The sequence below is a fragment of the Haliotis asinina genome, chromosome 9, assembly GCF_037392515.1.
Source record: "Haliotis asinina isolate JCU_RB_2024 chromosome 9, JCU_Hal_asi_v2, whole genome shotgun sequence".
In the NCBI taxonomy this organism is placed as follows: Eukaryota; Metazoa; Mollusca; class Gastropoda; order Lepetellida; family Haliotidae; genus Haliotis; species Haliotis asinina.
This window is the reverse complement of record NC_090288.1, coordinates 38,236,535-38,380,713: the sequence shown is the minus strand read 5'-3', so window position 1 is coordinate 38,380,713 and position 144,179 is coordinate 38,236,535. Positions and strand designations below refer to the sequence as shown.

General features: G+C 39.6%; 11 protein-coding genes and 1 pseudogene across 14 annotated transcripts; 6 read left to right on the top strand and 6 right to left on the bottom strand.

The window, feature by feature from the left end:
• Positions 1 to 2,833: 2,833 nt before the first annotated feature.
• On the top strand, positions 2,834 to 5,677 carry LOC137297234 (uncharacterized). Its single transcript, XM_067829247.1, has 2 exons — positions 2,834 to 3,011; positions 4,968 to 5,677. The coding sequence occupies exons 1-2, from the start codon at positions 2,834 to 2,836 to the stop codon at positions 5,675 to 5,677; spliced, it is 888 nt and encodes a 295-aa protein (XP_067685348.1).
• Positions 5,678 to 19,570: 13,893 nt separating this feature from the next.
• LOC137296074 (uncharacterized) lies at positions 19,571 to 34,843 on the top strand. Of its 3 annotated transcripts, none has more exons than XM_067827734.1 (6): positions 19,571 to 19,871; positions 27,468 to 27,723; positions 31,351 to 31,518; positions 31,977 to 32,063; positions 32,667 to 32,771; positions 33,367 to 34,843. In XM_067827734.1, the coding sequence occupies exons 2-6, from the start codon at positions 27,511 to 27,513 to the stop codon at positions 34,621 to 34,623; spliced, it is 1,830 nt and encodes a 609-aa protein (XP_067683835.1). In that variant the 5' UTR covers positions 19,571 to 19,871; positions 27,468 to 27,510; the 3' UTR covers positions 34,624 to 34,843. The 3 variants fall into 3 exon arrangements, with proteins under 3 accessions (XP_067683835.1, XP_067683837.1, XP_067683836.1); XM_067827736.1 differs by lacking the exon at positions 19,571 to 19,871 and adding an exon at positions 24,065 to 24,183; XM_067827735.1 differs by lacking the exon at positions 19,571 to 19,871 and adding an exon at positions 25,554 to 25,719.
• A 4,233-nt stretch (positions 34,844 to 39,076) lies between these two features.
• LOC137296075 (carnitine O-palmitoyltransferase 2, mitochondrial-like) lies at positions 39,077 to 62,444 on the bottom strand. The gene is made up of 15 exons (XM_067827737.1): positions 62,205 to 62,444; positions 60,003 to 60,043; positions 59,296 to 59,498; positions 49,982 to 50,041; positions 48,785 to 48,888; positions 47,534 to 47,667; positions 47,151 to 47,255; positions 46,500 to 46,597; positions 45,706 to 45,852; positions 44,569 to 44,689; positions 44,030 to 44,226; positions 43,495 to 43,664; positions 42,605 to 42,833; positions 41,721 to 41,909; positions 39,077 to 40,615 (listed from the first exon to the last, which is right to left on the bottom strand). The coding sequence occupies exons 1-15, from the start codon at positions 62,280 to 62,282 to the stop codon at positions 40,467 to 40,469; spliced, it is 2,025 nt and encodes a 674-aa protein (XP_067683838.1). The 5' UTR covers positions 62,283 to 62,444; the 3' UTR covers positions 39,077 to 40,466.
• On the top strand, positions 51,863 to 55,595 carry LOC137296443 (uncharacterized; annotated as a pseudogene).
• A 211-nt stretch (positions 62,445 to 62,655) lies between the features above and the next one.
• On the top strand, positions 62,656 to 84,851 carry LOC137296235 (muskelin-like). 2 transcript variants are annotated; one of them, XM_067827974.1, is made up of 21 exons: positions 62,656 to 62,770; positions 63,911 to 63,980; positions 64,633 to 64,775; positions 65,223 to 65,311; positions 66,093 to 66,202; positions 67,427 to 67,564; positions 68,419 to 68,473; positions 69,268 to 69,342; positions 70,007 to 70,078; positions 70,650 to 70,762; positions 71,203 to 71,316; positions 71,928 to 72,085; positions 73,274 to 73,415; positions 74,525 to 74,657; positions 75,389 to 75,444; positions 76,748 to 76,824; positions 77,870 to 77,981; positions 78,315 to 78,392; positions 78,754 to 78,918; positions 79,314 to 79,371; positions 80,152 to 84,851. In XM_067827974.1, the coding sequence occupies exons 1-21, from the start codon at positions 62,691 to 62,693 to the stop codon at positions 80,271 to 80,273; spliced, it is 2,160 nt and encodes a 719-aa protein (XP_067684075.1). In that variant the 5' UTR covers positions 62,656 to 62,690; the 3' UTR covers positions 80,274 to 84,851. The 2 variants fall into 2 exon arrangements, with proteins under 2 accessions (XP_067684075.1, XP_067684074.1); XM_067827973.1 differs by having other exon boundaries at positions 62,686 to 62,770; positions 75,374 to 75,444.
• Positions 84,852 to 87,087: 2,236 nt separating this feature from the next.
• Positions 87,088 to 90,239, bottom strand: LOC137296091 (U6 snRNA-associated Sm-like protein LSm3). Its single transcript, XM_067827759.1, has 4 exons — positions 90,206 to 90,239; positions 89,871 to 89,981; positions 87,813 to 87,908; positions 87,088 to 87,387 (listed from the first exon to the last, which is right to left on the bottom strand). Exons 1-4 carry the CDS (start codon positions 90,224 to 90,226, stop codon positions 87,304 to 87,306), a joined length of 312 nt encoding a protein of 103 aa, XP_067683860.1. The 5' UTR covers positions 90,227 to 90,239; the 3' UTR covers positions 87,088 to 87,303.
• A 173-nt stretch (positions 90,240 to 90,412) lies between these two features.
• On the top strand, positions 90,413 to 103,683 carry LOC137295817 (transmembrane protein 209-like). Its single transcript, XM_067827370.1, has 15 exons — positions 90,413 to 90,785; positions 92,932 to 92,990; positions 93,117 to 93,257; positions 93,430 to 93,680; positions 95,773 to 95,878; positions 96,371 to 96,457; positions 96,660 to 96,832; positions 97,190 to 97,252; positions 97,832 to 97,928; positions 98,253 to 98,378; positions 98,835 to 98,926; positions 100,195 to 100,309; positions 100,989 to 101,086; positions 101,197 to 101,270; positions 102,074 to 103,683. Exons 1-15 carry the CDS (start codon positions 90,649 to 90,651, stop codon positions 102,123 to 102,125), a joined length of 1,671 nt encoding a protein of 556 aa, XP_067683471.1. The 5' UTR covers positions 90,413 to 90,648; the 3' UTR covers positions 102,126 to 103,683.
• A 6,987-nt stretch (positions 103,684 to 110,670) lies between these two features.
• Positions 110,671 to 119,714, top strand: LOC137296562 (uncharacterized). The gene is made up of 2 exons (XM_067828369.1): positions 110,671 to 110,897; positions 118,826 to 119,714. The coding sequence occupies exons 1-2, from the start codon at positions 110,671 to 110,673 to the stop codon at positions 119,439 to 119,441; spliced, it is 843 nt and encodes a 280-aa protein (XP_067684470.1). The 3' UTR covers positions 119,442 to 119,714.
• A 951-nt stretch (positions 119,715 to 120,665) lies between these two features.
• Positions 120,666 to 121,271, bottom strand: LOC137297233 (neuronal acetylcholine receptor subunit alpha-6-like). Its single transcript, XM_067829246.1, has one exon. The coding sequence runs from the start codon at positions 121,269 to 121,271 to the stop codon at positions 120,666 to 120,668; it is 606 nt and encodes a 201-aa protein (XP_067685347.1).
• Positions 121,272 to 126,973: 5,702 nt separating this feature from the next.
• On the bottom strand, positions 126,974 to 128,128 carry LOC137297232 (neuronal acetylcholine receptor subunit alpha-6-like). Its single transcript, XM_067829244.1, has one exon. It carries the CDS (start codon positions 128,126 to 128,128, stop codon positions 126,974 to 126,976), a length of 1,155 nt encoding a protein of 384 aa, XP_067685345.1.
• Positions 128,129 to 132,857: 4,729 nt separating this feature from the next.
• Positions 132,858 to 134,063, bottom strand: LOC137297231 (neuronal acetylcholine receptor subunit alpha-3-like). The gene is made up of 2 exons (XM_067829243.1): positions 133,914 to 134,063; positions 132,858 to 133,436 (listed from the first exon to the last, which is right to left on the bottom strand). The coding sequence occupies exons 1-2, from the start codon at positions 134,061 to 134,063 to the stop codon at positions 132,858 to 132,860; spliced, it is 729 nt and encodes a 242-aa protein (XP_067685344.1).
• A 5,628-nt stretch (positions 134,064 to 139,691) lies between these two features.
• LOC137297230 (neuronal acetylcholine receptor subunit alpha-6-like) lies at positions 139,692 to 141,609 on the bottom strand. Its single transcript, XM_067829242.1, has 3 exons — positions 141,511 to 141,609; positions 140,581 to 141,042; positions 139,692 to 139,802 (listed from the first exon to the last, which is right to left on the bottom strand). Exons 1-3 carry the CDS (start codon positions 141,607 to 141,609, stop codon positions 139,692 to 139,694), a joined length of 672 nt encoding a protein of 223 aa, XP_067685343.1.
• Between the last annotated feature and the right edge of the window lie 2,570 nt (positions 141,610 to 144,179).

Sequence of the window (144,179 nt, the reverse complement as noted above, 5' to 3'; positions counted from 1 at the left end):
CCAAATGGCAGCCTTTATTCTTCAATATATTACTTAATAAAGCAAAACATCAAATATCCATGCCTGACTAAGTCGTATTATTAATTCTCCGCAAGTGCGGTTTACCTGATGTTTTTGACAACCTTCATCTGTACTCCAATTCGTGGATTATTTTCAACGTTGAATCAATCTAAAAAAACACTTTTTACAACCATGGATGAGCGATATGCAAAACTGAACAATACTTGCTTCTCCCAAATGATATTTCTAAACCGATCCTAAAATTTAGAACATGCAGCCATTAACCTCCAATAGAAACTGGGAGATGGCAAAACACCCCAAGAGAACAACGATTTTGCAACTTGTGATTCGCATTTGATTAGAGATGAATTTCACTATTCATTTAAATGTAATTATTTTGCCGACAAGTTGTCAACGCATGGTAAATGGTGTGCGTCGAATGGGGAATTAACTCATAATAAAGATGAACAAAACGTTAACAAAGACGAACTATAGGTTGAGTTCAAACTTAATTAGTTGCTTACACAAGACACGACAAACACGCATACATGAATGAGGTGAGCGCAGTTCCAACTGAACCCCAAGACCTTTCCTGCGAGCGGCATAATCCTGCTCGCAGTTGTCAGACAGTCGGCATACCGGATTGCCCTCTTGCAATAAGCAATTGTGCTTATATGTACAGTTTTTGACAACATTGCCTCGGCATAGACTCAACAATGAACAGATAGAGAAACAATAGCACTTGCTTGTACTGTTGATGTGATGACGGACACAGCCAAGGGGGATGACCCAAAAAGGTCATTAATGTCATATACAGTAATTAACGGAAGTGACAAAATAGGAACAGGGTGTCTGACAATGTACACTGCGGTAGAGACAAACATAAAGAATGCAGATTATTAAGTAATATCAAATAAGTCTCATATAGCTTGGTTACATAGTTTGGGCTTCTAGAAATATTTGGACGATGGCTGTCCTGAATTAGACATTATAATTATACGTAAATCATTGATAGAAGAACCAGCTTGGTCCTGGTCAAAATTCCGTCAACTTTTTTTCAAGTAAATTTTCTACCCTTCAATTCATATTCAAGTTCATTAAGACCGGTTGAAAACACCTTAATGTATGTATCATTTGGTCATCTTGTACATTTTGTATGTACTCTTTTGTTGTACTCATGTACCACCTATGGTATATCATTTTGAGGAATAAAAGAGTGATGATTTCAGAGTAGTAAATTGAGTGAGTGAGTTTAGTTTTACGCCGTACTCAGCAATATTCCAGCTATATAGCGGCGGTCTGTAAATAATCGAGTCTGGAGCATAAATCAGCGCAATTGGGAACCGATGACATGTGCCAATCAAGTCAACGAGCCTGACCACCCGATCCCGTTAGTCGCTCCTTTCGACAAGCAGAGTCGCCTTTTATGGCAAGCATGAGTTGCTGAAGGCCTATTCTACCTCGGAACTCCATGGGTCAGTAGTAAAATGCATTCGACGGATGAACTTAGCTATCAGTTAGTTACCAAGTTTGACTCTCTTTATTTGTGTACTTTTGTACTTGTGTTTGTCTGCTCAATTGATGTAATGAGAAACTGATGCATTAAATATTCAGTGTATGTCTCTTTATAGTTGTGCCTTTGTACAAAATTGAAATTGATGTTTTAAACAAAATGCATTCACCAGGAGAGAAATATATACAATGATATCATAACTATATTTGCATTCAGTAAAAAGAAACATTATTTCATTGACATATTTCCAGTTTGTAGGAATGGTTCACACGATCCCCACACACCGAACAAGTGCCCAACATTAATCCGATGTCGCCGCTCTGTAGTCGTTTTCTCCCACCGGAGCTTCAGCTTCAACAACATCTTCACTTCAGTGACTGGCTGTTCTCTCTTGATCATGACGATGAAGGCGAAGATATTCGGATGGGATGATGGCTGCTGGTTCAGTCTGTGATGCCATCCTTCAAGGTTGTTGTTAATCCTTTGATGTCATTGGTGTAATGCCTCCAGGTCTGGATTAGTCATGTGCCGATCTATCCTCTGTGTCGTGACATAGTCCATATGCTGGGTGACCTGTTCACAACCATGATGTCCAGCCACGCATCTTCAACGTCATCTACAGGGACAGCTTCTGCATCTCCAGTAGATGGTGTCGTTGTTTGTCCTGCTGAGCGTGTACTTGAATCCTCTAAGCGTATCTGGAACCTTGTGAAATTGAAAGAAAAAGTGCCTGAGCAGCCGTGTTTGCCATCTACGAGAAGCTCCATTTTGCAATTATTGGCTTTATTTATCGTCGCATGCACAACTAAGGTATTTACTACCTCACTCACCCACCCTCACCCCAAAATACACGCATGCATGCACGCACACACATACATACATACACTATTCATATAACATACAACATGTACATTTGACCACATCACTTAGACTGGAAGTAAGGGATATCCTGTTGTCAATATATGAACCACATTAATATTCTTGTCCAGAAAGACTGAACATGTTCGATGTTTTGCGTAACTTTGTGAATAACGCTTTGTGTCAGCAACAATTTGACATGAATTATACAGAAAAAGATACTTGAAATCAATATCAGGTAGTACAGTAGATCAAACCGTATTGTCTCAAACCTGCATACCCATAAGCAGTTAGTATCGCTACGTTCTGCTCCACTTAAAATATACCGATCGACCTTCATGAAACGTTTGTAAACAGTCTGAAAATACCATCCCTTACACACGCTCTGTGACCTCATATCTTGCATATTTTATTAGTATATCTGCCGATAACTGACTATCCAGGTTCTATCACAACTACATCATGGCTGCTGTCGTTCCGAAATACTCAGTGAGGAGAGCAAATCGAGCTGACGTGGCAGCCATTAAGAACTTAACAGACCTTGAGAAATGGGAAGTGCCGACTGACCTGTTGTACTGGTCGTTTGACATGGACTCCAGGGCCTGGTTTGTGGCGGAGTCCAACTCGGGAGAAATATTAGGTAGGTTTCAGTTCAGTATTGCACAATAATTGTCATTTCTGGTGCTAGGTAGTAGAGTAAAGGGCAAGGAGTTTGATATCACTTACGCGAGAAGCAACTAACCTGACCGGATAGCTATAGTCATAAAATCCGAACTGCGGAGACAGATGCTCATGCTGTTAATCACTTTATTGTCTGGTCCAGACTCGATCATTTACAAACCGCAGTCTTTAAAGTTGGAATATTGCTGAATGCGGGGTTAAACAACAACAACAACAACAACAGCAACAACAAACAACAACCCATTTCTTGTCCATTTGTATGCTGAAAACATCTTACGGTGGGTGGGTAGAAGGTTCTTCTTCGGCAAGTGAGGTATCCAACCTTTGTGCGGATAAGTGGTTTGGATCTGCTGTAGATGAGTGGGTGAGTGGCTATGCTATATTTCTATATTGCTATATTTCCTACTGTCTTGTCTATCTTCTTATTGATACCTTTGCTACTTGACTAGTAGAGAGAAAGCTTTCATTAACTGGAGATTTATGACTTCTTCTGACTCGAGATACACAGAGGTTAGACAACAGGCACACCTTACCAGCTTTTACATCAGTAACCAAGAGTCCGTGAGTCAGTTAGCGAGTACGAGTTATCTTATGTGCGACAGACTTGATGTGGGCTTGTGGTGTTACTGTACCTTGAAGCAGGGAGACTAGAAGATGCTGTACATTATCCCTGCTTGAGTGAGTGAGTGAATGCTGGGGACAAATGTTTAAAAAAAAATTAAAAAAAAAGATAAACACTTCTATTTGGCTGTTTGTTTTCCCACACGAATGAGGTTTACTTGGAAGTGAGCCTGATGCAGACATTGATGGTATTTGGAGAGAGTGAGTAAGTGATAAGTCATTCGGATATGGGAGGAGAGACAGTGGTGATGTAGTGGAAACAGAAATTGCTCAGTGCGGTATCAGTTGGAGATGTTAAACTCTTTCTGGAGCAAATTCGTGAACAACCATGACAGGTTCTACCAAGAACAATTTTCCACTCTAGATAACAGATCTCGTCATGAACAAAGGAAGAAACATGTCTCCTGAAACATCGAAGATGTGCTGTCAATTATTTCGTTCAGTTATGGAAAATGAAATTCATCTTTTCTGTGTGTCATCATATTTGTGATCCAAGTAACAACATCTGTCACGTGATCATGTATCTGCTGTTTTCCCCCTTAATTCAAGAGATGATAATGCCGTATTAATAATGGCTGCATATGACAAAAATGAATTTGTTCTTAGGAATAAACTGCTAAATATTTGCATGTATGCGATTATGCAAAACTATCTCAGTGTAACGTATTTGTTTGTGGACCGACCACCATTCAATACATATATTCGTCTTGACTAGTGGCTCAAGTGGAAGATCGTCTCGCCGAAGACCTGTGTTCGATTCCCCACATGGATGGTATATGTGAGGCCCATTTCTGGTGACCTACGTCGCAATGTTCCTGGTATATTGCTAGAAGTGATTTGCAGCCTCACTCACTATTAATAGTCTAGCGCATGCAACCAAATTAAATGACTAACAAGAACATCTGTCTTCTAAGCAGCTGGTATTCCTTTCTGGATGATGTGTCGATAAGCCTGACAGCCGGGTTTATTTCAAAACAACTCAAATGATAAGCATTAATTGATAAATTAGAAAAACATTCCCGAGTGACCTTCAATGTTGGTTCAAGGTTAAGAGTATCGTGAGTATAGTTTTATGCCGCTGTTAGCAACATTGCGTTATAGCAATGTTACAGCAATTTCACGGCAGGGAAAACCAGAAGCAGGCTTCAGACATGTGATGATTTGAACCAGGGTTTTCGGCTTGATAAGCATAGTACTACGCTTTACCCACTAGGCTACAACCCGACCTAAAAGTTCAGACTTTTCAATAATTGTTATGCCTGTCTATCTGTATACATTGTAATTATTTTAACAGCTTGTCGTGCACTGGCATATTATACAGAGGAGACAGTAGCTGGTGGCATTTATATCGTCAGGAAAGACCTCAGAGGCCAAGGAATCGGACGTGCTGTGAACGCACAATCCCTCAAGGCAGTGGGTGACGCCAACATCACCATATCAGCCACCTACGTCAACCTATACGAAACCCGTGGCTTCACTTTCTGCTATGACGTACACCAGAAACGTGGACCAGCGGAAGTAATACTGGGAGCACTTCCGGAAGCGGAAGTGAATCCGGATATCAGAATCCATCCATACGGAAGTGTCATTTTTACTGAGCTGAAGGCATACGATGAAACTGTATGTGGAACCAAGAGGTGTTACTTCTTCAAAAACTGGATCATCGGCCATGCAATACATATTCTCATTGCTCGCTCCAACACCGGAAGTGTATCAGGGTATGGACGATTAGCTGTGACTGAATACGGCCATGAGATAGCGCCGTTGTATGCAGACAGTGACCTTATAGCAATGGCATTGTTGAAAAGGCTCTTGCAACAGATGAATCCGAAGGATTCTGTCAGTATGTTTATAACTTCTGAATCCAAAGCAATGATGGAGATTAATCGAAAGGTTTCACTAATAGATGTTGAAACGATTCACAAAATGTACACTAAAGTGCAAGTGCCACAAACACGTGAACGGTTGTATTCTTTATCTGCTTTAGCATTATCCACGGCATAACATACACTTCCAGCAAATGAACTTGAATTATCAGATTTTTGCGCTTAGAGTGGAATGTACTCGTACAGTCGTGGAGAAAGTATTCGGACTCTTGGCGTAATTTCTATAGACTTACAACAAGAATAGCAACTATTTCAGAGAAGCATAAATAATCTTCCTGAAGTGAGTTTAGAATTGATCTTTGTCAAGTTTGACAGGCAAATTTCAAATCATCTCTGATCTGCACACATGATTTCAGTTATTATTAACCGATGAAATCACATTTATCAACTCATGTATGGTTCCACACAGTCACGCAAACTTAGTCTCAGTATTATTCGTTAGGTCGCGTCAGGCAAACTTTGAGATTGACCAATCAGAACACAGCGTACTAAACCGCGAAAGTGGACATTCGGACATACCTTTTGAACTTTTACCTTGAAAAGGTTTGTACCCAAACATTCCACGGGTGAGAGCTCTGTGAGGCTCGTCATAGTTGTGAACGTGAATAGCATTCCTGGGGAGAACAATAGACATTCCAAAGTTGCGCACGTTAAAGCACTGTTCAGCTGAGGAATGCTATTACTCGGGATAGGAATGCTATTGTGTCCTGAACTGTGACGAGCCTGACTGAGCCTGAATATTTCAGGCTCTCACCTGTGGAATTCCTATTGGTCGGCTTAGGAATGCTATTGTTCGGCTTAGGAATGCTACGGTGACCTGAACTGTGTAATAATCTCCTACTGATGTCCTTCCTTGGCACAGCATATCTAACGATCTTTTTTTTCTGTTACTGATTCCGCCATGCATGTGTATTCATCAGCGAGTTCCGCCCAGAGTACGACCCTGAACATGTCCAATGTGTCATGGAAATTAGTACGTTAATATTAATCAATATTATTATTAAATATCATCAATATCTTTTATCATTTTGTTATTTTCTTTAACATAGAAACACATCCAACTGTCAGAATAAACCCATATTCAACCGATGAGGAATACCTGCCACCAAACCTGATCTTGTATATTTTAACAACGCCAGTTAAATAAGATTATTCGTGTACTTAAATTATCTGTCCGTTTTCAGAGTAACGTGACTGACAACATTCAGGACAAGCACGATAAATGTCGGACCTGGAGTTTCAAACGTATCCCAAGGACACTGGCATCGGGCTCCCCTTAAGTTTATTTTTGGTGCCTTTTGTTTGGTATCTCCTGATCTCTTGACCCACATCAGGACTGTACCTAGGTCCTCCATACGGAGCACAGTTTTTCATGCAGGAGGGGAGTATCCATATTTTATAGGCATCGCTTCCTGGGAGAATTCCCATTTCGTGGTGCGAGATGAATGGTCAGGGGTACCTTAGATGATGAGGAGCCTTACAACACGACCTTTCTCTGCTGCATGTGAATTAGATCGGTAAAAACATAATGACAAATCAAGAATAAAAATAACACTTACGTGGCGCCATACCTCCACACAAGCAAAAGATGTAAGAGCACGAAATATTAAAAATCAGGTAAGACGGTTGAACTGTATGTTACACTGTTAACGTACTTTTGACTTCATGACTAAAGATGTTGGTAAAAACAAGAGTTTCTTCTCTTTCAGTGCAATTTAATGCAAACTCGAAAAAATAAATAAATAGATTAAAATAAAGAAGAAAAATTTAAAAATTAGAGCAGTTAATGGAATCTTACAGGTCAATTTTCTCAAATATGTGCTTTCAACAAAGGGATGCGACTCTATTTTAACTAAGCAACACTGTAGAAACTCAAAGAAGTGAACATAAAATATCCATCACAGCCTAAGTTTATATGTAATAGTACTGTCGGAAATAGGAAACTCGTCACACTGAAGACTGACTAATGTCCGCATGATATGCTGGGTCAGAGTGATGCTGATTGGTTGTTTAATATTTTGCTTACGAGTCGCAACGAGTCACAAGGACCTGTTTGAATGTGATCAGAAGCCTTCAAAATTACATGATCACACAGAATGTTTACATCATAGATCCTACTCTGCGTCTCTGCGTACGACTACCAACAGCCATAATCGATTAGGACAAACAATATTGTCTGTTGCAGAACAATCAGGCCGTTAGAGATTACACTTTAGGTGAAAACTTTCTATTCATTATTTTCATCATGAACCTCATGAATGTATACCTGACTACGTTGTAGTTGGTGCATATGTCCTGTCGGTTGTGGTGCCTCATTTAGCTGTGCAGAGAAGCCTTTGAGTGCGGGTTTGAATCCCGAGTTATGTTTGTTGCCCCTGAGTTCCACAGAACTGATAAACATCACATTTGAAAAAAATACTTTCTTGGGGATTGGACATTTATTTGCCACCTTTGATATTCTGTTCTTCATATCAAAGTTAATAGGAGGTGATATTTCTCATAGATCTCCCATTAGTAAACTCATAACTCTGTATATACTTTTACAAGAGGAACATTGTATCCAACGTAACAAACATTTGCATTTATGGTCTGTATTTAATCATTTTAAATAAGTTCGACGGGCAATCGGACTTGATGTCATTTATATTAAAAGCACCACTGGGCGGATCCAGGAATTTTGAAAAGGGACGGGAAGGAGGGGTGGGTGGGAGTCTAACCTTTTTCTACTCTTATGCTGTATTTCAAATAAACTGATGTCGTGAGTCATGCAGCAGATGACACCAAAATAGTGACAAACAGTGTGATCCTGACGTCTAACAGTTCCGCCTGTAACCCCCGCTTGAAATGTATTCTGTTTATCATGATTATTTCTAGGCTTTAGGGTTTAGGGTTTAGAATTAGCATTATATTATTATTCTATTCCTAGACATAGGATGATTTTTAAAAAAACGAGGATTACAGGCGGAACTCACACACCCCCTATTGCTCCGCCAATGCAAAAAATTCAATCTGCAATGTGGTCGTATTTCTTAGCTTAGCATTTGAAATTTCATTCGCCATGTGTGCATGTGTAACGATGGAGTATGATTGAATCTCGTGAGTACGTATTTCTTAGCTTAGCATTTGAAATTTCATTCGCCATGTGTGCATGTCGCTGTCATATGCGCCCAAGTCGCAATGCTCGATACGCTTCTCCTGCCTAAATCTGTATCGCTCTTTACTTGAATAAAACTTGGAAAACGGGAGAAATGGTGGGTCTTTCCACAATTCCATGATTTCGTGCACCCCCAGGCAACGGAATACACCATCGTACCATTTACAACGACGACAGAAACAACGCAACTTGTACTACTGTAGCGCTTGTTCTTTGACAATACTCAAGTCACGAGAGGAGTTCCAGAGGAATATGCATAATGACCGAAGCTCAGATAACAAAAACTGTTTTCGTGATTAAAACATAATAAACCATGGCCTAGATTTTCGAAGCTCTCTTAGTGCTAAGATAGTCGTAAGTTAATGTTAATGTATGCATTCTCTTAGCGCTAAGAGAGCTTTCAAACAATGAACAAGTCATATCACCACACTCACCCACCCTGAGCATAAATTATGAACGATCATTGTTACCAGCTTCATCAGTCTATAGGGACCATATTGTAGAGACTGAAAACCATTCTAAATCCCACTTGTGTTTTAATGGTTTGCTCTGAGTTCAACTCCAGATGAACATACTATGTGGACTCCATGAACTAGGTACCCTATAGCTTATCTTGGGACAGTCAACAGTTCAACAGAGCTGTTTATCTGACGGGGCACTAACAAGTAGATTAATGGAAACGCGCTGACTTACTATCATTAACAGGGTTCTGTAACCTGAGAATTGCTGCAAGTTGTTTGCTCTAAGTCACCATTCCGTCTGCAGCGTGTACGGATCTAATCAGACAGCCATGACGCACAGGTTTAAGTGAGGGTTACATTGGTGGGTTTTGATTCAAGACGTCAGAAGTAATGTACCTATTGAAATAATGTTTGATTTGAAACGGAACTTTCAAATTACTTCTGGGCCCAGTTCCTCAAAGCGATTGGAGATGGCGCTACGACAGTCGTCCGTATTAACTATTGCAGTTTGGGGTTGTTCTGGGGCTTTCAGGAATCGCTTTGAGGAATGAGACCCTCTACACAAAACGCCACGTGTGCAAAACAACTCAATCGGCCGGGTGCATTGTGTGCACACTACGAGGGAGAAATATTACTTTGTCATGGTGACACGGCGTCTTGAACAAAGCTGTGACGTCACTTGTCTCCGAAGACATCCTATGTTTGAAAGTCGATTTGGGATTATTTTCCTCAATTTGACCACATCTGTAATAAACAGAATACTATATTCGTGCCCATATCATGGCCATCGGTATATCCCAAACTTCGCTCGTTACAAAATACCAACAATTAGGAAACAGAGTATGATAATATCCTCTGTGTATCTACGACTATGCTTGTCATAAGAGGCGACTAACGGGATCGGGTGGTCAGGCTCGCTGACTTGGTTGACACAGGTCATTGGTTCCCATTTGCGCAGATCGATGCTCATGCTGTTGATCACTGGATTGTCTAGTCCAGACTCGATTATTTACAGACCGCCGCCAAATAGCTGGAATATTGCTGAGTGCGGCGTAAACCTAAACTCACTCACTCACTCTATACGTCTCTGTCTGACATCATGGCGAGAAGAGTGACAGGGTCATACTGAAGATCTGTTATGACATTACAGGCTTGATAATCACAGGGACTGACTTGTGTAGACTGTATTCATGACTAAGGTGTCTTGCATGCTACGAGTTGAGGTGGTGCCAATGCAGCGTTCATGAACAATCAGTAAAAGAAGCAAGTCAGATTTCTCAGGTTAAGAATTTCCCATCTCACTGGGGCTAACGTTTTATATGCTGAGGGAAACAAGTAAAGGGACACCACTTCATAGCATTGTTCCTTTATTTATTCTCACATTTCCTACCAAAGCGCTATTCAAGGATGGTGATGAAAACTGGAAAATGTTAAACGAGCACTAGATTTTCCTGTGTTCCTTTATTTTTTTCACTGAGTATATATTCAGAGATTAAGCGTTAGCATAGTGTCTGTGTGGATACGTGGCTGCTTGTGATAGTCCGGACTAACGTATACTGCTAACCCACTGAGAAACCCCATGACACAGTTTAACATGGATACCCCATACAGACACGACATCCTGAACCCACAAATGGTCCGATCTAGAAAGTGTTCGCTGTGCTGCGACATTCGTAACCCTATGATAAACTATAGTTACGACAGGTCGTAACGTTACGAACGCTTCATAGATCGGAACCCAGCCCAGTCTATTAATTATTAGCAATTTCCCACTTTTGTTTGTACCTGCATATAATTCTTCAAGATGTTAGGATACAAAGAACTGAATAAAGATTAGGCCGAATACATGAATAATCAGATCATGACAACTGATGTAATTTGTGAAGCCAGACTTAATCTTTATCGACAGACAACTGACGTCACAATCAGCAGTGCGTGCGTCAGTGAATGGGAGACACAGAGATAAGTAAACATACTTTTCTCTTAAATTCTAAATGATTTTATTGTGCAGAACAATTAATCTTCAGCTCTTTAATCCTGCTTCGGTGAAAATGATCAAATGTACGGACTCAGAAATGAACTATTCGATAAAAACAGGGGAAGGAGAGGGCTGGGCGTCGGGGGTGTAAAAATAGCCTTTATTGATTACAATCTTAAAGATGAACAAATGGAAACAATCAATTTATCTGCGATCTCAAGCGTAATTATTTACTTGTGATGCTTTCTTAGAATATAGATTTCCCCCAGTGAAATCTGAGGTCAGGCGTACACACACAGACACAGAGACAGAGAGACAGACAGACAGACAGACACACACACACACACAGACACACATACATACACACAGACATACATACATACATACATACATACATACATACATACATACATACATACATACATACATACATACATACATACATACATACATACGTACGTACGTACGTACGTACATACATACATACATACATACATACATACATACATACATACATACACTATTCATATTTAATACAACATATGTACATTTGACCACTCTGGCATAGCATCCCTTAGACTCGGTGTCAGAGGTTTTCTGTTTCCTACATATGAACTACACTAAACTCTTGTCCAGAAAGAATGTACATGTTTTATGGTTTGCGTGACTTTGTGAATATCGCTTTATGTTAGCAACAGTAAGTGTATCCTTCTGTAGGATAACAGGGCGATTACTAGTGACGTGTCCCAGTGGCCATTGTAACCTGAAGAAAGCTACTTTCGTGCAACACGCGACTCACATAAACTACACTGCGTAAGCCATTGGTTAAAGAGACAATGTAGATAATATTGCGAGATCGATTCCACAGAAAGGACAATCGTGCACACATCAAAGAAATTTATACGTAAACTCACATGGTGGATTTCTTTTTAGTTGTGCATTCAGGAACTGAAATAAACATTCATATATGTACTCATTCTATTTGTCCTATACACGCAGAGAGAGATAGAGTGAGAGAGAGTGATGAATGGGCTGGAGCGTGTGTGTGAGAGAGAGACGAGACGAGACGGGATGAATGAGCTGGAGAGTGAGAGAGAAGAGACGAGACGAGACGGGATGAATGGGCTGGGGTGTGAGAGAGAGAAGAGACGAGACGGGACGGATAGGCTGGAGTGTGTGTGTGAGAGAGAGAGAAGAGACGAGACGGAATGAATGGGCTGGAGTGAGAGAAGAGAAGAGAAGAGACGGGGTGAATGGGATGCAGTGTGTGTGTGTGTGTGAGAGAGAGAGAGACGAGACGGGATGAATGGGCTGGAGTGTGAGAGAGAGAGACGAGACAAGACAGGATGAACGGGATGCAGTGTGTGTGTGAGAGAGAGAGAGAAAGAGAAGAGACGGGATGAATGGGCTGGAGTGTGTGAGAGAGAAGAGAAGTGACGAGACGGGATGAATGGGCTGGAGTGAGAGAGAGAGAAGAGAAGAGATGAGGCGGGATGAATGGGCTGGAGTGTGAGAGCGAGAGACGAGACAAGACGGGATGAACGGGATGCAGTGTGTGTGTGAGAGAGAGAGAGAAAGAGAAGAGACGGGATGAATGGGCTGGAGTGTGTGAGAGAGAAGAGAAGAGACGAGGCCGGATGAATGGGCTGGAGTGAGAGAGAGAGAAGAGAAGAGATGAGGCGGGATGAATGGGCTGGATTGTGAGAGAGAGACAGGGAGAGAGGAGAGACGAGACGAGACGGGATGAATGGGTTGGAGTGTGTGAGAGAAGAGACGAGAGGGGATGAATAGGCTGAAGAGAGAGAGTGAGAGAGTGAGAGAGAGACGGGATGGAGAGAGGGGATACAAGTTACCCATTTGTTCACTGTTAGTGTGGGTCTGTTGATATTTTTTCCGTTCCATATTCGCGATGTAATAATAAACCCACCCAGACCCTACACACCCTACATAATCTGCTCTCCTATAGTGATATTATTTAGTTTTTGTATACAAATAAACAATTCCCTCAGTCCATCGTAGTAAACTGTTGTATGGGCCTTGTGGGAAGTGCAGGTTTATATACATTCATACAGTTGGTCTCTAAATCAGGCATGCCAACGACTACACTTAAGTAGCTGAACGAGCATTGCCCCTGTTCTTCCATTCACTCAGAATCAAGTAACACATCAGGCGCTCGGCCAGTACAACCACACCTACAGAGCGATACAGCGTATTACACATCAATATCTATGCACTGCACCCCGTGATATCTCATATTTGCTCGGATATGCTAGATTCAAGATCCGGGGTTAGTTTATATCGTCAGCTTTATCCACGAACGTCACGTCAGTTGCAATAATCACTAAGTCCCGAAGCTATTGCAGCGCAACGTCCGTCGTAACTCCGATATTGAAGTGTAAGGGTAGACAGGTATGTGTTGTTAAACGTCAGGGTAAGCAATGTCGAAGGTTGATGACGGAGACCTGAATAATCAAGTCAGTTTAATTATCATGTACAGTCATTTAGAAGTGAAAATACATAAGAATGAAGATTTTATGGATATCAACTTCTTTATGAGAGAACACAACGTTTCGGAGTTAATGCTTACTCCTTCATCAGGTGATCTCTCATAAAGAAGTTGATATCCATAAAATCTTCATTCTTATCATGTACAGTGTTAAACGTAATTGAATTGAAAGTTCCATTTCACAAATGAGACACTTGACAGTACTATATGCATTGACATGTCTTGCCTGTTTGCTGTGAGATCATGTACATACATATACATGCGAGTGAGTTTGACTAAACTTTATTGCAGTTCACCACGTGTCAGTTTTGTGAGTGATTTAGTTTAGGTTTAGCCACTTTTAGCAATATTCCAGCAATATCACACCAGGGACATCAGAAATAGGCTTCACACAATATAACCATGTGGGGAATCAAACCGGGTCTGCGGTGCGACGAGCGAATGTTTTAACCACTAGGCTACTCCACCTCCCCGTGTTTGTATTAACACCGCCTCCATCAGTAGTTTAGTTGTGTCACAGCGTGTAATTCAACAATGGTAGGAACGCCCTTAGTGCTGAAAGATATTTACCACTAAAACCCGGATTCGAATTCACGGTGATGGGTTTCTAGTAAGCCGAAGGGATATAACTCTGCACAGCAAATGTCGGCGCATTAGACGACTGTTCCACATGGGGGTGAAAGCATGAGCAGATTCAAGGCTTGATTGTATAGAGGCATCGCGGATACGGTGCCGAAAAATTATGAATTATAATGCACAACAAATTGTGATATCGTATACCCCAGCAGCAGAAAACATACCCGTTATATATGATGGTCGTGTATATTGACACAAGTACCTTTAAATACACATCCAACTTTGTAGGTATTCGGTCATGAGTTATTTTAACCATGCGATACTGATTTGTTGTCTTTCATATACATAAGAGTGCGATTTATACCCGACTGAACAAGTACGAGATTAGGGTTGTTGAGCGTTTTCACGCCTCTTGGCAATAGCGCTAATAAATCCATACCGGCCCGTATGTCACCTTCACCATCTGGGTAATGCACCAGACATTATGTTAGTCAGTTTACTACACCTGGAATTTCCGCAATAAATCACAATCATTTTTAATGTTGCAAGTATCTGAAAGGTGGGTGTTACTAAATGAGAGAGAGAGAGTGAGTGAGAGAGGGAAAGAGACAGAGCGTCATAGAGAGAGAGTGAAGGAGAAATAGGGGAGACAAAGAGAGAAAGAATGAGAGATAGAGTGAGGGCTATAAAGTGAGAGAGGTGGAAACAGTGAGAGAGATAAGTAGAGAGATGCTGAGAGAGAAATAGGGCGCGAGATAGACACATAGAGTGAGAGAGGAATGAGACAGTGTCAAAAGGGAGTGAAAGAGAGTGAGAGAGAGTGAGTGAGAGAGAAAGCGCGTGACAAAGAGAAAGAATGAGAGAGTGAGAGATAGTGAGAAAGACATTGAGTGAGAGCGATCTAGAGAGAGTGAAAGAGATAGAGAGTGAGAGAGAATGAGACAGTGAGAGAGTGAGACAGTATACAGAGACAGATAGAGACACACAGAGTGTGAGAGAGGAATAGATGGTACAATGTTGTAACGTACAATGTTGTGTATAACATGTATGACATAATGCATCATGAAAATGTGAGTATGATATTAGAATTCAGAAACTGATTACTGCATTCAGTTAAGATTAGCGGCAGTGCCACATTCATCATTTTTCACTGAAACTCTATTTCCGTTCAGATCCAAACTGCCCTATTCCTGTACGTCACGTGCTAGTGGTAACGCTTGTTTTGATTGACAGGTCACTGAACGCAATATCTGAATTATCCACAACCGGGACCCTGGTGGAAGTTATTTTTCAGTGCCAGCTGAATAAGCTGGGAATAACCTCACACGTGCGAGTACACCGATTATATAATAATTATAATATAATAATTATCTTTACTACTTTACATGCTATACCACCTCTCCTTGTCTCAGAAACACTACTTGGCACTTGAGATGTGAAATAGTTCAGGTTTATACAAGGTTACAAAATAGGAGCATTCATGTTCAGTTTGTGTTTCCTGAATTAACATGACGTTGGGAGATATAATTATCATAACGTTAGGGAACGCAACTTTCCATTCTGTTTATAAAATCCTGGTCATGTGACTACTAATGCCAGGAAGGATGACAAATAGAATATGTTCCGGGTTAATGTCACTACCAGGAGAGTGGAAACCAAATGCTGATTTTATTCCGCCGCCGAAATGACAAGTTGCTTCATATCCGAACACTAATACATGTATGTTAAACACCACTTGCTGAGTCCCATGTCTCTGCCCTGTTGTAGGGTAAACAGCTCTGTAGGTGGTGTATTGAGATGGGATAGACTCTTCTTTGATTTTGACCGTTTCGTTTTCAATACGATTTCCTAGTAAACTAACAATGGATATATTTCACCGCAATGGAGGTATGGCGGAATGAGGTAAATGGTTGTTCACCCTCACCCGTTGTATGTGTACAGTTCTTTGACCTCTGATCTACGGACATTGGCTCGACCTTGATTTAATGTAAGCATATTATTGATAACCTTATCACATAATCAAGTGACTGATCTAGGATTAATATCGCCTTTCACAATAAATAACAGAGTAAAAATGCATCAACACCAACAAAAAAGACAAAGAAGTGAAGAAGGAAAATCCATACCGTAAAGATTATCTGAGATGATGATTTTATCTTTTTATAATATTGTCTTACTTTTTCATTATCTTTGCCTTCGGCACTCAGAAGCCGATCAAGACGTGTGAAAATGCTTCATTGCAAGAATGAGATGTGTGTTGTTGTTTAATACCTTGTAGTCAAACATTTGCTTGGCAAGTCTTCACGTGAAGATCCGGGTTAGAATTGATCTTCAGCAACCCATGCTAGCTAGCTAGGTTGCTACATGTAATCGTATTCCAGTTATGTTGAACGATGCTCAGCTGTTGATCACTGGATTGTCTGGTCCAGACTCGATTTGTGGAATTTGTGTCATTACTTGTTGACATGTCCGGGGACGAAAGGACACATATGTGTATATAAACGTTATATGTGACTGAGGTCGTGTACTAACTATGTTTCGTTTTCACCCCATTTATCAATTGAAATGAGCTAGCACCAGAACACGAAAACACAAAATGGAACTAGGTGAGCTAAATAGGTGAAGATTGATGGGTGCAGGTAAAGGCGAGCAGAAAGCAATTGGATGAAGGCAGATTGATAGGCGGGTGAATCAGTTGATTGATTGACAGGTCGCTGAACGCAATGACCGTATTATCGACAGCTAGAACCCTGGTGAAAGTAACAGACTGGAAACATTGCAGACCAACGCTTGGCTGAAATCCGTATGGCTTTTCCGTCGCAGTAAATATACACGACAGCATGGAATGGATTATATTGGCCATGCGGACATATTTGACACGTTATTTTCCTTTTAATAAAAACATCAGCACACCATTTGTGTGTGTGTGTGTATTCATGGAATTAAGGTACCATAACTATTGGGACGCACATGGTTTACAAGCCAAACGGCCTGTTGACGTTATAGCTCTGAAATAGCCGAGGGTGGTCTGTACACTTTATGTTGATGTTAACGTTGAGCTCTCTCTATGTATATGGATAAGGCTGCATAAAAAATTAACTGTTTCTCGGGCACATTTTTTCAAAATTGACGAAGGGTTGTGGGAGTTTATTTTTAATTTTGGACAGAAAAAAGGTGACACGGGAGGAAAACGCGTTTATTTTTTTCTCTCAGAAATACAGCTTGGGAAGTTTAACACGCGTTAATGAGGTGTAGATTCAGTCACACTAGTTCTTACAGACACTCATTCCATTAGTGGAGAAATGGATGGTCAAGTCAAAATTATTTTTTTAAACTGCAATTAAAATGTTACGCGCAAAAATAAAAGTGACGCGCCGATCCCCGATAAACATCTCACTTTTTTATTTAACCTAAGAAATGAAATCATGTGTACACAGTCTATATCTACAATTAGTCACTGGGCCCTTACAATATTCACTACTTTAACAGATTTCTGATAATTGTTCGACGGTAGCAATTGTAGAGAAAGACAAAAATAACTAGCATGGGTGAACAATGGAGCTACAACAAAAAAAACTTCCTTGCTTAACCTCATCCATTCCCTCCCATCTCGTTTTGATATTTCCAAATATTTCTTTCACTGTCTGTCTACATTTCCCTATCCTGCCCCCTCTCCCTTTCCCCCATATGTCTCTCCCCGCCTCTCACTCTCTCTCGTCTCTCTCTCCTGACTCTCTTGTAACTCTCTCATTTCTCTCTCTAAACTCTAAATTCTCTTGCTTCACCCTCATCTCTCTCTTTCTCTCTCCCGCTCATTTGTCTCTCTTGTCAGTCTCATCTCTCTCTTCTCACGTCTTTCTCTCACCTCTCTTTCTCTTTCAATCTTTGCCTCGTCCCCCCCCCCCTCTCTCTCTCGCCCTCTCTCTCCTCTCATTTGGTATGTATTCTCACTATGTCTGCGACAGTACGTTGCGACCCCGTCTATCTTATCGCGGTTATATATCCAGCCCTTTAAGTTACTCGCCCCAGGACGTATGGTGAATGCATCACGTTCGGGGCTGTATTAATATAATTGCTGTCTTCCCGAGGGGAAGATAAACACCAATTTTATTCAGCTGCCGAAATGATAAATTACTTGATATTTAATCTCAAATACGTCACATACCACTCGTTGCTTCACATGTATGTTCTGTAATATCGTATGTTCTTTCTTAGCGCGGCAGGTGATATATTGAGCCAGAATAGTTTCTTCTTTGATGTGTGTTTATTTTCATTTTAGTACAGTTTCTCAATAAACTACACAATGAGTATATTTCAACGGGATGAGATTTATGGAGGAATGAGGCAGACGCTTATTCTCCTTTATCCGCAGAATATGTTGCGTTGTGTGACCTCCGAATCGACCTTGGCATGACCTATACATAATTGCGGTAACCTTTTAAGAAAGTCCAAATTTGGTTTAACAGTATTACACAAGTATATCGGTTAGGGGGAAACATCATAATCTCTTCACAGGTTCAACAATATTCATCATCTATGGGGCACTACTCTGCAAATATACGCTTTTAATGCTTCGGGGGGTTATCTATGGGACCAACATCTCAAGGAAACAAGACAAGAGAGCGAAAGTACTAACAGAGATTACATTGTGCAGCATGATTACTTCATTCCCCGATAAAGGGGACGAGGCAAAGTTTGTTGTAGACAATATTTTTGTACCATTACATCGAACACAACAGTATACTTCCCCCTTGCCTAACCTCATCCGGCCCTACCCCTCTCTCGTCTCGATACTCTCTCACACTGTTGTCTCTTCCTCTAACCTGATCTCCCCTTGTCCCATCTATCTTTATTTCTTCCTTCTTTTCTCTCCTCCACTTTTCCACTCTGTCTCCCCATTTTATGTCTTTTTTTCTCCTGTGAAGATCCGGGTTAGAACTGGTCTTCAGTAACGTTCAGAAAACTGTCACTCTTATAATGAGTACATGAAATTCAATCTTCAATAACATTTTTGTCATTAAATTTACTAAACTAAGATAATTTCTCAACGTAATCAATGTTATTGCATCCTCCAGTTTCAGCAGCTGAATTAAAATTACCACATCTTAATTTCGACAGTGCAGATCTGAGAGCCAGGAATGTCAGAATTTAAATACATTTAAACGTGTCTTAAATTCGAAACATTCGAAAAACAATAACCAGGGCAGTTAACATATGTGTTCTGTGAGACACATTGAACTCCCAAGTTTCTAATCCTATTCCTCTCCAACTCTCCAGCAACCGGTCAAAGCTCTAAAACGTTTCCCAACAAACGCCGAGCAATCGATCTCCAAAACGCAGCCTTTTTATAACCGTTCGTGCGTGGGATCACCCCCTGTAATCCTAGCTTATCGGAGAGCACAGCGCACTTCTCGATATCGCCTCGGATTGTCGATTGTAACAGTCAGCTAGTCTGTTATTGAACGTCCGATTGTCCAGTAACGTAGACACCAAGCTATGTCCATCTGTACCTGGATCAGACTGGCAATATTGTACACTGCTGGAGAATCTGATAAGACAGAGAACAGTCTGGGCTTGAATCGCCTTGTGTTTTACTGATAGCTTTATCCCGGAGTTGATAGTTACCAATGTGTGGAGGTAAGTCCTGGCGAGATGTTTCTGGTGGTCAGTGTTCGAGCATGTGCATGAATGTATTGGAGGGTTAAAATATTTATCTTTTTTAAATAATTTTCCGTACGGCTAACTGCAACGTAAACCAGAAGTCGTATTTGGTTGGTATACCTCAGCCACGTGTCTATGATATGTCAGCAGTATGTGTATGTATTGATTTCAGTGTTGATACGAATTCAGCAATGTTTCAACCGTAAATGTGTATATATATGTGTGTGTATATATATATATATATATATATATATATATATACACACACACACACACACATACATACACACATACACACACACACACTCACACATACATACATACATACATACATACATACATACATACATACATACATACATACATACATACATACATACATACATACATACATACATACATACATACATACATACATACATACATAAAATTCAGCAATATGTCAGTTGCAGTTCAAAAGTATTAATCCTACAATATTTTAAACCAACAAGTAGACACTTCCGTTGTATTTTTTTTTGTTAGTCATAGTTCCATAGTGTTAAAGATTCACCAGTATATAGGCATTAAATATCTTGTAAGTAAAGGGTCTGTCAGTTGTGCTTAATTGTTACCAGTCACAGTTACGCTTTTATTGATATTTAAGCAAAGTAAAAGGGTGTGTGAGTTGCACTTTTACTGTTTGCCAGTCATTGTTTAACAGTATAAAGGTTCCACCAAAATATAGGCAGAAAAATCCTGTATGTAAAGTTTTAAATTGTGTTTGAATTGTTTGATCCACAGTGTTAAAGTATATAGGCATAAAATGTCTTGTAAGTAAAGGCTTTGCCAGTTGTGTTTTAATTGTTGTCAGTCATGGTTCAGCAATGCTACTGTTTTACATATATTTAGACGCACAATTTCCTGTAAGTAAAGGGTGTGTGAGTTGTGCTTAAATTGTTCGCCAGTTATTGTTTACCAGTATTAAGGTTCCATTGATATTTAGGCAGACGGATTCTTGTCAGTAAAGTTCTCGATTATGTTTGAATTTTTTGTCGTTGCCCAAAAGTGTTACGAAATCAACACCATTTAGGCAAAAGAAATCTTGTGCGTTAACATACTTTGATTCAGGATACAAAATTCTTTTTGCCCAAATATTGAACTATGACCGACAAACAATTAAAGTGCAACTCACAGCAGTTAAACAGTAGTACTATTTCAAGAGTACTTTAGAGTTCACTTGTACTGTAATTGTTTGTTAGTCATATTTGAACAGTGATGCAATTTCAAAAGTTTTTAGTCACGGTTAGCACTGTCAACGTATTTACCTTTATTATCACTAACAGTTCAACAGTGTAAATACCGAATTAATCTTAATCAGTCCTATATCAAAGGTTTAATTCAGAATCCTATCCACGCATTAACAAGTCGCGATCTTCTGTGTAAATCAGTTAAGACATGGAATATAAGGAAACAGTTATTGACCCCTGTTACGTATAACCAGCAGGCAGTACGAATCAGCAAATACCTCCTCTTGGTTTCACCATATGTCATCACAGCACCACACTGACCTAGTTTTATTTGACACACGTATCTTAACAGCATAATAACATGCGTAATAACTGATAACACAGAGGTATCAACTACCTGGCCGGCTACAATTACTAATCCTTGTTTAATCACCCGTCATTTGTCATTAGGCTCTGGTATAGTTTTTTTTACTAAGGGGGTCAAGTAAATTAGTCTTTGATTTCGTGCTGCGCAATCACAGCTGAATAGAAGTTGAGACAGTAGCGTTTACACGTACACCATAGTGCATCTACGATGGTAATGACAACGCAGCTAAACATCAAGCGAGTGATTACGTGTGTGGGAATTTAGTTTTAGAACGGTTTTTGTAACAATCCACCAGAATTTGGGGCGACTTTCACGTATTAACTATTGTGGAAAAACCAATCCGTGTTTTCAGAGAACACTTTACCCACTAAGCTACCTCAAAGTCCCTAAACGACAGACGTTAGGACGTGTGTCATTCATTCATTCATATGTTAACGTGAGACGTATGCCTGAAAGAATTCATACATTTATGATATGTGTTTCTGAATATCAGTAGCAAGTAATATAAACAGTACGTTTGCATGCTTCCCCGCAAGCAGAGTATTTACTTAAGTGACGAGGATGAACCGAAAAGTGGCCATTGTTTTAAATAAAACCACTATTTAGGATGTTTCAGTTACCTGCTTTAAATAAAATCACTGTTTAGGACGTTTCAGATACCTGCTTTAAATAAAACCATGTTTAGGATGTTTCAGTTACCTGTATGGATTTTGTGCTCTCAATAATTCTTTTTGAAATCTGCGATTCTGAAAGGTTTACTTTACTTTGCTTTATTCTTTAACACTAAATTAAATTTTAACAAAACGAACCCGAATAATATTGTCTGTATAATGTAGTGGGAATTAAATCTTGAATAATTGTAATTACTTGCATGAATTATATGTTTTTGTCAGGGGTATATACATTTGTAAAAAAATATGTAATTTTATTATCTAGCCTGTATTCTATCGATTCCGTCATATACTCTTAAAAAAAGTAAGAGAACTTCATTTTTTATGTACGATTAAAAATATGTAGGAGATTTATCGGAGACAATCACTGTTGATAATATTGAATATTTTTAGAGTGCATTACAACCATAGCTATTTCGACTGAAGTCACTTTTGAAAGATGATTGGTGTATAGCATGTTGCATGTGTACGATTTTCATTTTGAAACAAAAGACTAGAAACAAACACTAACAAATGTGTAATGCAAGTTTAGTGTCAAAGTAAATATTCTAAGTGATTTTTCGACCTTCGAGACGTCACCATCGAGACGCATTTCTTGTTTGTATTGTTTTATTCACCACCAGTTTATGCTATCATTTGGCTGGCACTTTTTTACTGTTTGTGTTTAACAGCTCTGTATGAATGGACAATGGACTGACTTAGAAAAGAAAGTACACATGTGCTGATTTGGGATTATTTCCATTCTGCACCAGGTAACAGCAATGATCTTGGAGAATCTTTGAGCGCACTATCGTCAAAGACAAATTTACTCAAACCATTTCAAGTATAGTGTTGTGTGCCTGTTTGTAGACTACAATGGTTGCCAACATTAGAAGTACACTATAGACTGAATACACTTCGTGACAATGAACCTGTTTACATAAACACACTCGAATCGAAGGGTCAGATTTACATATGAGGGATTCGGATCTGTAAAGATATCGGGCATTTACTGCAGGGGTGGGTGGGTGAGGAGTCCTTGAAGCATAGACGTACTAAATTAATTACCATCCCATAATGCGTTCATAATACGGGATGACCATCTCCTTGTCCCTGTAATATTTCATTACAGACTGTTCACCCTTTCTATACCCTCCTGACACACATGTACTAATTTTCAAGACCGTCTTCTTGGGACTTTCATATTCGTTGGTGACCTCCCTTGATGCCCTCTTATCCCCACCCCAGTATAAAATGACCGGTCCCTGAAGTTTGAGAAGGTTTATGGAAATGAAACTTGTTGACTTTCCGACCTTTAAGATGTTTCCCAGGACTGGCCAAACCGAATACAGGGAATCACAAAACCTTCATATGGTTGAGGGCTGAAGTAATTTCGCGTATGCTATTTACAGGCTTATTCAAACTTATGAATTCAAATTGCAAAATGTTATCATTTGAAACTTATGCTTCGAGGATAAAGAAATCGCACAGATCTGTACACAAACGGGTTTCAAGTCAACACTGGATTTAAATTCAATTTTGACAAAAGGGGCATTGGTATGTACTGAAAAGATTTAATGTGATTTCGTAACCCAAGTACACCCATATCGATAAACATATTTGCCAAAGGCTTCTCTTATTGTAGTCGGAATAATTTGTTCTCATTTGCATGTCTCATAAAGCAAGCCGGAGATACAACTTTAACCCTCTCATAATGAATGAAGGCCATTCAAAGGAAATGACACATGAAAAGAAGTCGAAGACGGTTGGGCTTACTGGTGTATGTTTCCCTTGTGTGGAGAATTTATTGCCTTGTATGAAAAGAACGATTGTCGATGATAGGTACGACTCTAACTAGTACCTGCTTAAGCTGGGAATAATAACCCATAGAGGCATGTAAATAGCACTGGGGTAACGCAGGGTGCCATACTCTGTCCGTTGCTTTCATGCTGCAAAGTATTACTTGATGTACGTTAGTTGTATGGAGGTGGTGATTTATGAAGGTATTTGGGGACATGAACTATACTGTATCGGCAGATAGCTTGGTAAGTGTTGCGTTAACGTAACGGCTTTGTTCTTATTTTGTCAAGAATATATTTGTTGGTAACACGATAGCTTTCATGTAGCTGTTAGTGACAGAACGAGGGTACAACACACCAGTCCCGAACGGTTTGCGTCAGTAACTGTATCAGATTTGATCGTATGTATATCAGAACTGTTTCACGATGTTGTGTTCATTATGCCAAGTGACGTATGTATAGTCTCGTAGTTGTAACGCCTGCTCGCCACACGGAGAACCGGGGTTAAACCCCATGCATTGAAACAATGTATGAAAGTCATGCTTGATGATATTGTTATGATATTACTTACCCGGTGTGAAAATATACTTATACAGTTGATTATAACACCGAAAAAGGTGCGAATGTGAATGGATGGCTTACTATATATACTCTTAAAAAAGTAGGGAACCTGAACTTTCAAACGGAATAAGAAGCGTAAGAGTTAGCATGCTTTTCAAGGGTGAACGCACATTTTCTCCTTATCGTCACCCCTACACACAACGCACGGGGTGCATGTGCCTATTACTCGCTATGTACAACATACAGGACAAAGGCGACCGCCGTCATATAGCTGGAATATTGCTGAGCGCGGCATAAAACTAAACTCACTCACCCACTACAGGACAAAGGTGCTTTCCACTGTTTTGTTTGCTTGTTTTTTATATTCCTCATCAATAATGTTTCAAGGTATATCACGGTAATTAAGTAAGTAGCATCTTCACTATGTCTAGACCTACCATATTGGTGGTTGTTATATCGTGGTTGTCATGTATTCAGTTTGCTATCACGAGCAACGTTCAATCCCGCTGAGAATGGTGATGTTTGTTACGATGACACACAATCGGCGAAGACATCGTACCAATCAATACATTTGATCTGGGGTTGTCGTTACATAGAAGTATATACTAGTTCCACCCGGTCACCCATGTACAAAGCTAAAATCAGGCCACAATGGGTCGAAATTTATCTTCAGCCATCTGTGCATGTCGTGAGAGGCGAACAACGACAACGGTCGCTTCAGGTCATCGTATCCCAATATAGTAGATCGATGCTCATGATATCAATCACTGGACTGGCAGACCTAAATTCCGATTTTCACACATACCGCCGTCACGTAGCGGGGATGTCCCCGAGGATGACGTCAAACAGTAATCAAACAAACATCTTAAACTCGATAAAATCCAAGTAAGCTTCACCATCTCCTTGTCGTCATTCCACTGCCACCCCCAATCAAGGACCATGCCATGACGCCAGACAGGCAACCAGTAAAAGGTAGCAAGTACCAGTTACAATAAACCCTCCAGATTTTCCATTAAATGCCGTGTTTACCTGTGATTGATATTTCCTACCCCTAGAAACACAACAGGTGGAGTGGTCGATATGACGCCACCGTGGTAGCGGTTGAAGGCGGAGAGAGTCGCCCTTTCATTGCCAGGGAAAACAAAACTAGAGTCAACGGTAGCCACTGTCGTGTTGTAGTGTTGGAAGTACCCAAGCGTGGAGTGTTTACATGGGAAAATGGTTCGTATATCATGTTACAGTGGTTTTTGTTAACGCATTATGCAACATATCCAGGCATAGACGTGAACAAGAACTGTTTAACACTGTATTTAATAACCCGTATAGTATGTATGAACTGTAAGTAAATACTGCCTTATATGTAACTCTGGGTCATCATGAGTATGATATACTTACTGGCTGTGTATATACATGCACGAACAGCATGTATGAATTGGATTAAGTCTGTGTATTAAGTGGGATTGATATCCGTAATTCGGGCGATATATTTGTTATTATGGAGTGAGTGAGTGTGCGTGCGTCCATGTTTGTGTGCGTGAATGTATTCATGCTTGTGCGTGCGTGTGTGTGTGTTTGGGATGGTGTGTGAGTGGTTTGGGTCGAAATGGACCTGTAAAGTAATGTGTTGTTGGTCCATTAGCTACAGCGTTTTCTAAGGACGTGTGTTTATGAAATATACCTGCACACTCTAGCCATGTCGAATCTGTTACAGGAACGTTAGTGGGTATCATTAGTTTTTCAGGTATCTAAAATCATGTTTTTGTCAAGAACCACCACACGGTGAAGGAACTCCCGGGAGAGTGTCTATGCTTGTAGAATCTTGAACTGCGGGTCGAATGATGAGTTGAGCAGTGTTGTAGGGTAGCCAAGCTGAGGTTTTTCGTCATACCCAACATTAGGGTTCGAGTCCCACCAATTGTATAACGTATAACATCCATACTTGATGTCCGATGATATTGCCAGACTATTGCTGAATGTCATATACACCAAACGTATTCATTCATCTGCAGATTCTAGGGTCATTTCAAACTCTACATCATTTGGTACAAGATTACATTTACAACGGGTGTATCTAATGGTCAAAGTATATCGGGGTATCTGTTTTTTCTTTCTGACATATTGTTTTATCTGAATCTTATTGTTTTATTTCTGAACTCATGTCAGACACCTGAAGCAAGGCCGTGTTGTTGCGAGCGGATTGTGAATTAACTCGGCATTGAGTTTTACAACTATTGTCGTCAGGAAGGAAAATTATTGCCCTTTTGCTGGCAATGTCGGCTGGTCGATACCAAGCTTTAGAACTGAACGCTGGGTGTGTGGTGTAGTGTTCTCAAGGGGAAATGCAAAGGGTTTATGATGTTGCAGAGTGTGTGGTTAGCATGGCTCTCGTCAGCCTGGGTTTTCGTGACATAGGATAGGTACTACTTTGACGGTTGACTGTAAGATCGTTGTCCCCCGGGTGCTAGCAGTTCTGTGGGTACCTTTTCCTATTAGAGATACTGCAGGATCTACATGGTACCAAGAACCCTCAAACGGGAACGACTTTGGAGTTTATGGGATGTCAAACATACATCTCCTCTTACTGCAAATACCGTGACTGATATTGCTACTTTCATAGCATAAGCAACTTACAGTGAATTATTGATTTCTAGATTGTATCATTGGTTTGTGTTGGTGCGTAGCTTGTGAGATATTAGGGAACCACAAGATTACGTGTGAAAATATCAAAGCGGGGCTCTGTTCGAGTTAATAGTGCTTGCAGGTTTGAGTACTGGCCAGTTGTGGAGCATATTAGTAAATGGAGAGACGTATGTCCGTTTACCACAGTGCTCTGATAACAACGTCTAGATCCTTACAGAACCTTGACTCGAGATTATGGCATGTCGTCTCTGTTGGATCTGAAAGTTTAAGCTTGTATTCAGACATAGATGACAGTACCGAAAGTACAATTGTTATTTAATATGTTACAGAATGCGTATGTGATGGGTGAAAACTGTCTCTAAGTATTTCAACATGGCGGACGGAGTAAGCTTACTGTCGTCTATTCCCCACCCACCTCGACAGGAAGATGGCAGGCCTGGGGGTCATGGGTCGAGGCAGGCTCGGAGTCCTAAAAAGAAGAAAGTCAGACGCCACAGAGCACCAAAGACGACAGAACTTCATCGTTTGGAGGAAGAGACAGACGAGGAAAAGGAGAAGAAATTAAGCTCTCGAGAGAAGACACAGGTATTTAAATTTTGTTGTCACATATGAAGTTGGTTAAGTGGGGTAGTCTAGTGGTTAAAGCTTTCCCTCGTCGTGCCGAAGGCACGGGTTCGATTCCTTACATGTTACAATGTATGAAGCCAACTGCTGTGTCCCCCATCGTGATATTGCTGGAAAATTGCTTAAAGTGGCGCAAACCTGACTCACTCTCATTTGGTGTCTCGAATCGAACATACTATTTTTGGGGTGATTCAGGGTAAATATTTGCTGAACTGATCTAAAGATATAAACATAAATACATATAATATATCAAAACATTATCTTTTGTGAAAAAAGAAAAAGAAAGACAACACAAATACAGTTCGGTGTTTAGCAATAGAAGAGCAATAGAATAGAAGCTCAAACCTTTCTTTGTATGTCGCCCATCGAACATGTGGAATAGGAGCCAATGGTTGTATAAACTGCCACAAGTTCTTAACAGAAAAGGTTATGTTTCACACAGAGGGATTAACTTGGCGTCAGGTCGTGTTAGTACAGACACGGTGGCTTCCTGACAGTGCCACTTTGTAACTCCATAGGTCAGAGATATAGCAGGGACTATCTCAATCGAAGCGCTACACCGATGGACTCGGATTTCATCGGTTTGTTTCGACGTGGTCATGCATCATGTATCTTAAAGACGTGCCGACTGCATTTGACTCGATGGTCAAATCGAACAATAAAGTGTTGAGGTTTAAGGTCACAAATATTTCAGCAATTAGTTGACAGGCTTCACCATGGTAGTGACATAAAATGTCGGCATTATGAAAACACTGACAGTCGAACACAAGACAATATCCTTTGCAGGGGTTGAGAAACGGTTATATGTTGCTTCCGAGATTATTTCTCTTTAATGATGAAGCATGTGCGTATGTGCGTGTGTGCGTGTGTGCGTGTGTGCGTGTGTGCGTGAGTGCCTGTACTTACAATGGATAAGACCAACTCCAGCTTTATAATGTTAGAAAATTGAGATATCATGTCACAGTGAGACATGGAGACCCCACGCAAACAGACTTTATGTCATTTGTTTTTCAATTTGCTTCACCTAAAATGTTTTAATGAGGAGCAATATGTGGATTCTAATCTGCATAATGTTCAACAGAAGACTGCTCGGGTTTAGCACTTGATTTCACTCACGCACCATTCTCCCGAGATCGATTATGGTATTGTGTTTTCATTACATCAACGTTTTCAATTGTCAGACTAAAACTGGCTCACTTCTCAGGTCCTTCACTCCCCGGGGGGTGGCGTGCCGCCATTCACGCATTTCTTAAGCCCCCGACTAAATCCTCAACTTGCTGACTTTAATCTTCAAACTGTGAAACTGACGACTGTTAAGATTAGGAGTTGATTAAAGAACGCTTTGGCACCTGCTGCTTTTGACAAAAAATACCCCACGGGGCCTGCTGGGTCACTTAAGTGAAAAAGTCACACTTGATGAATGTGGTTTTGATAACGCATTCCCATGTGAGTCTATCAGTGGTATGACTCTGTACTTTACACGAGGAACCAACCTTACCTTAAGAGAGTGATGATGTAGCCATACCATTCATACCTTCTCTCTATCGCTGTTTTTCCGTCTTCCTTTCAGTCACTACACGCACCATCTCTCTTTCTCTCTTATGGGTTCATTTTGTTTAACACTTTCACCGTCTACATTCGCCAATGCGATTATTTATACCTTTCCGCTATCACGACCCTGTCTGAATGTAATAGCGCTGTCTCTGTGTTGTTAGTGGTCATTTATATAATGGCTGTATAACTGTATTATAGGCCACTGGGCCGATATTACGCAAATAAACTGCCCGTCTGTCTGTCATTTACTGACCGAGTGTTTGAGTGAGCAGCTCTGTGACTTATCCGGGCTTAGTGGCTCATAACTGGAATAGGGCGATGGGGTAGACCAGCGTTTGCTCGTCTCGCCGAAGACCCAGGTTCGATTGCCTACATGGGTAAAATATGTGAAGCTCATTTCTGGTATACCCACCGTCATTCATTCACTCACTCACTCACTCACTCACTCACTCACTCACTCACTCACTCACTCACTCACACTAAGATATTACTGAATGGGCGTTAAGCCACAACCAGTCATTGTTAGCTACGGAGTATGCAGGGTTTATCTATGTTTTAACACTATTTCATTTATGACACACCGTGTCAGGGCAATGGTCAGTGCAAAGGGTTGTAGGCCTTAGACGCATACTACTATCGATTGGTACAAACAAACCAAGAATCACAATCATACTGTATCTTGGAATCGAACCCACCATAAGCATTCAATTACAACCGACTCGGAACGTCAGACAACTCGGAACCCCAAAGCTCTGGACGTTGAGTGTTTGGGTTGCAGCAATATTCCAGCAACATCCAGCTTAACACATTGTACCCATGTGGGGTATCGAACCCGGACCTTTGGCGGGACGATGGAACGCTTTAAGCACTCGGCCACTGCACTAACCCTTCAGGATCAGAAAGGGGTAACAGTTTATCAGACATTTCGTGAGACAACATCTCCTTTGTGCACTATCAGACTTCCATTGAAAGATAACAACAGTCTTACGTGTGTACATAAATCAAGGTATCGGACAGATACATTTAAAAAGATTAGAATTTATTGCTGGAAATGGCTTCACTGAAGAAGCTTCAAGTGTCACGTACGTTAAACACGCAAGAAAGAAATGCAAACATTCGTTCAGAAAACTATGACATCTGTAACATTATTAACCACTGACAGAGATAAGGGGCTGTCTGTTTACTGTCTCCGTAATAACATTCAGTGACCAGATAGATTTACGGTACATTCTGTTACATGGTTTATCAGTGAAATAGATCAACATAGAGAGCGAGCGGATTGACGAGTTCGATGTGGCTAACATTTGATTAGAAACGGTGACAACTCATAGTATTAAATCGATGTGAGGATTGCCAAATATCTAATTAAATGTCATGCTGTGATTACTTTTACAACATGCGATAAATACACCTTTCTAGTGCAAAATTCAGATAACATGCTGTGGCAGTAAAACTGTCATTCGGGGAACGAAGGAACTAAATCCTAAATAACTAATAACTAAATTAAGTTTTCTGTTTGGTTCCTTTGGTCCCAATATTATTAGATAGACAGGATCAGTCATCAATGACTGGATGAGTAACGGTTTACTAAGCATTTGATGACATTTAACCAGCCACGTACTGACGATGAAATCAGATGACGCTTTACTAACCAACTGTTGACATATATTCAGGTGGCACTTTGTTTGCCGTGTATTTACGGTGTATTTTGACGACAGTTTACTAACTTCGTGTTGAAGATGTATTTAATTGACGGTTTATTTACCACGTGGATTCAGGTGATGCTTTATTAACCATGTATTTACGATGTATTTTGACGACTGTTGACTAACCATGTGTTGACGATGTATTAAGATGACGGTGTTGACGATGTATTCGTTTTACCAACCACGTGTTGACGATGTATTAATTAATATGGCGGTTTATTAACCAGATGTTGACGATGTATTCAGGTGACGGTTTATCAACCACGTGTTAACGATGTATTAAATTTGCGTTACGGTTTTACTAATATTTTGTTGACAATTTGTGCAGGTCATTGTTGACGACGCCGAGAAGGAGTTCATCCCCAGTGTCAACTATATCGAAGATAAAAAGATCCCCGGAGTCGAGGATCTAGAGAAAGAGGAAGACCAGGAGGAAGAGGAGGAAGTGGAAGAATTTGATGAAGAAGATCCATGCATGACAGCAGAGGAGAAACGGGTATTGTACTGGAAGAAATAACACCTAGAGGGGTAGATTATGCCAACACTCAGAGGTCAGATTAAAGTCAGAGATCAAATCTGACTGATTTGAAAGAGAATGTGGAAAAACACATAAATAGGAAAACATCGGTGCCGTCGTAGGAAACAAGTTTAGCTCTTGGATTGTCATAACTCTTTATTATGGTATTGGAGTTACGATCATCTCACAGCTAAGGTGGATTTGTACAACGACACCCAGGTGACACAGCTACCTGGTGGGTGGGGAGTGTATGTGCTAAACACATGGTATCACATGGACATGCCCCAGGTAACCCTCAAAGGCCCGAGTTATACAAGACCTCATGCACACATATGCATATATGTGCCAATATACAACCCAATGTTAAACCCCACTTCGCCCTTCCTTTTGAGCGCTAATTCCCAGGTGTTTGCTTAATTGTCTGTTTTCTTTACCAGGCTATGTACAATGCCGCATCGATCGGGGACATCGACCTGCTGGAGGACTGTCTTGACAAACGCTACGCTGACATCAATATGACTTGGGTAAACACTTGTTGTTAAATATGTTTTGATGTGGTAGCTAACATTCTTCAGATGTTCTTCAAAATTAATTTCAAACATATGGTTTTTCATTCGATTCTGTATCTCTAGTGTATTACTTGTTAAGATCAACGTAAAAAGTTAGTTATACATGAAACGCCCAATATTGTTTTACATGCTCTGTCGGTCACTGAATGGTAAGATACATTATTAAACAATGGACATTGAGATGTTTGTTCGTGAATGTCAAATATTACTAGCATAAATTGTATGAATTCAGTCTTTTAAAAAATGGGCATAAACAATGCATTTTTCATACATACAGCAGGTTTTGACATAATGTAGGAATGCCAAGTGATGTAATACCCAAAGTCTGGTTTACAAAAGTAGTTCCTTATCAGGAAGCATCTGTCTAGGGAACATTATTCAAAGGTTTTGCGCGAGAAGGCATCGGGTCAAGGTGCATAAAATAGTTCCTGCTAACAGTATCACTTTGCATATTTTCCAAATACAACTATACTTGATGTGAAAACTGCTAAAAAATGCTTTAATTCTTGCATCAAATATGATAACGTCCTTGACCCGTGTGTGACCCTTTTGTTGCAGTATCACGAGAACCTGCTGGTAGCCGCCATCAAGGCCAAACAGGAGGAGATGGCCGAGTTCCTCATAGACAACGGCGTTGACTACAACTACAAGACAGCCATGATAGTAAGTCAACAGCGGCCGTAACTACTAGGATCTGCCCACATGCCCTCTGTCTTGGAGATAATTAAAATATATCATAGAAAATGACTGTCAGCCTTGTCTTGGACCTTCCTTGACATGGTCTGACCATGAAGACATTAACCATCTTAGCAAAATATGAAATAGATCTCTTTCAATGTCATTTACGACGCTCTTTGACTTTAGTATTCTTAATGGCATTGTCCATGTGTGTGTGAATACAATGGCGGGGTTTTCATCTTTTGGACATTTCATATTTGGAAATCGCTGCAGAACTTCTGCACGTTTTATTTCAAGTTTATCTGGTCATATTTTACAGGAATACGTTGAATGTATGATCACATTTGACATATGACCACTATACAAATTATTTGTCTCATCGGACACATATTTTGATTGGATTGGATTCTCTATTTCGGGTTGTTCCATACATCTCCATGTTTTTCGGAAGGTCATGCAGTTTAACAAACAAGATATCACTTACTATTTCGACATTGCCATTAATGCTGATACTACGCGTGTAGGTCGTGAGACCTCATGCACACGCTTCATTGTTGAACACGTGTATCCTTTATTTCAGAACATAAAGGACGAGCGAACAAGGGCAATGGAGTGGTACAGCTGCAGTTGTAGACAGCTGGCCTTCGACCAGGGTATGCACGACATTGTGGAGCTCATCGACTACCTAAACGGAGACTTGTTTAGCTTCATCAAACCCAAAGAAAGAATCATCAGATACCGCCGACCAAAGCCCCCCACACCTGAACCATCCACTGGTGGCGAGTCCGAGAATGATGCTTCCAGCGAAGCCAGCAAAAACAGGTCAGGAGATGAAGACGAGACTCGTCCAAGGAGGAAGAAGAAGAAGAAAAGGAAGGATTCCAAAGAGGAAGATGGGGATAAGAAAGATGAGACTGACAAATCCGAGATTTCACAAAAAGATGTCATTGAGAATTTTGATGCAGATTCCGGGCACCACAGCAGCGATGGTGAGGAAGGGAGTATTAAAGCTGACGGTGATGAAGATGGAGGAAGAACCACCCAACAATCTGACAGCTTCAGAAGAAGCAGAACTAGTTCAAGCCGGTTTACTACTGGTTCTGGTCGGTGTAGTAGCATCAGGTTGACCTTCGACGCTGAAGCTCGCAGTCCATCACCACCGCGATTCCGGAGTGAAACGTTCATGAAACGCTTTATGTGTATCAGTAGAGCCAGTGATGACGGCTATGCCTCGATGTCTTCCAAAAGCTCCCCAACAAGCGCAGAAAGCAAGCAGAAGCGACCACGAGTGACAATTATAACCATTCCGCCACGGGGCACCAAGTCGTCCCTGATGCTCAGAAAGGCATCTTTAATCCGCAAGGCTGAGGCAGAACAGGAAGTTGAGCAGCCTTTGCTGCAGAGGAAGGTGAGAATTCCTGGGAGTTATGGTGCCGAGAGCCGACTGTGGTATCAGACGTCAGTGCCTTCCAATTCAAAGAGTTCTGAGGACCTCAAACAAACACGGCAACGCCTTGACCTACAAAACGTCAACAGTGCCAAGAACTTTCAAAATGGCCGCGCGGCGCACTACATGCAAATGACGACCAGTGCTTGTACGAAACGACGGCTGGATCCCAATTTCACCAAGTGCTATAGTTCGCTGGACTTTATCAGTGATAAAGGGTCTAGATCGGGAAATCGAAGGGCAATACCCACTAGACAAACTGTAAACTGCCTCAGATCGAACACTAGATGTGGGAAGGAGAATATATCAGCAAAACTCAAATCTCCTGAGAATGAGACGAAAATTCCTCCGTTTCGTGAGTCAGTGATCACTCTGACGAGGGTATGGTGATTACATAGGGCAGTTTCTTTCTATTTCAGTTTTAGCAATCAAGTCTGGACCTAGAAAAAATCCTCTTGGAAGATACCTCCATAAATCTTATTGAGTATATGACGCCGTTGTAGGTCCGGTAGCGGACACTTTCCAGTTACAAACTTTATGTAAAACGACACAACGTTTAATAATTTTGTACTGAAATTCACAATAAATACTTACCTTTATTGTTGCAGAATACCATGTTTCTATTTGTTGATGACACACACAAGCCATTATCTCAATACAGTGGAATGGCATTTGCGTCCTGAAATTTGGTGTGTGAAATACAGTATGGTTCAAAATTATTGAGAATAGCTAAAGCATTTCATATTATTAAACGAGAACAAATCAGATAAAATTGAATGTATTGTGAAAGTGAACTGACCTTTTCATGTTGTGTAGGTAGCAATTTAATATTTTATCAAGTCTCCTTGAGCTTCACGCCACAGTCTAAGACGGGTAGGCATACTTCCTATCAGAGAGGTTAGTGTCTCGTGAATTATGCTGTCCCAGTATCGGACCACTTCTCTCTTCATGTCTTCAATTTTTGTCAGCCCCTTTTGATTCACACATTCCTTCATCATCCCCCAAATGTTCTCAATGGGATTTAAGTCATATATGCAGGGAATGGTAATGCAGTCACATTTTTCTCCTGAAACCACTGCTTGGCATGTTTTGCGGTGTGTTTAGGATCATTATCTTGCTGCAAAATCCAGTCATTTCCATAAAACACATGTGCACTTGGAAGGAGAAAATTATGTAATATGTTAGTGTAGCGTTGACTTGTCAGATTTCCCTCAAACACACACAGCGGGGTCGTTCCTAATAAGGATATCCCTCCCCATACATGAAACTTTGGGCTGTATTTAGGTCGTCGATACAACGGTGCTGACGCAGACTTTGTCCATATTTTCATATTTTCACATTATTGGGATATACCCATATTGAGCTTTCATCAGTAAAAATCATATTTTCCCAGTCAAAGTTTTCATGTGCCAAACACCACTCAACACGCCTGTCTTTATGTTCTTGTTTCATGGGAGGAGAAGGAATTCCAGTTTTTTTCTCCAATCCAAGATCAATCAAATTTCTTCTAACTGTAGATTTGGATAAAACTGTTGATCCCCTTTCTATCATTTCATACCTGATGTTGGAGATGCTTGCCCTTTGCTTTTTAGACGCTAAAATTCCCAGCCGGACGCGATCTGAGAAGTCCAATTTTCTGGGTCTCCCTGCTCCTTTCTGGTGCCCCAAATCCTTTCCCTCTTTAAAATTCTTCCTAATCCTATACACAGTAGAAAGAGGAGTTCCTGTTCTCTCTGCCAATGTATTTACATCATCAATTCCTTGATTACACAACTCAAAAATCAACCTTCTTTTATCTTCAGCAGACATTGTTGACAGTGCTGAGGAAAATGACGTCTGCTACAAATTCAGGGGAGGTAACTCTAATTGTACTATACTCAGTAGGCCAAGATGAGTTACCTCCCTTATACCCTTACTTAGTTTTAAGTATCAGTGAATCAGTTGAGGTGTTAGGATAGCTCAAAGTAAGAAGAAAAATTCTCAACAATTATGAACCAGACTATATATGATGAACCTGAAAATCAGGCTATAATGGCAAGTTGTATTGTGACAATGAACAGAAGAATGCAAAATACGGTTAGCCAGTCAGTACCTTCATCAGTACCTCATGTCTGGAAAAAGGCAAGAAAACCACGCCTTGTATTTTAGGATAAAGAGGCTTTAACTTTTAGCAATTATTGTGTAGTAGCATCAGGGTGACCTTCGACGCTGTTGCTCGCACCACCGCGATTCCGAAGTGAAACTTTCATGAAACGCTTTTTGTGTATCAGTAAAGCTAGGGATGCAGGCTTTGCCTCGATGTCTTCCAAAAGCTCTCCCAACAAGAGCAGAAAGCAAGCAGAGTGAAAATTATGGCAATTCCGCCACGATCCACCAAGTCTTCTCTGATGCACAAAAAAGGCATCTTTAATGCGCAAGACTAAGGCAGAACAGGAAGTTGGGCAGCCAATTATTGTCTGTCCACCATTCTGGTATACGCTTAGTACTGAAGCGCTCTTATAATATTAAGTGATATTTCCATTATCCTCCCACTATCACACTAGTCAACCTTACTTCTTCGATCTTATATCCGCTCTACAGAAACTATAATGATATTCTTGGTATATAAATACCTGTTAAAACCTTACAAAACTTAAAGGATGTGATATATATTGCCTTTTTATACCAAATGTAATGTATCTGAGAATTGAAATGGAATTAAAACAGTCTGGTGTTCGCTTAAAATCCAAATATTCGTATGGTGGTGGAGGAGCCTAGTAGTCAAAGCTTTCGCACGTTGCGTCCGGGTTCAGTTACCTGGCATATGTACAATGTGTGAAGCCCTTTTCTGGTGTCCCCCGTCGTGATATCGCTGGTATATTGTTAAAAGCGGCGTAAAACTGAACTCACTCACTCACTTCGTATGAAATGAAACGAAGGCAGAAGCATCATCCTAGCCCAACATATCATGTTAATTATATCAGTATACATAAATATTTTCTCACGTTTTTCACAGTTTTAATGTTTTAAGTAGCTTCCGCCCGTCCGCTTACCATTCACCACTAACTTGAGTTGAGCCATTTACTATGATCATAATTTTCTTTAAAATCTGTGTTTTTGTGTTTCCAAGGATACAGGTTTGGACTTGAGTGAGGCTAGTTTTACGCTGCCTTCAGCAATATTATGTTGTCCTTGTATTCCAGGCTAACTATTTAGCTTCAGCTTGGGAAGAGCACATTATTAGGGATTTATCTTTAGGTTTACAATTTTGTAATTGATAAAACATTTAAAGAAAAGATTTTTTTTAAAAAAAAGTAAAAGAAAAGAAAAACCATGCATTACATTATCACATTGAAAATGGTTCCGCCTTTCATAGTTCCTGTCCTTGTGTAGTGGAGCTGATTTAAAAGAATAGCATGATGAATATACTGATATAATGAAATTATACTATATCTCTACTGGGGGGTATTCATGTTGTCCGTTGTACTAATAGCAGCATTTTTGGTAAAATGATTTAGGTTTTCCCAAACCAAAGGGCGAGGTTCAATTCACCAAAATCGGCACAAGCAATGCCGCTAGTAGTATTGCATACAACGATCATTCATGTGATACCTGTAAAAGTTTGCCACAAACAGTATTAATGTTGTGAAGACACATGCCCTATGGAAACTTCTAAAACTGAGTAGAAAACTGTAGTTATGTCCTCATATTGGAGACACCAACACAATCAGATTGCACGAGTACACTGCTGACCTGGCACGCAGTCAGTAATAACCTGTTTCGAAATTTGAAGTCTCACTTGCGCGGAAGCGATTTGCCAATGACGAATTCAAGGCTACATGGAGAATTCAAAGAGTATTGAAAATCTAGGCCCTCCGTGTCTGCTTGATCTGTAGAGCTAGTAAAGCATCAAAACAGCAGCCAGTTTTAAATGATGCGAACTTATTTTGCAGTTATTAACAGGGCGCGTATTTTTTAACATTTGACGGAGTACACTGAGATGGTTTCTGTTGCTTAGCTCAGTATTAATTATATTAATAACCACATATTAATTTAATAATCACTCATCTACATCGCTAAGGGACTTGCTCTAATAACATACAATTTGATTTCACGACATCCCACTAAGGTACCAAATTTCTCCTGGGTGAAAAGAGGTAATCAACTTATGCAACTGAACACACGAAATCATCATGGAAGAAGAACTGTAGTCGATGGTGTGTGGATTGCTTCTGGCTTATCACAGCTGGTAGCGGTGTGTCCACTGAGGTCATCTAACATCACATGAGCGCGCTGTAGTTAGCCCTACTCTGACAGAATTTCAGTGATGTAACACATGTAAACATGGAGTGTCCTTCAGCTACAACTATGACAGTTCAGGGGAAATCTGCACTTTATTACTAACTGATATGGCTGACTTTGTGTACTGACAATCAGGTGCCTTGTAGTGTGGTTTCCAAAACCAGATGTGACACAATTCTAAAAAGTACTAATAAGAATAATAAGAATAATACTAATACTAATAAGAAATGTGTCTTCTCACACAAACTTACCTAATAAAGTATGTAATAATGGCCCCGCTCCTCAAAAATCAAACACGACCAACACAACAACTCAACTCCCCATAAGAACTCAGTTTTGCATTACTTCCTCCATTACACAAACTTACCTAATAAAGTATGTAATAATGGCCCCCTCCTCAAAAATCAGACACAACCAACACAACAACTCAGCTCCCCATAAGCACTCAGTTTTGCATTACTTCCTCCTATTTCCTCCAGATTCTCTTCATCTGGCTGAACAGAAGACATATTCACAAAAAAAACTTGTTGAACAAGTTCTGATAAAGAAGACAAACCTAAAGTATGGGCAAAGAATAGTTTATAACTTGAAAATAGGTATGAAAACATAATCACAGATCTCAGGAAATATTATCATACAGTGATGTTCTTTATTGTCTGGTGTAGCAGTCAAAATAGAATTAGAACATAAAAGATTATCTTGCAGTAATAGTTTTCATAATTCATGAGTCAGTGAAACTATACAGGCATGAACCTTACACAAATGTAAACACTTGGAATATTTACTCTCTCCATATTTCCCACATTCAACAAATTGAACAACGTTTGACAAGTAACATCAATCAAACCTCAATGAACAGTCTTGCTGACAAGGCACTTTCATGCAAAGATAAACTGATGTGTAAGTGGTCAACAAAAACATGCAAAGGTAAACGCTTTGCATGAAACTGGTCCATTAACAATAGATTTCCTATCCTTGCCTAAAATAAATATATTTGGGAATGATATCATTTTGGGACTGACCATTTGGTACTATGAGTGAGTATGGGATTGCCTTTTATCAAATATCATTTAAAATATAGCTGCAAAACCAAAATTGTTTTTAACTTTAACTATGATCCAAGATATCTTTTGCCCAAAACGTCTTCAGCAATGTAAACTTCACTTCAAATCAAGCAACTTCATTCAGAAGCCTAATTATGTTTTCCAAGTTTTTTTCTGGGTCCAAATTATTATTAAGAAAATAGAAGATCCCTCTTTTATTCACTCCTCTGAATAACAAACTGTCAGTCCCTTACAAAATAAACTGAAAGAGGTGAGCTTTGAGCATTCACTGCAGTATTAAAAATGCGCAATATTGTCAGACAGCTTTACGTAACAGATAAAGACTTCAACCTTATTCACCAAGGCAATTCAAATAATAATGTTTTCTTTCTATTAAGTCAAATGTTACAAAACAGACGAGTTACAATACATATTTTCCAGATATATGCTGGAAGCCTGTATCATGTTGTTTTCCTTTCTTTAACAATTCATTTGATTTATATATATGGAACCATACTGGACCCAGTGATGACCTGTCCTGAATAGAGACATCTTACAATACTCATGTTCATCTGCCACCGTGAAGAACAGCTTCAGGAACATGTACACACTACCTTCTTTCATCATGAGTGAGTGAGTGAGTGAGTTGGGTTCAAACCAATTTTAACAATATTCCAGACATTCCAGAAATGGGTTTCACACATTGTACCCAATGTTAGGAATCAAACCTGATCCTTCGGTGTGACTATCAAATACTTTAACCACTTGGCAACCTGACCACCCATCCTTCATCATGAAGCAATAAAGTATTTACAATCCTGTCCAGTATTGTAATGCACTAGTAGAAAGCCAGATGGGATACCCCCTGCTGGATACACTCAAGTAAAACTATAGACTATGTAGATGACATCATGTTTTCCTGGCCGGAGCATTGCCTTGCAGTATATCATAGATATCATCCAAACTATTGCTACAGCACTGGATGAACTCACGGACGTCTCTCGGAGGAGGGTAACTGGTTATGTTGAAACCTATCCTATTGTTCTCTATTGAGTACCCTGAAACAGAAATTCGAATGTATTTAAATTCAGTAAAACATTTGTAACAGCACAATATGACAACTACATTGACTGTCAATGTATTTGCTTGTTTGTTGTGAACTCTGAACTGTGCGATAATCTGGTTATAACATGGTACAGCTAATAATGGAGTTATTATATTAGTAATGCCATTACACATAGCGTTCCTTATATATCTGAAACCAGTCTGCAGAACTTGGCAGCAGTGTTTGTGAATGTTAAGTGAATACAATGTGCATGGAATTTATCATGCATGCTACTCTACTTCCAGATTACTTTCTGTGTGTAAACAATTTGAAAATTTCTGTAAATGAAGTGTTGTATTTATTTCATTGCAAACATTTAGAGTCAAAGATGAGAAATTAAGACTATCTATAATATATTATAATTGGAAAAAAATCAGAATGAATTTGCTTTTGACAGGATGGTGGAATCGACATTTTGGGGGGATGATCCCAGCTAATTTGGGATTGTTAGCATCTCTGCATTTGGTTGCCTCATACAACAAGAATACATGCTGGCAACCTGTTCTAAATGATGAATTTCTGAATAGAAGACAAACGTCCCAGTTCCCATAAGTACTTGCATTGTCTCTGTCTGACACTGACATCCTCTGATACTCATAATCAGGTCTCATAAAATCTAAGACTACCTGATCTAAAATATGAACAACGTAAAACAATGACTACACTAAAGTGAAAACACCTTATTCTGTTTAACCAAGCATAATTCACCACTGATATATATAAATCAAATTTAAAAAAATAATGAAGTGAAGGTGGTACTTTCAGAGGACGTAAAATGTCACGGATGGTAGTCAACTTCCACCTTCCCCAGGATGATGCCATGTGTCAAATATGAAGAAAATTCAGTGATATGAAGAAAAGCAAACGAGTAAGTTCTTAATGCGAAGCTGGGGCAAAACAAACATACTTGTAAATATGCAGAAAAGTATTTATATTACTAACTTACATATACACAATTTACTAACTACAGTTCACGCTCATATAACTCATGGCTTTCAAAATATAAGCCAGATTAAAAAAATTGTCAACCAGACCTCCAGACATAATACTGAACCTACCAACACCATATCCATCTGGTACAACAGGAGCAAAGCCTCCGATGAGGACAGCAGGGTCAGACAGGGTAGATGTGGAGAGGATGTTGTAGTTGATCTTCTTGTACGCTGGGTCTCGGAATATTTCTGGGACTTTGCCACGAGCCTCCGCAAGGGTCCTCAGGGCAAACATGTGCCTGTCAAAACCCTGTCCTGGAAAAATCAACACACTGTTACAATTAACGGCTATAGTGAGCTGAAGTTACACTTTAAACAACCAGAAAATCAAACATTCTCGAAAGTACAATTCCTACATTTTTCTGAACTGGCCATAAATGGACCCTATGATGCCGTCTCTGAAGATGGCACTATTTGTCATATGTTACTTGTCTATGGGACATTTTGGACTAGACGCTCCGGTAGTGAGTTTGCTTTTACACTGTTTTGTACCAATATTCCAGCAATATCACAGGGGCGACATAAGAAATGGGCTTCACGCTCTGTACCCATGTGGGGATTTACACCTGGGTCTTCTGTGTAAAAGGTGAATGCTTTAATCACTAGCTACTCCACTGCCCAAGAAGCTCCCAAACATAACTACACTAAAGAATAGTGAGTGAGTTTAGTTTTACGCCGTACTCAGCAATATTCCAGCTATACGACGGAGGTCTGTAAATAATCGAATCTGGACCAGGCAATCCAGTGATAAACAGCATGAGCATCGTTCTGCGCAATGGGGAACCGATGACATGTGTCAGCTTAGTCAGCGAGTCTGACCACCAGATCCCATTAGTCGCCTCTCATGACGAGTATAGTCGCCTAGACGACTAGCCCCTCCAGTCTTTCAAAGGATTAGTACCCATGCCCATCCTTATCCATCAAAGCTCCCTTTAAATAACTTTACCCACCCATTGCAGCTTCCTTGGTGAGCTGTTGGTGCACTGTAGAGCAATCTCGGATGCCCTGTTGAAGGTCACTGATGGACGGCATTTCCTTTGACTCAAACAGCATCTGGCACATCTTCTGTGTGGCTGTGGTACATGGTCTCATGGTCTCTGTGCGGCCATGCTTGAAGGCTGCAGTACTGCAGGACTCATAGGTACCAACAGTGCAGCCATTTTGTCTGTAGTATGCCAGCTAAAGAGATGGTATTCTTTAAAAACATTCATGAGTGAGAGTGTGAATACGTGTGAATGTGTTTCTGCTACAGGTGGGAGTAAAGTTTAAATAAATAGGTAAGGTGATGACAAAAGTAGAAATGAGATTGTGCAAACCAAGATTTGAACCCAGGGCTTTGGGCTTATCCATGAGATGCAGTTCTATGCAGTGAATAGTGGTGCCTTAAATTGCTGAAACAACAGTGCTAATTGATCACCACTTGAGACGAGAGTTGAGTTGTCTCAAAGCACTGGGTCACTCACATATTGTTTCTGTGTTCGTCAAGAACATCTTCTAATGTAAAACTGATCAAGAACTGACTCTAAAGCACAACAAATAATGAGGGAAAATCATAACAATCATGCATGTTTTTCAGTAAGTGACATGCTCCAATTAGGAGCACCATGCTGCTCACACCTCAGCTGTTACAGCTCATAGTTGTACCAGCCCGGACCAGAAAATCAAGTAATTGATGAAAAATCCTGTAACTGTGTTGAAGATCAAGGACATACTGTATGACAACCTGAGCTCTTATGATGAGGAAAGGTTGCTTTTTACCAATTCTAACCTGAAATTCACACATGGTATAACCTTGACTCCTCATGGGATGTGCAAACCTCTGTTGATTATCTCCCTTTACCTGTATTGCTAGTTGCATGATGGCATCTGGGCTGACTTTCTGCTGCTTGGCAAATGTCTTGTTGTATCTCATGTACTCGAGATGGTGGAGGTCAAGGGAGCTGGTCTTCTTGTCAAACTTCTCTTTAGCATCCTTAATGGCCTGCTTTATGCCAGCATCAAGTTTGAAATCTGCACACCAAAATTCAGAGTTCCTCCCAACTATATTTAATCTACCACAATTCTTCTATAACCTTTGAAGTTGTAATAAAAAGACACATTTCCAAAACCGAAGATCTACGTCTCATATCAAACCATTCTTTAATGTAACATAAGATTATATTCAGTTTCCAAAAGAACACGTCCTTTTGGTTAATTATCTGGTCTTCTTCCCCCAAAGTCATCCTAAAATTACGACCCTGAGGAGCCTATGTTAAAGTAAGAGAATGTGATGTTATGATGATCATGACACTAAAATTTTTATAGAATGGCAATAGTCATTTAATATTTTTCAAGTATATCAGAATGTCCTTTGAGCTGGTATTTAAAGAACGTACCCAGCCTCTTCACATCAGCGCTGGAATCTCTGTTAGCTGGTGTAGTGTCAGGGCTGACTTGAGCCCTCTCTGTGGTGTCCTTGTACACCTCCTTGAAGTAGCGCAATACAGCCACTCCATCTCCCCATGCATGCTCAAAGTTGACGGCGGCTGTGCCAGCAGAGTTGAGTATTAGCTGGAAGCTCTTGTCAAACCATCTGCATTCCAAGGAGTAATGTCAGTTGTTACAATACAGTATCTTACTCAAATTTGAAACTAATCATCGTTTGACTATGACTGAAGATAAAACAAAGGTTTAAACGTTTGTTCAGTGTCCTGAAACAACATTATATAATACGGGTGATGCTCTCATTGTACAGCTCAGTGAGCATGGTTTTACACCACTTTTATCAATATTCCAGCAATATCACTGCCAGGGACACCAGAAATGTTCTTCACACACTGTCCACATAAGGGGAATCAAACTCATGTCTTCAGTGTGATGAGTGAACATTATAACCACTTGGCTACCCATCCACCCCTTGTTTAACCTGGATTACCTGTTCATTCCATCACCATGAAGGAACAGCCGAGAAACTCCATCAGGATCTTGTGGCGCCTCCTCATCCAGCACCAGGGCAAACATTGCACTGTCCAGGTGCCTCAAGGTGGCCTCATTACCTGAGATAAAACAGCCATGTTTTATCACAAAAACTAGAGTATGTACTATACCAAGAAAGATTTATGGATGTCAACTTCTTTATTGTGAATAACATGACATTTCAGAATGTCCTTGTTCCGAAACATTCTCAATATAGCAGCTGACATCCATAAATCTTTTTTCATGCATTCAGATTCTAAATGCCCTTCAAAAATTTAAGCAAGATAGTGTAATACAAAATAAAACAATAAAAATATACGTTGCTTTGGCATGTACAGTGTAAGTTGTCAAAACCGGCACTTATTGGGACAGAAGAAATTGTCTGGTTTAGACAGCATTCCGGATTGTAGAGCTGACACTGTTACTTATGACAAGAACTGAACAAGTTTTGTTAGTCTCATACATCATTGTTGTATCAAATGGTTCTCTAAATTACTGCACACGCTTACTAATTACATACACAAGTATACCCATACTGAACTAAAATTAACTTATCTTTGCTGGCAAAGTAGGAATAACTGGTGACAATACACATCCTGCAGACTCCTCACAATGCATCGGATTAGACAGCGCTGACTACTATATATAATTGCAGAGCTTTTAAATGATGACGAATGTACCAGCCACGGAAGCGATTGAGATTTTATGCCATTGTCAACAACCTGCCAGACTGGACAGCTTACACTGTATATCACATTTCTCAGAAACAATCATGATCAAAGGACAATGATGTGACCTTGATGTAACTGTAACTGATGACCAGACCAAACTGCACCACTGATACCCACTAGTTACAACATATAGGGAGATAACTCTTCGAAAAGAGAATTCATGGTTAGAAATGTCAGCTTGTGATACATGCATGTTGAATGTTGTTTCATGTCACTGTCAGCAAGATTATAGCTTTTTCCTGGAGTTTCAATTTCTGGAACAGACCCAAACACTTATTTAAAAACTCCAGTCCCATCTCCCTGCAATATGACATGATTTGGACAGCTGTGTTTTAACAGCTGTGTTGTAAAAGCAAATGACATACCTGCATCTACTAGCTGTGATCTGACAGTGGACCACACATCTCTGTTCTCTGTGGTAAGAACCCCCAGAGGGAACTCAGGCTGGGGAGTTGGCTCATCCAGGATGTACTTCAAGTTGGCCATGATATCAACAGCAGGTCGAATATTACCTGCAAGAGACAGTTCCTCATGAGATCATCACAATCACAGAGGCTCGTGCAGCATCACGAAGTGACATAAACATGACATCACGAAGACCAAAATGATGCAATTAAGTCACTGACGACTGCTTTGACTTGTGAATTTCCACTTTTTTATTCTTCTCATGCAAAATTTTGACACTGATGTGAGTATCCTAGCATGCTCTAGTATTTGTACCCAAACAACGTATTTGACGATAATTGCATCTGCTTTGAACTGGAAATTGCTACTTGAATATAATAGTTTACAAAGACATATTATATATGAGGAAACTTCTAGTATCAAAACCTCATGTTTTATTTGGATATTGATTCAATAAGATAAACAGAGGTAAACATTATGTAATTTGGCCTTACCTTGGCATATTATCTAATGCTTGTAGCCAGTTTCAATTTTAGAATTCTGGCAAAACAAAGACACTGACATTGTAATATAAGGTTGAGGCTCATGCAACACCAGCAGGTGTCTATAGGGATCAGTCCACATGACCTATATCAGTCTCTGAAATGTAACTCTGCACTTGTTTCTGTCATGTGGCCAGAAATAATGACTTGACACATGCAAACCTACACTTTTCTCTGTGTAAAATGCTCACTTAACAAGAATGAAAACTTACCATCTTGATCCAGGACATCGAAGGTGTACAAGTTACCCCTCCTGAGGACCAGCAGATGTCTGGCACTGTTGTCAGTGAACAGCTCATCCCTTCCTGGTCTGTGAAGAAAGTGTATCAGAAATTGCTTCACAGGATGACTAATCAATATCAGAATCTTTAGCATCAATAAGTTTTTATGTTACTGATAAAAGACTGATTTGATCTCATTGTATATTGGCTTTACAAAGTTTATCAAAAGTACTGAAAATGCTTGGTGACAAAAAATGAAATAGTCCTCCCTGAAAAGGAAAGATATCACTCAACAGCAGCAGCTTAAAATCTTTCTTATCCTTTCAAGCAAAACAATGAAGAATGGATGTTCACAATTTAAAGGAGAAGGGAAATGCACAAATGAAGTTCAAGATTTTGTCACTCAGAGTCCATGACATCAGCTGTTTCTAAGCAGCCCATAGCAGCCCATGGCAACCCAAGGTACATGAGATGTGTTAGGAGGTAAATAGTCACCATCACATCCACCAAGATATTCCAAACAGTCACTTTACCAACTTGTGGCAAACAGTTACCCATAGCAACCATTACCAACAGAATCATCTACTCTCTGCAACCAACAGTTATCACATATCAACATCATCATCCAGTAGTGGCCCATACCTAGGAATCCTGGTGGAGTTGAACAGTCGGCCATATTGACTCATATCCAAGGGGAAAGCCTTGTACCAGTAGGCTCCGTACGCTGCGACAGACTGAGGCAGAACCCTGAAAGAAACAGTCAAAAGAATACTGGATTCCACGACTAAACCCATCATGAAACATAAGCTCAGTTTATAGACAATCATATGCAAGTTTGAGTCTGTCTCACAGCTCTGGGTTCTTAATTTTGGCATTACTGCAAAATGTTTAGGGAACAATAACATTGAGGAATGAAACCTCATTAATTCAGAATCATGACATTCTGTGTCAGTATAAACAGCAGTGTCAGAACCATAAGCGACTTTCTGTATTTACATAATATTGCTCTGTCACCTGTCTTTTACCTGGTGAACTTTCTGAATCCTGGGGTGTCACTTTTAGATGCATTTAAGTGGAAAACTTCCGGTTCCAGTATTTCTGCTTTCAAGGTTTTCATGAACCTTGCTGAAGACACGATCATGTTTGTTGCTCTGACAAGCTACAGAAGAAAATATCATCTATTAACGACAGTCAGAAAGGACACCTGACCGAAAAACATTTCTTCTTATTGTGATCTAGGTTCTGGTTGTGAACAGTTGTCATAATGTTTGCTGTCAGGAAACACTGTCTTACACATAGATGACCCACTTCAAAGGGAGGCTGTCGGTATGCTTCATGTTCTGGTGCCCATTTCCAAACTGGTCAAGATCATTTTCACTAAAAACACTTCTAAACCTACAGGGGTCGAAATAACCCAACACCTCATTCCAGTGTCTGTATGTCGGGCAAGAAATATTGTACATAACCCTGTACTGGTGACTGGTGTCCAGTTGTCTTTCCAATGGTAATTATGTTGCTTATTTTAAAAAAAATCAACAAGAAATTCTGCCAGTATAGTGGAAAAATTATCAGGGCAAGTGATTTTACATGTGCCACTGTGCCAGAGTACACAAGCAATTTTAAAGTTATTTCCTCCCCTGACATGAGACACCATCTCTATGTGTTAACATTTATTGCAAACTTAGCATACACAATGACATTTGAACTAGTAGTCAAGAAACTGTTATGTTCAAATTCGAAAGTGAACACACCTAACAACCCAATCCCCACACTCAAAAAGTTCCACTTCAAATTTTCATGACCGTTTAATTTTTGCGAACTTCGCGTCAGACTTCATGACGCGAGAATAAAAACACTCGGTAATATAGATATATCATACACTCTATTCAGGTAAGTCAAAGACACAAAAACAATACAGGTGTCATTGCTCAATCACGTGCCACCGCTGGGCTAATCTGGACTAACATGGCTAAATCACATTCTATTTTCACTGCTCTAACACCTAATTAAAAAGGATTAATTCTGAAATCAATTACATTAATTTGTTGTTAGATCACTTCGCAAATCTGTTTATTTTATAACAGCTCAATGGTCATGCACCTACATGTCGTGTAAAAACATTTAGAGACGCCCCTGTAACAAGATCACCTCACGAAAATAAGAAGGCGCGAAAAGGTTTAGTGACCATCACTCGCGAAAATTTAAAGGCACAGAAATAAGACAGTCCACTAACTTCCATACACAGGCCACAATCTGCTATTCACACATAGTTTTACCTGGTTATTATACTCTGGCCTGGGATCATCGTTGAACACTACAAATGGATTATGTGTGAGCACTATAGGTGACCTGTCCTTCAAGTACATGTCAAACCAGGGACCTACAAACATACAATATAAACACAACAACTTACTAGTGAGTGACACTACTTTTATGCTGCTTTTAGCAATATTCAAGCAATATAAAGGTGGGGGACACCAGAAATGGGCTTCACACACTGTACAACAACTAACTAAACAATCATAGTGAGTGAGTTTAGTTTTACGCCGCACTCAGCAATATTCCAGCTATATGGCGACGGTCTGTAAATAATCGAGTCTGGACCAGACAATCTAGTGATCAACAACATGAGCATCGATCTGCACAATTGGGAACTGATGACACGTGTCAACCAAGTCAGCAAGTCTGACCACCCAATCCCGTTAGTCACCTCTTATGACAAGCATAGTCGTCTTTTATGGCAGGCATGGGTTGCTGAAAGCCTATTCTACCCTGGGACCTTCACGGGTTGCTGAAGGCCTATTCTACCCTGGGACCATCACGTGTTACTAAACAGTCATATGCTATATGTATCACCTAAACAGTTTACAAGAAATGTCAGGTGTGGATCCTGAGAAACATTATGAATGATATAAATTTAGAAATAGCAGGCTTCCTTGGGTCAGTTGTGATAAATTTAAAGTTACCACAGGGGCCAGTACCATTTTAAACATTTGGACAGAATTGCTACAAGCCATCCCTGATCGAGTCATTACATGTCCTTGTATTCAGGCGTAGAAAAGGCAATGCTGTCCCAAGATCATTACAAATGTGTTTGTAGTTTTACATAAATGAGCTGAATTATTTGTTGATCATGGTAATATTCCTGCAATACCATGATGAGCGACACCAGAAATAGGCTTCATAATTTGTACCTATGTTGTATAAACAATTATTCTCCATAAAAACCATAGAACACATACTGGACAAAACAACTTAGAGACACTGGCATATTTATGATTTGTATTTCAACAGACTGTCTATGACTAAACAGATCATTATGCATAATTTCAAAATTTATATATATCCCTAACTACTTTCATTTTGCCCAGAGAAATTTGTCCTAAAATCACTGCTCCAAGTGGTGATTATGTAGAAAAGTGCCAAATAATTCACAAAACATTCATGGCGCTGTGATGAACAATGGTTCCTACCTGATATATAACTTGTGTGCTTGTTTCTCTTGTCATTTGCCACCAATTCCTTGTGGAGCTCTGAAATATAACAAGAATCACAGGTGAGGTGAGGTGAGGTGAGGTGAGGTGAGGTGAGGTGAGGTGAGGTGAGGTGAGGTGAGGTGAGGTGAGGTGAGGTGAGGTGAGGTGAGGTGAGGTGAGGTGAGGTGAGGTGAGGTGAGGTGATACAGTGTGACGTCATGAAAGGTTAACTGAGGCAGGCTGCCAATAGGGAGATCCAAACTCAGTCATTGTAATTGGCACTAAAGGGGTCGTTGTCTGCACGGGTACTACAGACACATAACGCAAGAACATTTCTGTACATAGAAACGTACCTTAACCAAAAACTGAATACAGAAATTACCCTAGAACAGGTCCATTCTTCATTGTGCCGGTTTCCTAATATACTTAATTGGCATACTTTTAATGAGATGCATTTGATTGCATTATATAAGAAATAAGCATACACACAAACAAATTTTTCGCAGTTCAGAATACCACTTGCAATCAGTTGAATATAAATAACCATATGTCTGCTGTTTAAGGTACCAGGTAAGTTTGGTAAGCTGCATCCAGAAGGCTAGCTTGGTACGGGAGACTTTCACAGTTGAGGCTGTTGACAGCAGGATAAACAGGTGCTCGTGCAATCTTCAGCACTCTGGTGGGATAGAGTGCGAGGTCTTCAGTGTTGTCAGGCCCCAAAGAATGGTGGACAACAGTGGTAGAGTAAATCGTCTATCCAGCTGCCAGAACAACTCTGCCATGTCTCTTTCTCTTGAAACATACTCAATTCACGGTGAGTGGAGCTTCGACATATGTGCAGCAGTAACAAGAGCTACCAAGAAGAATGTCTTAAATGTCATGTGCTCAAAGTTCTCTTCTTCTTGAGGTTCAAAGTCGCTGGAGATGAAGTGTTGAAGTGTCCCAGGCTGGAGGCTGGAACTTCTTTGATAGGTCAGCTAGCTTGTATGAACGCTGAAGGTACTGGAGTTCAGGCACAAAGGAAATATTATTGCCAGTTGCCATAACTATCACTGTGATGATTGATGCTAAACAGGAGGCAATGGTAGAAGCATGCAATTTCCTCGACGTACGATGTAGTGGGAGATGGCCCTTCAATCGGGGGTTCAAGAATCCCACCGCCCAACACCCAGGACAAGTAAATTTCATTTCAGGCAATAAAATAATGGTATCTTACTTGTCTGTGGGCTAATAGATAATTCTCCTTTGGCACCAGGTCACGTGAGACCCCGTGAGATTGCTCATGTGGAATCGGCTTCAGTGCGAGTTTGGCACTGGCTGAGGTCAGCAGGTTAACAGCAACAATTTGGATTTTGGAATTACATATTCTGTGGAAGTGGTACAGGTGATTTCTTGTGTACTTAGGGATATGTATATTTTTACTTTCATCCACGGACAGATGTGTGGTGAGTTGTGACTTTGACAAGACTTTCGAACTTTTTTGCCCAGCACGTTTTTTCACGTGCGTTCCCCACGTTTCACAATATGGCAACCAATACACAAGGTGTTGCCCTCCTCGACAAATTGCAAAATGAACTTTTGGGAAAAGTAGTGTCGACCCCAAACCGGGAGTCGGAAATTAGCGCTAATATTGAGTGCCATATATCTGAAGAAGTTTCTGTTGAAACAGCTACTATAGAAGTTTTTGCCCACGAAAAGATTGAAAATCTCGAGCACAGTGACAATCCCATTGAGGGAAATGGTCTCGGACGTGGTCCGGCACTAAATATAAACACTAACTTTGGTAGCGAAATTCTTAAATGCATGCGAGGCATGCAAAAAGAACATATTAAATCCTTAAACAAAGTTGTAAATCGGGTTTATACAATTGAGAGCCACATGTTTTGCGAGCCCTCTGATTATGTGGTGGAATGTGATTCTGTACAACAAGCTAATTATAGCACGGAGGTCGTGGCCCCGCTGAAACAAAGGGAGGAGGGGGCAGATACCATTACCACCGACCTTGCCTCCCCTCCGTGCACAGCCGTAGGGACCCAGGGGGCTAGCATGCAGCCTAGCAGCGGAGTTACCTACCCTATCATAACAAACATGTCTGCGCCCATGCCGGAACCAAATGTTACACGGAACGTGGCAATCATCAGCAAGATTGACGATTCATTCAAACTGCAGGAAAAAACTTTACCCCGGGTAGATAAGAGCGTAGCAGACCTGGTGGAAGGTCTAATGTGTACTAAGATGGATGAAGGCCGTAGAAATGAAATAGTGAAAAAACATGACAGGCCTGAAAATTGCTCGAAGCTTAAGCCGCCTAAGGTTAGCAATGAGATCTGGTGAGTTATGGACCAATCTAGCAAATCTAAGGATCTGGGCAAGCAGAAGACCCAGGAGGCAATTTGCAGGGGACTTATTCCGATCATGAAGGTGACACACACACTTTGCACCGGGAATACCAGTACCTTGGTATCTCTGACTTAGCCAGTAACCTAGTGGATGGTGTCGCCATGGTTACGGCTGCAAATTTGGATTTGAGCATGAGGCGCAGAGACGCAATCCGCGGTGACTTAAGACCCGAATTTAAATCATTGTGTGGACATAACACTCCAATTACAGAGTTTTTGTTTGGAAACAATGTGTCAGACCTGATCAAGGATCTGTCGGAGACGAACAAGATGATTGGGAAGGTGCTTCAGCCAAACAATAGTTACAGCAACTTTCTACATAACCCGCTGAGAGGCAGAGGTATGTTTAGACCTCTTGGCAGAGGTGGTCGTTTTTTAGGGCATCACCAACAGCTACAATCTCCTCGCCCACCTTTCCCCAACAGGGACAGATTGCAACGTTGAGACGACAAGAGGAAACCAAAGATGTAGAGCAGGTGGGTGAAATATCAGCTTGCAGTGAAAAGGGTGAACAGCGGTTAGCTGGTAGATTATCCTTGTTTTCCGATGAGTGGCAGAAATTAACATCTGATAAACATATTCTTCAGACAGTACGTGGTTACAAAATTGAATTTTGTGAACAGCCATTTCAATATAAATTTCGAAAAACTAAACTGAACAAATCAGAGAGCGAATATCTTGATGGGGAGATTAAGGATATGATGGCAAAGGGAGTTTTGGAAATAGCCAAACAAAGTGAAGGAGAGTACATCAGTACTGTGTTTTTGGTACCCAAACCTAACAGGACTTACAGGGTAATTTTAAACCTTAAACAGCTGAACCACACTGTTCTGATGGCCCATTTCAAGATGGAACATTTAATGTCGGCCATTCGACTCATGACACCAAATTGTTACATGGGTTGTATAGACCTAAAGGATGCATACTATAATGTAAATGTACATCCAGAACACAGGAAATACCTTCGATTCATTTGGAGAGGTGTAAGATATGAGTATACATGTCTCCCCTTTGGTCTGTCATCTGCGCCGCGGATGTTCACCAAGCTGTTCAAACCAATATACAGCCACCTTAGAAGTGAAGGATATTTGTCAGTGTCTTACATTGATGACTCCTACCTGCAGGGGGAGAACTATGAACCATGTAAGGACAATATTAGCACTACAGATCCAGGCTAGAACAATTAGGATTTGTGGTAAATTATGACAAATCTGTGTTACACCCAGCAAGATCTACTGTTTTTCTTGGTTTTATACTGGACTCTTCTAACATGACAATATCACTCACTGACAAGAAGGTTCAAAAGTACTTGGCCAAGCACAGTGATATTTGCAGATAAAGCAGGGTCTCAATCAGACAGGTAGCAGAGATTGTCGGTAGTATGGTGTTGTATTCTTTAGCCGTTCCCTTTGGACTCCTGTTCACAAAACAATTAGAGATAGATAAAAACATTGCACTTAGGAGCACAATGGGTAATGCTGAAGCTCTAATGACCCTGTTGCCAACAAGCAGGACTGATCTGAAATGGTGGGCCGATAATATAAGGGGTAGCTCGGCACCTGCCAGGCGTGATTACCCCACTTTCTCATTAACAACAGACGCATCATCACACGGGTGGGGTGCAGCGCTTGATCATGCAGCTAACTTGAACTTAGGGCAGTGATTTTGGGTCTGAATTGTTTCACAGAACAATTGACTGGACAGCATATTCGATTGCGAATTGACAATTCCACAGCAGTGGCATATATCAACCACATTGGGGGCACAAAATCACAGGTCTGCTGTACTCAGGCAAATGAGATCTGGCTCTTTGCCATGTCTCATAACATGTGGTTGACCACTGTTCACTTGCCAGGTTTTTTAATGTAGAGGCTGACGGAGAGTAGATTCTTCCATGATGAGACGGAGGGGATGGTAAATAAGGAAATTTTTCACAAGATTAAAGATCATTTCTTCACACCTTCCATTGACTTGTTTGCTTCAAGGTTAAATAAGCAAGTAGAACGGTATATGTCATGGCGACCAGACCCTGAAGCTTGTGCAATTGATGCTTTTATGTATGACTGGTCCCAGTATGAATTTTAAGCCTTTCCTCTATTTAGTGTACTAGAGAGAGTGATACAGAAGATCCAAGCAGACCAGGCAGAAGGCATTGTGGTTCTACCTTACTGGCCAACTCAGAGCTGGTTCCCAGCGGCAATGAAGCTCTCATATCCAGACCGCGGGCGCTTCCAAGGGGGAGGCAAACACTCATCCTAACTTACAAGCCAAGGGAAACTCATCCTCTGTATCAAAAGATGCAACTTCTGGCTTGGGGTACTAGGGATCAATATAGATGTTACCTGAACAAGTGGAATCAGTTTTGTGTTAAGTCTAGTAAAGACCCCTTTGTGGCAGACCCTGTGGTTGTCATTGAATTCTTGACTGAATTGTTTAATGATGGTGCAGGATACAGTTCTCTGATTAGTGCTCTTTCATCTATGCTGACAATACCATCTGGTCTGCCGATAGGACAGCATCCCTTGATCAAGAGATTTTTGCGGGGAGTATTCAACTCTCAACCATCATTTCCTCGATACCAGACGACATGGGATGTTGGTATAGTCCTACAATAGATTGAGGGACTTGGTGACAATGGTGAACTTTCTTTGAAGGAACTCACTCTAAAACTGACTGTGCTACTTGCATTAGTAACGGGCCAGAGAGCGCAGTCTCTCCAGCTATTAAAACTGAGTAACATGTCAAAATCACAGGATATAGTAATTTTTGTTCTTACCGACTTAGTAAAGCTGTCTAGACCAGGTAGTCATATTAACCCTTTAGTTTTAGATAGTTATGACCAGGACAACTTATGTATAGTCAAGTGCCTTCAAGTTTATTTAAAGAGAACAACAGAGTTACATACAGAGCAGACGCATGACCAGCTGCTACTGAGCTACTGTAAACCTCATAGGGCAGTCACAAGAGAGACTGTCTCCAGGTGGTTAAAGATCATGCTCCAGATTGCAGGGATAGACATTAGCATATTTTCAGGGCATAGCACCAGAGCAGCATCTACCAGTGCAGCCAACAGTCAGGGATTGTCCATCCAGACTATTATGGCAGCAGCTGGATGGTCTTCTGCAAATGTGTTTGCTAGATTTTATTGCAAGCCTTTAGAACAAGATATTTCTTTCGGGAGCACAGTATTGAATACAGGTTCAGCAGATTAGCATATAATATCAGTTAGTTTAGATACAGAGTTTGGGTTTGTAACCAACATACTTTACAATGGAACATGCATACTGGGTGTTGTATTAAAGATTTGTAGTATAAATTTACTATTTGCGTTCATTTTCCAATAACATACTTTGTACTGTGGACCTGCTTTTAAATCTCACGGGGGCTCACGTGACCTGGTGCCAAAGGAGAAAAGAAAAATTAAACGAGACTTACCTGTAAGGTGAAGTTTGATTGAGATTCTCCGAGGCATCAGGGAAACAAGTGAGATCACGTGCCATGCCCACCCACCCTACTTGGTATAGGGTTATAATATAATGGATATTCAGATAATTATATAGTCCACAGTACAAGTTAAAGACTGAAGCCGATTCCTAATGAGCAATCTCACGTGATCTCACTTGTTCCCTGATACCTTGGAGAATCTCAATCAAACTTCACCTTACATGTAAGTCTCGTTTAATTTTTCAATTTCCACTTATGGTTTCAAATTGCAAATAAACTTGGATTTCATTTCATATCTGCTCAAAGTGTAGCCATTAAGTTTTGCAATAATAGAGTAGAGTTATCTTTCTTTGCTATTTATCACTTCTCAATAAATAGTCCAGACATCAAGCTGTCCCTCCAAGTAGAGTTAATGTCAGAAGTAGGATCGGTTACACATAAAACAAACTGACATATTTATTGTGACAAAAGTTTCAAAATAATTATGATTGAAGATACTTCATTCATAAAGCAAGTTTTAGGCACATTTCAAATAAAATTAGATGAATTTGACACTGCAATTACATTCTCAAAATCGATCATTTTGAAAATAGAAATTATTTCAGATTTTGTTTAAATTTATAATTGTTATTTGCACTGGAAGTTGTTCGTCTGCATCAAAGTTACGAATGAAAGGAGAGAAAGAACTTTGTGTGTTTCATTCTCAAAAACAGAAAAAGGTGTTGGCGCTTTGTCATCAAACTTACTCTAGATGTGATGTGTACTTTCAACTTAACTTTATATCTATGTTTGAGAATTAAAATATGAACGTCTGCATAATGTTTTTGTTCTTTTTTCTGAATGTGTTAACTGCAGAATGTTTTGCAGAAATATTGAAAACTGGACTACAGAATTTGCTTAAATTTGCCGCGGAATTCTAAAAAATTTGCAGCGGAATCCAGGAGGGACTGATCAAAAAGCATGATGATTAATTCTTTCATAATTACATCATCATGATTATGTCATAAATTCAATCAGGACAAGAGGAAAACCTGTGGCAAGTGGTTTTTGAATAAATTCTGGAACCCTTGTTAATCTGCACTAGTCCTCATATTTCTTCCACTTGTCAACAAATACAGATCATGTAGAAGTACAGTGTGCCTGAATAATTGCAGCAGTAAGTCTTGTGGAGTACAAATGGGGGTTTAAAGATTTCTGCAGTTGCCCCAGATGTGAAGCTGTAACATCTGTGAGGTCCGTCAAAGTCTGAACTGTAACAACCAAAATGTGCCCATGTGGTGATTCAAAACCCACTCTTCGGCATGAATAGCCAACACTCTAACCACTAGGCTACCCCACCGCCCAAAGAGCAGATAAACAGCAACAGTTGAGTGATAACAAAGGCTCATAGATAACTGTATGTAGACAGATGTTCTGTAATGAGATACAAGCTTGATTGGATGCTAATCTCTTGGTTAGGCCAACATTCAGTCTTCAAAGTAACATTAGTAATGCAATTAATTGAAGGTCATCATCCATAAAGTTGTATGTTTTCATTTTTACTAACCAACCAAACATTTCAATTAAACAGAACATAATAATTTCAGACTGAAATACAGTAACCTATATTTGTTAACAAGAGTCATCAGAAGATAACATATCCCCCCGGCCCCCACATATAAGGACAAATCATCTGACAGTTATATCTTGTGTTTTTAGACCAAGTCTGAATTGTTTCCATGGAATTCATGAAAAATATAAATGCCATATATCTGTAATCAGGAAAAGTCACCATTTCAAGATCTGTCTCATATATCTGCCACGATCTTTTGAAAGATATAAAATGGTTTTCAAGTTGTGCTCCAGAAACGAAGTCAGCAACGTGTTCATGAAACAGACAAAAAATAATACATCATAAATACCTGTAAATAACAAAAGGCACCACTCTGGGGTCTGCCACACATATCTACCAAGTAACACTCACAGATATTAAGAAATTTTTGAGTTCTGCTCCGGAAACGGAACATACCTCTCACTTTCCAGAGTAAGTCTGAAACGTTTCCATGGAAACCAATAAATTAATAAATCACAAAACCCTTTAAGTAGCAAAAGGCACCACTTTAGTTTCCAACTGATATATCTACCAAGTTTTACAGAAAAATATTGAACGGTTTTTTGAGTTCTGCTCTGGAAACGGAAGCCTATCCCTCCATTTTGAGACTAAGTCCGAAACGTTTCCATAGAAATGGAAAAAATAATAAATCAGAAAAACATGTAAATAGCTAAAGGCACCACTTTGGTGTCTGCTACACATATCTATCATGTAACAATGACAGATATTAAGAAGTTTTTGAGTTCTGCTCTGGAAACGAAACACCTTCTCACTTTTGAGACTAAGGTCTAAACGCTTCCATGGAAATCACAAAAAAACTGGCAAAAGGCACCAGGTAGATATATCTACCAACTTCTGCAGAAAACTATTGAATTGCAGCTTCTGATTGGTATATCTAACAAGTTTTGCTGAAAAATATTGAACGTTTTTTGAGTTATGCTCCGGAAACGAAGCACATCCCTTCATTTTGAGACTATGCCGGTGGGATAAAAACACACCTGTAACAAACTGACAAATTGTAAGGAATTGTAACAGAGGTACAGATACCAATTTAGGTTTTTGAGTTACGTACTCTTTTGTGTGCATTTCCACTGGGTATCCAAATTTTCCTTTTGAGTAACCAATCAAATTGTACCCACCTCACTCAAACTCAGTTTGGTATTTTGCCATTTTCTATTAACTGTAAAATCATAGTAAAATTTAAATGCTGCTTTACATGTTTGCTGTTTATATTTGATTTGTAATATGAGAAACGATAAGAAGGATTGCAAGTTGCCAAGTTCATGTGCTGAAATAGAACCTTCCCGATTATACCTCGGTTAATTTATCTATCTATTGATGCACAAGCTAGTTGATATTTTGGTGTGTAAGATCAAATGTATTGTTGCTGAGTGAGTGAGTATGGTTTTACTCCCTTACTTTTACTAGCTCAGTCATTGCATCTTTTGGGTTTTACCCAAACCCAGATTTTGGAGTCACGATTTATCCTAACAATCTAACATTCAGAAAATCACCCACCCTAACAAGCAATGGGGTGAAGTAAGTAAGTAAGTAAGTAAGTAAGTAAGTAAGTAAGTAAGTAAGTAAGTAAGTAAGTAAGTAAGTAAGTAAGTAAGTAAGTAAGTAAGTAAGTAAGTAAATGAGTTTAGTTCTAAGAAGCTTTTAGCATTATTCCAGCAATATCATGGCAAGTAACACCAGAAATAGGCTTCACACTTTGTACCAGTGTGGGATTTGAACTCGGATCTTTGGCGTGATGAGCAAATGCTTTAACCAATGGGCTAACCCACCATCCCTGATAATGTTGTAGAAAGGAATGTTTACTCACTCACAAGTGTTGTCTTAGTATGGTTTTGTTGGCCTCCCTTCACACTTACCTTCTCCTTCATTCTGCAGGAAGTTTTGCACGATGGTTTCAGTGTGAGAATACTGTTCTGGTGACAAGAGAGGTTTTTGAGCTTTCAGATACCTCTCACAAGTTTTTTCCAATTTCGGTATTCCCAACCTTAACAAGCTCTTCTGGAAATGGTATGTCGGCAGGATACTTTTATGAAGGTATTCTTTGTCATCAAAGTTAGTGCTGTGAAGACATAACGTTAAATAATAAGTTGTCTATTTCTTGCTTATTCAGCAATATTTACACTATATGATGCCATGCTGTACTGTTTACTAAGTGTCACATGAACAATAATATGAACTTCAATACACAATAGTAGCAGTATCAGAGACTATGTACTATTAAAATACTATGTACATTTCATTTTGGAATAAGATATGAGAAATAGTTAAAATGGATAATAACTTTTTAAAAGGTTAAAAGTCATCTTCTAAGTCATCTTGTTCATAGTAGATATAAAACTAGTTGATTTGACAACATAAATTACTTTAAAAATTCACATTGTTATCACAATCAAAACGTTCATTCATGACAAGATATCTAAGGACTATCTAAGTGACAAGATTTCACAGGACTAATTAATTAATGCACATCATTTCCCATGGGGATGAAACAAGTAATTAATCCGGTACAAAGGTAATACTTTTGTGGAAATGGTTGAACAGAATGGCATGATTCCATGCTTACCTATATAGCTTCTTTGTGCCAACAGAACTTATTTTCAGGGACTGAAAAGATAAGAAATATATCTATAATACATAGTTACTTCCATGATGACTAACGGGAAGCAACACTGAACAGCTGAGTGAGGAATCGTAGACCACTGGGCTGGCAATGCGGTTTCGAAGTAAACTGAGCAAGTGAATTCACCAATGAAAATATCTTTACATCGTTATCTTATGTCTGTTACAGTATGATTGTGAAATGAGTCATTTCATGAAATGCCCAAGAGAGTCCGCCATTTTACTTTAGTTTGTGTAACAACAATCAATATACTTCAGTCTTATCATGAAATTTCACTTCATCTATGTGTACGGGGACAGGGGTTTGAGAGGTATGGCTGCTCTCAACACGGCAAGTGTCAAACAAACAGGTGTAAATGCTTCAAAGCCAAGCTGAAGTATGACAGTCACTGCTACAATAAATTACCTGTTGGTGACAATAAGTAATGTTGAAATTGTGATCCACTTTTGTAGACTAAGTTATTAAGTGAAATCTCATGAAATGACTGAAGTACATTGAAAGCTGTCTAAACCAGCATTCATCCGGACTGGTTTAGACAGGGTGCCAGATTGTAGAGATGGCACTGCTACCTACAACTGCAACTGATCCAGTTTTGACACTCTTATATACAATGTTGTATCATGGTGGTTCTCTCAATTACTGCACACATTGACACTACTCACTAATGACATTTAAAAGTACACAGAAACTGAACTAAGATTAAACTGAATTGTAGTTTTAATGTGGGATAAATTTGTGACAATACACAAATGGCCGAATCACACACCAAATTTAATTACTATTAAAGCACACATGCCAAGGTCCCGAATTGACAACTGCCAGTCTGCAGGGCTTTTAAATGATGATGAATGTACAAGCCACAGGACTGAGATTTTATGCTGGTGTTTGCAACTTGCCGGATTGGACAGTGGTCAGTTACACATAATGACACAAAATGGCTGACCCTTTTAGTCATTTCACGAAACGAGTGAAATTTTTAGACACTTTATGAAATGACTGATTTCACAACCTCACTGTAACATTTCAGTGTTACACTTCTGTATGTCTGGTAAAGTCTTCTTTTCTTTTCTTATGATTTTTCTAAATCATTAAAAATGTACCATGCAGAACAAATGCAATTTACCTGGTAGCATCCATGAAAATGCAAACAATTTTGGTTTAGTATGTACACCCATGAAGTTGGTTGGTTGGTTGGTTGGATAATGCTGCACTCGTCAATAATCCAGCTATGTATTATTATACTATATATTAGCTATCATATGTGAATAATCAAATATGAACTAGACAATCCAGTGATCAACATTATGGTCATTGTTCAGCAGAAATGGGATACAGTGACATGTGTCAACCAAGTCAGGAAGCCTGACTGTCCGATTCTGTTAGTTGATTCTAACAACAAGTAATACAAGTAATGATGTAATATCAAAAGAGGAAATGCTAAAACATAACACACACACACACACACACACACACACACACACACAACACAACACACACAACACACACACAACACACACACAACACACACAACACACACACACACACACACACACACACAACACACACACACACACACACACACACACAGAGAGAGAGAGAGAGATTTGTGATAAATGAAAAAGCTGTCCTTTATTGTTGTCAAATACAGTGGGGAAAAATACTGCATTTGTAACTGACCGGATCTATCACACATGCGATACTGATGCATAACTGTTACATGGCATTAACTTTATGTCAGCTAGTGGCTTATTCCTTTTGACTATGAACAAAACATGACTAATAGACAGTAATTGTGAAGAGCTTTTCATACTTGTAAAATACAGAAGAGAACTAAACGTCTGGATCGCGTTGTTTGTCACTATTTTGGTGTCATCTGCTGCATGACTCACGACATCAGTTAATTTGAAATACATCAAAAGAGTAGATAAATTTGTTATGTTTTAGGCCAAACAGTTGCAAATGTTGGCATGCAACAGTTCTCACAAACAAACAAGAAAGATTACATTTTTAAAACACTAAATCAAATTTAATGTCAAAATTATAAATACTTTTTGTATGACATCAAATATCCACAAATAAAAAATACAGGCACAATGTCAGCTACAGTAATCAGTTTTCTCTGCCTTTTGGTATCCAGTGCCTTACCTTTTCACAAGATGTAGCAATTTTCAAAGATTGTCCACATTGACCATTAAATGGTCTTGAAGCAATTGTTCTCAGCATGTTCAAATTCTCAGGTGTGGAAAGACGGGTCTTGTCATGGAATGATTGTTCGTGCGGACACAACTGAACTTTGGACTAACTGCTCAACAGTTCCTAGCAGACAACCGGCAGGTGCTCTAAAGCCGTAACCTTCCGCTAGGAGGCGCTTAAAAGCCATCAAGTGGAGTGCACGGTTGATCCGAAACTTGAATCGAAATTGTACAGCCGTTTCAGCTAAGTAAGATGAGTAATTCCCCTTATTACAACGATATCCTCTTTACGTAATACTGTGAATAAACACTAGCAATTTGATAGTGTTTTAGGATCTTGTGAGTTTTTGTTTACACTCCGTTTCCATATGTTTTTTCCCGTTCGTCTTTTATATCCCATCCCACCGTTCTCAAGCGTAGAAAAGTGAAAAGGAAAAGAATGGCTGCTCTTTCTTGCAAACAACGACTCAAGTACTCAGTGGTGAAATGGTCAAGTTATTCCTACAATTATGTCCCAGAGTGCGTACATTTTTCTTTTAACATTTCTCACATTTGTATCAGTAAACGCATGCTGTTATCTTAGGTCTATAACAAACAATAGACTGAAACTACGACTATTCTTTCGCTTGGAGAGAATAAAGGAAAACAACCAGTTTATTTGTATGTCATTAACTGTAGCATTATAACTATGCTATCCGTTCAACTTCACTAAGTGTTAGAAATGCCTAAATTAGTGTTGTAAATGTGGCTACAATCCTGAATAATAAACTCCTCTCAATAATCTGTCATCTCAGAACTCATTGTCATTCAAAATGATAAACAAGATCAGTCATGGGAATAGTTTTTAATATGTGTTTACCCTATATATGACAGTGTTCTCTATAGCTTGAGCTTCTATGTGAAAGAGGTATTTATAAAAGCAAATTTGTTGCAGATACATCTATTAATATGCTGCTTGTACGCTTTAAGTGGAATGCATATTTTTGTTTTGTTTATGTGTGTAGGCTTTAGAGGCTCCACACGTCCACATGTTGTTTGTCTTTAAAACTGTTTACTGTGCCACATAATGCCGTAAATCTGGTTTTTAATGAAATGACAGTAAAGGATTGAGCTGGCTATCTACAGTCTTTCCGTCCACCCCCTTTTTTCCACACTGTTCCATGACAGAAGACAAAGATTTTAGTGTGTATGACTAAAGGAATAAAACACAATGTGCCCACTGCTAAGTTTGTGTTTTAATGATTCAAAAGCTGACCAAGTCTTGTTGTAAGAGGCGACTAAAGGGATCAGGTGGTCAGGCTCACTGACTTGGTTGACACGTCATCAGTTCCCAAATGCGCAGATCAATGCTTATGTTGTTGATCACTGGATTGTCTGGTCCAGACTCAATTATTTACAGACCGCCGCCATATAGCTGGAATATTGCTGAGTGCGACGTAAAACTAAACTCACTCACTGATTATCCAACATGACATCTAAACAAGAGCATGTAAGTCATTATTTGGAGATTGTGCTTTCAAGGTACTTACATGCAAATTGTTTTCAGCATGTGCTATGGAAGATAAGAAACAAATTGCTTGTCATTGGTGGCTGTGTATGTGATATGATATTGTGTTAATATCCAGTGTTCTCATATTCCTGTGAATTTTTCTATTTCAGAAACATATGTCATGACAAACCAGGTGACCAAACTTCAAGATGGTCTTCAGATTCCAACAACCCTCCTCAGGTAATTGTAATCTAACATTTATGTATCAAAGCCTGATTTGGAACAAGCTGACTGAAATGTATGTGTCAAGAATTAAGTATGTTGTGTATCTGGAGAACATTGTGTACTGTTCATATCAATAATTACTTCAGACTAATAAGAGCCTGGAATGAATCAGTATCATGTTAACAGTAGTCATGATGGATGGTTGAAATAAGACACCTATGTCTAGTCTTAATGAGCTGAGTCCCATGAAGGTCCAGGGTAGAGTAAGCCTTCAGCAACCCATGCTTGTTTTTTAGAGGTGACTAACCGGATCGGGTGGTCAGGCTCACTGACTTGGTTGACACGTCATCGGTTCCCAAATGCGCAGATCAATGCTTATGTTGTTGATCACTGGATTGTCTGGTCCAGACTCGATTATTTACAGACCTCCACCATATAGCTGGAAAATTGCTGAGTGCAGCGTAAACCTCACTCACTCACTGAGCTGATTGTATTATGGGTCCTAAAGGTACCGTAAGATGAGTTATTGATTGCAGATAAAAATATATCAAAGTTAGGAGCATGTTAGAAGTTCTTAGTTTCAGTTAGGTCATGCTGATGTCATATGAGTTAAACAAAGAACAAACAAGAAGCAAAGATCATATGGTTTTCTTCATCAATGTTGCAGTATTTGGTGCTCAAACTGGAAAGGCCTGCAATTGTGGAAACAGTATCATTTGGCAAGTATGAGAAAACTCACGTGTGCAATCTCAAGAAATTCAAGATCCACGGTGGACTCACTGAAGATCATATGATTGAAATCCTAGACAGGTATATATTATATTTTTATGGTACTGATAGCTGTACACACTCCCCACAATGTTCACCGTTGTAGTGCTGGAGGAGAAACGCATACACATACTTAGGAACTGACTACAAATTAATTTTGTCTTTATGCAGGAATAAAGAAAGTGTGCATGATTTGTTTACCGAACAGCAAAAGAAAAGCAAGTTTTAAAAAAATGAAATCTCAGAAAGTAAGCTTTCATGTTTGTCTTCTATTCAAAAACTTGACAATAAACCAGAGTTGTGTTTCCTTTGCTATTCAGTATAAATACAATTAGGAGCTATAAAAACACAGTATATAAGGTATGATGGTGATTAATTGCTTCATGATTATTATCTTTACAAACAGAATATTTGTTGTTACGTAAGTGGTAGACAAACTGGTCAGATTGTATCTAAATGTCTCACCTTAGTGCAACAATTCTATTTCAGTGGTTTGAAGAATGATCACACACCTGAATGCTTCAGTCTTCGACATGAAATAGATGGCAATCACTTTCCTTGCAGATATATCAAAATAGGTTTGTACAGTTTGTTTGACAATGAGAGAAATGGTCCTTTGTAATGGATGTTGTGTAACTCAGCATTCAATCTGGATATTGTGTTATATGGTTTAAAATTGACTTGGCTCTTTGGTTCTTGAGTTGTTGTTTTTAGGCAGGTTGGATCAAGAGACCCCTAAATGAGGACCATTTTACTTTTGCATATGCTATAGTTTCGGGTATGTGCTCTATGGCGAAAGGAGATGTACAGAAACACAAACATTGACCATGAAAGCATTGACTCATATTCTTGTTCATTCAAGTCACAAATTCAGTCACCATCTACAAGAAGGATGGGGTAGTTAACTCAGCTGTTAACAACATTGGAAAAGTTTTCTATCATATTAATACTACTGTGTAAAGCTCATTATTTTACTTCTGTTTTGATCATGGCAGTGGGATAGCTGAGTGGTTAAATCATTGGCTTGTCACACCCAAACCCTGTGTTCTGTTCTCCCCATGGGTACAATATGTGAAGCCCATTTCTGTTGTCAGCCGACGCGATACTGCAGTAATATTGCTTAAAGTGACATAAAAGAATACTCAGTCAGTCAGTCTGTTTGATCACCAGTGACTTTAGAAACATTGTATTGCATATGTTATTATACAGCATAATTATTGAAGGCCTTTAAACGTAAGTAGTCATCGTCCTATGTTCTGTTGGATTCAGGTCTTCAGAACATTTTCACTTGTACTTTGTACATGCATTTTGTACATATTCATTATGTAATATAAGCAACCACAACACTGTTATTTTCAGTCCCAATTCAGGCCTGGGGTCCGAGTTTTAACTTCAGCATTTGGTACGTAGAGCTTTTCGGACGTGATGACTGGGATTCTGTGAAACCGTGCATGAACTGGTACAATACAGTGAGTATTATAATCTCCTTCAGTCAATTTTGGGCAAACCTCTGTCTGTTTGTCTGTATGTCTTAAGATCTTTCAGCAAAACTTGGCAGATACGTGAGGCAGATCCCAAAGTGGTGCCTTATGCTCTTTACAGGTTTTTGTCATGTTCACTTTCCCCTTTTCCATGGAAATGATTCAGACGTAGTCTCAAAGGGAGAGATGGCTTTGTTACCGACTCAAAAACTTCTTACCATCTTTCAGCAATACTTGTCAGATGTGTGTCTTATGAGTTTTTCCCTGTTTCCATGGAAACGATTCAGGCTTAGGCTCAAAAGTGAGAGGTGCGTTTTGTTTCCAGAGCACAAGAAGAAAACTTCTTAATATATTTCATTAGAACTTGGCAGATAAATGGGACTGATCTTGAAGTGGTGCCTTTTGCTTTTCACAGATTTTTGTCATTTCTATTTTTCTTTGTTTCCATGGAAATGATTTGAACTTAGTCTTTGGGTGGGTTCCTTTTCCGGAGCACAAGTAGAACACTTCTTAATATCTTTCAGCCAAACTTAGCAGATGTATGAGGCAGACCACAAAGTGGTTCCTTTTGCTAATTGTAGATTTTTGGCACTTATATTACTGGGTTTCCATGGAAACAATTCTGACTTAGTCTCAAAGGGAGGGATGGTCTTTCTTCCCTGAGCACAACTCAAAAACCATTTTATATCTTTCAACAGAACTTGACAGATATATGAGGTAGATCTTGAAGTGGTGCCTTTTGCTGTTTACAGATATTTGGCAAATTTATTTTTCATTATTTCCATAGAAATGATTCGAACTGAGTCTAAGAAATCATCAGGTAACTGTCAGATTATTTGTTCTTTCAAATATGTTGGAGCTGGGGGATATGTCATCTTCTCATGACTCTTGTATAAACATCTGCTTTGAAACATTTTAGATGTAAGATTTGTTTGTTGTTTAATGATCTACTCAACAATATTCCAGCTAAATGTTGGCAGTCTGTAAATAATCACGGGAGTTCCATTCCCCACATGGGTGCATCATGCCCGGAATGTGATGCTGCTGAAACATTGCTAGAAGCTAAATCAAAGGAGATGCATGATCGTGATATGAATTATATCAAGCTGTAGAAATGATCTCTTGTTATTTTATCTTGTTCAGATTAATCTGATGGTGTGAAGTGTGCCTGTTTTCGATTATGGTTTTTATATAATGAAGCTTGGATTACAGTATCGGGAACGAGAGGCAATAAGATTGTGTTTGAAACACTTCCGACAGCGGAGATACATCGAGGCTTACGAAGCTTTACAGAAGAAGACAAAGATTGCTCTAGAGCACCCAATACTGACAGAGTTACATCACTCACTGGTGAGTAATGTCCCAGATTAAGAAAACAGTCTCCAGTAATAATCTTGAAAGCCAACTTAGACACTTTATCTCCATGGTCTGGAGCACAGGACCCATGAAGAGCTCAGGGTAGAATATGCCTTGAGCAACCCATCCTTGCCTTAAAAGGCGACTGTGTTTGTCGTAAGAGGCGACTCACGGGATCGGGTGGTCAGGCTCGCTGACTTGGTTGACTCATGTCATCGGTGATCGATGCTCATGTTGTTGATCACTGAATTGTCTGGTCCAGACTTGCTTATTTACAGACCGTCGCCATATAGCTGGGATATTGCTGAGTGCAGCATAAAACTAAACTCACTCACTCACTGGAACACAGAGTCTCTGTTACGACAGTGGAAGGTTGATGATTTGATCTCTTGCCACATAACAGGTGCAAAAGAATGTAATTGTTTTCACCATGTCCTTTTTTGGGGAGGCACAAAGATGTTTTGCTCTGATTCCCTGTACTATGCCTGAGTGGGATGTCTTTGTTCTACTGCAGTATGGTAGCACTGTTGGCTTGCACTAACTGGTATAACTCAAGATGAGTATAGGCAGCTAGAACCCAAAATATTTCAAATTTGGTATGAACATCAAAGGCTTATTGTCATAGTACTAATACTAATATGTCTGTTGATAGATGCATTGACAAACGTCTTCAGATACAACGTGGTGCTCCTATCCCCATACTAACACTTCATTTTAAATGATTGCTGAGAGCATAACTATATTAAATACTAAATGCATTAGAATATACGCATCCTCTGATGTTGCTGGAGATCTGAGTGAGTTGAAGGGTGATTGTCGCTTTATGTTGGATTTTTTCTGCTCTTCAGGTTATGAAAGGAGATTTTGATGCTTGTGAAAGATTAGTTACAAAGGCATGTGAAGGTATGAATTTTATGTACCTATTTACATTTTTTAAAATATAATATGTTATTATAGTATATTATTATAGTAGTTTTGAGCCCTGTCCATCCATCCGTTCATCTGAGATATTGGGGACAGGTCTGCACAAAAACCATTGTAGATAGGGAAACCAAATTTGGTATGTGTTTTCAGGGCAAGAATGCTTTGAAGGAGTTCGAAGACAGAGACCATGTTATGATTCTTTACAGAGTTATGGCCCTTGTCATGCATTTCTTGACTTAGTGCACGTTATCCCCAATGGGGACAGATTGGAGCAAAAACAGTTTCTCATTTAACAGCTTATATATCGCTATTTGTAGGGAGAATAGTTGTCAACAAAACACTGTAGCAGGGGATATTGATGACCATGTCTTCCTGTTATCATTTAAGTTCAAAATTCTTCATCTCTGTATTGTTGTATTGTTTGGTTTATTTGAAGTAGAGATAGGAATTGGTGATTTGGTGTCAAACACCAGCTCCCCATGATATCACATCCAGTAGGTTCATGTCACTTGGAGAAGCATTTAGGAGCAGTAAGGAATTATAACAATGTATAGATGAACAAGTTCTTCATTGCAGTGAGGGTAATGTTTCGGTGAAGGTACTAACACCGTTAAAGAAACATGTGATATCAGTGTTAGAGTCTACACAGATATGTTGCCCTCACAGTAGTAAAGTTGTTACCCATATTTTGATATCCTCACCAGGTTTGTGTCAGAAATGGTGTTTGTGGAGTTATTTAAATGAAAAATGAACTCTTGCATTGTTGTTGTCAGAGGGACTCTTTGATCAGTACATAAGTCAGCAAGATTATAAACCCAAATGGACAGCAATTCAACCAGTCAGTAAAAGTAAGTAATGTTTTATGAATTCTGCGACTTCTGAAAAACAGATAGAAGATATAATGCATTGTCATGTCATGCATGTTATGTGTCTTGTTGAAAGACAAGTTGTTCATGTCTCTTGTAGATAATAAGTATCTTACGTCTCTTGTTGATAACAATTTAGTTATGTCTCTTGTAGATATCAAGTTACTTATGTCTCTTGTGATAACAAGTTAGTTATGTCTCTTGTTGATATCAAGTTACTTATGTCTCTTGTTGATAACAAGTTAGTTATGTCTCTTGTAGATATCAAGTTACTTATGTCTCTTGTGATAACAAGTTAGTTATGTCTCTTGTTGATATCAAGTTACTTATGTCTCTTGTTGATAACAAGTTAGTTATGTCTCTTGTAGATATCAAGTTAGTTATGTCTCTTGTAGATATCAAGTTAGTTATGTCTCTTGTTGATAACAAGTTAGTTATGTCTCTTGTTGATATCAAGTTAGTTATGTCTCTTGTTGATAACAAGTTAGTTATATCTCATATGGATAATAAGTAACTGATTTGTCTTTAAGATAGGAAGTTGTTTCTGTCTCAGGCTCGCTTGTGGGTAGCAAGTTACTTTTGTCTCTTCTAGACAGGAAGTTACTTATGTCTCATGTAGGTACAATGCTACTTCTGTCTCTTGCAGGTAATGATACCAACTCAGTGTTTCGTCCAGGGATGCGAGGCGGACATCAGATGTGTATAGACGTACACACAGGTTAGATGACAGAGAAATAATCTTGTCTTTTTAATATTCAAATTTGAACACGGTAGTGGTTGTTAAATAGATTACTTAGAAGATTGTGCTTAATGGAAGACAGCTCAACAGATAAGACATTGTCAGCAATAATTGTTTGAATGAGATTCTAGAAGTTGGTTAGTAAATAACAAAGCATACGACTTTACGATTAGCCACTTCTTGTTTATTGCATAGAGCAATGTTTCCAAATACATTCTTAGCTGAAATGTTGCTTTATACAGTAAACAAGAAGTTGCTATGTGTAAATTTGTACGCTTTCTATTTGTCAACAACGTTTTGGGTGAAAATATATGTCATTAATATCTTGAATGGAACTGAGACATTGTCTCTGTGTTCAAAGTGTAGTCAGTACCTGCAAGATAAGGTATGACAAGGTGCTTTTCCAGTAATTTGAATCCACATCTTGTCACTATTGAAATACACATGATCAGTGTTTGCTGTACTAGATTCATGTTACACAGCTAAATGATGTGGTCATTATGATAAAATAGAGATGATGATTGTTTTATGTTCTACTTTCTTCTTCTAGAAACAATCTACTTGTTTGGAGGTTGGGATGGCAATCATGACTTAGCAGATCTCTGGGGTTACAATGTTCCCACCAGGCAGTGGACATGTGTGTCGAAAAACACAGAGGAAGAGGTGAGTTTCTGTACTGTTGTAATGAGTAACGTTCAATAATCTTGTGCCACAGGAACTTTGTATCATAAGATTGTATGTCATTGCACCAGTGAAAATCAGGGTTAGAATTGGTTTTCAGCCACCAATGTATGTTGTACAAGGCATCTTACAAAATTCATGGCCAGGCTCACTTACTTGGTTGAGACATGTCATTGTAGACTAGTTGCATTGGGTAATCATGGCTACTCATTGTATCAGCTACGCCATCAATTTGGAAATACTTGCTGAGACAGGTGGATCAGATGTTGGTGTTGATACGCTGTCTTCACTGGAATTCAGATAATCAAGTACTAGTTACTGATGCCTGGAAATAAGTTAGGATACAGTGTTACTATAAGACCACAAGGCTTTTTATTCTCCCACTTATTTAATTATGTTTTCAGCATGTGTTTGTTTTACAGGGTGGTCCAAGTGCCCGATCTTGTCACAAAATGTGTCTGGATCATGAAAGGAAGCAGATCTTTACTCTGGGGAGATACTTAGATGCTTCCATGAGGTCACAAGACAACTTAAAAGTAACTTCAATTGTTATTCACTCTCATTGTTTTGTTTACTTTTTTGTGTATATGCACTGTGTCAAGGCAGTGTTTGCCCTGACGCAGAAAACCTGTGTATTTGACGCATAAATTATCAGTGAATAGCAGTGAATTTAAGAGCTTGTGTCATTGTAACTGAATGCAAAGCTACTGGGCCCTAAGTTCAGATTAGGGAATCTTGTAATTTGCTGTCGTTTAAAACTACTTTATTTACTAATAAAACTGCTTTGTTTGCCTCCGTGTTGATTAAATATCTGGCCTGCTTTGCCTAGTTTTTATTAAACAATCACAGTTGATGTCTTGGTGAAGTTAACTCCCAGAGACATGTCCATGACTCCCTCTCATGGCACCAGGGAGTCATGATGATTCCTAAACTTTCATGTCTCATTCAAGCACTGCAATGTCACCACAGTCAAAGTAATTAAACTGCTAGCACCTTTGAGAGTTTTGGTTCAGTGACAAAGATGTCATTTATGTTAGACAAAGTTGTGTCATCCTCAAGTCTTTGCAGACGTACCTTAAATACTGTTCAAGAGAAATGATATTGTGTAGGATAGTGTTGTTTAATGTTGACCTTGTGTTACTTTCAGTGTGACTTCTACATGTATGACGTGGGGTCTGGTCGGTGGACGGAAATCACGGAAGACACAGCAGCAATGGGGGGTCCACGTCTCATTTTTGACCATCAGATGGTCATTGATGTTGAAAAGCAAACAATATATGTTTTCGGAGGCCGGGTACTTACAAGGTAAACCTCACTGCACCTCAACACAGAGATAGCCAGAATAAGATGCCATTAATCCATGCTCTTGGAACAAGCTGATAAAGCTGAGAATCTGCAGGATATGTAACTTGGCCGACTCTTTGTAAAATATTCCTGAACAACATGGATTTGTTGCTTGTGCTAACAGCCACTGTTATTCATATTCATGAATCAGTCATCATTTCCAAATCCTGTAGTTCTGTTGAGTGTTAAAGGTGTGTTCTCATGGTGCGACTTGTAGCAACAACTCATTGTGTGCAAAATGGAATGTATCACAAAACATGCTTTAAATATTTAGCCCAAATGTTAGCATCCATCTTTTTTACCAATTGTATAGGTTTAGCTCAGCTTAGCATATAACAAGCTCCTACCATTGTCAATGTTTATCTAAGGACAGGTGCTGATTTATAAGCTAGAGCTGCTGCACCTGGATTAATATTGTACCCTTCTTTTAATGTACTTCCATTTCATAGCCCACTGAGTGTAATAAAGAAATGGGGAAAAAAAAGAAAACTCTTTGGGTGCACCATAGCTGCAGCATAGAGAACACTTTGAAATCGCATACTAGTTGCAGCTGAGTGGTAAGACAGTACTGGTCCTAATACCTAATACAAGCCACAAGCTCTCAAACAATGGAATGGCTCAGATTGGTGTCCACCTCAGAGGGTCATCCTTTTGTTGGTGTTGACATTATTTTGGAGACATTGCTGAAAAAAGAATTGACCTTACTAGAGATGAAAGCGAGTGGTTTATGGGCTTTTTATTTGTCAGGGGAATGTTTATGGAATGTTGAATCCAGTGCCGTACCCATATGGACTTAGGCTTTCTCTTCTTCTTTTTCACTGACTGCAATATGTGGATTGACATTAACACTAGTGTTTCTTCTTCAATTGATGAGTTCATGTTGTCCAGTCAGAGTGAAAATCTCAAGAAATAAACAACTATGCAACTTAAAAGTGCACAAATAACAAAATTGCTAGAATTGTTGTTACCATTAGTCGTATGCTACATGTTGCTACTACAAGCCATGTCATAAGATATGCACCTTAAGGACCACTTGCGAGTATCAGAAGTATTGGTTAAATATTATGAACGTATCATCACTTTGATATTCAGTGTTACAAATTGATTGTTGACATTGTGAGGTCAGCTGTTTTTCTCTTGATTATCCAGTGCAAATGAGAATGAACGAGGTCATGAACCAGTATTTAGCGGGTTGTTTGGCTATCATATACCAACCAACACCTGGTCCAGTCTCATTGAGGACAGTCCAGAACTCAGGTCAAGGATTGGTCACTCAATGCTGTTTCATCCAGTAAGTTATTATTTTGACTAATGTGATGATGAAGACTTTTGATATTTCTCAGAGTTTGTGTAGAAACACAGCTTTTCTTCTCTTCATCTTTGTATATGGATAATCCAATTATTATCCCCCGCAAAGCATTTTGCGGGTGGGGGATGGATATTAAAATGTGCTCCGTCCATCCGTGTGTCTGTGTCCGTTCTTCCTTGCATGAATATTCAATATTTCTTCACCAAACTTTACACATAGATTGGCCTAGTGGGGCACTGGTGCCATTTGGTAATTGGCGGCAAGTTTTACTTCAACTGAAATTGGTGGTAGTGCTCGTTTCTCTTTTCCAGTGCTGAACTCTAAAACCGTTCACTATTTCTTCACCAGACTTGAGACATAGCTTGGTCTACGGGTGTAATGGTGCCTTTTGGTAATTTTGGAATTCTGAATAAAATATTTTTGGCGTTTCCATAGGAACAGGTTTGACTTTGAAATTGATGATTGTTCTCTTCTCTGGAGCAGAATTCTAAAACCATTCCTATTTCTTTACCAAACTTGGTTCATAGCTTAGTCTACTGGTACCTTTTGGTATTTTTGAATTGTGATTAAAATATTGTGGCTTTTCTATGGCAACAAGTTTGACTGAGACAGAAATTAGTGGTAGTGGTCCTTTCAGGAACAGAACTTTTAAAACGTTTCATTACTCTCCTTCCACTTTTCTATATTCACACCAAAACATGTGGCATAATCATAATTTGTAGACATATTCGTGAGGGATATTTTGCAGTTATGATGACTTTGTCTTCTTCTTAGTGCACTTGTGAATAATGTTACTATTCGAAGATGTATATGGATAATATTACTGTTTGTGGGCAGAGGATTAATAGTTATTTGTTTGGGCATATGGATAATGTTACTTTTACTTGGGATAAGGATATTATTTCTATTAGTGTTCTTGGGCACATTGGTTACATCAGTATAAGTGGGCACATGGTAATATCACTATTAGTGGGCTCATGGTTAATATCAGTATTACCACATTTTATCCTGTGATGTGGCAAGTGATGCAGCATTTGTGCTATTTTTTTTTTTAACTGACAAAGTGAACCATACATGCTTGATTGTTTCAGATCCGGCGAGTATTGTACATATTTGCTGGCCAGCGAGCAAGAGAGTATTTAAATGACTTCCTCACATACAGCGTGGACACAGGGTTGGTGGAGACAATATCAGATGGCACAAAGAGAGATGGCTGTCAAGCAGGTAGACAAATGCATTCAATCTCCAATCTCTTGTGAAATATTAAACACTGATAATTCATTTCTTTCTTTCAATGTGATCATTTATCTCTGGTATCCACTGCCATTACTTTGGTCCTGAGTTCATCCTGAACTGTAAATGTCTAACACCTGCATCACTTTGGATCTTCCTCTTAATGATTCACTGATATACAGCAATAGAACTGAAATATTGTTCTGGTCACTCATTCCATAGCAACACCCCACAATACTCTCTCTATCTGAAAGTCAACAAGTCATGTTTCAACTGGTTAGGTCCTGTCATCGTACAAGTCACAGAAAACGTGTGTTAGTCACCCACAGCACCACACTTCTATCTTTGGTGGCAAAAACAATAACCAGTAATTACCAGATTCCCATCGTGATATCTTGACAGCAGTGCTTTAATAGTTAATGTGCTAAGTCCAGGAGATATGGTGGTGTAGCCAGTTGTTGAAGTGTAAGCCAGAGGCTTGGCTTTGATTCCCAAAGTGTACACAATGTGGTTAGCCTATATCGGATGATCCCATGTAAAATTCAGTCAGTTGTATCGAATCAAATCACAGGAGTGTAGAGCTTCATGTGGAACTAACAAGGATGAAAATCTCATAATTACCCAGTAACATTCATCTCCTAATAAATGCAATGACATTAAGATTTGGATTTCATTGCCATGACATTTATTGCCATGGATATGATCAGTTTTGTCTTCCTCAGGTTTCACACAAAGGGCAACACTTGATCCGGAATTGAATGAAATCCATGTACTGTCGGTAAGTTGACGAAAGGAGGATTATTACACAGTGCCAACTTAGTGTGTGTGACATGAAATAAGTTCAAATGTACATCGTGTAGGTTTCGCTGGTTGGCTATCCAAGTTAGAAATATAAACTCCGCACACAGTTCGCAAACACTTCCTGTGTTTCATGAGCGGGATCGTCTCATATTTCTTTTATGTACTTAGTATATTACTTCCATATGTTTATGTATTTAACTTACATAATTACAGCAATCATGTTGTTCCTTCAGAAAACTATATGGTTACATACCTATACTGAAATACACGGCAAAATAGACATATAACCAGTAACGAAAATATATTTTGTTTGCTGAGGATGGTCCCTACAGCACACGTGACCTAGCGACTTGTTTTGGAGTTATAGACTCGACAAAACTTCTTAGAAAATACAACAACGCAAGTCAAACACATATTTATTGGATGTGTGCTTCATCCTAGGTCGTTTTGGAGTAATACGCTCCACAAAGTTTGGTATAAAAACAACAACGCATGACAAAACACTTTTATATTGGCACCAGTGATGTGCTTCATCCATGGTCGCATTATACACAGGGTATATGATTTATCCTCAGTTTTGAAGGGTTGTAGAGGGGGGATCGCATTATATGTGGGGTCGCATTATATGCAGGTATACACGGTACATGGGAAGTTTGACTGTATTCATGATAGTAATATTAGTATACTGAGGCAGGATATTTGACAGGATATTCTGGTCAGACTTCATATGTTGCATTTCAGCAGTTAGGTTCCCCTTAATGGAGAGGGGAGATGGGTTGAGGGATGTAATATCATTTACTCATTGTGCTATAGGTCTGCATTTGTTTCCCCACTAGGTACAACATGTGAAGCCTTTTTGAGGGCCCCTGAATATTGCTAAAAGTGGCATCAGATTCAAAACTCATACTCATTACTCCTACAGATGTAGTCAAACTCATTCATCATTAGCAACATCAGTTAAACACGACAGAAAGATGAAATATGAAAGTAAAGACAATACAGTCATGCCCCGTTTATCTGAACCTGAGATATCCGGAAAACTCGCCTTCAGAACGAAAATTACTTAAAACAAATTCACAATGTTGTAAAATTACTCACCTATCCGGAAATCACACTACTTCGAGCTCAACACACAACAACTTGCCTGTCAAACAAGGTTTATAATTCTAAAACTTTTTCAAGAACATTTGATGAGGAATGTTTTGTCTTGTCCATGCAGTGAAATGTTTTATGAAAATAGTACCATGCAAGCCATTGGTATTGTGTTATGTTTGTTGCAGGGCCTCAGTCGAGATAAGGAGAAACGAGATAATGTCAAGAACTCATTCTGGGTTTATGACATTGGGAAAAACAAGTGGTAAGATCATAGCCACTTCTGATTAGGAACATTTCTTTGAGACTGTGACAGGGAGCAGTGCTGTTATGTAGGATTTTGCAGTAATTTTCAAGTTTTCAGTGTGAAAATATGTTCATGTGGGTTTAGGTAAAACCACCTCAACATTTGTGCATGAATGAGGTGCCGACTGTTTGTGTTGTTACTATGGACAATGATTGTTCATCACAGGCTACATGATACTAATGCAGGAGTGTTGGTAGGAAGGAATATATTAAATTACTACCTAGAACTGCATCTGCGTGTTTAGATAAAGTAAAGCTGGATTTTTAATGGTTAGTTTGTTGTTTACAAATCCTTTAAGGTTTTTGCAGATGTGGTTTGTTTAGATGTAGTATGTGTCATTATGTGTTATTATGTGTTAAAACAAAGAGAGATAGGCTGCATGTAAATAATTAAATGTTTCTCTGGCACATTGTTTTCAAAAGTGACAAGGGCAGTAGGGTTTTTTAAAGTTTTTGATAGGAAAAAGAATGACAAGGGAGAACACATTTATATTTTTGTCTCTCAGAAATACAGCTTAGAATGTTTAGCACATATTAATGAGTAATGTGAGACACGGGTTTGATGGGTAGGTGATGATAGTGTAATAATTCATTCATCATGGCCTTAAGTTACCTTTTTTAGTCACTGTGAGAGGAAGAGGGTTGGAAGATGTTGTACAGTGTAATTTGCAGGGAGAATTATGATTCAGTCTGTTACAACCTTAATCTGTATTGGAAAAGTATTCTTGAAAATTCATCAGTACTCTAGTGAACCAGAGCAGTAGGCAGCTGAACTAGCATGTTAGTTTTGTGGACTTCAAACTAGAGGATTAGGGCATAATGTAACCCGACCAGCACGTTTGTCCAGTCCAGCTTACATTTGATGTCTGGCTTTAAAGTTCAGGAATCATTCAGATGATTGACACAATACAGTTGTGTGTGTTGCATTTTTCACAGCACTAAGTTGCCATGACTTACAAAATGACTTACAAATGTTGAAGTACCAGTATTTGTTTCTCTATTAGGTCATGCATCTACAAAAATGAAAACACCGGGCAGCAATACTGGATAAAACAGCAGCATGTGGAACCAGTGCCGAGGTTCGCACATCAGCTGGTGTATGACCATGTCAGGAAGGTGAGATGGTCATTCCGCACACTGATTGGGCACATGGGTTAGAAACAGTACCAGTAATGTATTGATTGTGGAGGGAGACTTTTGAAAATGATCTGTAACCTAGGTAACTGCCTCTGTTGGATCACTTTTACATATGAGTTAGGAAAACAGCTTAGCTGTCTCATGACATTGCCTCATTTCTGTTGTTGTACTAGTGAAGATACAACAACTGACAGTAAATTCATTTTCAGTGAAATTGGAAATGTGTTTTTTTCTAATGCATGAAAACAGCTACTGAACACTTTATATTGCTTGTTATGATATCTTTGTTCACGCCCGTCTGTACTGCCATAGGTCCACTACCTGTTTGGGGGGAATCCAGGAAAAGACAGTCTACCAAAAATGAGACTTGACGATTTTTGGTCACTGCAAGTGAGTAGCATCATTTCTATATGCAGTTTGGTCTGAAATAACTCCTACAGTGCTCATTCAGATTGAAGGACTAGCCTTCCTCTTCTTTTCTTTGAGATTGTTGGCTAGAATAGGTACGCACAACCTCATGCTAATCTTTCAAGGGGACACAACTTGTGTGGTCATCTGGCCCCAGTAACTTGGTTGGTTGCACCTCATTGTACACTAATGGCATCTATTGTTGCTGACAATAACAATCACTTGATTGTCAGGTTCAGACTTGATTATATACTGGTTGCTATTATAGAACTGGAATATTGCACACTGTGGCATTAAACTAGCGCCATGTTACATAATCCACTCATCTTTCTTCTTGTCCCAGCTCTGTCGTCCGTCAGCAGATCATCTTCTCCGTCGGTGTCGGTACCTAATCAGGAAGTACCGCTTTATGGAGCTGGCTGCAAGTGATCCGAAGAATGCCATGATCTACCTGCAGAATGAACTGGCCAACACTGTCGACCATGCAGATACAGAAGAGACAAGGGAGGTAAGTGCAGTTATTTTGCGTAATATGTGTAAGTGATACTTGGCTATTAGGAAGTAGGACTACTGAGAGCTGGTCTTTCTCCTAGCCTTGTTCGGATGTAATTTTTAGTGGCATGTATTTTATGTTATCAATGGAAATACGTGTAAATTCCTTACAGTAACAACTTTCCAGTTTTCTGTTCTCTTCAAGATTGACAAATGAGAATCGAGTGGTTCGGTTTTGGGACATAACTCAATAAATGTCATGTACTGTTGTATGTTTTAATCTGGTTCAGATTCAGTTATTGCAGGGAATCATGATTGTGCAGGAATATTACTGAAATATTACTGACTATTGTTTCTCACTCACTGTTGTTGCTGTGGGGAAATCTTAAAGTACCATTGGCCTGTTTTCAGTTTCAGCTTCTTGCCTCTTCCTTGTTCAATGATGGTACTGAAAATGAAGCATTGGAAGGTACTTTCCTTACTACAATTTCTGTGTATATCATCAAACTGAATAATTTGGGAAAGAAAAAATTGTTTTTTGTCAGCATTGTTTGAATTTATCAATTAGTTATGAATAAGTATATTTAGTATATGATCAAATCTACCTAATATCTCTGCAGTAAATATTGAACAAATTTTGACAGAATATTGTGAGAATATTATTATTTGAAAATCATTATGGGAAGATTATTCATCGAATCTGTATTTACAGAATGATATCAGATCATATTTTGCTAATATAGCATGTGTCATGTGAGCTTTTTGTGGGAATAATAAATGTCATACTACATGTATTTGTAAAATATGATACTTACAATGTATAAACACATTAATGATAATCTCTTTATCATATAACAAATTTGTTGATGAAACATTTTGTGATTCACGATGGTACATTTGGAAGTAGCCTATAAATACAAAGCCAGATAAAACTGTCACATTTGAGGAATAGTGCCAGATAATTTGCAGCCATTAACAGAAGCACTCAAGCATAATTGTGAGTAATTACTGCTTAAAGCCAAATCAGCTATGCAGCTATTTGCAGCTACTCTTACACATAAGGAACCATATTTCCCTGTATTTGTATTTGTCATTTATGACATACCATGCAATAAATATGACAATAAGTTGTATTATTTGCATATTTATTGGATAGTGATACCAAGTGTATTGGTTGAGGGCATTTATGACTCTGTGAATCTTGTGATAAACTACAAGAATTTTCACACGAAAATAATGTTATTTTCAGATACCGATGTGAGCGAACATTTTCAAAGTCGGACTGATCTGTTTGATTTGCTGGTGAACTACTTTCCTGATCACATGACACAGCCTAAAGGAAACCTGGTGGACCTAATACCTCTCGACTAAACTTGGATAGATTAGACTGAGAGTTGCTCAACAGTGATCAGTCGCTTCCCCTGCGCAATACAATGGGCTTTCATGTATAGATTTGTACTGACACATATACTGTTGGAAGACATGTGTGTCTGGTGATGTGTATGTGTAGTGGTGACTGAGAGGGTGCAATGCGAAAAATGTTGGAGTCAGGAATTGCAGCTGTCACAGTTACCTACATGAGTTTTTAGTAGATCTTGGTGCAGTAAGGACAGATCTGGTTATTTTGAAAGGAATTCGCTTTTATGAGTTCTTGTGATTTTCTCCCAATGCTTGAGTGAAAAGCATTGATATGTGTTATGTTGAGGTATGTTCATGTATTTATAGGCACAGGTTGTTTCTCAGTTCATCGTTACATACATTCGTCAACTGATTCTGGTTTCACTACACAATATCAATAGGTATTTCAAGAGAGAATTACTTGTATGGTGTTAATGGTAAAATTCTGAAGTTTGATTTGCTGGAATCATCTAAGCTGAAAAATCTGTCTTATTATTTAATATTATTGCATGACATAGAATACATTATTTTACTGAATCAGCATGAGGTTTTGTATGTTATATGTTGTTGTTGAACACTGAGGTTATTTCCCTTTGACCAGCTGGCCTGGATAGGATTGAACCTATTGTTGATATTAACACACTAGTCAAACTGTGAGGCAGAATTATTCCCAGTACCTGTGACTGGTTGCAGGAAAATGCCTGGTACAAGCTGCTAGGATTTCCATGATACTCCAAGACTACAACCCAAAACACTGGATGGAGCAAATGACTGTATTCTGTAAACCATAATTCTAGATTTGTTGTGTATGTGTGACTTTGGTTCACCCTCACCCACACCCCAACCCGAAAGTCCTATAATATATGATCAGATCAGTTCAAAATATTGTTCAGATGTCTGAGAAGATCTTTTGGAGACAGAATTTTCGTTTTTAACATTGCCCCCACATGCATGTATTTGGGATCCACACTGGCAGCCCCACAATGTGCAATTTTGGTGTGTGTTAGCACTGTGTAGGTTAGTGGAAGAAGGTAGAGAGGAATGTTTCAAATATTTAACAACCTTTCAGTCATTATCAGCCAATGTCTTCCAGCTTTCATGAGTGGAAAGAGCATTCTAAAGACATTTGCTAAAACAGGGTTAAAATGTGCAAGAGTTGTCACATGTAGATGCATGGTTCCATATGGATGGTGTAATAAGTTGATTTATTCCATATGATATTAAACCATGTCATGCCACTTGAACAATGTTTATTTATGGAGTAATGTGTTATTAAGTATAGATGGGAGCGGTGTGGAGTTGTCCCTCTTGAGCATGCAAGGATTTGCTGATTAATGACTTAAATTCACCAAGATTATGATCCTGTATATTTCAACATCCTACAAGTGTTTATTATTTTTACTAATATGGTTACCAGTGCTTATGGGATTTACCTCAGTGGTAAAATTCTTTAAGATCAGCATCACTTTGCTTGGGTCCCAAATCAGTCAAACCCAGACCAATTATATTTCTTGTTTTACTGATTAATGTCCTCCCAAAAAATGAGGGAAAAAATAAAAATAAAATCACAAGTCAAAGTAATAGTCCTTTTAAATGCTAAAAGTGTTTTACTTTTGGCCATTTATGAAGTGTATATGGGGCAAAATACAATCTAAAAAGAATTTTCTTGTATAGTTTACAATTTTGGACATTAAGAACATTAGGATTTTATGTTTTGAGCTGGGGAAATTAATTATTTTTTACTTATTCTTGAAAAAACAACAACTGTCAGAACTGTAGGACAAGAAATAACATTGGTCTGGCCTAATACTTAAAATGCTGCTGAAAGTGGCTATGCACCAAACACACTCACCAGTGCAGCAGTAGTCTTTGGGTGTCCGGTTCAGAGAAAACATTTCTAAGAGAAGCATTTTGAAACTGGAGAAGTAAGGATAATTTATATGGATGAAGGTGTATCTTTTAATGAAGAAGTTTTTCGTCTGTTTGTCTTATCCACACATTTAGCAGATTTATAATGACTGAAAACTCTCCTAAGTTCTGTTGGACCTCATTAACATTGTCTAGTCTAAATGTCATGACTTATCAGATTCTACAACAAGTGCATTTATGTTTGACCTTCGTCCTCCGTGGCATCACTTCAGTGATAAACTGGTGACCTTTCTTTGAAAGAGCCTGTTAGCTGTTTGAAAATTAACCTCCAGAATGGCGCTGTTGCAGATGTCATAAACTTTCAGGTAATGACATTTAGGATGAGGATACATATGTAGTCACTATTTGATCTACTAATATTTGTAAACAATAATTTGACCGACAAATAATGATGTCACAGATGTCATCTGACTTTCATGAGGCAATAATTCATGAAGTATTGTGTGATGTTTTAGATGGATAACAGCTATTTTTACTGAAAAAAAACTTAAAGCAGGAACTGTAGTTGTGTTAGTCATCACTAGGCAAGCTTTATCCATGTAAAGGTAATTAGTCTTCTGGCAAACAATACCCGCATGTTTTGAAATGTATCCATTAGGTAAGTTATCTCGTTCAGTGCTTGTGGATAATCATTGTCATCAGGTCAGGGAGGGCATCTCATATTTGTTCTTTTTATGGCATAGATGTTCTTTCATTTAAGTTATTTTCATTCTTGTTTTAAGGCTGAGTTTTATCCAGTTTCAGCTTGTGCCTGAAATGTCTGAGTCTGTTAACATCATTCTCAGTAGTTATTAGTGTTGCTGACTATTATTAGCAGACGTGACCTAAGACACATTTACTAGACCTTGGCATTGGCCTGTTTACTAAAGTCACAATTCGGGCAAAATATATTCTTCAAAGAATTCAGTTTGTGGTCAAGATGCTGAAATTATCTGTCTCACAATTAAGTTGTTCTGCTGACCAGGGACCAGTTATCCAGGTCAGAAAGAAAAGGTGCAAACTGAGTGTTACTCGTGAAAAGACAAGTAAAAAGATAAATCTCATGGCCGGCTTATTACTAAAAAGACCAAACATTGGTCAGTGTCTGTGATGGGTTCATGAGTTCAAGCCTTGCCTCAACCACTGCCTTTGAATTTGATGCATGTTTTTAAGTGCATTAGTTCTTGTGTCCAGTTATTGTCATACAGATGCAGCAAATGAAGTTCACAAGTAGGGGTTTTGTGCTGTGCAGTTGTACATAACTTTGTTCTCGCCTATGAGTAGTGAGTAGTGTTTGGAATTAAATAGTATTCAAAACCCAGTTTCACAACTATCTCTTCATTTAGGTCATCAAACGTTTTTTTTTTCATCGTAGTGCTGAGGTCATTTGTGGAATGGGGTCTGTTAGATTTGCACTTTTGATATATGAATCTTTCCTCCTCCATTGTAACTTCTTTAATAACTTAGGTCAGATTATGACAAAGATCCCTTTACTTCAAAGCTTGCTTGAAAACGCATTTAGCAAATCACTGCTGGGTTCTGTTCAGGGGATAGTGGTCTGCATGTAATCGTAACTCGATTACTTGGTTTGATGTTTATGATGTCAATCAGTGGATTGTCAGGTCCAGACATGATTCTTTACAGAACACTGTCATGTAGCTGGACTATGCATGGTTAAACAACAATCAAAGTCTTACAGTTTGTCAAAAATATTGATACATATAGGAAATGTGTTATAAAACCCCAATGAGTCAGTTGACATATTGGTATGATCTCAATCCTTATCACCTATTTCAAGAGGAATTTACTGCTCAGGATCAAAATGTGTACAGGGTCTCTCATATTTTCAGGCAGTTTGCAGCAGCTTTAAAATCTGGTCCGTTTTAGGGACCTGGGACAAATTAATGAAAATGGGCAGGGATTGTTAAAACAGAAATCTTATGCACCAAAAATGGTGAGGTATCATAAATATTTCTGGGATATTTCGTTGTTGTGAAGATTGAGCACCTGATTTCATTAAGAATAAATTCCACAAAATAGTCATGATACTTTCGTGGTTCAATTTTTAACTTCTATTGTGTTCCTATTTTCTGGTTTCATGCTTTTGAGTAATCCTAATCTGTAAATTTCCCTAATTCCAATGCATCAAAACAATTGGTTTATAACTTGCTTGAATAAGTGCTACCTTAGGTGCTTCGGGGACGGGTTTTTGAAGTTGAGATATACATTTAACCTGCAAATTACTCATATGGTATAGCATCTTGCCAATAGATATCCCAGGTGGCAAAGTTTGTAATGAAAAAATAATCGTTTAATCAAATGCTTTTTTTAATAACTTGAAAAGGCAACAAGCTGTTTCTGTGCATGCAGTGATCAATGTTAATAGACAACAATCAATGTTAATATACAACTGATATTTGACACAATATTCAAGGAATTAGCATACATTATTGAACCAGTATTGTTAAGACATTTGTAACTTACTGACTGTACAGTTCTGATGTTAAAATGCTTGTATGAATGTCTGTGTAAATGTGATGTCCTCCTTCATGCTGTCCTTGTCAAACATCAAACTCTTGCTATGAGCAGTTATCCAAATGTATATATCATGCAAATATTGTAAATAAACATCAATCAAATCTTTGTGGCATTTTATTGGTTTTCTGACTTTCAAAGACAGTTCTTTGGATTCTGTTTGCTTTTGAACATATAAAGTATGATACAAATAATTACGATATGGTTCCTCAGTCATGTGGACATGACAAGATTTGTTTAGTTTTACACCCATTGATCTAGCCCTGGAATCACTGTCAGTGTTATTTCATTCTCAGGGATGACAACAGGTGAAGTGATTTCAGCTGAAAATCAGCTGGGGTCAATGTATCTAATGAAGTTTCGGTGAAATTATGAAATTTGATAGCCCAAGGGACACAGATATGGGTAATTGGCAATGTTAAGCAGGACACATACAGCCCTCTCCCCAACCCCCCTCCCACACCCACACACACAAATAGTTGACCTATTTCAAGATCGATTGATTTGCATTTAAATTCGTGGATTTTCGCGGATTCGCGCAAAATTGCCCTCCCTGCATTCTGTCAGTCCACTATATACTTTTGCTGAGTGCGGCGTCAAACAACAAACCTTTTGTTCTGTCAGTACTACAATATCTTTTCAATCTCAGCCACAGCCTCAGAGTCTTCACTGCAAATAGCAAAGTTGCTGATCCAGCATAATGCAATACTCACTAACTCATTGTTTCTTGTTTACGGAAACTGTATTTCTTCCACTCAAAAACAGTCATTTCTTTCCATTTTTGTTTGTTTTTCAACACTAAAGGGTATTTCAGATATTACAAAGGAAGGTCACCAGATCAGTCAAAGCAGTGGCAGAGCTCCAGATTTGTATTGTTTGCTGGTTGTAAGAGGTGACAGCAGGGTCAGACTGGATGACTTGTACTCGGGCAGTATTGATATCAGTCACTGTTTCAGACTTGAGTATCAACAGGATGCAGTCTGATAGCTGGAACATAGCGGAGTATGGCATTTAACAAGATACAATGCACATCCAAACGTGCCCACACACACACACACACACACACATACAAATTAAGGAACACTGCTTGATAGCGGTATTAGAATCTACATCGAAACATCACATTTATTGGCAGAAGTTATCTATCCATAAAAAGGTGTTCCTCTTCATCATATTAGCTTAAATGTTAAAGATGAAAGAAGACAATAGTGACAGAAATACTGAGCAATGATCACCACTAAAAGGGCACATCAACAAGCCACAGAGCCAGACTACCTGTTTCTTTTTTTTTCTTTTTTTGACACTGACGGTTGAAAGGATGCAATACCTTTGTTCACCTGCATGTGAAGTTTGAATACTATGTCATTTGGTGTCTAAGTAATATTCATGACTGTCATGATCGAACAAAAACTAATCCTCATGTAACAATACAGAAAGGCAGCAACACATGCTCCACATGCAAAGAAACAAAGTAGTTGACACCAACAGTGTTCTCTGCTAGAAACTGTCTACCTGTGAAGTCAAGGTATGAGTAACTGAAGATGAAGAATCAGTTGGCATGAGCACCATCTCCAGACACTGGTATCAGGAGACTGACCGAGGTCAGGCTGTGTTATAACTTCTGCCAAGGGCCACCATGCTACGTGCCTTGAAGATTAAAACAGCAGCATCTACAACATCATGTACTGTGACAGCAGTGTAAGCAGATAGAGAATGACGTTCACAGTGATGGAGAACTGTTTGTTGGTGCCAGAAGTGAAGATTAGTGCTCTATTGAATTGGGAGAACCTGGGTGTGCCTGTGCTGGCATTGATATTTTGGTGCCATATAAATATGGGTGGGTCATGGATTTGACCAATTTGGAAGCAGCTGAGCAAATCTTCAACACTAGTAGAACATACCTATGCTGGGTCTAACATTTCAAAACCTGATAGAATCTCTACATTCCATAGGCAAGCGTATTTCGTTATTACGCATTTTTGGGTTCAGGTGGTCAGGATCGCTGATCTGGCTGACATGTATCATCGTATCCCAATTGCGTACATTGATGCTCATGTTGTTGACTGGACTGTCTGGTCCAGACTCAATTATTAACAGGCTGCTGCCATATAGCTGGAATATTAAACTCACTTGCATCATATTCTATGTAAAGGGGTGCAGCTGAAATGACACAGGCCCAAACCTGGGAGTCAAATGTTCAGTTGACAACGCTAATCCTGCTGTGTTCCTGATTTGCCTAAGGGATGCAACTCTGCACAGCAAATTAATCTGCCTCAGATAATTCAGCCAGCTGTGCCCCCATCCCCCATCCCAAACAAAAATATAAAACAATCCACTCATCAAGTACAAAGGCATTGTTTTATTCATCATGAACATAAACAACATGATGGTCATACAATGAGAATTTGAGTCCAAACGTATGTCCAACATCAGCATCTTGACATTAGCTGATAATTCCTTTGGACATGAAGGATTCGGATGAGGCTGCACTCTGTCTTCACAGGTTAGTCACAGTGTTTTTAAAATGATTGATGATGGGAATCGGATGAAGATCTGGAACTCATGTCCCTGTCCTCATGGGTGGGGAGACAAGAATGACGCCATCTCCACGTACAAACAGCATGGGGATGTTCCTCTTTGTTGACTGGAATATAAACAGATCATTATCAATACTCTTCAGAATATGTCTGCAGAGTTATTTAACACTGTTTGGACAACCACTTTCTTAGCACTCAACCAGTCTTTGACTCAGACTATGACTTGTGACATACAGGCTAATAACGAGAGCAGCACATGCCAAGAATTTGTCACAATATGTTAGTCAAACTGATGCGTAAATAATTTTAGTTGGGTTTCTCATTGAGATGTGGGTCTTTACTTCTTTGAAGATAACAAATATCCTTTAGTTTTACACTCTCATTATTAAGCCCTGGAACCCCCAACGGTGTCATTCCATTCTGACAGTACTACAAGATCTTTTGATTCAGTATTTTGAGGAAAGTGGAGGATAGTCTTCCAAAAAAGATGTTTCAGTTAATCCTGTGTTAACACTGTTAACAACGTTTATACCTTGTAGATTTCTTCATATGTTTCTTCATCAATTTCAACAGTTGTGACTGTTTCTTCAACCTCTCCCATGATCATATTCAAATGCTGATCATATGCCTGAAAAAACAACATGTCATTCATCGTAACCATGATATTCCAACAAGTCCACAGTTGATGTATTATTCATGTTATTATTTCAGGGAAATAATGTCAAAATAAATCATCTAACATGTTTTGCCAGGCTGAGTGTTAACTTTCCATGGCAATGACAACATGACAACATTACCGTCAAATTACAAATATGAGACTGAAGACTCCTATACCATCGGGATTCGATATATTTCATTTTGCATGTCTCTGTGAAACATAATGCCCAAATTTCAGTAAATACACTCCTTGTATCATGACTATTCAGTTCTATTGATCATTAATAATGTTCTGAATTCATGAAGGGATACGTGCCAATGCCAAGCCCAATATGATTCTTACTGTCCAACCAATATTAGAAGTCCACGAACGACACGTTTGTGAAAGGACAAGGGTGAGCGTGCCATGAACTGATCCACTACCGACTCAAAGGGGGAACAGGTTTGAAAACTTTGGGCACATGATCTTTTTGATCCTTGCAGTAATCACTTTCTACTCAATAGTTCAGAAGCTTCATGTTTCTGCTCGGGCATTTGTACACTACTCTCTTGTAAAGTCTACCCTGAAAAGAGTCGTAAACCCTGCAGGTATTTGAAACTTATCATGTTATACTCTAAATTCGGTAAACAGAGTCAAGTCATTCATTCACAAATATGTGAGGTTGCCTACAATGTCATTTGGTACATGTGTACAATTTCAACAGCACATACAGTGCACTTTAAAAAAACAGGGATGCTACTGGTATATCTGTCAGTACCTTGCACAAAATAAATGACTCAGGTAAATGTGTTCCCGCAATGGGAACCAATAAGTTCACAAGCCAAGGGAAAGTGGATACTCGTACTAGACTCGGAGTCGTACTAAAAGGAATTATGAATTTGATTATTTTGATAAGTGCGCAATTCGCCTGTACATTCAACACTGCAGCACAGTAACCAAGACAATGCCAACACTGACAAGCGTTATGAAAATGGCTGCTGATGATTTGGGATATGCAGGGAGTACAGAAACAATGTGTAATTGTTTGAGAAAAATTGGTTTCAAGTGGTGGAAAACTCATTCAGACAGACAGGTCCTAATGGAGTGAAAAGACATTGTTGCATGGCATTTGAGATATCTCAGAATGGTTCGCCAGTACCATAAAGAAAACCGTCCAATCATGTACATGGATGAAAAATGGGTGCAAGCCCATAACATGTTATCAAAATCTTGGCAAGCTGATGAGGAGGGAGCAGATGGCGTTATTCAGGTACCATCAGTATTAATTGTAGTCCATGTTGGTACATGTGAGGGTTTCATTCCAAATGCTTCATTGATATTTAAAGCTAAGGAAAAGTGCAGCAATTACCATGACAAAATGAATTTCAACAATTTCTCTAAGTGGTTGCAAGAAAAACCTATCCCTAATCTACCCAAAACTCAGTACTCAACACCCCTTGCTATACATTATGAACGGTCCCATGACATATGTTTTATGTGTGAGTGTAATGCTGACAAACATCAGTGACTGAAAGCATGAACAATGATTAAATACATCAAAGAAAGACGGGATAGCAGGAGATTTCTGCAACTGGCAAATCTAGTACTAACACACATAAAAGGTGAACAACATTTATGGACATCATCTTCTTCACTATGAAAAACAACATTTCCTGTATATGTTCCTCATAATAAGGAAGATCACATCCACAACTGTTCACTTTTCATATGCATCTCTTCCAGAATAAACACTGTTCTGCTCTTGTCAAGCTTGGAGACATTCACTGGGACCTATATCACCCTTTCCAAATGCAAGAGGTTTACACTAAGTACCCAACATCTTTATTTATTTACTATACCTCTTCGGCTAGATTGGTACAATACACATTATTAGACGTAATTAATCCATGAGACCTTAATGTGACTTTCATAGTTTCAAGCAACATTTCTCACATGCAATCTGCCTCGCAACTCTCTGTCATTTCTCATCTTCACATAAATACGCTCATCTAGACTGAGTCGAATGAGATCCAGCGGTTCTTCGACTGTCTGGGCCGGTACTTGCTGAAAAAATCGAAAAATGAACTTAACATATATTTATATCAACATCCATGAATTTGACATGTTGAAGTTCCAATTCTACGAATTCTTTGTAAACCATAACATAAAGAGACAGTTGTCGGAGTCCAAAACAATAACATGAGCCAACAATGCAATGTCACTTCATAACGAAAGACAGTTCAACATTTGTCAACATAGTTAACCGGCTAATTTTCAGAAAAGCACACCTGCTCCTGGTCGTCCGCCATTTTAGCAAATCTACCAGTATGCAGTTTCGTATGTTGAAGCGGCAGGTTTACCAAATATATTAACTCTTTAATCGGTAGGAAATGTTTAGATACAACTGTCTATTAGAAATGTCCTAGATTTTATATCATTAATGAAACCATTCTGGCATATTTTCATAATTTCTAAACATCCGAATCTGTGTCTTGCCTTTTAGCTTTGCCCAACAAACTCCTAACACCGAATTCTAGTTGTCGCCAAATTGCTGTTATTTCAATGGACTGACACAACAATGTATTGAGCTTGTCCAACCGCGAACTCGTGTTTTCGTAAAGTTGCCCACGAATTTGGATGACTGGTGCTGGATTAATAAGAGTTATCGTGATGTTGGATTACAAACTTTAACTGTTTTAAATAATAAGTGACCTTTAGTATATTTTACAAGATGGCGCGGCTTGCTCCAGGAAGCAGTCCAGTTGTTGAGAAGACATTCAGAAAACGTCATGGGAAGGTTGTTGCAAGAAAGGCAATCTCATCAGCTGTCTTTATTCTTGTGATTATCATGCTGCTCTTCATTGACATGTAAGATTTGACAACTGCTCAAAACTGAAATTGAAAATAATAGATTAAAGTGCAACTGAAAAGTTAACTGACTTCATCATGTTCATGTTAAAACTCATCCTTATCATATGAGGAATACATATTCAGGTGATTATGATTTGACTAGACTGATTATGATTTGACTAGACTGATTATGATTTGACTAGACTGATTATGATTTGACTAGACTGAAATTTGAAGGTGATACAAGTGGAATTCTTCCTGAACCAAAGTGTTTGGGACTGCCATTTAACATGTTTAACCTCCTGCACCTGTTCCACAGACAAGTAAAAAGGAAACTGCCATTTTAAATGAAATTTTGTAAACTGGTATTCAGCTTAAAGGGGCACTGATGCGGAGCGAATAATGTTTCTCACCAACGGTCTAATTACGAATCCAAGCACCAAACTGGTCAGCATCCGCTCCCTTGACCGTGACGTACAAAGGGACTGGGCTCCTGTCCATATTAGCAGAATTTCTTCACCCTAAAAACTGAGGAGGCTGAATGCCCATCACATGCTGTTATTTCAAAATATCCATGGTATTCCTTATTTGATTGTAACAAAATATCCCAGCAGTATTTTTTTTTTTCTGATGCCTGGATGGTACAGTGACTGATCCAATTTGATCCTATTTCTGTGTTTTTTACCTTGACATTTAATCATGTCATGTGAAAATATGATGTCTACATACACATAGCAAACCATTTGTTTCATATGAGTCCGAAAGATTGCAAAGCTTTATATTTAGACAGTTTTGAGGGTTGGCCCAGCTGTCATAGCAAACATCATATGTAAACTTTGGTAGCTACGACTCTGGTTTATTATCTATGATAATAAAAAGCACACAGTTGATTTATCTGAATTCGTAAACTAATAACGACGACTTTGCTATTGGTAGAGAAAACTTTTCTTTCGTGAGAAAAACTGATTATACCCATTTACCCAGGTACACAGCAAATACCTATGTACATTTCTTATGTAACAACCAAGTTCCACTGGTATCCTCAAAACAGTTTCGGTCCAAAAGTGTTTTCAGGCTGCATGCGACACAGAGATTACATCTTCCTTGCTGTAACTCGCATTTGATTGTCAAACCTACACGTGTTATTTGTCATTTACTTGATGGTCAGTTAATGAATTTATAATGGGTATAAATAGCGGTAACACCACTAAAATTACTCAACATAGGTTCCCATTTGGCGTTTCTCCTGTCTTTAGTAAATACTCAACATTATAAATTAAGGACTGAAGTGGCAAATGTATTGCTTGTTATGTAATATGTGCATGTAAGTGATGCAGGTGTGAGATTATGTATACATGTTACCAGTGTGAAAATTTCTCAAACGATGTGTCAACTTTTTCTCATATTAGACTGTTGAAAGACATAAGACATAGAGCAGGATTATTTACCAGCTGCAGATGAATGGATTATCGTTCTTTTATGTGGATATTGTTGGATACATTCCTGGACGAGTTTATAGCCTGACATTGTTGCTATAACTTTCGTCTGTCTTAAATTTAATATTTGCATTTTTAAAAAATGTATTTCTTGTAGCATTCAGCAGAATCTGTATTACGGAAAACATGCACTAGGTCACGAATAGGGTGTGTGTGAAATATGATTCAGGTTGGCAATCTGTACAATGTTTAGATATTAACATCATCTTAAAAATTCACTGTAAGTATAAGCAGACCGTGTGGTTTTTTTTATTAACTTTCAAAATTTACACAAATGTGACAAGGAACTAATTAGGTTTATAAGATAAAATCTAAAGACCTACACTGACTTCGTTATTTTTTAGTCCTAACAGTATTTTTAATATCACTGGCAGATGAGTAAACTTCAAGGTGTTTGATTTGTTTTCATAATATCGAAGTAAAATGACTTCGTCTTTGTTGATCAGTTTACACCTAAATTATCAGTTGCGCATATGGGAGGCGCAGCAGACATCATGAACCAGTGACGAATTCTGGGATATCATCCGGGTACTCACGGGAGAAAAACAGTAATGAAAGAAACCACCAGTCCACGGAAATTGCTCGGCATCAGTACCCCTTTAAGGATTCACTCAGTGTAACCATGGTTACTGACACACTATGATATCTGCCAAAATTTGTGTTTGAAGGTCCTACAGCACCATTAGCAGTTATTTTGGAGTGGCCCATCCTGCACTGTGGTATTTAGGTAAGTCCATGAACACTGTACTTTTCCAAATGTGGCTCAGGGCACAGAAGAAATATTTCAGCCAACTAGATAGATTATTTTGAGCCATGAAATCTGATGAAGTTTGTAAATTTTGAATTTTTTCAGAGTGTGGAGGTGTGATCTTCTGGTTGTTCAGACTGGTTCCAAGTATTGTTTATCTGGTGTCCTACACAAGGGATTATTTCTTTGGAGATGTTGTGGAGCTAACAGAAGAGCAAGCTAGACTACTTCGAGTTCAGAAAAATGGTACGGTATTTGATATTTGCCATAGTCATCACAGTCATAAAAAAATCTAAGGTGTAAGATATGACAATAGTGAAACTGCTACTAATTTGAGACCAACAACTAATCATCATATATTTAAATGTCACTGAAAAACGTTAACTAACCATGCAAATGTCTCCTCATAAATTTCCAGAGCGAGGTTTCAAGGTATCACCACGGAAACCTGTAGGTGACCAGTCAGCACAGAGTAGCTTCATCTTCTCGGCAAGCACTCCTGTGTCACAAACAAGTTTTACCAGTGATGGATCCCGTCACAGCCCATCATCTTACCTATCACAGTCTCCATATGGGGCATCGTTCATGTTCTCACAGCACAGTCCTCCAGGCTATCAATCGATGTCATCATCAACACTTTCTCCATCACACTCACAGTCATTTGAAAGGGTAGGTTACGCATTTTGTATCTCTGTTTTCAAAACCAAACAACTGACATACGGTCTTGATATAAAAATATTTCTTTCAGTCTCTAGTAGTAGTTATGCTGTACTCTAACTGTGTTTTAAAACGCCATGAGGCTTGAGATACAGGGATTTGTGAACATCACGTCTTTAGTTTTCCTAGACCCATGAAGGTCCGGGGTAGAATAGATCTTCAGCAACCCATGCTTGTCATAAAAGGCGATTATGCTTGTCGTAACAGGCAACGAAAGGGATCAGGTGGTCAGCCTCGCTGGCTTGGTAAACACATGTCATCTGTTCCCAGTTGCGCAGATCGATGGTCATGTTGTTGATCACTGGATTGTCTGGTCCAGACTCGATTATTTACAGACCACCGCCATAAGCTGGAATATTGCTGAGTGCGGTGTAAAACTAAACTCACTCATTTAGTTTTCCGACATTCCTTGTCCAGTGGGGCTTCTTCATTAGAATAGGTCCCCAACAACCTATGTTAGATGTAATGGCAGTGTTCATGAATAGAGTTGGACACACAAATCACGCAGATTCGTTGAAGGTCCCATGGAAGTCTACAACCCACCAGCCCCAGTGACTGACTGTATATTTCACAATAACTTTGACTGACGTTTTTGCACATATTTGCTGTTTATGAATTTTACGCTTTTTAATAATTGTAAGAAATGTTAAATCTGAAATGTGTGTATTCTCTGGGTCATGTGAATTTTCTGTGGATCAGACTGACATCTCAGCATTACAGGAACCAGTGTCCTGTCACCTTGAAATGCCATTCATGAACACTGTTAAATGGGAAACAAATTGATAGCATGGCGGGGTTCCTCCTAGACATTTATGTTTGGATTTCAGGTTGACTCTCCAAGGATATTTTTGAGTCAAAATCCAGATTTGGGGGTCTAAGCGTCTAAGCCTGAATTCTAAAGATATATCATGTGTACTTTCAAATCTGTTTGAAATCAGAAATCAGTTTAGTTAAATTTAGTACCTATAGCACTGTGGTTTTGATTTCTTATGAAATTCACATCAGTCTGAAGTTTATCTTCATACCACTTATCTCATTAGTAAGATTGGAACAGAAATGTAATTATATTCAGTAACAAGATGACTTACAGAGAGACTAACCATTATGATTTTGGTTACCATTCTATGTCTAAAATTTTGTTTGTAGTGTGACACTTTTGATTCCCCAAATTTCAAATTGTGTCATTTCTTCATGACTTTTTTTCATAAATTATTATGGAGAGCAAGTTGTTAAAGCACTGGTCATATAAAGCAGATACTTTTTCTACATGAGTATGTATGTCTCATGTTTTCAATATAAGAGTACAGGAAAAAGTTAAGAGTACAATGGAATTTAATGGCGTGTAAATAATCATGTGTTTCATTTCATATATGCACCACAACATTGCTATTCTTGTGTAAACAGGTCAATAAACAATAAAGCAATAGTTTTTGAGATAAATACACCTGTAAATGATTCTAAGACCATACACCGGTGCTGTAGTGCGTATCTGCTACGTTTTCTTATTGTTTTCCTACCGTATCGAGCATACTTCTTTTCCGTATATACACCAACACTGCCCTTATATGGAGCCCTGGTAGTATTACACTTTTGATCCCCCAAATTATACATTGTGTCAATTTGAACTTTTTATTCATAAGTTATCATGGAGAGCAAATCGTTAAAGCACTGGTGACAAAAAGCATTTTACAGTGAGACAATACCAGCTAATGAGAGCCAAGCTTTTAATTCACTTTGTTAAAATATCCATTACTTAATAGGCACTTGTCGTTTTATCCGTTGCATCTCTAGGGGTGCAGAGAGACAACTAGTTGCATGTACACTAATATTGCTTTAGGACTCATTGACTTTCTGTTGATCAGTGTAACATGATAAGTCTACAACTTCAGCCATTTGTTTCATATACACATCTAAACCTTACAGAAATGCTAGAATGCTTTGTGAAATAGTACTTTTTTTTCAAATGCAGTTTGACTATTCTGATTACTCCACTAATGCAACTAGTGTTATCACATCTGCTGCTGATTACCGCTTCTCATTTAAGAGTGCAAACCTGAGTTCTGCCAACAACTCTTCAAGCAGGTTCGATGTCAGTGACCATAGTGGGCTGAGGTCCAGACACAACGCCACCTATACCAAACTCTCACCAGGTTTGTCTTTTGCAACTTTGAATTCTGATTTTGTTACCATGACCATCAGTGGTCATCTCTGGTGGCATTACGTGAGGGTTAACATTGTTTTCTGCGGAAGACCATGCTTCCCCGCGCCAACATATTTCTTGAATATTCCTAAAAGCTGCATAGAACTAAACTCAAACACTTTAAGTGCCTATCAAAGCTAGTTTTAATTGATGCATTATAATCGGCTTGTGGTACAGCATTGTATTTTCTTTTTTTGTAGGTTTATTCTAAATGTTTACCTCATTAAACATGTTATGAATGCTTCAAAAGTAAAATGATAGTTAGTAATCTAATGCAAGGATTAAGGAATGATTACAAGTTATTTTTTAACCTTTTAGGATTCCTAATAGACATGTAAACAATTGTCCATGTTAGCAAATACTAAGCATGACAGATCAACATAGATCTGTAGTACCTTATGTGTCACAATCTGGTGATTGAGGGATTTCTGTTTCAACTCAGCTTCTACGTATGATGCCATCTCAGATATGCCCACCTTGGCTCGTTATCTGAAAGAGCAGGAAGAGAAGGAGAGAAGAAGCTTGCAAGGTATGCTGGGAAGGCTGGACATTGTATGTGTGGTAACAAGTTATTTATCTGGAATTACAAGCTTGACATCATTTTTTGTGATGGAGAGCCATAATCCTATGGATGTGTATTCACTTACTAAATAGTAAACGGAAAAGTACACTGTATAACTTTAGATTTTAAGCTGTTAGTTGTTGATTGAATTAAATGTTTTACATGATAGCCTCCCCTGATACCAGTAGTCAAGGAGCCTCATTCTGGAGTTTTGGATCCAGTCCAATGGATCATGTGAATGTACTGAGAAAGTACCAGTATCAGGTGGCCACCCGGTCGCCCCAGTCACCTACAGCTAAAGCCAGCAGCAGTGATCAGTCTGTGTCATCAGGCGTGGAGGAGGTATGTTCCAGATGAGTGTCATTGTATAGTGTGTAGGTCAGAAATCCACTTGGTCCATTCTGTTCAGCATTGATGCACACTAGACATGTCTATGTCATTGCTTTTAGTGAATGTGTTTCCTTATCACAATGCAGTGTTTCCTTATTGTGATACTGTTTCCTTTTTGTGATACTGAGTTTCCTTGTCATGATGCAGTGTTTCCTTGTTGTGATGCAGTGTTTCCTTATGATGTAGTGTTGTATGAACTCACTCAGTGATTGTCATGCAGTGTTTCCTTATAGTGACACCGTTTCCTTGTTGCCAATTCCTTTTTCTTGTAGCGATGCGTAGTTCTGTATGATGCTTTTGCGTTTCCAGGTTTGGAGTAATTTTGGTGTGACTGAAGACAACTTGTATTTATGGACAGAGAGACTCCGAAAAGTATGTTATTCATTCCCCCTTGATTCTAAGTTTTGTCACAATTCATAGCCTAGTTCCACCATACTTTGTTCTACATTTCACCAGTCAACCATGATTCATCATTAATGGAGATTTAATCAGTTATCGCATAATTTCCATTTGTTTTGACAGCAGAATGAAACCTTTCAAGGTATCTCATCAAATTAAAACAAGATGCTCCATTTATTGTGACAAATCCAGGGGCCTTATTCTCGAAACATTCGTAGCTGTAAGAATTCCTAACTTCGATCGTAGCCAATGTTTTGAGAATGGGCTTGAGAAGTTCGATTTTAGGGTTACGAACGTTTGGAGAAAAGCTAGATAGGTTACTGAAACCGTGTAGTCATGGGTATGACGCCAGAGTTTTCTCTGAATGTACATCATTATCATTGTAGCAAAGTGGGACACAATTTTCTATCCCTGTTTGGCTCCAGAGGGTTCACTGGACTAGATAACAGGCAGACAACATGACATCCTTTCTAAAGGAACCTGAGACACTAACCACCCACATTTTGTGGACTAATGTAATTCTCATCTACCGTGTTGGTGATCTTGTTTCAGTGGCTCAGTCTCACCTTGATAATCAAGCTGGCGAATGAACTAGAGAAAGTGAACAATACGCTGAGGAGCATCGGCTGTGAGGATTTGCAGGCAGGAGGTAGATGCTTGATGTAGATGTTATAGCATGAATGTGTATATGAGCATACAAATACATTATAACAAGGGTGGAGCATGAAGATGTGTGTGTTATAACATGAACAGGTATATAGATACAGATAATATGACATACCTGAGGTATACAGATTATGATCAACTGTAAAAATTTTAGGACTACCTGATTCTTTGATATTACTATTGATTATATCATGCCATGCCTTAACAATACAACCCAAGAAAAAGTCAGTGGATTGAAGGTGAACTGATCGTGAATTTCTCATTCATGGATTTTTTCATTCACTCTGTCGCTTCATCTATCCTGCAGATGTTAGTGTATCTACGTTAAAACAGCTGGCTTTGACGAAAGGAAATTTTGTACCCTCTCTAAACGCTATCATACCCTACTTGGATGTGTCGTCGAACCAGGAGTACGTTGTCAAGCGTATACGAGGTATGAATGTTGTCAACTACCACCACTTGGGATACCCACTTTGAATTGGTTCCTGGCACCCCATGTTGTTTCCAAGGCCTGTTTGATGGCATGTCACCATCCTCTGACTGGCTAGTAGACTGCTTCAGTTTGATCTCCTTGATTGGCACATGTCATCGGTTCCCAATTGTGCAGGTCAATGCTCATGCTGTTGATCACTGGATTGTCTGGTCTAGATTCTATTATTTACAGACCTCCGCCATATAGCTGGAATATTGCTGAGTGGGGTGCAAAACTAAACTTGCTCACTCAGAGTTTAGTTCCAAGTAACCTGTACTGGTCCGAACTTGATTATTTACAGCCATATCTTTAGCTGTTGCATACTGCTGAATGTGCAAACAAAAAGTGTAAATCTCTATGTAGCTGTATGTTGTAGCTTTCTGTGCTAGTTTTCATGTGCATGTATTTATATTTCAGACCTGGCTACAGGTGCTATGTCCGCCTTTGCATGGAACAGTGGAGGTAGTTATGGCAAACCATGGGGGGAGCATCTACCCACAGACTCGGTGGTAAGGCCATGCATTTTATACTGCTTTTTGGTATTGGCCGTCATGGGCAGACCCAGAGGTGGTTGCTGGGGTGCACATCCCACTTTTTGGTATTGGCCGTCATGGGCAGACCCAGAGGTGGTTGCTGGGGTACACATCCCACTTTTGGTATTGGCCGTCATGGGCAGACCCAGAGGTGGTTGCTGGGGTGCACATCCCACTTTTTGGTATTGGCCGTCATGGGCAGACCCAGAGGATGGTTGCTGGGGTGCACATCCCACTTTTTGGTATTGGCCGTCATGGGCAGACCCAGAGGTGGTTGCTGGGGTGCACATCCCACTTTTTGGTATTGGCCGTCATGGGCAAACCCAGAGGTGGTTGCTGGGGTGCACATCCCACTTTTTGGTATTGGCCGTCATGGGCAGACCCAGAGGTGGTTTCTGGGGTGCACATCCCACTTTTTGGTATTGGCCGTCATGGGCAGACCCAGAGGTGGTTGCTGGGGTGCACATCCCACTTTTTGGTATTGGCCGTCATGGGCAGACCCAGAGGTGGTTGCTGGGGTGCACATCCCACTTTTGGTATTGGCCATCATGGGCAGACCCAGAGGTGGTTGCTGGGGTGCACATCCCACTTTTTGGTATTGGCCGTCATGGGCAGACCCAGAGGTGGTTGCTGGGGTGCACATCCCACTTTTTGGTATTGGCCGTCATGGGCAGACCCAGAGGTGGTTTCTGGGGTGCACATCCCACTTTTTGGTATTGGCCGTCATGGGCAGACCCAGAGGTGGTTGCTGGGGTGCACATCCCACTTTTGTCCTGAAAGGTTATCATATGATGCATGATAATGGGTAAAAATGAGTGTACACCCCCGTTTTTCAAAAAGCTGGAACAGTCCCAGGTCATTTTTTTTTTGAAATTTTGCTTGTCAATTTTCTCTTTCTCCTATGTTCTTACTGTGCAGGAAATTACCAATAGGCATGGTTACTCATTGTTGTAAGAAATGATAATGAGGAGGGTGTTGCAGTTTCACTGGTTTATGCTATAATGATAGCCATTGTGCCTACATACCATGCTCATGGCGTCAGCCACATTTGCCAAGTCCAGTCCTCCATGGTAGGGATGGGGTATTGTTGATATCAGCTTTGAATACTATGTCTTTGAATACTTTGTAGCAAATGGGAGTTGACCTGTGGTGAGTCTGGGGTGGAATGCATCAGTTTATGTAAGTTGTTAAAGCCAAACAGCTACATGAAGAGGTTTCATGTCTCTTTCCCCAAATGGTTGCAGCTGCTGATGCATCTACTGTGTACCTACCTGGACTCCCTGTTGCCCACACAGCCCAGATACCCAGACGGCAAGACGTTCACCTCCCAGCATTTTGTGAAGACTCCAGATCAGCCTGGTGAGTTAGGTGGTTGCTAGTCCAGTATCAGGGAATGGACTGTAGCCGGTATGTAGTTTTGGTAAAACTACTGAAAGTGGGTGGTTCATACCCCCATACATGGAGAACAGTAGTTAAGTGGCAAAGCGTCTACCTGTCACGCTGAAGGGCCAGGTTCAATCCCCAGTGAAGGCAGCTAGGTACTGGTCCCGAGGTGGACACATATGCATAGTACTAACTAGTACACTTGGACAGGATACTTAGATCCACATTGGCACAATTCCCCTAGCTGTAAAATGTGATGGCAGTGTGTTTAGTTCATTGTGCCTGGTGGGCAGAATTGCTGTATGGTCCCCAGGGAGTTGAAAAAGTATCAGAAAATATGATAGTGTCATATGACCAAGGATAGTAATGCACCTAGCACTGTGAGCTGGCAATGTGCCTTGAGTGCAATATAAGCGGACTGTTTCTATACATAATGTCAAAAGATGTTACGAGATGATAATTGCTGTTACTTGACGTGACGCTTTGTGATGATACAAGGATTGGTTGGCGTGCAGTCACCTTCCTGTATTTGTGGGGCTGTCCATGTTTCTGTAGCATGAGATTTTGGATAAGTACAAGCAGACACACTATCATCCCTACTGTAGAGATGACAATTATGATTGCATTGATGAGGCAGTTGCTTGTTTCCCATCAGACCAGGGCAAAAAGGATGCAATGTACATCTACCAGGTCTCCATCAGCCCTCCACACTTCCAGGTGATCATCGGAGACGAGACCTTCAACCTACCCAAGGTATGTCCAGCCTGCCATTGAGGCGACAGCTTGCTTCATGATATTAATAAATATCAAGTCTCTTTGAACATAAAGCATTAGCTTGTGTGTGATCTTGTTGTTTGTTCCAGGGCAGGAACAACATGTTCCAGGCTATTCTGCTGTTCTTCTTCTACATCAAAATGAAGAGAGGCGGGATGCTGGGGTGAGTAGAAGGGACATTACACAGTAGTCTTGGATCCGATTGGATGGTTCATATAAAAATGTTGCTGTGTTACTTCTGATCGAGTTGTCTGTGTTTATGCATTGGTAAGTTCCTTGGCAGGCAAGATCTGCTGATTGTTGGTTCAAATCACCTGTTTGCCATTTTGATGATCTTTAGTTATCACCAGGGGCAGAGGGGTGGCCTAGTGGTTAAGGCTTGAGGTGTTCACTTGTCACTACAAAGACCAGAGTTCAATTCCCCTCATAGGTACCATGTGTGGAATATATTTCTAGTGTCCCCCACCATGATATTGCTGGAATATTGCTTGAAAAGCAGTGTAATGAGTAAGCAAGTTTAGTTTTACACCGCACTCAGCAATATTCCAGCTAAACAAAAAATGGCAGCAGTCTGTAAGTTGAGTCTGGACCAGACTTCCAGTGATCAACAGCATGAGCATTGATCTGCACAATTGGGAACCGATCCCACCTCTTATCACCAACATAGTCATTTTAATGGCAGCATGGGTTGCTGAAGACCTATTCTACCCCATACCTTCACAGTTAAAAAATATGTCTGAGATTTGCATTACTTCAGGCCATTCTCCCACATTAAGCTGTCACTTCATATGACAGGCTTTAAACTCCAGTGTTGTAAACCCATAGGACCAGCAATTTTACTCCGTGCTTATGATAATATGTGATACGACTGAAATCCAGTTCAGTATACCCTTCGTCCCGCCCCCACTGATATTTTGAAAATTGACTGTGCAGTTATTTATAAGATGTGTTGTATTTTTTTTTCAGGAGAGTGAACATTGGTATGTCTGGATTGAACATCATGTGGATCTTCAACTGAGACTCACGACACACAGTGCTATCTCTTGTCTGTGCTAGGTCACACTGCTCTTGGATGGGTGAAGGTTTTGCAATTGCATTTAGATCAGAAACTCAAAGAACTTCTGTCAGTTTTCTGGAGGCACATGTGGTTTGATCAGCTTGAAATCTACAGCGGCAGATTCATGTATCTTTAGGCTTTAGAAGAACAGAATCTGTTGAGGCAGGCACAGTTTTTCATGTGATCATTACGTTTCATGAGTAAATTTGAGAAAGAAGCAGACAGAGTTTTCCAGATATATTTTGGGTTTGATCTCACATAATGCTTCTCCTGGGACTGGAATATACATATGTGCTTTGTTTTATTGTTGCTGAGACCATAGTGCCAATTATGCAGAAAATACAATACAGGTGCTAAAGGTAACATGGCTGTTTCATGAGTTCCCAATACTGTTTAGAAAGTGGTCAATACTTTCACACAAAGTAAAGTGCATATTCTAGTACTGATTTTACTTTCTTCCCAGACGATTTTATATGGAGTGGAAACAGACTGCTTGAGATTAAATATTAATATTTCATTTATCATCTTTTTAGCTATGTTCTATTTTGACCTGCAATTGAACAAAGTTTTTGTGTAAAAAGTGAGATGAACTACAGTAGCAACCACATCATTCCTATTTGGTCCATGTTTGGACTGAAAGGGTTTACTTCTTGTTCTTACTGACTTTGCAGTGCTGAGGAATCGTGTGATGATTGTGTGTAGGAGATGCTACATTCCACCCTATGAAGTTTGTATGACGGCCATTTGTCAGGGAAATATTTCCCTCCTCTCATTTTCTGTGTTGAAAACGACCTTGCCCGAAGATGAATGATTGCTTTGAAGTATGGAAGATATGCACATGTATGAGAAAGCATTGAGAGCATGCATGGACTGCTGATTGAGATAGTTGAGTACACATGGACTTGTAGTGCCTGGCCTTGAGGTGTATACCGTCACTAATGGGGTCTTACCTGTATATAGCAACAGTGTATATCCTGACGCCAGTTACTTGTTTTACAAGCCACTGTGGTTGAGTATCACTATATCCTTGGCATTATTGCTCATATTGATCACTGGATAGTCTGGTCTCATTTGTCTGACTATATCCTAATACTATCTTCAACCACAGACATTCTCTTGAGATCACCCTATGTTTAGAGACAATGAGTGTATATGGTGCTACCATCAGCTCTATTGATGACTGGTCCAGGTGAACCAATGCCTCTTCTATCAGTTATCAGTGGGCATGTTAATGAATGTGGTGATGTATAATACATTTTATACATTTTTCAAGGCTTATAAGAATGGTTGTTTGATTGGGGTGACAGTTTGGGATTAAAACTATAAATATTTTGTAAATCTGTAAATAAAAAAAAAATCATCCCTTTTATTGATGAGTTTGGACCTTCATAATTACACCTGCCTGTTGTCAAGAAGTAATTCATGAATGTCATTCACTGTAAATGAACATTGTCATTGTGAAGATAGTAAATGAAATGTGTGTGAGTTATGAGGTCATCAATAAATGTTGGTAATGTGGCTCTTTGTATTGTTTTCACTGATATGACTTCTAACATGGACTGTGGGCTGATTACCAGATTGCCTCTATGTGTTGTGTTCTGCATGCCACATGGAGGTACAACACACCTGTGTAAACAGGCTTGGAAAATGGAAGAGAGTAACATTAGAACATTCATGTGACACAGCCATTAGTATGTGCCAGTCAATGAATCACCATCATGACTCCACCGACATATACTCTACATATACTACTAAATTAATAAGGGGACACATGAAAGTACAGGTTTCCTTTATTAATTTACAGAATTCCACCCATAGTGCATTACACCCCTTGTGAAGAAACCTGGGAAAGATTAAAGGAACCCCTTGTTCTTCCATGTTTTCCCTTGGAAATGATATGGTATGGTATATTTTAGAGTCCACTTTCTCAATAAACTACATGTTATAGTACTTACGGGATAAACTAGCCGTGTGAAACCTGCATCTATCAGCAGTCATGTAGTTATGTAACTGAAAGACAGTTTAGAGCAATGTCGAACCCAGACTAGTTCACTCACCCGAATTTTGAAATATTATTGCTTGTCAGGGGGCATAACCGAGATGTTAATGTCAAGTGTACGTCCAAATCGTACATTTAATATATCGGACGCACACCACGTGTTAGCAAAGTTAATCGTCCCAAGAATGGACATTTTTGCTGTGTTGGTGATATGACCCTGTGCTAGTTTCTATTTTTCTATATTTGAAATGGCATGTTCCTTCAGTCAACCTAATGGTTAAAGCGTTCGCTCGTTACGCCGAAGACCCGGATTCGATTCCCCACACGCGTACAATGTGTGAAGCCCATTTTCTGGTGTCCCCCGCCGTGATATTGCTGGAATATTGCTAAAAAGCGGCGTAAAACTAAACTCACTCACTCACTCCTTCAGTCAGTACCAACCGGTACTTTCAACACTCGTAACAAATAGCCGTTACAACACGAAGGCTAATCAGTCTTAGTTTGCATGTCTCTGAGCAAGAGTATTGGGTCTGTTTTGTGTTTTGTAGCCTGGTGACTGAAGGACAGTACTGATATTTATATCCTGTAATACCTCGTGAACGTGGTAACAGCCCCTTCGTATTAAACCGACCCCCTCAACCTCCACTCGTCTATTATTCTTGATATTACTCACCCGGCCTCAAGCCCCGCACAGTCTTCATTACTCACACCTCTCACCCTTAATCGTACACCCCCACATTGAATATCAATCACCCCCTCGTGTACTTACACTGGGCGACCGCTTGACCCCTGCTTGGACTTTACTAATTCACCACGACAATGTCGTTTATAAGAATGGCGATGTGTCAGCTGTGTGACCTGTAAATAATTTATTTGGATTGTTTGTTAAACGCCGCACTCCACAACATTCCAACTTTATGGCGTCAGTCTGTAGATAGTCTGGACCAGACAACCCAGTGATCAACATTATGAGCATCACATGTTCGATGGGCATTTAGACGTTGATGTGTGACTTAACAACGTATGATATGTGGTGTAAACTTTAAAACATTTTTATGGTTTGCTGACACCAATAGATTTCCCACAGTTTATTCCGCTGTCAGCCCTTAAGTTAGGATATATGGTGATTAAATGCCATAGGAAAAACCAATTGCAACCAAAAACCTATTAGTTCGTTGATCACCATCTAACAATTTGTGACCCGTGAAGGTCACGGGGTAGAATAGGCCTTCAGCAACCCATGCTTGCCATAAAAGGCGACTCAGCTTGTCGTAAGAGGCGACTAACGGGATCGGGTGTTCAGGCTCGCTGACTTAGTTGACACATGTCATAGCATCCCATTTACGGAGATCGATGCTCATGTTGTTGATCACTGGATTGTCTGGTCCAGACTCGATTATTTACAGACCGCCGCCATATAGCTGTAATATTGCTGAGTGCGGCGTAAAACTAAACTCACTCACTCACTCTAACAATTTGTTTATTTTCACCATTAACACAAAAAGTGTGATGTTTCCCACTAAACAAGTCATTCACTTATGGATATTCTCTCCCGAAGACTCCAAATTCGCTATGCTTTTACACAGGAAGCGTTAGGCATAAAACTAGGTATCATATGAAACAGAGCAAGTCATTAAGCATCTTGGGGAAGTATAAAGGTTGCTCAAAGGACTACGTACCGCAATTCTTTTTCGACTGACCCGTGAAGGTCCCTAGGTAGAATAGGCCTTCAACAGCCCATGCGTGCGATAAGAGGCCACTATGCTTGTACTGAGCTGCGACTAACGGGATCGGGTGGTCAGGCTCGCTGACTTGGTTGACACATGTCATCGGTTCCCATTTGCGCAGATCGATATTCACTGATCCCTGCCGATCACTGGATTGTCTGGTCCAGACTGGATTATTTACAGACCGCCGCCATATGACTGGAATATTGCTGAGTGCGGCGTAAAACTAGACTCACTCACTCACATTTTCGATTCTTTAAGGACTGCCGTCGCAGTAGATACTCGTAGAATACTGCTCAGAGTCGCCTAAAACGGGAGGAAACAGTTACATAACTCGTCTTTTCTTCACCGCATCCTCCTCCTTAGTTTTCTTTCTGAGCTTTTCACCGACATATTGCTGGCAAATTGATATTGCTAAGAGCTGCGTAAAACTAAACTCACTCACTCTCTCTTCATATCATGTAACAGTACATGTTCACGTCGTGCCCTGCTTGACGTCTTAGCAGATCTATTACACAGGACAAGGATCAACATTAAACCGCAACTCGGAATGTTATGTCGCAGTTGACACCATTTAATGCCACAGTAGCTCTTAGGTGACTGGTCACAGCAAGACAAACACAGATAAATGTCGCGGTTGCCGTATCTTCGGTTGCACAATTCCGCCTCCATTACCCATCATAACACGACAATAAAACGATCCAAACACCCATATTTTATTGTTAGTTTATTCTGGGTACCTGTATCGATTCGCTCCGTTACAAACAGGAATTGTCTCCAGCACGCCACACACGCACAAACACACGCCTCATAATACCAACACACGCCATCAACTTCTATCGACAGCTAGTTCTGGTTTCCGACGGATGTGGTTATTTCTGTTGGACGGTATTTGTACAGTCCTTTGTCCTCTACTTGACGTATAATGTTGTGTAAAGTAATTGTTTGGCCACAATGTACCTGTCTACAAGTGGTGGATAGGTTACAGAATGTGTGTACACTTGTAACATGTCTTGTCTACCAGAACAAAGTGAAATTTTATGACGACATCTTTAAAGCGAGACGATTACATGTTGTGGGTATTAATGGGGGAAGGGAGAATGACACACCCTCGCCTACCCATAAACAACATACATTCACGATGCCTGCTGCACTGCTTTTACTAGCACAACCAACAGCTCATCTGCAACTAACGCGCAGCATGTCATGCACAACACATACGCACACCACTACACCTACAGTGACACACAAAACGCAGATGCGCACACACATGCACGCGTAAAGGGCATCACGCATTCCACAGAGTTGTCTACCTTGTTCGTGCCAGAATATTGTGATCATGGGTTGGAAGCCCATTTTCTCGGTTTGACACCACACCCATGCGCATTGAGTTAACTTAAGTGGTAGGTATCTTAGGCATGCACTATTTGTAGATTCCTCACATTTCAAATTGACAGGATAGCATTCCAACACATTCAGTCACTCATTCAATAACGTTTTCTATATTCCAGTGTATTCCTCACGAATGTATCATCCGGTATTCAGTCTCCAAGTTCTCCACCCGTCAAGCGTCGATTATTCATAGGCGACCATTTCACGTTAATTCATATAATCGATGTAATGCATTCCCGTTCAATTACGTTCGCGTGTATATGAATGTGGTTAGAAATAATATAACTATTTTTCGACACGTGCTATTCTTGCATTAAGCCACATGCTTATGGACTCAATTCCTTAACCTCGTATAGTTCAGACTGACCTTTTTGTAAATCAAATTCTCATATAAGCATCTTGACACGAAACTCGCAAATGCTACCAAGTTTACCTAGGTATTAACCGGATAAATTATACTCCATGTCAACGTCTTGAGAGTTCCAGTAAGTGTTGCTTCGCTGATTTATAACGGGACTTCGAGTAGGGAGCTGTCCCTGAAGGGTCTCAGTCAAACTTGGTCTAGTTTCCGCTGTGTTTCTAGTTATCCCATAAAAACGGCCGACCTCCTCAGGGGGTTAACGTTTTCCTCAAGAGGCAGTTAATCTGCTACTCGATGAATATACTGGTTCGTTAAGCTATATTGATCTGAACATATCTGCGACTGTTCTTTACGAGACAATTCCCGTTGCCTGCATTCATTCCCGTGAAGTCAATATTGTGTCGGGACAAATTGTACTTTGGTAACTACATGCACACCGATCGGGTGATAAATAGGTTTGTTTTTCTTACGACAGTCAGTGTAAGAGGTACATTTAGTGTGAAAAATTCAGCGTCTTTTCACCCTTGCACATAGGACCAGACACATTTATTGAGGAGCAAATATGGACGAACAGACTTCACATTAACGGCATGCTTGTATGAGTTGATAAATTGGTCAGCGTTATTGTCAGGTGGTAGCAAGTCAATAAGCGATTGATTGTGATCAATTGTCAATGCCCTATGATCCCAATGGTCATATTACAATTTACCAGATTTATCGGACCCGTTGACCCACCGTATGAAGTGGCTTTCCGCGGGCCGTGATATCAAGTCATGACTCCGATGAAAGCAGACGACAGTTTGATTGTGATAGTTTTCAGCAAGGAGAATTAATAACCGCTGCCAGAATGCTGTAGCGATGTTGAAACCGTGGTCAAACAGAGTTACGAGGGTGATCTGGTGTTTGGATCGTGGTTATGAGCAGACGACGTTTTTTGTCATGATGAGAAATGAGGAACAGCGGCCTCCTGCGGGAGGTAAAATACAACTGCGAGCTGTTCTATGTGCGACGTACTACAGTAGAAAGATGACTTCTATTGAAAACGACAGGTTTGAATATATGCAAACCAATCCTCGTTCTTGAAACGAACAGATACGACGTTTGTGTTACCTCTTCAAAAGGGAATTCTTGATCATGAATTTTTTTGGCCGTCAGGATAGGCCCTTGGAGCACGAACTTGGTACGTCCTTTTACACCTGACTGCAATTACCTTCTCAAGGAGCGCCCGCGTACAGATAACTAAGTTTGCTATTGATATCTTACCAATTATTTTCAATTGCGGATAGATTTAGAGTAATAATGTTCCCAAGCGGTTGTGAAGAAAGCATCAAGAAAAGAGACTCAATGAATCCTTTGAATGTGTTTGTACGAAAAAGAAAGGACCATTTTATGCATAAGAGAAATCAAACGACATTATGAATTATATTCGTTTTGAAAACCGGTGTATTATGACAGTCGCCGTGTAAACACAGAAACAGCAACCTATTCAGTTTTCCAGTCCCAGAAAGACAGACGACGTTGTGTCTGGAATGGTCATTGTTAGATACTGGGCCACAACTGGCATTAGCGATAACGAGCACTGTTATGGAGACATCAGCAGTTTGACACTACTGTTTACGGCGAGTCTTACGATTGGGGATTTAAGGATATTGAGGATTTGTGTCCCTGACATTTACCAATACAATATTCTTGATACTAATACCCGGTAGAAACCTGCACCTGGACAACACTACTAGCCCGGGTAATGAAACCACGTTGTCGTAAAGGACAGTTTACATGATTTTCTTTTTTGGAAGACATTTTGTGTCGTTGTGGACACCTTCACGACAGACACCGTCCCCCGAGCTGCGGAGAATGTGTTTTGTGTGCTTGATGACATAGATATGCAAAGGATATGTCCTGGAGACATACTTCAGGATAGCAGACGTTAATAACGACCGAATATTACAGCAAAAGTAAAGATTTTGTGATATGTTCGCGCATCCAATATATTCACGCAATGATGAAGACATTTTTGTCATTCCTTGGGATATGGGAACAGAGCGAGACGTTTTCATTTTGGTTCATGAACGTAGTGCACTCAGTACAAGGATGCCCTTAGCAGACGACAATCATATTGGAAGACTGCTCTACGAAAATGCACCGTACCGGCTGCGTGATACAGATCTGATCTTACCAACGCCTGCAGTTACACTAGATAACAGTGCCAATTAACAGCTTCAAATAGATTTGTCAGAACGGAAATTGAATTTCTCGAAACGCAGAAGCATATATTTGCCACATTTACATTGCTGTTGTAAGTAGTGCTGATCTATTATTCCATATATACGCTATCTGTATTTATTGCATGGGACACGAGGTCTCATCGCTTGTATTCCCTGGTTCGTGATAAAGGGCAGTCATTCATATCTCTTCGCGTGGGTTTATTGACAGATCATTCGGAGTATCTTCCTGAATTAGTTCTTCCCAATTGGGCGATCATTGTCTGGAGTGAACTTCATTTACCCGTCTATTGCAAGGTATTGTACTTGGCGAAATAGAAACACTTGTGTCTACAGCCTTGGTGGAGGTCCTGGTGTGACTGGGGTGTAATTATTTCACCAAAACAATGGGACAAAGGAGTTTGTTAAAGTTTCACATACTTTCTGATATTGGTATACAGCGCTTTGTATTGCCTGTGTGATTTAGCGATAAACGCAATACTTGCCTTTGAAGGTTGTATTGACAGTATGAAACGCAGTATTAATCAGGCAAAGGTAGTCGTTGAAAGCACAGCGAATTCATCTTGGTCTGAGTGTTCCACGAGAGTTTGGGATAACAAACTGTGTACCTAATATGATACGTTTTTATTTCCGAGGAAGGACCGAGTTTCAACATCTTCCGAACATGTGAAGCATGCTCTGATGACGACATTGTGATCCCAGTTTCAGTTTTCGACGCCATACAGGATATTTAAGAAAACCTGACTCTTCATAACAGAATCTCAGCGCCTGTCGCTCATCATTTCACATTCAAGGAGAGTTTGTCATGGATGGCGATAAAAGCAGAAAACATTTCCATCCGATGACATCAGAGCGTTGTCCGCCTTTGGATGGGAACACGGTTGAAGGTTGGTCCACGTCACGCGACCTTGATCAGATGATAACCAAACCAAGTGAAGTGTCGTCTGCTTTCTTGCAGAGACTGGAAAAAGATCGGAATCGCCTCCAGGAAGTTCACTTCAAAAGTATGCAGAACATTCCATATGGCATCAGGTAATGTTAAATAAATGAAAGAGTTATTCACCTGTTTCATAAAACTGATACAACTGTATGATGTTAAAGAACGATTAATTAGTATTTTATGTAATCGTGTACATGGGCGCATGTTCTAGAACCGATGTTTTCATTTGGTGGTCACCGGCCTTTGGTAATACGATGATTCTTAGTTAGAATTGCTAGGAAAACAATGGCGATTGGGTCGCCAAGTAGTTAAAGCTATAGCTCGTCACGACGCAGACCTGGGTTCAATTTCCTCATTGCTTGTGTCAACCGCCTTGATATTGCTGGAACATTATTCAAATCGACAGAAAGCCATGTCCATTCAGGCTACCAAACAAGCAAATGAAAAGGTTATACGTCACTTCCACGCTACCCCGCCGCAGAGACCACCAAATAGACTTACCCTGGGAGTTAGCAATATCAATTACTGATTGTAAAACAGTTTTAATATTGATCGAGGTGGAGTTATCACTGGAATATGTGGCGTAAAGTACCCAACCAGATATACCCAGGGTCAGAGAGGAAGCCAAAACTTCTCACTCCAAAATATACACTTCAGAAAGACAGCCCATATTACACATTTAAGAACAAACTCTAAACTGTCTGATTCATACGGCAAAAGTGCATGATACATATCAAATTTGCCAGGTGGCCGTTGGACAATTCGATCTTTGAGGTAAGGGGATCATTGCTCAGATACCTTAACACTAAAGTACGGACATCGTAGTGCAAAGGTAGGTTTGTGTAATAACGACAACCAGGACTGCCAGTCTGCTCGATTGGGACAGGAAGGGAATGCATATTAAAAGTGCTTTAGTTCACTGGATCGTGGAAACAAAGGGAATAAAGTAAGCTTGTGGGCAAAAGAAAGTTAACACCCTAAACTAATGATTGATAAAATCAAAGCAAAACATGCAATCATTATGGAACATAGTGAACCGACTTTCGTCTGTAAAAAACACTCGCTGCCAATTTCGTGCCAGGCAGCGACGTACAGCCTTTGTCCTCTACAACTATGACGACGATGTTCCTGGTTTTCACACAGGGGACGTCGAGGGCTGATACCTGTTGCACGTAGACGCCATAGCATGACATGTCTTAGAGCCTTGACTGATGACATGTCGTACAGCCTTGACTGATGACATGTCGTAGAGCCTTGAATGATGGCATGTCGTAGAGTCGTTGCCACCGTTTCCATTGTCGTGATGAACCGGTTGCGCAGATGAAGAGTAGGCAGGTATCGGGCTTCCTGTAGGATCGTCACTCGCGGTCTATCTGATTGTAGCCTGTCTTGGGTGCTGCCAGTCTGCCTGTAATGCTGGAACAAACTCATGATGGTGCCACGTGTACACTTCAGGGTCCCAGCAATATGGCTGTTGCTGGCGCCCATCTGCTGCATACCTATGGCCCACTATCTCTTGCGGTGTTAACCGTGGCATAACTTCGATGGTTTTCTGTCAGCTGAATACCCGTGAAGGTCCCGGGGTAGAATAGGCCTTCAGCAACCCATGCTTGCCATAAAAGGTGACTATGCTTGTCGTAAGAGGCGACTAACGGGATCGGGTGGTCAGACTAGCTGACTTGGTTGACACATGTCATCGGTTCCCAATTGCGCAGATCGATGCTCATGTTGTTGATCACTGGATTGTCTGGTCCAGACTCGATTATTTACAGACCGTCGCCATATAGCTGGAATATTGCTAAGTGCGACGTAAAACTAAACTCACTCACTCACTCACTTCTGTCAGCTGAGGTGCGGGCCATTGATTCACTGCCTCTTTATACCAGTTCTTGACAAGCATTTTGCAAAATCTCTGAGATGAACGTTTTGGCATTTTTTCGCAAATTCACGTGTTTCTACACAGCCAACAGTCTGTGTTTGGGACAATGATTAGAAAGTGTCTGGGCGAACCGTTTCCGCTTAGAAGGAGTTTACAAACTTGGATAACTTTGTCAAATTATTTAAATTGAAAATAAAAAGTCTTCACTTTCTTTTGCCTATAACTTTAGGATTAACACGGAGCTGTTTTTCGAACATATTCTGTTTGGGATGTTACTGTTGAACAGGAACCTCAGCTTAGGATTTCAAGTGTTTCCACTGTTGCTGGTTTTACCTATGATGCAAGCTTCTCTGATAACATGTATGTGACGTTAACTTTAACGTCTTGCATGTCGAATATGGCTGATCTGATGACCAAAACCACCAATCCCTTACAGTCGCAATAGACCGATCCAGTCTGTCAGTCAAAGCTGGCGCATTGGTCGATTTCGGCCAATCAGCAGGCCGGGCGCGCATTGAAGTTGCTATCCATAAAATTGTCATGTATTACTATGCCAACTTCTAAATGCCTTTGAAGAATTATATACGTTTCGCGTTACGTGCACGATAATATATTTACCTGGGGCGTCCCAAATCTAGAAGCAGATATAAAACGGATATCATAATTGATTGTTCAATATCGGACACGAGAGACAATCTGATTGCCTGCTATATCAGTCTTCCCAATCTGGGGCAAGTATCTAAGCCTCCAGTGTGAGGCCTTGCTGGTCTCAATGATTGACGTGTTTGTCGGGTGATAATACAGTTCCTCAAAGCACATGGTGGCAGACGACATCCCGGGCTCACTGGATCAGACGACATTGTGGGTTTTATTGTGGAACGAACTAAAACCTTAGTAAAAACACTGAAGAATTTTCCACAGGTTTTAGACACTCACTGACACACTCACCCTCTCTGTATCTCTCTGATAATTGTATTGTCTGGTCCAGACTCGATTATATACAATGTGTAACTTGAATACAGCGTGCGGCCTAAACCTCACTCGCACACTGTCTCTCTCATTCATTCACGTACTCATCCTCTGTGTCCTCTACTCACCCACAAACTCAGTTCTAATTACCAGTACCACCAGAAGTACTATTAATTCAGCGCAGGGATGGGTAGGTATAATTGGTCCCCACCAATCTTTTCTGGTGGTAATGACAGAAAAGAAATAAAATAAATCGGCTGATCAGATTCAGTGATTTGGTTGATTTCAGAATGTCAGTCGCCGGATGGGCTAGCCTAGATAGGATTATTCACTTATTGCCTTCATGAAGTTGGCATATTGCTGAGTGCATACTGGCAAATTCGCGCAGACAAATTACATCCCAGCATCCTCAGTTTGTTCCACGGATTCAATGTAGTCTTCAACAATCATAAATTAATCACTCGTCAGCGAGAATCTTCTAATACGTTCTTTACATGGGTCAGACGATGAAATGGTAATCGCTCCGCCTTTTTTGGAAGTGAGAAACGCTTCGAGATGATGCAAGCCCGGAATATGTGATTCATTTGCTTACTCCGGTTTCCGGGACCCAACAGCATTTCCTGCTAAGTATGAAGTATATTCTTACCCAAGTTAACAGACGTATGTATAGAAACCAGTAATTACATGAGCCACAACAGGGCCCTTAATATAGCCCAGCTGGTTAAACTAAAACCTCACCGAATCCCATTTCATGTATGCCCTAAGCAGCTATTACATACACCCAGACAGCCATTGGGAAATCGTGATAATTGGCTGAGATTGTCTGGAGCTCACGACACCATTGTAACGCCTGCCTTGGGCAACGTTCCTTACATAACAGAAATTCAATGAGCTTTGTAAGATCTTTCCGTGATGTGTGATAAAACACGATGACATGTGTTGGCGCCCTCTTTCAACGTAAATACCAATTACGATATTCTTAACGATATCCAGGCAAGTGGTTGATGGGGCACATACACGTTCAAGGCTATGTTAAAGGACGGGCGCTGGGCAGATTTGCATATACGCACAGCTGGAATCTCTCAAACACCTAAACGGTATATTGATTTAGCAGAGACATACCTGTAACTGTGCATCTGTGGCATTTAACAGGTAGGTACTGCCATAGGTGCCAACTGGTTCTCGAATACGCTGGGGTCTGTTTCCGCGTCGTATGAAGTGGAAAAAGTTTAAAGGTAAACAGTATTGCAATTAAGACGTGGCTAACATTTTAGTGGCTAATGTGTCATAGTGGTTGTGTTCTGTTGAGCATGCATTCCAATAATACATTATGAGCTCTGTTGTTTATTTGACAAGCTGTACATGCTGTGTAATGATTACTCTCGTCCCTAAATACCGATAAAACACAAAGTACCGTTGAATACTGTGATAGCTTTTAAATAGATTCGTGACTGTGTTCCCGGTCTGTTTCCTAATTGTTTTGTTTGTTTGCACGAAAAGTACGTTTTCAGAACTCTGCACTGGCAAACAAATACTCCGTTTAATGCAATTTCAGTGACAGGCGGCGGTGGGGTAGCCTAGTGGTTAAAGCGTCCACTACTCTGAGGATGTGGGTTCGAATCCCGGATGGGGCTCAACCAAAAAAAAAAGTACTAGAATTTGTACTTTGCTGAGGAAGTGAAATCCCAAATATGACATATGTTGCACCTGATGTCATCACTGATTTAGAGTTTTCCATTTGTATATTGTTCTTCTGTGTCATCTCATCCCAGTTACGCACATGGACGTTCATTCTGTTGATTATTGGCTAGAGTGTCCCAGAATCGATTGTTTACAGAGTGCCACCATATGGCCATAGCTGGACAATTGCTGAGTGCCGCGTTAAACAATAAAACAATTACTGCTCGTTTGCTTCTTGGAATTTGTTTCGTTGCATATTAGAGACATGTTTTGTCTTGCGTTGACGTTTTGTAAACCTATGTTCCTTCCCTTTGGCTGAATCCACAGATCGTGATTTTCTGGTACTAAGCTCGTACCCATCATGTGAGTGAGTGAGTTTACTTTTTACGCTGCACTCAGCAGTATTCCAGCTATATGATGGCGGTCTGTAAATAATCGAGTCTGAACCAAACAATCCAGTGATCAACAACTTAGCATCGATCTGCGCAATTGGGAACCAATGGCATTTGTCAACCAAGTCAGCGAGCCTGACCACCCGATTCCGTTAGTTGCCTCTTACGACAAGCATAGTCGCAGTTTATGGCAAGCATGGGTTACTGAAGGCCTATTCTACCCCGGGACCTTCACGGGTCACCCATCATGTCTCACGGTATACCGATGGTCGTGGTCTCAGTAAAATGGCAAATAGTTTCACCTCACAGTCACTTGCATTTGTATTCTGTATACGGCGCCCCAGAGCTCTGAAACGCCCCATAAAGAATATAAACAAGTTGTTAGGAAACTTGTCTTGTACTCATGTTCCTTCCACTTCTAAATTATTTTCACTGAGTAAAGATTTCATGTCACATAAGCAATGGTGTGATAAACATCATAACAGGAGTCGTGGAGGACCACTGAACCTTTGAAACGCCAAACTTACTTAAATTGCGTGAACTCGCCTCCACTTCCAAGAGGCATGCTCTTAATCAAATGTCTAATGTCAACGTGGTTCATTCCACCCCATTGTTGATCGTTGTGATGTTGATGGAATATTGCTATAAGCAACATACTCAATCACTCACTTGTTTCATCTTGAAACAGAATCATGACAGAAAAGGCGACTAAGCTTGTCGTAAGCGGCGACTAACGGAATCGGGTGGTCAGGCTCAATGACTTGGTTCACACATGTCATCGGTTCCCAGTTGCGCAGATCGATGCTCGTGCCGTTGATCACTGGGTTGTCTGGTCCAGACGCGATTATTTACAGACCACCGTCATAATTTATAGCTGGAATATTGCTGAGTGTGGCCTAAAACTAAACTCACCCACTCACTCATCTTGAAGCACTGAAAGATATGCCGACAGGATGTTGTCACTATAGTACTGCCTACTGTCCCTGAATAACATGTGAAGGATGTTCTGCCAGTTATAGTTACCCCTTGAGTTAACCCCCAACCGCCCAGCCAATACTAACCAGCCCTGGCCTTGACGCGAACGAAGTAGCGAGTGAGTGAGTTAACTTGTAAGTCACATCAGCAATATTGCAGACATATCGTGAGTAAATTAAGTTGCAGTTTAATAATGATTAAAAGTAAATAATAAATATCTGTCAACGAATTCGAATGTTCTGCATTCAGACAGATGCAAATTTATAACTAGAAATTAAATCTAAAACAGTTTAACTACTGAAGACTATACAAAATAAAAACAGGCAGTTGATCACCAACAAATTTAGGAAGATCACCTCGCTAGGGACCATGGGGACTTTCAGTGCTTTTGCTGCCTACATGGACCCTAGCTGAATTTACACCACCTCTTCGGTTCTTGGCGACTGTAGGAAAATTCTGTCATACCATAAAATAACAAAAATACTACGTTTAATGAAGTGAAGTAACGACCACTGGGGATAACACATGGATGTCAGGCATGCAAGTTCCGTCCATCATTCTAACATCTCTGTGAAGCTCATCTTCAGTTTAAGGCGAAACCTGACCACGCTTTCCTCATAGTCTTTCTGATGAAACGGTTAGGTGCGCCTGTTGTCGTCCTGATCAAAGTCAGTGAATGAGGATAAAGACACGATTATCTACAGACTGCCGCCACATAGCTTTAATATTGCTAAATGCGGCTTAAAACTAAACTCACTCACTCAGAGTTCATGCCACAATGCTCAGTCTTGTTCCAGCTTGAACACGCCAACTGCCTGTAGCCAGCCATTGATGTCACAAAAACTTTGAAACTATATCAGAACGATCTTTAAAAGTATTGTCAGGTTCCTGTACTTGACTTGGTTACGATGGACACAGCTAAGATGACTTTGTGTAGATGGGTCCATGGCCTCGTCCTGCAAAGCGGCCAAAGTATGAAGGTGGTTGCAAACCCCGTCTATTAATATATATGCCTATATGACTGTAGTCTTACACATGGCTTTCAGCATCCATATTACTTTATTGAATCCTAGCTTCTCCAAAATCTCGCTTCGATTGTGAATATATACGTGAAGCCTCCATAAATGTTATTCCTCGCTTAGCGAGCATTGCACTGATGGCCCCCTGTTGGAATTTCACTTGGTCGTTGGTCTTCTTGAGTGAAATGCAGTGTGTGTTCACAGTTGTATCCTCAAATTGCTTAATAGACTAATGCTTACCTTATATACGAGCTATAACCGACTGAAATTCCATACTGCTGCTTTACATTATTTGTTTTTTAACGACGCGCTCAGCAAGTTTTCAGCTGTGTGACGGCGGTCTGTAAATAATCAAGTCTGGTACAGACGATGCAGTGATTTACATTTTCACCATCGTCTGCGCATTTAGGATACGATGAAATGTGTCAGGAAACTTAGAGACGACGAGCATCCCAAAGTGTAGGAACAAATCATTCTTGCCGATATAACAATCATGCGGATAAGAAACTCACATATATCCTGTCTATATTAAACTGCAAGACATGTTTGTTTCTGACTAATCACAAAGTGATAGTACTTCTTTTTCGTTGCTTGTTTATACCCACCTGGCCTGTAATATCGCCTATGTAATACCGTGTATTATACACAGGCTGAATGTACGATTACAATAAACCTAATCCGATTGTTATCCCACTCTAGGAACCGTGCCTGACGTAAAGCTCCGTGTTAAGCTAACCGATGACATAATATGTCCTACACAAACACGTGATAGGCCCCTTGTTAAATACATTTACATAAACAAACAAAAACTGTACGCTTTGTCGCTAAACTCCATATTAAGTTCACGTGACACGGTAATGACAAATTACATACTCCAAGTGGAACGCTTGTTCCTTATACATACCTGGGAAACTGTCCCAAGGAATCAAACATATTTTCTTCAACATGAAATGGTTTGATCCAGGTGCTTCTTATTGTCCACAATATGACGGAGATATATATTTATATCATGTAATCACAGTTAATTTATGTACAAATATATATGTTCCGTTATCGCGTAATGTTGAGCAAAACAGATTATTCCAATCTTCGTATTTTTTTTTCAGGGAAATGATCAGCTCTCCTGACACAAGCCAGGGTGTGACGATCCGGAGATGGGTAGCTCTTCCAAGAACCACCCCACGAAAGACTAAGAAGACTCATAACATTCAGACTGACCCTAAAGGTATTCACCCAGATGCCACACAAAGATGTGCTCAGGCATCACATCGTGAAACTGTTGTGTCGACTCCTCGTAATGGCCTTCACATTTCTGTGCCCAACACTGCCAGAGATTCTGTCAATGATGACGATGCATTTGGTGTCCCCAACGTCCCCTTTAAATGTCCTTCTTTGCCGAGTTCCAGAAAGAAGAACTGTTGTATTCCCTCCCGACTGGACTCTCAGATTGCTTTGAGGAAAGCCATGAGGTCGCAGATAGAGCAACAGAGAAGCTCCGCCCTAACCAACCATGTCCAGTTCGTGTCTTCAAATACACTGAATGGTACCCGACTGACTCCACCAAAGGGGCTAGTAAGGTCAGGAAGGGTGAATGATACACACTCATTTCCCAGGCCGATAGCGGAAGGAAATTTGGAACTGTTGGCAATATTGTCTGTGCAAGAACATAACGCCCCTATGGCCGTGGACGAGGAGTTGTCAATGAATGGTACATATGACTAAACAAAACAGGACCATAAAGAGGATAGAAGCCTTTTTAGCCTTTTATTTTAATGACGTTCCACCTCGTTTTGATAAACACTTTGAGACGGCCATTACACTGAGACATTACAATGTCATCACAAAATGATGTCAATATACAATGCTTGGTTTGTTTGGGTTTTTTTGTACAGTGTATTTGTTATGTTTCATGGTATTTCTAGAAAATATTGTACCAATCAATGTATTACGTTACAGAAATTTAGTAATGAAAGTGTGAAGATAAATGAGTATTGGAAATGAGATTTTCTGTTTTCTCCAAGCTAATTTTTGTCATCTTAGGTGGATGGGTGAGTGAGTGCGTACGCATCCTTTAGTAGTTTCAGACCATTATCACGACGGGGCACACCAGGTTTCACACAATGTACCAATGTGGGAACCGAACCCGTTCCTTCGGTATGGCAAGGGAACGATTTAACCACAAGGTGATGACTAGGCCCCTCTCAAGAGAGACCTGTGAACCAAAATATTATCTCACGAAGATAATATCGACATATTTTGTGTTTTGAAAGAATTTTCTATTATCAACAGAACTGCATTTGTCCACATGTTCACATGTGTTAAATGTATTATGGCAGGAGAACATTTTGGTATTGAAGGTGAAAATATCTTTTTTTTTTAAAATATACTTGGAATATTCGTTAATGTGGCGTCAACGACAATGAAAAAATCAATGAAAAAAATACTTTTAGATATGTGTCAATTTATGAAGACGAGCCTGGGAAAGGGAAATAATGGTCAAATCATGGGCCCCGGTCACGTGAGAACCTAAATCTAAACTCACTATTTTTGTAATTTTACCTCATAGATGTTGTTATGATGATTTAGAAAAAAAACCTTCTTATTTGCGTCAAAGCAGTGCAAATACGTGACTGGTTGTGAAATTTCAGGAATATTTGTGAGGGATTAATCGATTCGTTTCAATAACCTTTACTTTTTAACAAATAGTAACAAATACAAAAAAGTAGTAAATTCTAGTAGTAGACTGAGATGAAATGTGCAACTTGCTTGTATAATTCTGCATGATCGACACCTTTCACCTCTGTTGTGTCGCATTTGAGTACAGTAGAGCAAATCAGAATGGACCTGTGAAGATCCGGGCTGGAAGAGGTCTTCAGCAACCCGTATTTGCCACACAAGGCGAGTATGCTTGTCGTAAGAGGCGACTAGTGGGATCGGGTTTCAGACTCACTGACTTAGAGAAACGGAAATGAAATATAAGATGTTAATGAGGAGAGTCAGTGCAAAGAACGTTCCAAATGCCACTCTGTTACACTTGGCGATAATCAGGTCCTTCATTTCCGACTTGTCAGTTGCTTTAACTTTCACGTCAGACTGGTTTGGAGCTATGTCGTCATTCTTAACCCAAGCTTCACTTGTTCCAACTTTGCTATCTGACCTCCAAGACACAGGGAGCCATCTTGGACAAGCTTTGCCCTTTTGAAAATAAGTGTGAAGTACCAGCATGAAGATTGTGACAAGACATGTGAGTGTGCTGATCAACACAAGAAGAGTGACGTAGACACTGAAGAAACACACGTGGTCGGAGTTCGCTGGTAGGTAGGAGTTGATGAGGGTCAGGAACATGGCATATGACAACAGGATGGAGACACACAGTGACATCTTCTCACCACTCTCCTCGGGCAACAGGAACACGAAGATGTTAAGAAATGACAGGAACACGACGGGTAGGATGTTGTTGAGGATGTAGAAGGTAGTTCGTCTCTTCAGGACGAAGGTAACTTCAACCCAGTCTTGAGTCTCATTGACAGCCGTGTATTCCAGAGACACCATTGAAGTACTGAGAAGATTGAATTCTCCATTTTCCCTGTACACATCCAGAAGGACATTCGTGGATGCTACCTTAAGATATTCCTTTGTTACATGGGTGTGCAACAATTGTAAATGAAACGTGCATGTTTGGTGATCGAAAGGAAACTGTTGAATATTCACCTTGCACCCTGTGTCAAACCTACCAATGTATGAATACGTAACTGTACCATCATGAGAGACAAGCACGGTATCTGTTTCATCCTTTAGATACTTCAAGTTCGTCACAGAATCAACATTCAGTACGGTTGGAGACCACACATCCGGCAAGGGCATAATTACTGCAACGGGAGTGTCATCTGTAGTGTTCCACACTAGACGCTGGTCCTTCCACACCATTAAAACCCATGCTTTAAAGCTGAGCACTTCCTGCTTCTCGTCCAGAGATAAAAGTGAGTACAACCCAATGCTAATAGTCACTGTCGTGTTCGAACCATTCGCTACCGGGCGGATCGTAGGGTCGTAGTTTAAGGTGAGGCTGGCCAGGAAATCTTTCTCTTTGAAGGTATTACAGCCAAGGGTGGGGTGACAGAGCATAAGGAAAAGGCAAAAACTGCGTAATTCAAACATTTTCTAACTAACTTTTTCTGCGTGGCTGTTGTTGAAGGACACACCTCACAGCTCCTGTGAAACCAGCCACACGTAGAGATTTGATATTTGAAATGAGGTTCAGGAGAAACCTTTTAGACCATATCGGAAGTGCGCTCACCATCGGTAACTGAACAGCTTTGTCAATGTAATGTCTTATTCCTAATGGCCGGATATCGATGTTTGTCCCTTATATGTTAGACATGAATGAGAACATATCGTAAAATGTTTCTGAAATTGTATGAATACTCCTTTTCAACGCTTTGAATAAGAAAGTGAAGGTATGTTTACCCTTAAATATAGTGTTAACGAAAGTTAGTAATGACATTAGGTACTCATGCGATTTTACCCTCTAGGCAATTTCCAGTAGCACAGTCTAATGGATCGTGTGCAAAAATGATGACAATTAAGTAAAACGTATTAGTATCACAGAGGTTTAATCACTGATTGTGTAGCAGGATGACTCGGCATCAGTTACAAAGGTTTAATTGGCATAAAATCATTACTTATTGTTGTCATTGGGAGATGAGGTTATATATTGTTTCGTGTTAACTTGAGCAGTATAGTTGTCGATGAAAAAAACATTTATGCAGAGTTAGATTCATCAGAAAATAGTTTGTAATATATACACGTTGCTTTTACAACCTCCGCCAAATTCGACTGAGCCATAAAAAAGTTTCGATCGGATCAATGATCGATATCGGTATATGAGGATAGCTTGATCAACTCACCACTTTCAATCGGAAACGACAGTCAATGAGTCTCGTTCCTTCAGGCATTCATTTTTCAAGGATTTCATATGTGGAAGAAAATTTAAATGGGAGTCAACAATCCGATCCAAGAAAATCAGGCCTCCTCGACAACTTTGATGGGGGTACCATTTAAAATAGTTCTGGGTCTTTATGGTGCTTATATTTTAAAACAGAAGTGTATACAATTAGTTTTTTACCTAGAAATTTAAAGCCATTTTCAAGACACCATTTCCAGAGATGAATCAGGCAAATGTTTCCTGGTCTAGTAGTGAATTTTATCAACCCCTGTTGCAATAGATGAACTTACTCCAGGGCAGTATAGTGTGCATGTAACGAAAATGATTTGTTGTAGTCTTCACCTTTGTCTGAGTTAAAATTTACTCTTTACTTCTCTTGTTTCTGATACATTTTAAATTCGGGGACATAATTTGACGAAGGCGAATGCTTGGGGAGGGTTTCACCAAGTTTTTTCGCAATGTCAGCTTGATCGGTTTATAAACTGCCACTGTCTTCAATATTTTTAAAACGATTTTATTTCAAGGAGGTACATGTTACAAACATCACATAATGACAACATGCATACATACATATGAACCTTTAAAGTCACCGTCATCATGTGGGTGTTCAGTAGTGACTAGTAGTGATGCATCCTCATATAATTATCACCTGCAGAACCACAGTGGTCTAGTCATATATCACAGGCAATTTGGTAGTATATATAGTTATGTATCACAGGCAATTTGGTAGTATATATAGTTATGTATCACAGGCAATTTGGTAGTATATATAGTTATGTATCACAGGCAATTTGGTAGTATATATAGTTATGTATCACAGGCAATTTGGTAGTATATATAGTTATGTATCGCAGGCAATTTGGTAGTATATATAGTTATGTATCACAGGCAATTTGTACGCAGGTTTCAGATTACTGTCACAATGGAAATGTACAGTGTTTATTATCATGATAATATCTGATTAAAAATAGTACATCATCCCTTAATTATCCCATGTGAGGCCACTGTTGGTCGAGGTAAACTTTCATATAGCAGACAAATTAATAGTACATGGTGCTATAATTGTTCCTTGTAGGACCACATTAGGTCAAGGTAGACTTGTATATAATAGGTTTTGTATTAGATACATATATCCATGCATACACACCTGCTTTCGTAATCATTATGTAAAGTGGTCATTCTCTAAGTAGTTAAAATGTCTGCTTTACAACAGTAAGTACTTAAAATGTCTGATCAACAATAGTACATTGCCATGTAAATGTTCCGTGTGGGGCCACATTAGGTCAAGGTAGACTTGTATAAGGCAGGAAATGAGTATTGAATACATACATGCATATTTATTTATTTATTTATTTATTTATTTATTTATTTATTTATTTATTTATTTATTTATTTATTTATTTATTTATTTATTTATTTATTTATTTATTTATTTATTTATTTATTTATTTATTTAAAAAAAAGAGCTTTCTAGGCTCAGCCTTCATGGAAGTGTACAATGACCATTATCTGAGTAGTGATAATATCTGATTAATTATAGTAAATCTTCATATTATTATTCCATATACGACCACATTAGGCAGACTTGCATTCAACAGACATGGTGTATTGTACCATGTTGTACATGGTGAGTACATACATGCATTAAACAAACCAGCTTTCTAGTCATTGTCATCATGGAATTGTACAGTGATCATTATCTGAGTAGTGATACGATTTGATCAATGGTAATACATTGTCATATAACAGTAGATCCAAGACCACACTGAAGCTGGATAAGTTTTACATATTGCACTTTATTGTGCGAGGAGAGTGAGTGAGTGAGTTAGAATTTATCGTCACATCGGCAGTATTTCAGCCAGATTGTGACGAGAACAATTAATTCTTTTCATATTAAATAATGGTAAATTGTAAAACCCTGTCAATGAAGGACAGTAAAAGTGCTATAATATCATAGAAATGATTTAAAACACTAGCAAGCAAATATCTGTAAAGATAGAAAACTATTTGATCAATACAATCTGAAAATGGGCTAGTTATCGCCAACAACCTAAGGTAGATCACCATACTATGGTTTGTGCTAGAGAGAGTGAGGAGAGGAGATATGACCAAAATGTAAAAGAAATTGGCTTCATTAGCATGTGCAAAGGCAATCCATTCACATGATTTGTAGACTCCTTTAAGCTCATTTTGGATCTGGTGAAAGTTTGGTTTAACTTCTTTTCTGCTCGTAATGTAAATATTCTTTTTTACTATAATCGTCTTCCTAATATTTCTTCACAGTCTCAGCCTATTTTACCCCGGGACCCGCACGGATCTAATACAAAGGTATTCAAGGAAATTAGTGTCGACACTGAACATGTTTTAATATATTCAAGTGCGTCAAAGATACCAGTTTCATTTGTAATGTGACTCAAAAAGTTCCCTTTTCCTGTTACTGTCTTTAACATGGTGCACAGTGGATTTTAAGGCTTTACCTCTTGTTCTTTGAACCATGCTTCACAACTTTGAAATCGGTGTACGGAGTTTAAGTTGGGAAACACAGTTCCTCCAAGATTGATGTTTATTCTGTCCAAATGTGAGTCGAGCCTTGTCATTTAGAAAACATAACATTATCTAAATTATGGACTGTAGGATCTCAGCTTTCTTCTAGCAATTTCTGGCCTGTTTAGTCATTTGTAAATCAATAGTATAATATGATCAACAATGGTGTTTAGTATAGGTGAGAACAACTGTGTAGGATCTTTGCTGTTCGCTAAGACATCATGTTTTAATTGATCAGTACATGGTGTCCTATATAGTGACCAATCAGCTCTTGCGAAGCTGCTTCTTCAAAACGGTGGATCATCACCAGGGCTCTTTGGTTAGAGATAGGGGGAGAAGTGATCACTCCCACGTATGTCATCATGGACCACTCATTCATTACGTAAGGAGGAATTGGTGAGTTCCAGTTCCAGTGCAGAACGGTAGATGTAGATACGTGTTTGTGTCATCGTTATATATACAGAGAGTAATTCCAGAAATACATTCCTCAAGACTCTTACCTTTATTATTAGTGTGGACACTTCCCCAAACGTCTGTCACGATAATACATGGTTGTGGAAACTGATCTTATGGATTTTGAAGGTCTGATTGTCGAATATCAAAGGATAGAGGGATATACTAACTGCACAATGTCAAAGGAATGTGCAAAGTCAGATAAACAGCTCGAGGATTCGTATTTAGAGTGACACGGTTATGTGTAAAGCTGTGATGAACCAAAATGGAGGCACCTCCAGTTGCTCGATCTGCCGGAGGAGAAAAAAAGAACCAGAATCATGGTACAGTCTCAAATTAATAATATCAGTACATTTTTCTATGTCCCTTGGATACATAACGCTGATAGCTGAAATGTCTTGTATAGCAATTGTACCTCAATGAAATTATTTCTCAGTCCTCTACAGTTCCACTACAGTATATGTGACCACTGAGTCATGGTACCCCAATTGATGATCTGTCACGTGAATGTGAGGAGGACCTATTCCCCCACCTACCTTGTGAGAACTAAATTAAATATCAACATCATAAAAATGTCCATTAATCTAAAGGTGAATGTTTGCATGCACAGGGCAAGGCATGATCGGGTCAATTCTACCACCCGTCTAAGTGCGGTCAGGGCCCAAGTGATGTGTTGGGCAAAAGGCTTCTATTACCCTCAGCACCACAATCCCGTCCTCCACCAACAACATAATAAGTTATGGTTGGGGTAGCCTTCTAGTTAGGATGGGTTAGATTTCCCGCATGGCTACAATGTCTGAAACCCATATCTGTATGCTGATGAACTATTGCTTAAAGCAACATAAAACAAGTTTCTTGAAAAGCATTTAGAAGGTGGAGCAGCAAGGAAGGATAACAATATTTGGGTGAACAGATTATTTATTACAGTGAGAGCAACGTTGCCAGTTAGGTTCTTACACAGTTATCAGGCAAGTCATGATCAGAATAATGATACAAAGACATATATACAAGTGTTAGATGTACATGTTTGTATGAAGCAATAAGTAATGGGACTTCAAAAGCATGCATTAGCAATCTTTAACAATGAATTCATTATATCCATTTGGTGGACAACAGCCCAATTACAGCAAAGTGTCAAAGCACATACCATGCATGACAAAGACAAATATACTGACCAATCAAACGTGTGATATGTGTATAAGTCATAAAGGTAATGAATGATGGCCTTTCAGCCCCTACAGTTTACGTCAGTGAATGATTTCCATAAACACACATCAGCTGATATATCAAGCATCTCTGCCTGCATGTCACGTTATGGAGACACGGAAATGAAAAATGTGACGTTAATAAGGAGTGTCAGTGTAAAGAAGGTTCCTAATGCCACTCTGTTACACTTGGCGATAATCAGGTCCTTCATTTCCGACTTGTCAGTTGCTTTATCTTTCACGTCAGATTGGTTTGGAGCTATGTCGTCATTCTTAACCCATGATTCACTTGTTCCAACTTTGCTATCTGACCTCCAAGGGACAGGCAACCATCTTGGACAAGCTTTGCCCTTTTGAAAATAAGTGTGAAGTACCAGCATGAAGATTGTGACAAGACATATGAGTGTGCTGATCAACACAAGAAGGGTGACGTAGACACTGAAGAAACACACGTGGTCGGAGTTCGCTGGTAGGTAGGAGTTGATGAGGGTCAGGAACATGGCATATGACAACAGGATGGAGACGCACAATGACATCTTCTCACCACTCTCCTCGGGCAACAGGAACACGAAGATGTTAAGAAATGACAGGAACACGACGGGTAGGATGTTGTTGACGATGTAGAAGGTAGTTCGTCTCTTCAGGACGAAGGTAACTTCAATCCAGTCTTGAGTAGCACCGAGAGTAGTAAATTCCTGTGACACCATTGAAGCACTAAGAAGGTGAAATTCTCCATTTTCTCTGAATGCATCCTGAACGACATTCGTGGATGCTACCTGAAGATTTTCCTTTGTTACATGGGTAAACATCAATTGTAAATGAAATGTACATGTCTGCTGATCAAAAGGAAACTGTTGAATATTCACTTTACACCCTGTGTCAAACCTACCTACGTAGGAATAGAGAACTGTACCATCCTGATAGACAAGCACCGTGTCCGTTTCATCTTTTAAATTCTTCTGATTCGTCACAGAATCAACATTCAGTACGGTTGGAGACCACACATCCGTCAAGGGCATGGTGACTGCAACGGGAGTGTCATCTGTCGTGTTCCACACCAAAAGCTGGTCCTTCCATACCATTAAAACCCATGCTTTAAAGCTGAGCACTTCATGTTTCTCATCTAGCGATAAAAGTGAATACAAGCCCATACTTGTAGTTACTGTCACGTTGGAATCATCCAGCACCGGGCGAATCTTGGGGTCGTAATTCCGGGTGAGGTTAGCCAGGAAATCTTTCTCTTTGTAGGAAACAGATCCCATAGTAAAGCCACAGAGACAGAGCAAAAGGAAAAGGTCACAAATGTATAACATTTCCAAAACTTTGTCAGTCTGTCTGCTTATGAAGGATAAAAACCACAAGCGTAATGAAACCAGCCTCACCTGGAGATATAATATTTGAAATGATTCATGGCATGGCAAAACTGCTTATGTCAAGGAGAAACAATGTAAACATTATCGAAACTCCATCGCCATCCGAAACTAAACAGCTTTGTCAATTTAATGTCGCACCCCACTATACGCTTAATGGTCGAACATCGATCTTTTGTCCTTGTACACTGTGAATATCAGCATACAGTGGAATGTCCCGGGAATCATATGAATCCCATCTCACAATGAATAATGACTTGCGGATATGTTTGGGATTTACTGTAGTATTGATGAATGTTAGCAAGGGCGGTTTGGTACTCATGGGAAGTCCCAAGTAATCGTGTCTAATGGGTTGTCGTATCCAAACACGATGACATGCCACAAGTGGAACACTATCAGTATCACAGAGGTTTAATTACTAATTGTGATGATTCAGCATCAGGTAAAACGTTTTAAAAGGAAAGGCAGAAAACCATTGCTTTTTGTTGTCAGGAGATGATGGGACTATATATTTATATAGCTTTATTAACACAATTGCCAGTCACAATTACTTGTCAATTACAATTTCCTTTGTGGAGCTGAGATCAGCTGGAAAACCAAACTGACTGAGGGTTCGAATCCCGCTTGTCGCTTGTATGGTTTTAAGTGTGTGATAGAAAACATATTGGTTATTGGTTTGACGGAGAATGGACACATCTGAAACCTGATTTTTTGCTCTCCCAATTTCAGCCGATACATGATTGGAATATTGTTGAAAGTGGCCTTAGTGAGGAACTTAGTCACTCTCATATCCAGTTTGAATGGTCAGTCCATGATGACCTTTGTGGAAGTGACCATTTCCGAGCAATTGTTGCAGCTATAAATCCGACTGATGACCCACCGATAACAAGGTGGAATTTCAAGGCCAGTTGGCCATTATTTTCGGACACCGTGGGCTGAAAACTTGAAATATGACGTTTTTGTCAATACTCTGGATCCGATCGAAGAATTCTCTAATAGACTGAAGAATATAGCTAATGAAACTATACCTAAGTTCACTGCAACTCCACACGGTCGTAAACCATGGTTTAATAATGAATGTAAACAGTCCAGAAAAAGAAGGAAGGCGATTTTTTCGGCGACATCCTACAGTCCATAATTTAGACATTAAGTTAAAATTCTAAATGGTAAATCTCGACGATCCTTTAAGCAAAATAAGCGTCAATGTTGGCGAAATTATGTTTCCAAGATAAATTCCCACCAAGCATTCGTCTTATTAAATAATGTCACTGAGTTTCAGAAATACCAGAGTGTGGAGCATGATTCAACGAATAAAGGGCAAAGGTTCCCTTTACTGTCCAGGATCATACTGATCCTTCGAATTACAGACCAATCTCTTTAACGAGTTGTGTCTGTAAAACTATGTAACGAAAGATTTTGAGATTTAAGTTCTGCTGCGATATCAACTTCTGTCATGTCAGAGCGACATTTTGCCCGGTCACGAGCAATGCCTCTACGTGAATTCAACGTTCCATGCGGTGACACCGCAATCTTTGTATTTGCAAAATGACGAGCGTTCAGCAAATTATTTGACTGTTGTTTTCTGGCGCATACCACCAGCAAGGAGTCTGTTCTAAGACGACTAACGTTTTCCACTTCGCCACATATTCCTGCAATAAGCTTTCGATATTGCGAAATGTTTCAGTTTTAATCTGTGTCTTTCAATTACCTGCATAACCAGGAAACGGGGCAAGAGTCTACATGTGTTGTCCCTGGTTCATCATCAGAAGACGAGAAAGTTTCTAAACCTTTATCTTGGATTTTGATCGAGAACCAGAGAGTTGTTGTTAAGTCATAACGAATGGATGTAGATTCGACATCCCTGCTCCCCACCTATCATGGAATGTCAACAAGGACGGCGTCGAAGTGGAAACCAACGATGAAACACCAGGGTTACAGGGAGGTTATACTCCAGCAATACAAACACAGGTACCCAATACTGTCAAACAGAATAAAAATCTATCATTTAGATAGATAAAAGATATTTAGAACCTGGAGGTCAGTATTGTCAGCTTGGCCCATGAACCACCGCCTTCTCGCCTAGGGCTCTAGGCAATACAATATCATGAATGATTTTGATTTAGAGCCTTTTTGTTGAAGATATTATAGAATAAAGACAGTTTACGGCATCTTCTCTTTTAACAATTGCCAACCTGTTTCACAAATTAGGGTATCTCCAGTAGCATATTGTCGTAAACCAGTAACTATCCTGGCGGCCTCATCTGAACTTTTTCAATTTTATCGGTTACATCTAAAGAGCAGCCATCCCCCAATTCGCAGGCATATTCAAGATGTCGTCTTATGAATGCAATATAAATATTATTTAAGGTATCTCTGTTCAGTATGAACTTTCTTATCGATATCTGTAGTGTTTTGTTATCACAGGATTCCAATCAGTATAGGTAAAAGTTTATTCAATAACTCATAGTCACCTTTATCATTATACCATACATAACACATAGCATAAAGACATAGCGATAGCTGTGTTAATGGCATTCAGTGTGTCCCTGTGATCACTTATGTCACTATTGAAGTCAATCACAGGTCATTAGTGTGTATAGGACTGTACAAACATTAGGTCTATTACTCCTTGTTCAACATGTCACGCTTAATTCAAATTGAAAGAAACCAGGCTATCAGACGTTCGGAAGCTGGAGTGTCTGTCCATTATGGTGCCCGTCATTTCAACGTAAACAACCACGATTTACTGTCTCCAGCATCCATACAAAGCTACAAAGACCACAGAGCGGTTGTCCAAGGGTCACAACCCCTCGACAAGATCGGCACATTACCCTTCAACTACAGCGAGATCCGTTCTTGCCAACCCCTTTACCTTTCGAAAACGTAATGCTGTCACCATTCTTTCTGGCCAGTGAAATGTCGTCAATCATTTTTTGTCTAGCAGACCCTGTATACATTTCATGTTTTTCATATTGAAAATTACATATCTGCTTCATATTTGACTTGCGTTATTTTTGCGAGTGAGTATAGTTGGTTATGGGCGTGTTTTATCATAACATGTCAGATATAGTATTTTTATTTTTATATCAGTATTTTTATTTATTATTATTTTCAAGTGATCCCTTTGAGCTTCTGGCTCACTGTCGGGATACTAATTTCTCCCCATTTCCCAAGTATATAGTATTGGGGGATCATAGTAATCAGCTTGTCTGTCCATCCGTCCGCCTGTCAGTCCAAACTCCCAGATCATATCACTCAAGGTAATGGGGAAATGTAGGGGTAGCCGTGTGGTTAAAGCGTTCACTCTTCACGGCCCGTCTTCGATTCGCCACATGGACACAATTCGCGATGCCTACTGCTGAAATATAGCTGAAGACGATATAAAACATAACTCTTTGGGTAGGCATTTTGAAGCTGGAACAGTAAGGAGGGATAACAATATATAGATAAACAAATTCTTTATTACAGTGAGAGCAACTATTCGCTTTAGGTTCTTACACTATTATCAATCACGTTATGGACAGAATAAGGTATAGAAGTTTGAGGAGATTTTTGTACAGTTCAACGGGAAATGGGATTGCAACAGAATACAACAGCAAACTTTATTACTAAATTTATTAGATGAGTGTTTCGGTTTAGAAAAAAAATGTTGTAAAAGGCTTGTGAGTCAGTCGCCTTCAAGCCCCCCCCCCCCCCCCCCCCCAAAAAAAAAAAAGCGATTTTGGGAAATCCCTAGGGATTTCATGCATTCCCAAAGTCTTCCAGTTATTTTATAGAATTACTTATTTTCATGTGTTCCATTACATGCATTCCCTGTTTGGATATCAGTGAATGTGTGAAATTCATGTTTGTAACGTAAAACGTAATTGTCGAGTCTCATTTCATCCCTCTGTTCTTAGGAGTTGAAAACTTTGACAATTTACCAACACCTTTGACTAATTATTAGCTTGACACGCGGTACAAAGATCATTTTCTCACAGCATTACGGCTGAGTTTCATTCCATCCCTCAGGTCTTTGGAGAAAAGTTTGACAGTCAAGATGGATAATAATAGAGTAGTTATATAATAATAGTAATAAAATCCCTAGACATTTTAGGAAATGCATGAGATACCTGGGTGTCGTGGTGTCACAAAATCACTGAGTCTTTAAGGGGTTACGTGAAATCTCTTGTTTCACACACTACATATACCTACTTCACAGTTCAAGAGTGTTCTGACCAAAGCTATGCCACGCCACAATCTTCTCAGATTTTCAGAATCCCATCGGAAGACACATGAAGCGAAAAGAAAAGGAGGAAGCTGCTCACTCTTAACAAGTGAAAATACATAGCCTCAGTTCAATATTGTGTGAATTCAAATTCACATTTAAGCGTTTTAAACTTTTGTGACCCATAATAGCTAAAACTTTATTAATGTGACATCCTAATCAACAAAATCACATACGCATGGTATCAGTTAGACACACAAAATATACAAACACCTTAAAGCACACACAACACATGGCACAAGCATACCTACTGGCTAATCAAGTGTCTTTAACAAAAGTATATCTACTGATGTATCAAGCATTCTTCTTCATTTGAGGAATAAACGATGACAGCCCTTCACTGACAGTCGTCTCTCATGAGACGACAATGAAAAATATCAGGTTAATGAGAACTGTGAGTATGAAGAACGTTCCAAATGCCACCCTGTTACACTTGGTGATTATTCCCTGATTCATCTCTGACTTCTTCTTGTTTGCCGTGTCTTTGACTTCGGGTTGGTTGGAAGAGACGTCTTCATTTCTAACCCGTGGTTTCAGTACTCGGACCTTGTTGTCTTCTTGCCAGGCAACAAGCACCCCACTTGGACTGACCTTGCCGCTTTGAAGGTTTGTGTGAAATAACTGCATGAAGATTGTGACAAGACATATAAGTGTGCTTATAAACACAAGAAGGGTGACGTAGACACTGAAGAAACACACATGGTCGGATTTCGCTGGTAGGTAGGAGTTGATGACATTGAGAAACATGGCATATGACAACAGGATGGAGACACACAGGGACACTTTTTCCCCACTCTCCTCGGGCAACAGGAACACGAATATGTTAAGAAATGACAGGAACACGACAGGCAGGATGTTGTTGAGGATGTAGAAGGCGGTTCGTCTCTTCAGGACTAGCGTCACTTCTATCCAGCTACCACTGATGTCACTGATCTGGAATTTCGTCAATAACATTAATGCGCTAAGAAGGTGAAATTCACCGTTTTCCTGATATGTTTCCAGATTTACATTCGAGTCCACTACCTTCAAAATTTCCTTAGTAACGGGGACATAATATGTTTGCATGTGAAAATTGCATGTCTGGCGATCGAAAGGAAACTGACGAATATTCACTTTACATTCTGTGTCAAACCTACTTGTGACAGAATACACAACTGTGCCATCCTGATGGACAAGCACGGTATCCTTGTCATCTTTTAGGTACTTCATGTCTGTCACAGAGTCAACATTTAGTACGGTTGGAGACCATACGTCGGCCACAGTCATAGTAACTGCAATCGGAATGTCATTTGTCGAGTTCCACACCAAAAGCTGGTCCTTCCATATCATAACAATGCATGCTTTAAAGCTGAGCACTTCTTGTTTTTCATCCAGTGATAAAATTGAGTACAATCTCATACTGATACTCACTGTCGTGTTGGAATCATCTAACACCGGGCGGATCTTGGGGTCATAGTTCCGGGTGAGGTTGGCCAGGAAATCTTTCTCCTTGTAGGAAACAGTGCCCAGAGTGACGTGACAGATAAATATGATGGAGACACATTTGTGTATAGCAAACATTTCTAAACAATGTTCACGTGATTAGTGATGGAGACAACCTCGATGCAAAGCGTTTTGGTTTTAGAAATTATTGAAGGCATTATATAGGTATCGTTGGTATCCAGGAGCAACGGGGCAAAGCTTGGACGTTTGGTCATTATCTGGATTCCTGAACTGAATGACCAACTGAATAGCTCTATAAATTTGATGTTGCGTCATTAGCGCTAATTGCCATTACAGTATCGATGTTTTGGACATTGCACGTGCAAGACACAAATAATAAGAAGCTTCTAGATCAATCCTAATTGGTGTGTCGAACAAGCTATGAATATTGACATGGGTGTGTTATGTCATACCTTAAACACATTTAGCATTGTCTACATTATGTCGTATCTCTTTGAGATTTCCGAAAGTAGTAATAATTGGGTAAACATGGTTTTTTCGGACACGGATAATCCTTTGACTCATAACACTGGAAATCATGTTGATTTTATGATGGTAATTGCTGTTTAACAAAACACCATTTTTGTAATATGTCTGTACAAGTAGGTCCCAAGACGATTTAATATTGAATTTGTTGCTGAATGTAAACATTTTGCGTATCTCACACGAACAGTCAACACTCTCCTCTTCAGAGCCCCTGTCATCCTCTTGATCCACTTAAGGGGCACCCCTACGCTATTCCTTGCAGAAAACAGCTTCCAAACCAAGATCCTTTTTTGAAATATATTCCTTCATAAGTTTAACGTTCCGAAATTGTCCCAGGAAATGACGCTGTAAAACATCTTAAATATGGCAAGAGTCGGGATCTGAGGGATTAAATGCCGAATTTGTTACGGTTTTTTTAATAACATTGGGGCAAACTTGTTCTCTGTCAGTTTCGGGAAAACATCAAGTCCGCTTACGCAGAATATGACCATAGTTCTGACTACCATCGATAAGTCATCAGCTGACATGTTGACTTAACTGCTAAAGGCAGAACGGATGATGTAAATCTAGCCTGGGTCCATGCAGGAAGCATATGTACTGTAACTCCCCATGGTCACTAGTATGGTGATCTACCTTCGATTGTTGACAATCTATAGCCTGCGTTTATGTAGCATTGTCGTATATAGTTAAAATATATTTTATTGAACTGCTAGTTTTAGATTGATATCTATGATACTAGTAGGTTTACAACATGCTTTAAATTCCTAATTGTGTGGATTTATGATATAATTATTGATTGTTCTAGTCACGATATGGCTGAAATAGTGCCGATATAACGATAAATTTTAACTCACTCACTCACTCATCAGATGATATGAAGTTATCAATAGCTGTGTCAACATGTATGGCGTCTTCTTAAGTTGCCCAGATCGACATTGTTTACATATTATGTGTTTCTTGAGTGAACAAAATGTGTAAGATATAGAGGATACCTTATTAAGCGCGTTACTTATTTGGTATCAAACGGGCCAAAGCGTGTTTGATACTACATCTTTCACGAGATATCAAATGATATCACTGTAAACGTCCGGTCTAGGTACATACGTCAAATGGAACAAATAACAGGTCATGTAATGGGACTTTGAACTGGTGATAAACAAAAGGTAGTTCATAAATATGAAATTCCAAATACAAAGTGAGGAAAGGCAAGATATATGCAAATGACAAATCCCTTTTAATCGTTGAAGTAAAACATCAGATGCAAGTTAACTGTTCATAACATAGAATTGCATCACACATCATAATTGTCAGTGGTGCGTCAAAACGCATACATGATGCCACTAAACAAATCTACTGATCAATAACATGTATTCCATGAGAAGCTAGTACTGACACTAATCATATGTCTCCCGTCAGTCAGATAAACAAATGAAAAATATAACGTTAGTGAGAGTTGTGAGTTCCAAATGCCTCTCTGTTGCACTTGGTGAGTATTAATTTCTTCATTTCTGACTTCTTCATTGCTTTGGCCTTCAAGTCCGATTTGTTTGGAGAATCATTGTGAGTCTCTACTGCTTCCAACTTTGTTTTCAGATCCCCCCCCCTCCCCAGATGTGTGTTCAGTCACTGCATGAAAATTGTGACATGACACGTCATGGTCGGAGTTCGCTGGTAGGTAGGAGTTGATGAGATTGAGAAATTCGTTAAAGTTTTTTCATACAGAGAATATTTTGAGTACAACCGCACACTAATCCCCTACTGTCGTGCTGCAACAATCTAACACCGAGCGTATCTTGGGGTCGTAGTTCGAGGTGAGGTTGATTAGGAAATCTTTCTCTTTGTAGGAAACAGAGCACAAGGCTAGGTGACCGATGTTAACTATAAGGGCGCATCTACATAAACCAAACATTTACAAACGTTTGTCACCGTCGCTTATGATGAAGGTTAAAAAACAGAATCCCGATGAAATCAGCTAGACGGATATTGGAAATGATTTATGGTAGAAATTTACTGTCCAGGAGAAACCTTTTAGACATAATCAGAAGTGTTTACGCAATCGGCAAATAAAGAAGCTTTGTCAGTTCGATTTCCCGTTCCTACATTACGCTTGTGTCGATCTTTAGTCCTTCTACATGTTGGTTCGACAGTTACATGTTCCTGCCATTGTATGAATCCCATCTCCCATTTGTTCTGAATATTGAGTTGAGGGTACGTTATGTCATCATCTCCATTTACAGTAGCACCGATTAAAGTTGGCAATTGTGTCGTATATTCATGTTAATTTAACGTGTACAAATCATTTCCAGGAATCATGACTAATGGGAAATGCAAAATGTATGATATTTTCCGATTGGGACCGTGAGAACAAGTCTTAAAGTTATTGACATGATGAGGTGTCATATGTAGGACAGAGTTTTAATCACTTGGGTAGCAAAGCGATTCGGCAATAAGCATCAATGTTTTATTGTAATGGCAGAAAAAAACTTGGCCATTGTTGTAACTTGGACATAGGGTGATATATTGTTTCATGTTACACCTGGAGTTGCTCAGACATCATCGACACCTCATTTCACTTTGCATAGGTGCGATCGTAAGGCACTCAAGGAATCTGTGATTGTTGACTGGTTGCATGTATGTGTCTAGATATTTCATAGATTTCACACCGCGATTGCTGGTTCGGCGGACAGAGTCTTATACATGGCTCTATTTTCCTCCCATATTCACCAGACACATATGGTATAATTGGAATAATTGAAAGAGGCTTTTTTTTCAAAAGTGCTGTTTTGCTGGTAGTGTTTCACAGTAATCCTGGAGATACTTATCCAGATTTAGTGTAACTAAATTTCAGTTACTTCACAGTCATAAAAAACCCATTAACTAATGTTACTGATTTTCTTTGTAGCCGACCCGTGAAGGTCCCGGGGTAGAGTAGGTCATCAGCAACCCATGCTTGCTATAAAAGGCGATTAACATGATCGGGTGGTCAGACTCGCTGACTTGGTTGACACATGTCATCAGTTCCCAGGTGCGCAGATCGACGCTTCTGCTTTTGATCACTGGATTGTCTGGTCCAGAGTCGATTATTTACAGACAACCACCATAGAGCTTTGAATATTCCACCGTAAAACTACCACGGCGTTTAATCACTAATGTCGTTTAATCAGCGCAGCCTCAACCTCGCGATGAAAAGAAGTCAGGATGGGAGGGAAACCTGCCTAAAATGGACATAGTTCAGGAATCCAAGATGTGCAATGGCTGGCCCTTTTGATGAGGATGATGATAACGATTACAGGATAAGAGTGACTATTTCTCTGGGGTTTTATTTTGTCTCCAGATAGTTCCCAGATGAATACTGATCATTCTTACTGCAATCCATTTTAAGAGAAACTAAAATATATTTTAGTCATTGTTCCTACAATGTTTCTTCTATCAATTGAGTGTGAAGCCCATTTCTGGTGTCTGTTTGCAACTAGTAATTAAATCCCAAATGATATAACTATAGAAGGCGATACAATATAAAACAGGCTATAGATAGCCAACAACTGAAGGTAGATCACCATACTAGGGACCATGGGGACTTACAGTACCTTGGGCTACCTGCATGGACCCTAGCTGGAGTACTTCTGACTGTAGCCCTGTATTGTCTTCTACCACGACCTTGTTGCTGAATATGGGCTACATCTTCCCCTTCCACGTTGGGTCACGTTCATGTCCCTTATGCCCTTCACGACATCTTCACCAAAAGGAAATTCTGATGTTGTCTCCCTCCTGAGAGAGTATGTAATTCCCGCAACATTCAACAGAAATTTAAATCTATCAATTTAAAAAATGTAACATTTTTTTTTTCATTTTAGTGTTTGATACATTTATCCACGATCGCCAGCTACTGCAGGGTTGGTTGATATTTATCCAGTTAGGGACCATGTAGGTAGTCAAAGTAATGTACGACCCCATGGTACCTGTGTGCCCGTAGGCACATGACTTGCTGAAAGTCTTTTCTAACTCAAAGTGGGGAGTAAGCCAAACCATCATCCTGCACCTACATCGATTATGGGTCCTTTCCAAACTTGATTATGGCTCCATTATATGGTGGAGCCAGCTAAAGTAACCTAAAACAATTAGCTTCAGTGCACTACCAAGGTCACAGACAGTCTCTCCATAGAGGCAGATGGGCCGTACACGAAGGGGCCACAGGCCAGTTGTCATGCCAAGTACACAGTTCAACAAGCTACTACTCATGTATTAACATTGTTGCCACGGAGCAGGGTAGATATCAGGATGTAGAGATATTACAATCGCAAAAACCTATTACTTGTTTTAAGAGCTAGATAAAAAGATCCAAGATCATTAATGATAATTATATTCTTTGACAGGAACAACTGAAACAATTTCTCTTTGAAGATACATCGTTGTCTGAACAAAAACATGAAAGCAGTGATACATTTGACAAAACCATTTCCACATCCATAACTGCATGAAATACTTGTCACATTCAATGCCCAAAACTGAACTGGCATCCTTTCTCTGCAAGGTTATACTGATATTCATATGCTATCTTCAAGATAACATTTTCAAACTCATCAAACTCATATTTGCAATATATCATAAAACTATATTCAAAATATATTCTAACCCGACATTTAACTTGTGTCTGTGACGCTCTCCTTCTTTGTCAGGTGTTTGTAATTCACGTTTTAATCTTATAAATCTATGACTTGATTTAGTCACGACATGGCTGAAATATTTCTGCTGATCATTCCTAACTGCATTGTCTGGTTGAATGTTACAACATGATGTGTCCAATAAAACTTTGTTAAGTATATTCACACCCAGGACTGGTGCATTCTCAGGTTTCTTTTGTGAAACTTTATCCTCTGCTACAGCAGACTACGATGTGCTAAACACAGACTGATGGTCAAATTAATCATCAGTGATGGGAACTGTCTGGTCCGCTTATGGCTCATCCTTTCCACCATCAAGCCCCAGTGTTTGACGTAACTGCTGTCGACTGGGATGGAATTTTCATCACAGCTTTCTGCACTGTTTACGTTTTCAGTCTCCATTTCCGCTGAAGCGTCACGTGACTGTGAAATCCCATTATGGTGTGGTAAGACGATAACTTGACTGTGCTGATGGAATTTCCCCTTCATCATCGAAATATATGTCCTCCTCTTATTTACAGAAGTTGCCGATGTGAGTTTATATCCTACCTCACTTACTTCAGAAGTTGGGAGGTACGTTCTTTGGCTTCAGCAACAGGTTGGATGGCAATGTATTTGCCTTGGTCTCTAACGACTGGCTATCTCCACCATATGCGTCTGATTCAAATATCTAGAAAAATACAATTAACCCTGAATTCCTACATGACGGACTCGTTGGAATATACAGTGGTATTTGAATCTTAACTTGGAAAACACTGCATAAAATAGACACACAGTGATACAAGTGTGATCTTGTTATCTTGTTACCTGTTATCTTTGATAAAACAGGTTTTTTTTGTTACAATATGTTAAACACGCATAACAACTGTCTAATGCATTTAAATCATGAGCTTGATTCCAAAGGTACAATACTTTATGGATAACAACTTCTAGTTTGTATTATCATGGACATGCCAAGCGCTCTTATATGAAAATGACGTAAGAATCTACACCGAAACGACGCGTTATAACATAACAGGAGTTGTTATCCATAAAGTGAGTGAGTGAATTTAGTTGTATGCCGCTTTTGACAATATTTCAGGAATATCACGTCGAGAGACAACAGAAATGAGCTTGACATATTGTACCCATGTAGGGTTATTGAAATGGTATTGTAACTTACAAAGTGCTAATCAGATTAAATAACATGAATTTGGATTTTGATGGGAGGTTGACTCAAGGATTGTGTCACATGTATCAATTGGGTATCAAACACTTATAATATATCGATAAACTGACCTATTGACCACTAAATGTATTGCCCGTAACAGTAACGCTAACATGTAATCCAATCATAAGGACACGCTAATGAAATATGTAAGGTTAGTGAGGGCCGTGAGTATGAAGAACGTTCCAAATGCCACTCTGTTGTATTTGGTGATTACTGCTCCCTTCATGTCTGACATTACTGCTTTGTCTTTCACGTCCGATTTGTTTGGAGAGACATCATCAGTCTGTAGTTTAGTTCCTCCAACTCTGCTGCCTGATTTACAAGTGATTGGTAGCCATCTTGGGGTGACCATGTCACTTTGAAGATTTTTGTGGAGTAACTGCATGAAGATTGTAACGAGACATGTCAGTGTGCTGATCAACACAAGAATGGTGACGTAGACACTGAAGAAACACAAGTGGTCGGAGTTCGCTGGTAGGTAGGAGCTGATGAGGTTCAGGAACATGGCATATGACAACAAGATGGAGACACACAGGGAAACCCTCTCACCACTCTCCTCGGACAAACGAAAAACAAAAATGTTAAGAAATGACAGGAACACAACGGGCAGGATGTTGTTGAGGATGTAGAAGGTGGTTCGTCTCTCCAGGACAAGGGTCACTTCGATCCAATCATGCGTGGCATTGAGAAGACTGTATTCCTTATGTGTGATCGAAGCACTAAGAAGGTGAAATTCTCCATTTTCCTGATATTGTTCTCGATTTATATTGAAGTCTTGTACCTTGAGAAATTCCTTAGTTACAGGAGGATAAAATGTGCTCATGTGAAAATGGCATGTCTGACGATCGAAAGGAAACTGTTGGATATTCACCTTGCATCCTGTGTCAAATCTGCTTACATAGCTATATACAACTGTACCATCATGAAAGACAAGCACCGTGTCCGTTTCATCTTTTAGATACCTCAGATTCGTCACAGAATCAAGATTCAGAACGGTTGGAGACCATACATCCATCAGTGGTATTGTGACTGCATAAGGAATGCCATTTGTCGTATTCCACACCAAAAGCTGGTCCTTCCATAACATAGAAATCCATGCTTTAAAGCTGAGCACTTCCTGTTTCTCATCCAGAGATAAAAGTGAATACAAGCCCATACTTATATTCACTGTTGTGTTGGAACCATCCAACACCGGCCGGATCTTGGGGTCATAGTTCCAGGTGAGGTTGGCCAGGAAATCTTTCTCTTTATAGGAAACAGAGCCCATAGTCAAGCCACAGAGACAAAGCAAAAGGAAAAGGTCACCGTTTTGTAACATTTCCAAAACTTTGTCAGAGTGGCTGATTACGAAGGGTGCAACAACATGAGCGCAGTGAAACCAGTCACACCTGGAGACAAAATATTTAAAATGATTTGTGGCATGGTAAAACTGTTCGTGTCGAGAAACACAGTTCATACATAATCGGAAGCGCTCTCGCCATCCGCAGCTGAACAGCTTTGTCAATTCAATGTCGCACTCCTATACTGGGCCTAATACCCCAGCGGATATCGATGTTTTCCCTTTTATATGTTTGACATGAATAAGAGCTTTCCATGATATGCCCCTGAGTGAATGAATCCCATCTAGTAATGATTTGAATATCGGCTTGCCAAAGCATTTTTCAGTAATGGTTTCTAATGGGACGTCTGTAAACAATTATGATGCTCTCCGAGTGTAAATATTATGACAACCCTTCATGTTATTTACATGATAAATTGCCGTCCGCATTAGTATCACAGAGTTCTAAAGGATTGTTTGTGAATCAGATTAATTTGATTCGGTATCAAGTATAAGATCTGAATGTACTGGCACGAGAGTATTCCCTATTATTGACAATGGAAGATGGAATTACGTATCGTTTGGTGTTATTTTGTGTTTTGCGCAGTTAACGTCGGCACTGGTTTTTCGATTTGCGGAGTTGACATCCCTAGCACACCAGTGATTGTAGGTTCATCACGAGCATGGTTCTAGCTAAGCGATACGCAGCACAACAGTGTTGAATGGTTTGATGGAGAGGATAAATGTCTGGATCTGGTTTTCCATGATCGATGTAACTCATTTTTCTAACGTATTATTAGGACATTGTTGAAGTGAGTTAGTGAGTGAGCTAATATCTAAAGTCAAATTGGCATTTTCAACCCTATCATGACAAGAAGAATTTTGACATTCACAAAGACTTAGATATGCGCAATTTAACCGGTTTATCGGCATTTACTGGTTCAGGCATGAAAACTGTACGTATTGCGATACGCTGATCAAAAAGTGGCATTTTGACATACATGCAGTAAACTCTGTAACACTCGAAAATCACCGGATATTCGGGTTTTTACGTCGGAAGTCATGCGTTTGTTGGAAATTGGCCACCAACAACAAGGAAGAAATTATTTTTGCGCCAAATACAAGGGCCACGTCCCCAGTGTGGCAGCATTTTGGTCTACTGGAACTACGGACTAATGTAGTATTCGGGTTGATGATGAGGTCAGTCGTCAAAACGTGCTTCTGCAAATGTCCAAACAAATACACTGGATCTTGCAAGCTGCTTTGGAGGGAACTCCTAGGAGAATTCTCCGTGTTCACTCTTGATTACAAATAAAATTGCCAGGTTCGTTATAAAAGATTTGCGTCCATGCACCATTGTGAACTCGCCAGACATGGTTAAAACTCTTGACAAAAGATATGTTATTCCTGATAGGAAACAATTTTCAGAAACAATTATCTCAAGGGTGTACGAAGAAACAAAGCAGCAAGGCATTGAAATCCGCAGAACAGGTGGGTAATAAATTATTGGAATTAGAATGTCAAGATTTTCTGCCATCTGATTGCTGACATATTCATTAGTCAGTGTCCTTATATTTTGTCAAGTATTTAGGTAATCAGGACTAAAGTACAGAGTACACTGAATGTTAGATTTAACATGTTTAAAACAGATGATGTTAATTCAAAGAACCGTATCATCTTAATCTATATGAGAAGATTAAAACATCAAGATGTCTTATATAAACATAGAAAATGTTTTTCTAACATTCATGGATTAAATTATAGGTTACTATCACACAGATGACTGTATCTCAACGGAATCCTAACTAACTAACTTCAGTTCACACTGATGACGAATGTGCTACAAACACGACTGAGATTTCTCCCACTTGATTCTGAGGCATTGGAGAATGACGAGGAGGAAAATCCAGACACTTGAGAAGACCCTAAAGACTGGTGCTCACCAACCAATATAGATAATCATCCTCATTCCCAGGCCTCTGAGAAATGCCTACACCGGTCTCATCAGCTTTGTGAAATGGTGCAGCACAGAGGCCAGACCGACAGAAAGGCGACTGAAATGAAAAACCCCACCCTTCTATTTGAACCAGAGGCACCCTTTCTCATTTTCGTCCATCGTGACAGTAAAGTGTGCATCCACAAGACTATTTAGATCATGACTTCCCCCTCTTCTGAGAAGATCCCGTACCAACAAATCCTCCATCTTAAAGTGCTGGTAAACTGAGATGGTTTCCCTTCTATCTGTGATATGCCCCCTTCCGAAGAAGTTCTTGTATCTCCTGGTCTGTTAGACTCCTTTCCTTTATTGAGAAAGGAATCAACTTTGTTCCCTCCACGAGTGTAACACTGGTCGCAGGTTATCTTTTCGAGAAAAAAATAGATTCTCCCTGCCAAAGGAAATTTCTATTTCAAACTAACACTGGGGCCAGCACATTTCCGTTTTAGCAGGGTATCTAAATTTAAGAACAGGCTTGCTAACTGATTTTTGAGAAGTAAGGATTTGGCTAATAAATGTCTTT

Bases quoted from the DNA above. Each gene is read 5' to 3' on its own strand.
- LOC137297230 (XM_067829242.1), bottom strand. From the start codon at position 141,609: ATGGGCTCTGTTTCCTATAAAGAGAAAGATTTCCTGGCCAACCTCACC. The intron at 141,043-141,510 runs GTGAATATAAGT...ATCACACATAAG, and splicing joins TGGATGGTTCCAACACAACA to GAATACAGTCTTCTCAATGC. The intron at 139,803-140,580 runs GTAATGTCAGAC...GTATTTTTCTAG, and splicing joins CGGACGTGAAAGACAAAGCA to ATATTTGAATCAGACGCATA.
- LOC137297231 (XM_067829243.1), bottom strand. From the start codon at position 134,063: ATGTTTGCTATACACAAATGTGTCTCCATCATATTTATCTGTCACGTC. The intron at 133,437-133,913 runs GTGAGTATCAGT...ACGAAATTCCAG, and splicing joins TAGATGATTCCAACACGACA to ATCAGTGACATCAGTGGTAG.
- LOC137295817 (XM_067827370.1), top strand. From the start codon at position 90,649: ATGGCGCGGCTTGCTCCAGGAAGCAGTCCAGTTGTTGAGAAGACATTC. The intron at 93,681-95,772 runs GTAGGTTACGCA...TTCTCATTTAAG, and splicing joins ACTCACAGTCATTTGAAAGG to AGTGCAAACCTGAGTTCTGC. The intron at 98,927-100,194 runs GTAAGGCCATGC...AAATGGTTGCAG, and splicing joins ATCTACCCACAGACTCGGTG to CTGCTGATGCATCTACTGTG.
- LOC137297233 (XM_067829246.1), bottom strand. From the start codon at position 121,271: ATGGTGTCTCTGGAATACACGGCTGTCAATGAGACTCAAGACTGGGTT.
- LOC137296075 (XM_067827737.1), bottom strand. From the start codon at position 62,282: ATGCTGAGAACAATTGCTTCAAGACCATTTAATGGTCAATGTGGACAA. The intron at 60,044-62,204 runs GTAAGGCACTGG...TTATCTTTTCAG, and splicing joins TTGCTACATCTTGTGAAAAG to TCCCTGAAAATAAGTTCTGT. The intron at 59,499-60,002 runs GTAAGCATGGAA...ATGTCTTCACAG, and splicing joins GGCACAAAGAAGCTATATAG to CACTAACTTTGATGACAAAG.
- LOC137297232 (XM_067829244.1), bottom strand. From the start codon at position 128,128: ATGGGATCTGTTTCCTACAAAGAGAAAGATTTCCTGGCTAACCTCACC.
- LOC137296074 (XM_067827734.1), top strand. From the start codon at position 27,511: ATGGCGGACGGAGTAAGCTTACTGTCGTCTATTCCCCACCCACCTCGA. The intron at 27,724-31,350 runs GTATTTAAATTT...CAATTTGTGCAG, and splicing joins GCTCTCGAGAGAAGACACAG to GTCATTGTTGACGACGCCGA. The intron at 31,519-31,976 runs GTATTGTACTGG...TTTCTTTACCAG, and splicing joins TGACAGCAGAGGAGAAACGG to GCTATGTACAATGCCGCATC.
- LOC137297234 (XM_067829247.1), top strand. From the start codon at position 2,834: ATGGCTGCTGTCGTTCCGAAATACTCAGTGAGGAGAGCAAATCGAGCT. The intron at 3,012-4,967 runs GTAGGTTTCAGT...TTATTTTAACAG, and splicing joins CAACTCGGGAGAAATATTAG to CTTGTCGTGCACTGGCATAT.
- LOC137296091 (XM_067827759.1), bottom strand. From the start codon at position 90,226: ATGGCGGACGACCAGGAGCAG. The intron at 89,982-90,205 runs GTGTGCTTTTCT...CGATTTTTTCAG, and splicing joins TGGCGGACGACCAGGAGCAG to CAAGTACCGGCCCAGACAGT. The intron at 87,388-87,812 runs GTATAAACGTTG...TTTATATTCCAG, and splicing joins CATATGAAGAAATCTACAAG to TCAACAAAGAGGAACATCCC.
- LOC137296562 (XM_067828369.1), top strand. From the start codon at position 110,671: ATGGATGGCGATAAAAGCAGAAAACATTTCCATCCGATGACATCAGAG. The intron at 110,898-118,825 runs GTAATGTTAAAT...TTTTTTTTTCAG, and splicing joins AACATTCCATATGGCATCAG to GGAAATGATCAGCTCTCCTG.
- LOC137296235 (XM_067827973.1), top strand. From the start codon at position 62,691: ATGGCTGCTCTTTCTTGCAAACAACGACTCAAGTACTCAGTGGTGAAA. The intron at 63,981-64,632 runs GTAATTGTAATC...TCAATGTTGCAG, and splicing joins ATTCCAACAACCCTCCTCAG to TATTTGGTGCTCAAACTGGA. The intron at 67,565-68,418 runs GTGAGTAATGTC...TCTGCTCTTCAG, and splicing joins CAGAGTTACATCACTCACTG to GTTATGAAAGGAGATTTTGA.